The sequence below is a fragment of the Haliotis asinina genome, chromosome 7, assembly GCF_037392515.1.
Source record: "Haliotis asinina isolate JCU_RB_2024 chromosome 7, JCU_Hal_asi_v2, whole genome shotgun sequence".
Taxonomy (NCBI): domain Eukaryota; kingdom Metazoa; phylum Mollusca; class Gastropoda; order Lepetellida; family Haliotidae; genus Haliotis; species Haliotis asinina.
This window is the reverse complement of record NC_090286.1, coordinates 11,805,525-11,916,847: the sequence shown is the minus strand read 5'-3', so window position 1 is coordinate 11,916,847 and position 111,323 is coordinate 11,805,525. Positions and strand designations below refer to the sequence as shown.

General features: G+C 41.2%; 8 protein-coding genes across 8 annotated transcripts in view; 3 read left to right on the top strand and 5 right to left on the bottom strand.

The window, feature by feature from the left end:
- Positions 1–9,900: 9,900 nt before the first annotated feature.
- On the top strand, positions 9,901–14,847 carry LOC137291320 (vesicular inhibitory amino acid transporter-like). The gene is made up of 2 exons (XM_067822625.1): positions 9,901–10,260; positions 12,010–14,847. Exons 1-2 carry the CDS (start codon positions 9,904–9,906, stop codon positions 13,210–13,212), a joined length of 1,560 nt encoding a protein of 519 aa, XP_067678726.1. The 5' UTR covers positions 9,901–9,903; the 3' UTR covers positions 13,213–14,847.
- A 3,799-nt stretch (positions 14,848–18,646) lies between these two features.
- On the bottom strand, positions 18,647–31,766 carry LOC137290431 (eukaryotic translation initiation factor 3 subunit E-like). Its single transcript, XM_067821359.1, has 13 exons — positions 31,641–31,766; positions 30,093–30,210; positions 29,110–29,227; positions 28,671–28,713; positions 27,563–27,667; positions 26,788–26,913; positions 25,967–26,091; positions 23,485–23,605; positions 22,352–22,453; positions 21,617–21,726; positions 20,495–20,597; positions 19,516–19,647; positions 18,647–18,772 (listed from the first exon to the last, which is right to left on the bottom strand). Exons 1-13 carry the CDS (start codon positions 31,728–31,730, stop codon positions 18,749–18,751), a joined length of 1,317 nt encoding a protein of 438 aa, XP_067677460.1. The 5' UTR covers positions 31,731–31,766; the 3' UTR covers positions 18,647–18,748.
- Positions 31,767–32,310: 544 nt separating this feature from the next.
- LOC137291206 (E3 ubiquitin-protein ligase rnf146-like) lies at positions 32,311–40,412 on the top strand. The gene is made up of 2 exons (XM_067822494.1): positions 32,311–32,545; positions 34,352–40,412. Exons 1-2 carry the CDS (start codon positions 32,446–32,448, stop codon positions 35,371–35,373), a joined length of 1,122 nt encoding a protein of 373 aa, XP_067678595.1. The 5' UTR covers positions 32,311–32,445; the 3' UTR covers positions 35,374–40,412.
- Positions 40,413–41,659: 1,247 nt separating this feature from the next.
- LOC137290764 (1-acyl-sn-glycerol-3-phosphate acyltransferase epsilon-like) lies at positions 41,660–50,930 on the bottom strand. Its single transcript, XM_067821880.1, has 8 exons — positions 50,632–50,930; positions 49,121–49,199; positions 48,630–48,745; positions 47,729–47,818; positions 46,935–47,025; positions 46,297–46,461; positions 45,385–45,508; positions 41,660–44,997 (listed from the first exon to the last, which is right to left on the bottom strand). The coding sequence occupies exons 1-8, from the start codon at positions 50,848–50,850 to the stop codon at positions 44,766–44,768; spliced, it is 1,116 nt and encodes a 371-aa protein (XP_067677981.1). The 5' UTR covers positions 50,851–50,930; the 3' UTR covers positions 41,660–44,765.
- A 39-nt stretch (positions 50,931–50,969) lies between these two features.
- LOC137291574 (uncharacterized) lies at positions 50,970–61,207 on the top strand. The gene is made up of 9 exons (XM_067822953.1): positions 50,970–51,198; positions 53,914–54,001; positions 55,156–55,238; positions 55,834–56,032; positions 57,006–57,598; positions 58,411–58,498; positions 59,065–59,226; positions 59,791–59,918; positions 60,608–61,207. The coding sequence occupies exons 1-9, from the start codon at positions 51,097–51,099 to the stop codon at positions 60,983–60,985; spliced, it is 1,821 nt and encodes a 606-aa protein (XP_067679054.1). The 5' UTR covers positions 50,970–51,096; the 3' UTR covers positions 60,986–61,207.
- Positions 61,208–62,484: 1,277 nt separating this feature from the next.
- Positions 62,485–76,157, bottom strand: LOC137290696 (uncharacterized). Its single transcript, XM_067821777.1, has 10 exons — positions 75,437–76,157; positions 71,289–71,400; positions 70,423–70,584; positions 69,816–69,992; positions 69,591–69,664; positions 68,930–69,127; positions 67,023–67,116; positions 65,956–66,089; positions 65,214–65,357; positions 62,485–64,561 (listed from the first exon to the last, which is right to left on the bottom strand). Exons 1-10 carry the CDS (start codon positions 75,860–75,862, stop codon positions 64,439–64,441), a joined length of 1,644 nt encoding a protein of 547 aa, XP_067677878.1. The 5' UTR covers positions 75,863–76,157; the 3' UTR covers positions 62,485–64,438.
- Positions 76,158–81,345: 5,188 nt separating this feature from the next.
- LOC137291882 (ras-related protein Rab-10-like) lies at positions 81,346–92,536 on the bottom strand. The gene is made up of 6 exons (XM_067823430.1): positions 92,158–92,536; positions 88,864–88,924; positions 86,935–87,073; positions 86,447–86,536; positions 85,936–86,037; positions 81,346–84,352 (listed from the first exon to the last, which is right to left on the bottom strand). The coding sequence occupies exons 1-6, from the start codon at positions 92,282–92,284 to the stop codon at positions 84,278–84,280; spliced, it is 594 nt and encodes a 197-aa protein (XP_067679531.1). The 5' UTR covers positions 92,285–92,536; the 3' UTR covers positions 81,346–84,277.
- Positions 92,537–97,935: 5,399 nt separating this feature from the next.
- Positions 97,936–111,323, bottom strand: part of LOC137291881 (serine/threonine-protein kinase dyf-5-like) — a 21,485-nt gene continuing 8,097 nt past the window's right edge. The window contains exons 7-14 of the mRNA XM_067823429.1: positions 111,088–111,323; positions 110,343–110,543; positions 103,764–103,957; positions 103,282–103,406; positions 102,251–102,316; positions 101,891–101,977; positions 100,792–100,915; positions 97,936–99,923 (exon numbers count right to left, since the gene is read on the bottom strand). The exon at positions 111,088–111,323 is cut by the window's right edge and continues 104 nt beyond it. Of these exons, the coding sequence (XP_067679530.1) occupies positions 99,908–99,923; positions 100,792–100,915; positions 101,891–101,977; positions 102,251–102,316; positions 103,282–103,406; positions 103,764–103,957; positions 110,343–110,543; positions 111,088–111,323 (1,049 nt within the window). The 3' untranslated portion in view covers positions 97,936–99,907. The remainder of the gene's footprint in view (positions 99,924–100,791; positions 100,916–101,890; positions 101,978–102,250; positions 102,317–103,281; positions 103,407–103,763; positions 103,958–110,342; positions 110,544–111,087) is intronic.

The window sequence follows — 111,323 nt, the reverse complement described above, 5'->3', positions numbered from 1 at the left end:
ATAGCCTCTCAGACACACCTACACAATAGTTTCTCTTACACCTACACAATAGCTTCTCATAGACCTACACAATAGCTTCTCACATGTGCCTACGCAATAGAATCTCACACACATACACAATAGCTTCTGACACACACCTACACAGTAGCTTCTCACAAGCACCTACACAATACCTGCTCACACACACCTACACAATAATTTATGGCACGCACCTACACAATAGTTTCTCACAAGCACCTACACAATACCTGTTCTCACATGCCTACACAATACCCTCTCCCGCACACCTATAAAGTAGCTTTTCACACACCTGCACAATAGCCTCTCGCAAGCACCTACACAATAGCTTCTCACACACCTAAACAATAGCTTTTGCCACGTCAAGACTTATTTATTCTAATTTTTCATTTATAAGGTGTTAGTCACACCATTTTATCACGTAAGTGCTTCTCATAGTAATGTATCACATATCAGGTGTTATTCACTCTGTTTATAAAATCAAGTGTCTCTCATTCTATTCATTTACATAATCCTTCTGATATTACACTCCATAAATGACACATATCAGCTACACAAGAGCTTCTCACACACACCTACACAATAGCCTCCCATACACACCTACGTAATAACTTCTCACAGACCTACCTACACAGTAGCTTGTTACAAGCACCTACACAATAGCCTCTCACAAGCACCTCCACAATAGCTTGTCACACAACCTGCACAATGGTTTCTCACAAACTCTCTCACACACAGAGAGAGAGACTCACACACACACTCCTATACAACAGCTTCTGACACACGACACGATTTCACACCCATCAGTTACAAATGCAGCTTCTCACAAAAAATGAGCCACATATCAGCTACACAACAGCCTCTCACACAAAATAAAACAAGCATCAGATACACAATAGCTTCTCACACAAAATGAGACAAGCTTTAGATACGCAATTACTTTTTAACTAATTCCTTTCTGTGCAGCAATAGCCGGCAGTTTGTGTTATTGGCATATATTATTGAATAGTCACTAACACAGCTTGTGACATTAGCATTTATATTTCTATTCCTGTATATATTAACATTATGTGTTTGCTCTGAGTAACATCAGAGATACTGTAAATCTTCGGATGTGAATTCTGGAGGAAATAAAGAAATTCATTCATTCATTCATTTATCAGCTACACAATAGCTTCTCACACAACATTAAGCAGGCATCAGCAACACAATAGCTTCTCAAACAAAATATTACTCATATCAGCCACACAATAATTTCTTACACAAAATAAAACTCATATCAGCTACATAATAGCCCCTTACACAATATGAACGAATCATATCAGCTACACAATAGCTTCTCATACATCAGCTACACAATAGCTTCTCATACATCAGCTACACAATAGCTTCTCATACATCAGCTACACAATAGCTTCTCATATATCAGCTACACAATAGCTTCTCATACATCAGCTACACAATAGCTTCTCATACATCAGCTACACAATAGCTTCTCATACATCAGCTATATAGTATACAACTTCTCATACATCAGCTATATAGTATACAGCTTCTCATACATCAGCTATATAGTATACAGCTTCTCATACATCAGCTATACAATCGCTTCTCACACATCAGCTACACAATAGCTTCTCATACATCAGCTATACAATAGCTTCTCATACATCAGCTATATAGTATACAGCTTCTCATACATCAGCTATACAATAGCTTCTCATACATCAGCTATACAATCGCTTCTCATACATCAGCTATATAGTATACAGCTTATACATCAGCTATACAATAGCTTCTCATACATCAGCTACATGTATATAGTATACAGCTTCTCATACATCAGCTATACAATAGCTTCTCATACATCAGCTATATAGTATACAGCTTCTCATACACCAGCTACACAACAGCTTCTCATACATCAGGTATACAATAGCTTTTCATACATCAGCTATACAGTAGCTTCTCATACATCAGCTATACAATAGCTTCTCATACATCAGGTATACAATAGCTTCTCATACATCAGCTGTACACTAGTTTCTCAAACATTAGCTATACAATAGCCATTCACACCGTCCAATTCGCACGCATCAACCACAAAACAGCTTCTCACATAAAACTACACACCTTAATTGAACACATTAAAGGGTGCACAAATTGCGACATATAGCTATAAATCCTCGTTGAACATAAAGCCACTGCACTTCATACCTTAATGCATACACGGAACCAGATTGTGCACTAACTCCGCCTCCATAAAGATCAGCCTTAATAAGCTTCCGCCACATACTCACACTGTTTCCAGCTGAGCTGTAGAACAAATATTGATCAGTTGTAATCGTCTCAGGTATTCCACAGGAACCAGAAGGAACCTCCGTCTAAGTGTGTAGAGGTATTGGGCACCTGATGTGAACACAGTAGGCGGTGCCAATCTACACCGTTATAGAGGGGGTCTACAGATACTGTGTATATTTCTCTGTGACACGGTGTCCAGGTCAAGCAGACACATGCATACGTTACCACGCACGCACACACACGCCTTCATGTAACTCGGTACGTTTAATAATCCCGGATGTGACGTTAATCTCCATTAAACCTTCCCTCTTGTTAGAGACTGCATTTACGATCTCGAATATTTTGCACAAAATAAATTAAAGGGTATCAGATAATACTGGTCAAACAGAATTCCCACGTTATATTCGATATAAGTAACACTGGAGGTACTTGGGGCCCACAACATTCACGCGGTTTAATCATTCGACTTAACATCTACCGCTCCTTTACAGAGGTAATGTTGTCTCTATGAATTATTATTGGTTGTGGTGGTGAGCGGTCTTGGGCATAGTGCATATGTTGCAGTTCAGTAACTTTGGTCCATGACAGTAGTTATATGTCTGACCGTGTTTGGCAGTTTCACTCCTGCTTCGGTCCTGTCCCAAAGATGGGACAAAAATGCCTTTTTTCCCCCAGCAGTAAATGAGTACCCGGTGGGATAAAATGATCACATGTATGTTCTTGTTCTAACGGCTCACAGGCAGGATGGGTGTGCTGGGATAAACAGGGTCTAGTCTGCGCAATATTTGTCCTTTAAAGCAATCGAGCAAGTTTCAGATGGATAATTAGCACCTCTACAAACGTATCACAATATTATTCTCCACATCTGGTAGTATCGATAAAAGGGGGATGCTTATTTTTGTGACAGACTCACATCAACGCTATCCGATTTGAAAATGTATTATATCTTTTTCAAAATCGTAAGGTGTACCCGCAAATAACTGTCAGAGATATCGATCAATCAGTATCTAGAAATACTGGGGGAGAGCAATGATGAATCAGGCAAGACGAACAGTGTTGGCGTCTTTGACCTAGACTTTCGAAGCTCTCTTAGCGCTAAGATAGTCGTATTTGCCATGCTTTGACATTCACGTATGATTATCTTAGCTAGGTCCTGAAAGACGAAAGGCGCAAGGAACAACAAGTATGTCACCTGTGAAGATTCGAATAGAACTAGTCTTAAGCGATTCATGCTTGTAAGAGACGACTACCGGGATCGGGTGGTCAGGCTCGTTGACTTGGACACATGTCATCGTATCCCAGTTGTGTAGATCGATGCTCATGCTGTTGATCACTGGCTTGTCCGGCCAAAACTCGATTATTTACAGACCAACGCCATATAGCTAGAATAGTACTGAGTGCGGCGTAGAGCTAAACTCACTCAATCACACCTGAAAGTGAGCAGTAATGTAGGTGAACACGTGCATTGGAATCCTAAAAGGCAAACGGTCGACCACCAGGTCTTGCACATAGAACAAAAAGGGTGTCACGCATGAAGATCTGGTTTAGATCTTGTTTTCAACAACCTATGTTTGTAAGAGGTGAATAAAGGGACCGGGTTGTCGACCTGTTGACACTTAACACAGATTCCCATTTACGTCGATCGATGCTCATGCTGTTTATCAGTGGATTTTCTGGCCCACACTTGGTTATTTACAGCCACTAAATAGCTGGGATATTGCAGAATGCGGTGTTATACAACATAAAGTGCCATTATGTAATGCCCACCATTGGCGTCTATTAGCAATATGATGATTTTATAGTAAGTCATCATATTATTATACAGATCTGATAGTATCAATAAAAGAGGGGCTGCTTATTTTTGTGGGTGAGTGAGTGAGTGAGTTTAGTTTTACGCCACACTCAGTAATATCCCAGCTGTATGGCGGGGGTCTGTAAAGAGTAAAGAGTCTGGACCAGACAATCCAGTGATCAACAACATGAGCATCGATCTGCGCAATTGGGAACCGATGACACGGGTCAACCAAGTCAGTGAGCCTGACCACCCGATCCCGTTAGTCGCCTCTTACGAATATTTTTGTGAGACACTGACATCAAAGCTTTCGGATTTAACAATGTATTATGTCTATTTCAAAACCGTAAGGAGCAACAGGAAACGACTGTGTTTGAGAGATATCGATCAGTCACTATATAGTTGGAATATTGCAGATGTTAAACAACAAAGAGTGGCATTATGTAAAGCTCACCCTTGGCGCCTGTTGACAATATGATGATTTGACAGTAAGGTGCCATACAACGCAGTTCTGTCGAACATAAAGCGAGTATGGTTTTACGTCGTGTTTCGTATTAATCCAGCAATACTACGAAGGGGCACACCAGAATGGGCTTCACAGGTTGTACCCATGTTGGTCATCGAACCCGGGTCTTTAGCTTGACGGGCGAATGCGTCTAGCAATGAAGTGAGCTTTATGTAGACGATTTCTAATCGTTGAGCCCGTAACTCGCTCTACAGCAACCTGGTGTGTAGTAATTTCATGCACCGTTTGAACTCGACTTCGCAGAGACGGTGTCTGATCGAACCTGTGATCTTGACCTGGGACGCCTAAACGGGGTCGACCGTCAATATTTTCAAGTTAGTTGGTACCCCTTTCAATGTCTGCAAATCATAGACTGCGAAATATTGATGCTCCTTCATCCCTGACTGCAGAGGTCACGCGCTAGTTCACACACAAAGTCCAGTCCAAACAACTGTTCAGTTGCGACAAGCCACTGGAACTTAAATTAATGTACAGTCGAATAAAACCTGTCTATGTTAGGCGACCATGTTACAATGTATGCTCAACAACCACGTTACAGTTCATGATCGACGACCACGTTACAGTGTATGAGCGACGACCACGTTACAGTGTATGATCGGCGACCACGTTACAGTGTATGCTCGACGATCACGTTACAGTGTATGCTCGGCGACCACGTTACAGTGTATGCTCGGCGACCACGTTACAGTGTATGCTCGGCGACCACGTTACAGTGTATGCTCGGCGATCAAGAGTTACAGTGTATGCTCGGCGACCACGTTACAGTGTATGCTCGGCGATCAAGAGTTACAGTGTATGCTCGGCGATCAAGAGTTACAGTGTATGCTCGGCGACCACGTTACAGTGTATGCACGGCGATCAAGAGTTACCACACCAGACCAGGACCGCTACATCCAGGTTGGTCAGAAACATGGAAACAGGGAAGGTATCCCTGTTTTGTGAAGAATCGACTTCGAATCGATCGAACGTTTTGCCCCTAAATACATTCAACAAGTCGACAGATTTGGAAGGGGAAGTGCCATGGTGTGGGGTGAGATGTCGGGGGGACTTACTGTCGGGGGGACTTTAACAGCAAATCCGCCCAGGAACGAAGTCCTTGTACATCACATGCTTCCGAATATGGACCGGCAGAGCGAGTTGTGCTAGCCGCCATGCTAATTCTAACGTCAGCGTCTTGCCATAGCCTTCTCGATCACCAGATTTAAACCCGATAAAACATCCATGGGATGAACTAGACCGCCGTATACGTCAACGTCAAAACACGCCTCGATCAGACATCCATAACTAACAATCTCACTGCAGGAAGAGTGGTGAAGAATTCTGCAAGAGCGACTTCGTCTACAATAATTGCTGCCAATGGCAATACGTACTGCCTTTGATGCCATCTTGGTTGTGAATAGACATCTTTTCCTACCATTGAAATTACATGAAATGATTGCTCTTAAACAAACGTTATAAATTCTTTTAAATGACTTATGCTTTTCTTATTTTTCTTTGGTGCCATGACGGTAAACGTTTTGTCTTCAAAGACCCAACAATCTTGCCCACCTTTCAGGTAAACGAACTGCAGGTATACGACTCCAACAGCGAAACATTACCATACTACAGTAACCATTTATGAGTCATATTGGTCTTTCCGCCAGAGGACAAGTCTGGGACATCATCAGGATAAGGGCATGCCACTGGCCAAACGCTACGTTAGCCGGATAGGGCTTGGCGATGCCAAAGAAGTGGTCAAGACCTCTCTAGAACTATGGAAGATTGATTCGGACCACGCCACTCTGTATTAACAGATGTTTGTCCAATGCTGGTGGCAAGACCTGTTATTGATCACGTCATATCATACGTTCATTCTTTCCTTGCATGGACATGTGGTCTTTCTTGGTTTCCTTTCTTGTCTGTACCTACATCATACACAGCTAATGTCATGGTACACCCACGATTATATTTTTCCTATGTATTTCTGTATCAATGAATAGTTTCAATACCCTTTTTTGAGAGGATTACAAAATGTGTCACAGGCTCTGTTGGTTAAGGGTTTGAATCTTCAGGAACCTATGCTTGTCGTAAGAGGGGATTAACGGGACCGGGTGATCGGGTTCGCTGACTTGGTTGACAGATGTCCTCATACCCCATTTACGTAGTTCGATGCTCATACAACATGCTGATCACTTGATTGTCTGGCTCCGCCGTCATATAGCTGGAATATTGTTAAGTGCGACGTACGACTCACTCATCGTTGGTTAGACATTGAAAACACGGGCGGTTTGGTAGATAGTGTTTAAAGCGTCCGCTCGTCTCTTTCTGGCGTCTTCTGCTGTGATATTGCTTTGATATAGTTAAAGGGCCATAAAACCGTAAACCACAAAAACAAACTTGCTAAGGAACATACAGTAAAAAGCACAATTTCTTTCTTATTCCTTCATGTTTAAACTTATCTATATATTTTTGTAGCTTGGTGGAACAGTCTGGTTAATACTGTTTAAAATGTTATCTGCGTGCCAAGGGTGCAATGATATTCGAGCCCCTTTCATTAATCAACTGCAACCTATTTTCGAAAGGCGAATTTGTAACATGGGGAAATGATCCTTCATTTCCATTCTTGGACTACAATTGAATGATTTTACAGTCTGTGCTTGTTACGTAGTCTAATAGTTGGCACTGTGTAAGTTAATGAAACATACAAGACTGGTTTTTAGACCGACTTGAACCAATCTACTGACGAATGTTGTTATGCATAATAACATGCAGATTACACCATCATGAACTCAGTCATTTCATTATACCGCTCACATCGTACTTATGAAGCAAGTACGTCGTAAATGCTGCCTTGTCAGTCAGCCTGACAGACTCCTGGCCGGACGCCCGTGATCTCTCAACAAATATTCAGCTTGAGTAGTCAGTTGGCATCATGATGTATGGCGTTCTCGAGGCGTGTGATCATATGTCAGGGCCGGATACCAGTCTGACGTGATAGCAGTGGCTACGTCCTTGCAGTCATCTGCAAATAAACAGACAATACGTCAAATACTTACACGCATTAAACAGACAAAGTTGTTTCATTTTCTCAAATCCATGTCCATTTCAAATATACGGGTGACAGTTAATTCCAGTCATTTCCAGTCGTGGACTTGAATGAACTGAATGAATTCAATGAAACATTTTACAGTGTTTGCGTGCTACGTAGCTGAATGTTTGCAATATGCACGTTAAATAAACGTACAACAAGGTTGGTTTTCCGACTGACTTGAATCAATCTTGCGTTTTATTGACCCAGTTCCCCTTGAACCCGTGTGCTATCTATACCATCTTATTTAATCAACAACTGATTACTCACTGCCACCATTTCACGCTTGGCGATGATTACATAGGTCAGCTACCAGGATTTCAAACACAGAGGTCAAGGCTGGAGGACCGGAAGTGGGTCTAGGCTAACTGCCCCCTCCCCCCCCTCTCATGTTATCTTGGAGAAAGTTAATCTTGGAGACTGCTGTTCAGTAATGTTGGAGAAAGTTAATCTTGGAGAAGGATGTTCAGTAACGTGGCCTGTGCTAGATGAGCTGAAATCATTAATTGCTGTGAAAACTTTCACTTAATCTGGAGTCACATCTTGAAACCCCCAGGATATCATAGAAAACAACATTCTGATGACCTTAATGACCAATATACACCTAATGCAGATCAGTTAATCCCACAATCTCTGATTATGCTGGTATATAAGCACTGAGGAAAAGATGTCCTCCAGCCAGTAATCGACTACTTCGAAGATACATACATTGGCCGTCCCCATCGAGGAGGTAGACGCCCCCCTCGCTACAAAACAGACCTTTGGAATGTTCACAACAGTATTGAGTCAGACATACCAAGGACAAACAATGTTGTTGAAGGCTTTCATCGACACCTGCAGTCCAGCATACTGGCTAGCCATCCCAACATCTGGACATTTGTTTGCAAAAAGAACAGGTACTGAATGAAGTACAGATGACCCAGATGGTGACTGGGCAGGAACCGTGTTTTGTGTGTTTTGTTATGATGGGTGGGGGCAGTTGTCCGGGGGGCTATTAAACCGGGTGGCAGCTGTCCGGGGGGCACAATGGATGGGGGGGCAGATAGCCAGGGGGCAGTTGTCGGGGGGCAGTTGTCCGGGAGGCAGTTAGCCTGATACCCCGGAAGTCTCTGAAGCTACACCGGAAGTTTCTCACGTGTGCTCAACTTTAATACAATATAAAAGTTGGTGACTGCGCTGTTGATATAAACGCCTTCAAAGTAGAGTTATATATATGGTGTGATGGTGGCTCTTGGACGTGTTTCTACAAACGTGTACAACATGACGACATGGAGATATATACATCGTTGGGTATACGAGTGTGTAACATCAATATATCTAGCTCATTCTATATGTTCTCAACAAAAGTACCTTGACCTCCAAGCGCGAAATGCTTGTTTGTTTGTATTTTATCCTGTTGCTCAGAATGTTACTGTTTCTTGAGTTTGCTATCATCTATGTCCAGTAGCAGTTTCATTTATTCATAAGGAGTACGGGAGGCCCAGTCTAAGGTTATGCAGAGTTGTATCTCTTGTGCCCGCCACGATCTTAAGACCTTGGGTTCGAATCCCATTTCGACCCGATCATGTTTCCAGGTTTCTCAGTTCCATGCCCATAGATTTCACCAAATGGCAAGGGATGTGTCATATTCTTCCCACAGTGGTTACTTGTCACATCTTCCTAAACCTCTGTTCTAATACGACCCTTTCATGGTGCGAGTGTTCAAGACTCGTGATTGGAGGCAATCAGATTTAGTAGTGCAATCAGCGACCTTGTTTCAAAAGTGATCGTTCGAAAGATCTCGGTAATTTCCGGATGCATCGTGAAAACTAGAATCTCTTCCCGAGCGCTATACTAAAATGTTTCTTCTAGACAGAACTCAGTCATGTCATTTTTGTTTCTCCACATTGCTTGCATTTGTCAAGTTGAGTCTAAGTCAATGTAACACGTGTTCTGATTGGACAGAAGAAAAGGGAGATAAACCTACTGCCATTTTTTTATGAGAACAGCGAAATATGGCCGTATTAGAACAGAGGTTCTTAGGAAGATAATATGACAAGTAACCTCTGTGGAAAGAGAATAGGAATGTGTGTCACAGTAGGGTTTCCTCCAACATCAGACCGTCACATTCATTTAACTCGAATAATGTTACATGCGACATCACCCATTTCAGCAGATAGATGTTTAAAATATATGGTTTGTTTCTTGCAGCAGTACAGCATGAAGTTGGTGTCGTTGAACACGTTGACGGGTGCGGAGAGGGGTGGTGGAAGCATGGAGTCCGGGGGGTGGCGGAACCGGACGCTTGGCCTCGTGCAGTCTGCTCGTTCCCTTCTTCCACGACGTACGCGGACGACCGAGGAGACTGTGAACTTCGCCAAGTGTTCCGAGGCTGAGCGAGAGATGTCGGTGCTGGAAAACGGGACCGGGCACAACCTGGCGTCCCTGGGGAGGGGGTACAGCGGGGATGGGGGAGAGGACGACATGGCGCAGACGGATGAAGTGGAGATGTCCTCCCACCCCCGCAACAAGATCTCAGAGTGGCAGGCGGGCTGGAACGTCACCAATGCCATTCAGGTGAGTCCAGTGCGACATGTTCAATGTCATTGACAGCATCTGCATCACCACCAGCATCAATACTACCTACCTTAGAATGCCGACGCTCAATTATAAAGAACGATAAAACGATAACAAAGCAGTTGTTTGATTTTCACAACCGCTAGCCCATTGTAGAATGTTTTACCGCAATATTCCAATTAAATCTCATAAATTCACGTATTTTGATTTTCTGCACACAATTCTTAATGTTAAGGGATGTTTTCGTCCAGCTCAAACATGAAATTCAGATAAAGATGAGGGAATACACTCTGTTTTGAAAATGCTTTGACCTCTTCAGATTAGAGATACTCGCAGATACTTTAGAAATATAAGGCACCTTGACGTTCGTGTAATGACCAGAATAATTTTCTTCAAAATGTGAAACATCTTTGAACTAATGATATAACACAACATTCTTTCCCCTTCCTAAATTTTAAAAGAAAATCACAAGAAACAGGTAAACGTTTAACTGGCTTTAAATTTCTGTGGAAGACTACAATCTTACTTCTTACCTCACTTGTGTATACAGCTGGCACTGATGCCTGTTACTGCCAATCTGCCACTTCTCATATCATACCCCATTCATGTTGACGCGCGCCACAATCATTTCATTCTTCTCTGCATATGATATTACCCTAGGCCTCCTCAGCGTACCGTCGTTCCCACCGACAGTGTAATGCATGTGGCCCTTAATGTTTCGGCTCCTTGTCAGTTCCCGCTGATCTCATCAATCTAGTGAAATGAAATGTGTCATTGTATAGGAATGGTACCATCGACCTGTTTTCGGTTACCTTTCTTAAAACCCGATATATTCGAGTCGGATGGAGAGACTTGTCATGCTAGCAGTTTCATAAAATCGGAAATTATTTGCAATTCAAGAAAACAAGAAATCTGCAATTCGTACGAACCAATGCGGTCAATATGACGACGTAGAAAAAGATATTAAAGCTGTCAAGTGAGTGAGGCTAGTTGGACACCCTTTTTTCAGCAATATAACATAATACGCTTTGCATAGTGCACAAATGTGTCGAATCAAACTCGGGCATTCGGCGCAACGAAAAATCGCTCAAACCGTCATGCTCCCCTGTCTTTTCGGAGTAATTCAGTGCTTTCGTGAAACAGTGATACGCTTGTCATTGGAATCTTTACATTCTACAACAGTCCTGAATTAATACGCTTGGCATCCAGATACACTGAATCATATATACTCTGAACTCTTGAAGACCCGGGTAGGCATTGAATTTCTGCAGCAACGCAAGAGGTGACTAACAAGACTGGGTGGTTGGGTAAAGCATGTCATCGTGCCCCAAATAGAATTCTCTCACTGTGTCGTGGTATAGACTTGATCATTGACAGACTGAAGGAATGTTGCTCGAGGCTTTAAAAAATGTAAACGTATTTTCTATAATTGTTACCCGTGAATCTCCGGGTCCGAATATTGGCCTTCAGTAACCCATACTTGTCATAAGAGACGACTAATAGGACTTGGCTGAAGAATGTCATCGGTTCCCAGACCAATGCCCATACTATTAATCACTGGTCCAGACTAGATTATTTACAGAACGCCGCCATAGAGCGGCTGAGTACGGCGTGAAACTAGACTCACTCACTTCTGTAAATGTGTCCCAAAGCTGTTAAATTGTAGTAGCAAAGTATCACACTCCTTCCTAGTGAAGTACCCTGGTCGAAGTGTCTGTATACTGAATATAACTGGTTTTGCTGTTACAGGGAATGTTCATCGTGAGTTTCCCCTACGCCGTGCTGCAGGGTGGATATTGGGCTCTGGTTGCCATGGTTGTCATAGCATACATTTGCTGCCACACAGGAAAGATCCTCGTCAACTGCTTGTACGAAGACGACGAACAGGGTCGACGTGTGCGGGTACGACACAGTTACGTGGACATCGCCAAGCACGTGTGGGGTGCCCGGTATGGCGCCCGCCTGGTCAACTGCGCCCAAATCATTGAGCTGTTGATGACTTGTATCCTGTACGTCCTGCTGTGTGGAGATCTGATTGTCGGAAGTTTCCCGGACAGTCCACTGGACCTCAGCTCGTGGATCATGGTGAGCACGGTGCCGCTACTCGCGTGTGCATTTCTCCAGAGTCTCCGTAGGGTGTCATGGCTTAGCTTCTGGTGTTCCGTGGCTCATATGCTCATCAACGCCATGATTTTGCTGTACTGTTTGACCAGGGTCCGCGAGTGGCGTTGGAGCGACGTCCAGGTTAGGATCGATATCTGGACATTCCCCATTTCTCTTGGCGTTGTTGTCTTTAGTTACACCTCTCAAATATTCCTCCCGACGCTTGAAGGCAACCTGACGGACAGATCCAAGTTCAGCTGCATGATGCACTGGACTCACGTCGCAGCGGCCATCTTTAAAGTAGTATTTTCCTACGTCGGATTTTTGACGTGGGGATTTGCTACTAAGGAGGTTATCACCAACAACTTGCCCACGCAGTCCTTCAAGATCGTGGTCAATCTCATCCTCGTAGCGAAGGCGATGTTGTCGTATCCACTGCCATACTTTGCAGCCGTGGATCTTATCCAGACGTCCATGTTCCAAGGCAAGGCGACCACGCCCTTCTCACCGTGCATCGATGACAACTTTCAGCTGAAGGTGTGGGCCCTGGGTCTTAGACTTGGACTGGTCCTGGTAACAACAGTGCTTGCCATCTTCATCCCACATTTCGCCCTACTGATGGGCCTCATCGGAAGCTTCACTGGAACCATGCTGTCCTTCGTGTGGCCCTGCTACTTTCATCTGAAAATAAAATGGACGACTTTGTCGCGGGTTGATCGCGCAATGGATGTGACTATTATTATACTAGGTGTGCTTTGTGGAACTGTTGGCATGTACTACTCTGCGCATGCTCTGACACGCGCATTTCAAGGACTTCCTCCAGATCCATTCGGAAAGAAACATCTTTAACGCTAAAATAGGTAGCATGATATAGACGTGATTCTCAGTGGATCTACTTTCAACCGAATCTGTTCTGAGATGGGAACCAAGGTTTTGCCCCTCGTGTAGTCACGAAGTGGACAGATAGACGTAATCGTGCAAAGAAAGGCTTCTAATGAGACTGCTCCCACCTTTTCGTTTGTTAGTATGGAAAACCTAGTGCTGTGAAAATTCTGTGGATGCAGACCCGGAGTTAGCTGCCCCTGTCAGTAGTGTTTAATGAAATTGACATCCGCAAGAAGGCGACACTGACTGGCCTTGTCACGTTTACTGGCACCATACTTTCACATTATCTCACTTGCTGATGAACTGCATGGGCTGATGCGTTTTATCGCAGTTTATTACCCTCGTGGGGTCATTACACTGACGGCCGTGTTTTGTGATTATTCATTGGAGTGGATTAGTACAGTTGTTCCATCAGATCGGGCCCTATGGGACAGAAGCACCTTTGATATAGCCAATATAGACAACCCCTGCACCTCATGCAATGGGACAACTCACACCCGCATTAATCCCTACTTCACTCCGTTGTGAACGTCTCACCCCCTGTCCTCCCATGCCTTGTCCAGCCCACTGTCCTGAACAACATCTCTCACCTGAACACTATCCTCAACAGAATCTCTCTCTCTCCGCTGACTATTTAGAACACTATATCTCACTTTACCACTATCGTGAACATCTCCTATCCTCCCACTATCCTGAACCTCTCTCTCTCTCTTTCTCTCTCTCTCTCTTTCTCTCTCTCTCTGTCTCTCTCTCTCTCTCTCTCTTTTCGGCCACTGTCCTAAACAACATATATCTCTCTACACCCACTATCCTGAACATCTCTCTCCACTCACTATCCTGAACAAAATCTCTCACTGCCCACCATCCTGAACATCTCTCACTCCGCCCAATATCCCGAATAGCATCTCTCTCTCTCTACACACTGTCCTGAGCAACAACTCTCACTGTGCCCACTATCCTGAACAACATCTCTCACTCCGCCCACTATCTTGAACAACATCTCTCACCCCGCCCACTATCCTGAACAACATCTCTCACTCCACCCACTATCCTGAACAACATCTCTCACTCCACCCACTATCCTGAACAACATCTCTCACTCTGCCCACTATCCTGAACAATATCTCTCTCCGCCCACTATTTTGAACAACATCTCCCACTCTGTCCACTATCCTTAACAACATATCTCATCCGCCAGCCATATCGAACATCTTTCACCCTGCCCAAACCTTAAATCTTCCACCCATCCACTACCCAAACACTGTCTTACCCGACCCATTACCCTGAGCAACCTTCGTCACCTCACTATCCTAAACCCCATATCACACCTTGACGATTTCTTTAATCCCACACTATTCTCCACCCACCATTCTGAACTCACGCCAGCCCGTCCACTATCCTCATCCCAGTCTCTCCACCCACCACCCTAAAACTCGCCTTCGCCCGACTACTCCCCTGCTCTCTGCATAAATAATAGCACCAATCACCCCTTTCCGTGTCCTATGCCGCGCCCTGTGCCCCGCCCTGGCCTTCTTCCTCGGCTCACGGAGTTAAACATTTTGCACATACCCTATGTTTAGCAATAAACTGTCACGTGAATTACATCTTGTTAATCATTTCACCCCATCCGACAGCAGGGCTGTGGGAGAAGTCTGTAGGGTCAGCATACTGTTAATTTAATCAGTGGGATGTACTGACAATATTAACACTAAACAAGCAGTGCGTAGGGTTTACTGGCAATGTAAACACTGCATCCAATCTACTGACAATATAGAGATTGGCTAATCACTTAGTAAAATTTACCAAGAACCTAAACACCGAATAAAACTTGCTTACAATGTACCTTCAATATAGACACTCGACACAAAGTGCTGCAAATATATGCATGGACTCATAGCTGGTCACAATGCACTGACCGGTCATAATTTATGGTTTGAGGAGAGTGGGGTTCACTCGCACACGATCCAGCCATAAATTATGAACGGTCCCAAAACATTTAATAAGCATTGCACACAATGCACTGGCAAAATAATATTCAATAACCCTTGTACACAAAGCACTGACAATATGCACATCGACTAACCACTACACGCAATGCACTGTCAACATAAACATTGACTAACCACTGCACACAATGCACTGAGAAAGTAAAAATTGACTAACCACTGCACTGATAATAGAGACATTGACTAACCGCTGCACACGATGCACTGATAATAGAGACATTGACTAACCGCTGCACACGATGCACTGATAATAGAGACATTGCCTAACCACTGAACACGATGCACTGATAATAGAGACGTTGACTAACCACTGCACACAAGGCATTTGAGAATCTAAACATTTACTAACCACTACACACAAAGCATTGACAATGTAAACATTTAATAATCACAGCACACGATGCACTGGCAATATAACCATTTAATATCTATTGGACACAATGCACTGACAATATAAACACCTGCATTGGATAAGCAATGAAAACAATTTGCTGGCAAAACTCGTTGCAAAAGCATTGCATACACTGTAGTGGCACTGAAGACTAAACAGGACACGGTCAATCATAACGTTGCAGCACAGACACTATTTAGACACTACTCGCCATGTTCTGGCAATTTAAACACAAAACATCATACATAAGGGACTGAGGTCACAGTACGCCAGACAAAGGTCACAGTACGGCAGACAGATCACAATACGCCAGACAGAATACAATACGCCAGACAGGTAACAGTACAGCAGACAGATCACAATAGCCAGACAGAGGTCGAACAGCTCGCCATCCGACAGTGACGCGCAAGCACGATACACTAAAAACGGATCACAATGTCCAAAGTCAAAATATGGCTTCAGTCACACTGCCATGAAGTCAAGGCGCAAAACGACCACCGAACCAACTCAGAATTCGGTAGAGATTGAGAGATCACCATACGCTATACAGTGGTCGTAATACGGTGGGAGCCACGTTGCTATGCAGTAAGGACAATACGGCATTGGATTTTTTAATTTAAAAGGTAAAGTGGCAAGTCCCACTATGGTAGAGAGAGGTCGCCAAAGAGTGGAGGGGGTGGTCGCTATCGAAAGGGTGAGTGATTGAGTTTGGTTTTACGCCGCTGTTAGCAATATTCCAGCCACATCACCGCTGGGGATGCCAGAAATGGGCTTCACTCATTGTACCCATGTGGGAAATCGAATCCGGGTTTTCAGCGTAACGAGCGAACTCTTTAACCACTAGACTACCCTATCGCCGCTTATCGAAAACGATAAGTATTTTAGTGTAGAGATAGGCATACGGTGGAAGCACAGGTAAAAATGCGGGGAAATCCCCCGATAAAAAAACCAGGTACTTTAATTAAGAACTCTGCGGTAATGGAATGACAAACGGAAAAGTACGACTTGTCGTTGCGGTAATGGAGCCTAAGCTCTCTGAAGCACTGGCAGGTCACAATACCTCGCGAAGAGGGTCACCAAAAGCGTACGGTTATGGACAGGTAGAATTTCTACAAGAGACAGCTTACAATGTGGTGTTAATAAAGACCGAGGTGAGGAAACTCAGAGGTTATCTCTCCTGTAATGGAGATCTAAGCTATCTGCAGTATCGACAGGTGTCAACGAGCCGAGTCTCCCTGTCACTTCACATCGACCACTCATTGCCTCTAATTGATTTCAGCGCTCGCAGCCTCCGGAGTTCGATAATTCTCTTTCTGCTTTGACTGTGGTGATTTAAACTCTACTGAACACTCGGACCCAAACCTATTACCGCCTCAGCTGAATTGATATCACCTTCTAGTTAACGCTCGTTACAAGAGCCGGGCCGTTTTCTTGGGCTGATTGCATCGGAAAAAGTGCAGATCAAGAGCACCTGGCTCGCGAGTTATTATTACATGTGGCCCCAGACAGATGGATATCAACTTTACACCATTACAAAGTGAGTTATGATATGTGGTAGAGAGTTATTAAATGTTCCTGAGACAAGCTTTCAATATGTGCCCAAGACAGACGGTGTTCATATGTGCCCGATACGGAGGGTGTAAAATAAATCCCCTAAGCATCAGGTTCCCGTGCCAACAATGTGTGAGTGAGATTCCAGCAGCCTTCCAGATATATGACGGTGGTCTGTAAATAATCGAGTCTGGACCAGACAACCCAGTAGTCAACTGCATGATCATCGATCTAAACCATTGGGCTATGATGATATGTGTCAACCAATCAGCAAGTCAGACCACCCGATCCCGTTAGTCGGCTTTTACAAGCATGGGTTACAGAAGATCAATTCCATCCCGGATACGACCACATTAGTAGCCGATGTAGCCACCCCTCACACGTTAATGTCCCGTCTCCTCCTGGGATCAGTGAAGATCTGGGTTAGAAATGATCTTCAGTAACCTGTGCTTGTCGTAAGAGGGAACCAAAGGGATCGAGTTGTCAGACTCGCTGTATTGGTTGAAACATGCCATCGTACTGGATTGTCACTAGATCACTGGATTATCTTGTCCAGACTTAACTATCTGATATTGCTGGGTGAAGTGTGCACCACGCCAGACATTTCTGTCTGTGCCTGTCTGATCGGACGACGTGCCCTCAGACTCAAACTGGCTGTCTTCTGCTGTCTCCTTCTGATGGAACTACTGAAGATTCCTTACCTCCGCTGCCGAAGCAGTTCTTCGGTATTAGTCATTGGATTAATCTTGATCTTAAGGAAAATAATCTTAGTACTGCCATCTTTTAACACAAATAGTAACAAATACTGTACTTATGAAATACATATCCTAACGTGCATGGCAAGTTCGTAGTACTGACGTGCTTTTGAGCTATTGTTTGAATAATGTTCGTTGCCAGTAGATAGGCATCATGACAGGCTATAATCACCTGCTTCAAACAAAATGTCAACATTTGTCCTTGGAGCAGGTGTAATCAGGTGTATAAATGTAATGACATCTTTGTGTGGCTGTGTTTACCTGAAAACAACATAAACACCTCTGCATGTGTAGCTTTAGAGTAGGCAAACAATAGGTAAATAGTTTGAACTTGAGTTCTTGGCTAGATGATGCATCAGTTCAGCTGTGGATGTCTCATAAGAACACGGCAAGCACTGATAATACCTTGTATCAAAGATGCTTAGGTCGTATTTAATGAAGCATACAACTTTATGGATGTAAACCTTCCTGTTGATAGCATAGAGAGAAGTTTCGGTGTAAATTCTTACATAATTATCAAGCTTCCGCCCACCCCAGTTTGATAATGGTGTACAAATCTGCATCTAAAAATTGCTCCATACATTAATATAACTCATCCACAAAGTTGCATGCTATTTCGCTATTTCATGTAATCACCTACCTCCAACCAATTGTTTGTTCTGCCAACTAAATGAAGCACAAACAACACCAAAATGTTTTTGATCTGACATACAGTTTATTTTCTGTTTGTTTTGTTTATTGTCTCCTATTATTTTGTACAAATGAAATCTGTTGTGTTGAGTCTGTCTCTCCATTGTCTACTCCTGCACTCCCCATTGATTCTGAAATGGTGAAGACACAAGTTTACACAAATGCACTTAGACTTATGATATCACTGAATACATGTTGTTGTGATTTCAATATCAAAATCATGTCAGTTGTACCAAAAACACTTGACTACCTCATAAACCCAAAGGGCAGTGGGGTTGCGGAGTGCTTTAAGTGTTCACTTGTCAAGTTAAAGACCCAGGTTTGATTCTCCTAATGGGTACAATGTGTGAAGAACATTTCTGGTGTCCCCTGCTGTAAAACTGCTGAAATGTTGCCAAAAGCTAAACTCACTCACTCACTCTCACTCTTTAACCCAAGTCACACTACTGAGTTTGATGGATAAAACGACAAAATCCTCTTCACTGTGAGTCCTCACTATTAGGGCTATTTCTTGCTCCTACTTAACCCAACAATCCAATGACACAGATTACATTTACACAGATACCCAATGCTCATGATTTTGACCACTGGATTGTCTGGTCGAGACTCGATTATTTACAGACCTAGGCCATATAGCTTTGAAACTGTTGAATGTGGGGTCATAGATACAAATTTCATTTAAACACTGGTCAAAGTTTCTTTTCAGGGTTGCTCGGCAACCATGTAGGAATTAGATCACACAAGTTTATGCCACACCATTGTCCAGGAGTGTTAAACCTTGTAATGGTCAGGTGACAAACATAACTCTATATCTATATATCTATACCTATATCCATAGAACTCTCCTCGATGTTCATAAGTGATCTCTACTCACCTCCTGTTTGTGTAAGCCGAGCTTCTTTTCCATGTTGATAGCCAGCATCTGAGATCGGAAAGACAGGTTCTTCGTCTTCTCAATCACCTGCTGGTAGGGAGACACAGCCTGTGTTCCCATCACCACATGACTCTGAAACAAACAGTGAAGATCCTGGTTAGAATTGATTTTTCAGCAGCCCATGCTTTTTGAAAAGCCTCTAATGGGATCAGATGGCCAGGCTTGCTGACATGGTTGACACAGATCATTGCACCCATTTGCGTAGATCAATGTTGATGCTATTGATCACTTGATTGTCTGGTCCAGACTCAGTTCCTTACAGAATGCTGCCACATGGCTGAGTGGTGCATAAAACTAAACTCATTGACACTCAATAAGCACTGTAACTTGTCAGCAATTTAGTCAAAAGATGCCGATTTTGACTGGATTAAACCATTATGATGATGTCAGTTAACCGAGTTCAAAACCTGCTGCCATTTTTAACATGCATTGTGACATAAAACTGACGCAACCATAAGTCATCAAGTAAAATTATAAAGAATCCATACATCAACTACTAAATTGTCGGTGAAATCACTCAATCATATCAAAATCAATCATCAACTTGACAATCAATCAAAGATTGGTTCATGAGAAAAATAAGAAAATAGGATAAGGCAAAATTAGAGGATTCTTCCCTGTATCTTTCAAGGATATTACAAAAAGTAAAATACAGTACTACAGCTATATAATTGTTTTAATACTCTGCAGTGAAGCCACATCAACAAAGAAACATTGCACACCATGCTAATCCCACCTTTATTGCCCTATTAGGACAAATTAACATACAAAATTGGAAAATAATCCATTAAAGCTTTCTGTATTGATTCTTGTATGGCTGATTAGCACTGATGTAATACCCTACCCAAGGGAAGGAATAACACAGGTTTCCTAGCTTAGTGTGTCTCAAGTGACAAGCTTCTGCTCATTAATATCTTACCAATTTTGAGTCAATCTTGGCATCTAGTCGTGCATTTCGGATCAGATTGACAATCCATCGCTCAGCTTCTTCGGGGGACATGTTCAGCTTTTCTGCCAGCATGCTAAAACACAACACAACGAATTACACCCTCCAGTTTGTTGGCAACAGATATACTAGCATTTCCTATTCTCGCAGTACTTATTATTGGTTGGAAAATAATACAAACAGTTCTTATCACATGAATGCTTGTTGCTTTTAAATGACTTGTCAAACATCTGCATCTATCAACTGCTTTATTCATCAGGTGTATTACCACTCTTGAGCTCAGTGAAAAACAAGGTCGTCTGCCACTGACTTAATGACTAAATGAGGCATCTCCCATTCTTGCGGTATAATGAGGAAGTAACGTTTTGAAGTGTAAGGAAGAGGAATCCTGTCAGAAAGGGCTGGAAATTGTCCAAGCTTTTATAAATTCCCCAATATTCATTTCATTGCAAAATTCTTATCATTTGCAGACTTGGGCCACTCCCTATTTACTGGGTCAGTGATGTAAACAACCAGTAAGTATCGTGCATCAGCAAGCTTGGCAGAAAAGGTGTTTAGCACGAGAATAGGAGATTGACCTGAAGGTACTCATTGATCTTAAGGACATACATCAAAGCTCTATACAAGAACAAAATATCATTTCTTAAAACTTGTATATCATTTGATAACCTCCCAGAGTATACAATTAACTTTTCCACAGCTACATACAAAACTTTCTCAGAGCATTAAGATGCAACCCCCTATTCAATCCTCCCACTGAACTCTTCAGCCACTAACAGCCTCAATTGTAAAATTTCATCCACTAAGATACAACCTCCCAGTGAACACTTAAGACACTAAGATACCTTTCTGTGAGTGTGAACCCTTATACAGCCATATTTAACCTTGCTGTGAACACTTAAATCAATAAGATATCTCTCCGTGAACACCTAAATCAGACTTAAACCCAACACTGATCATATCACCCATGAAGATCCCTCTGAACTTCCCTACCACTGAGAGACCCCAGACCTGTCACTCCTTCACCTCATATTAATCCACCCTCTTAGAGTACTTCAACCATGCAGGACATGCGACACACTGATGACAACTCACTCTATGCTGATACACTGATGGATGCGGCAGAAGGTCTCGAAGATCAGCAACCGGGCGTTCTCGATGAAGTCCTCCAGACAGGCAGTCAGGAAGAAGTCATTTACAAGCACCTGCAGCGAGGGAGATAACTCTTACTGTCTTCGCATGACATGCTTACACACTATGACCATATACAGCACCCACTGTTCATTCATTTGATATTTTATGCAACATTCCACATACTTGATGTGGCCTGTAAATACTGAAGCCCTGAACCAACAAACTAGTGATAGATATTTTCAGCAACTGTCCATGCCATTGTGGGCACAAAGCCACCAAATGAGTCAAGTCAAATAAACTGGACAACCATGGTGCAGTTCTACAAAGCACCATTAGGGACCATTCATAAATAATGGCTAGAGGGGAAGGGGGGCACATTTTTTACATAAACTGGGTGAGGAAGGTCCATTCACAGTGTTCATGCTTCTCCCTCAAAATCATCATCACTCTCCTGGCATCAATTATGAACAGTCCCTTAGCAATCAGACTCTCAATTAATCTGTAAAAAGTAATGGGAAATAACACTGTACCACAGCACCAAGGTACGCTGAGTGGCCTCTTACGACCCATATTAGTTGCCAAGGACCAAGTGTATCAGGAATCTCACCATAAATGATTTTTAAGGACAGTCACACTTTTCTGACTTTCAAACATTACAGCTGGAAGATAGCCAGACTACTGAACAAGCTCCCTTACCGTCTCACATTCTCTTAGTTTCTGCTGAGCTCCATCAAAGTCAAAATTGACATACAAACATTCCACAAACTCTGTGATCGGATCTCGGTATGTGTAGCTCTCCTGAAAAAAACATGACACAGTGTTAAAAACAACACATACATATACAGGTATTGTATAGAGTCCATACCACACAGTAACGAACGTATGACAGTCGATGCACTATGATCTATTTGTAAAAAGTTTTCCCAGTTCCATAAAGGTGTTCCTTTAAAGGTGACAAGAGATAAATAAATTGTCAAGTGTCATAAGCTATACCATGAGTCTTTCACAAACTGTACATGCTGCAAAATACATGCGGATATTACAACAGCGTGCACAGCTAGTCCAATGTACAAATGGTGCCAATCCTTAAAATTAAAGATGACACATAAACCCCATAAATACATAGGGACAGGTTAAATATTTGACTAGAACAGCCTTGACACCAAACTTAGTAGTTCTGTGACACGGTTAGGGAGTGAGTGAGTTTGGTTTTACACTGCATTTAACAATATTCCAGCAATATCTCAAAGGGTACACCAGAAATGGGCTTCACACATTGTACCCATGTGAGGTATCGAACCTGGGTCTTCAGTGTGATGAACCAACCACTAGGAAACCCCACTGCCACTGGTGTGTGAGTAGTAAGATATTTTGATTTCACACTATGGTGTCCTATTCAGAGTGAGTGAGTGAGTCTAGTTTTCTGAAGCACTCAGCAATATTCCAGCTATATGGTGGCGGTCTGGAAATAATCGAGTCTGGACCAGACAATTCAGTGACCAACAACATGAGCATCGATGTGCATAATTGGGAACCGATGACATGTGTCAACCAAGTCAGCGGTCCTGACCACCCTATCCCATTAGTCGCCTCTTACGACAAGCATATTTGCCTTTCATGGCAAGCATGGGTTGCTGAAGGCCTATTCTACCCAGTGACCTTCACGGGTCTGTCCTATTCAGAAGGACAACTACAAACGAGATTCAGTTTCTTCAATTTGAATGAGTCCATTTAAAAAGTGCATCATCAAAATGCAAGAAACACAGAAAAACAAGAAACACAGTTATGTAAATTCACAATCAGTGACAGAACCATAGCTTTGACCTCACCTGCTGAATGACCTTGACCAGGTCTTTGAGCACTTGTCTCCGCCGGCCCTTGTTGGTGATGACGGCCGTGGTGAGATAGCGCAGTATGTGGGGGCACATTGTCTGCATGGCATTCAGATACCTGTATACAAACAAGAGTTTCACCATTGAAAGTTTGCACATATCAGGACATACGCAAGGTGTTTCCTTAGTGACAGTTTGCAAATGTGGCAGTTTGTAGATATCTGTACATACTCAAGTGTCAGGTGCATGCATTCAGAAGTGACAGTCATTTGGGCCTCCTCTTACAGACATCTCACCTAAACACAGTAGCAATATCCCCAAATAATCGAGTCTCGACCAGACAAGCCAGTGGTCAAAATCATGAGCATTGGGTATCTGTGTAAATGTGATCTGTGTCATTGGTTTGTTGGGTTAAGTAGGAGCAAGAAATAGCCCTAATAGTGAGGACTCACAGTGAAGAGGATTTTGTCATTTTATCCATCAAAAATATCCCCAAAACCATGATACCATGATAACTCTGACTTTCCCTCTTATTTACCAAACTCATCCCAAACTCCGATCCTCCCCCAACCCTTGATCACCCCAATCCTCTGTGACCTCCACACTTCATCCCCTGCTGCTCTTCCCCCACCCTTTGATCACCGCTAATCTTCCGTGATTCCAACACTTCATCCCAACCTAATCCTCCCCTACCCCTTGATCACCCCCCTGTCCTCTGTGACCCCCACACTTCCTCTCGTGCTACTCATCTTCCAACCCTTGATCATCCCCCAGTCCTCTGTGACCCCCACACTTCCTCTCATGCTACTCATTTTCCAACCCTTGATCAACCCCCAGTCCTCTGTGACCCCCACACTTCCTCTCGTGCTACTCATCTTCCAAGCCTTGATCACCCCCCAGTCCTCTGTGACCCCCACACTTCCTCTCGTGCTACTCCTTATCCAACCCTTGATCACCCCGCTGTCCTCTGTGATCCCCACACTTCCTCTCGTGCTACTCATCTTCCAACCCTTGATCAACCCCCAGTCCTATGTGACCCCCACACTTCCTCTCGTGCTACTCCTTCTCCAACCCTGATCAACCCCTAGTCCTGTGTGACCCCCACACTTCCTCTCGTGCTACTCCTTATCCAACCCTTGATCACCCCGCTGTCCTCTGTGACCCTCACACTTCCTCTCGTGCTACTCATCTTCCAACCCTTGATCAACCGCCAGTCCTCTGTGACCCCCACACTTCCTCTCATGCTACTCATTTTCCAGCCCTTGATCAACCCCTAGTCCTCTGTGACCCCCACACTTCCTCTCGTGCTACTCATCTTCCAGCCCTTGATCACCCCTTAGTCCCCTGTGACCCCCACACTTTCTCTTGTGCTACTCATCTTCCAGCCATTGATCACCCCTTAGTCCTCTGTGACTCCCACACTTCCTCTCGTGCTACTCATCTTCCAGACATTGATCATCCCCCAGTCCTCTGTGACCCCCACACTTCCTCTCATGCTACTCATTTTCCAGCCCTTGATCAACCCCTAGTCCTCTGTGACCCCCACACTTCCTCTCGTGCTACTCATCTTCCAGCCCTTGATCACCCCTTAGTCCCCTGTGACCCCCACACTTCCTCTCGTGCTACTCATCTTCCAGACATTGATCACCCCTTAGTCCTCTGTGACCCTCACACTTCCTCTCGTGCTACTCATCTTCCAGCCATTGATCACCCCCTAGTCCTCTGTGACCCCCACACTTCCTCTTGTGCTACTCATCTTCCAGACATTGATCACCCCCCAGTCCTCTGTGACCCCCACACTTCCTCTCGTGCTACTCATCTTCCAGCCCTTGATCACCCCTTAGTCCTCTGTGACCCCCACACTTCCTCTTGTGCTACTCATCTTCCAGCCATTGATCACCCCCCTGTCCTCTGTGACTCCCACACTTCCTCTTGTGCTACTCATCTTCCAGCCCTTGATCAACCTCCAGTCCTCTGTGACCCCCACACTTCCTCTTGTGCTACTCATCTTCCAGTCATTGATCAACCCCCTAGTCCTCTGTGACCCCCACACTTCCTCTCATGCTACTCATCTTCCAGCCATTGATCACCCCCTAGTCCTCTGTGACCCCCACACTTCGTCTTGTGCTACTCATCTTCCAGACATTGATCACCCCCCAGTCCTCTGTGACCCCTACACTTCCTCTCATGCTACTATTTATCAAACCCTTGATCACCCCCCTTTCCTCTCTGACCCCCACACTTCCTCTCGTGCTACTCATCTTCCAGCCATTGATCACCCCCCAGTCCTCGGTGACCCCCCACTTCCTCTGCTACTCCTTATCCAACCCTTGATCACCCCCCAAATCTTTCATGACCCCTGACTTACTTTCCTGCTCCTCCTCCCCTACCCCTTGATCACTCCCAATCCCCCCTGACCCCCCTGCTCTTCTTCCCCCAATCTTTGATCACCCCAATCCTACATGATCCCTATACTTACAGAGGTTGGTACAGGAACATGTCTATGATGAGATCCCGGCCCTTCTGGTGGTTGAAGAAGACGAACAGGCTCCAGTGTAGCAGCCAGGTCCTCTGCTGGAGAGACTGCAGTGCCGATGCGAACGTCTAAACAACACAAAACAGCAAACACGTACAATTTCCTTGCTTTTAACACTCACACACTTTGTTCGGTTCATGTGTGACAAAAGTAAGCTTGAAAGAGGTTGAGAGAAAGCCCAAAGTGATCAAGTCTTACTTTGATAACACTGGCACAGGTGGAGTAGCTAGCCACTTAAAAATGCAACAGATGTAAACCAGAGTCGTGTTCAGACCCGCAAGCACTTGATCCAGAATGCCAAGGAAGAGTGCCTGTGAGCACCCGCAAACCCTCCACACAGCTGCTTCGCCAAGCGAACCAAGATAGTGACCATACATAATGTCATTCAAAAAGCAAAAACAAATAAGAAAAGCAAGTCTTATGGATGTCAACTGCTTTATTGTGAATAACACGACGTATTGCAGCGTATGCTTACTCCTTCATCACGTGCTATAATGTAATTCATCACCCATCGCCCCTTTCGTGGTCCTGAACATGCCTCAGGATCCAATCCCACCATTATTCTGACATGCCCAAGGGACACAACCCAAGGGACACAACCCATGGGACACATCCAGGACCCCTATTTACTTTGTTACTTATGTGTTAATGTTTAATTAATTTCATTCAGGAGATTTTTAGAACAATCAAAACATATCATTCTATCATACACTAACAATGTCTAAATGTTCATGTCTCCAAGTCCGATTCCGCCAACTACTCACGTTCGAGTCGATGACATCCTTGAGTCTCTGCAGGTCCTCCAGGGCAACATCCCAGTTCTGCATCAAGATCTCCGATGCCAGCTTTCCCCACAGAGCATTCACAAAGTTCCGGTCACCTGGGGGTAGCTGAAAACAGAACATCATAATAAACATCAATATCATTTCGACCCGTGAAGGTCCAGGGTAGAATAAGCCTTCAGCAACCCATACTTGCCATGAAAGGTTACTATGCTTGTCGTAAGAGGCAACTAACGGGATCGGGTGGTCAGGCTCCCTGACTTGGTTGACACGTGTCATCGGTTCCCAAGTGCGTAGATCAATGCTTATGCTGTTGATCACTGGATTGTCTGGTCCAGATGCCATTATTTACAGACCGCCACCATATAGCTGGAATATTGCTGAGTGACTCCCTTTCCCAGACAAAATGTCACATGCTTTTGTGAATAAAATACCTAGTCTGCTTGGACAATGAAGGTTAAAGTGATGAGAGCTAGGCTCAGGTCACATGGGACGATGTTGACAGAAAAAGGGAGGCTACTCATACGTGAGTGATGTTACGACCACTTCTGGGAACTAGAAATTCAAGTTTCCACTCAACCATCGAGGGAGAAGGGAGATAAGAAAAAGCATCACTCGGATAAGGAAAAAGGAAATGAATCCCAACATCACTGGATGTACGACCATGTAAGGTGCAAGACCAAGAAAGGGGACACTGATGGGTGTGTGGGACTGTTGAGGGAGTGTAAGAGTCTTGTAATGGTTGTTCCAGACTTACCAGAACTCGGACAAAGTACAGGTACTCTGCAGCACCGGAGTAGTTGCCGCACTCATACTGGAACTTGGCGTAGTTGTAGAGTGTATCCACCATATCCTGACGGAACTGAAACAAACAGAACGCTGATGTAAGAGGAGGGAGACAGACTGATCAACAATATGTGCATATTAATGTCAGAACAACAATAATAATATGTGTATTTACTGATAATGCACTAAATTCCATACAAAAGTGCATGCTCAAAGCACTACACAAAAAAGGAGCCTGGAGTGCTTCAAGACATAAAGCATTTGTACATAAATGGTTGAAAACTTTTGAGGATATTTTTGTTGATCACTGTAGTTTTTTCTGAAGAGGAGTATTTTTAAGGCACATTTAAAGGAATCAAGGGATGCTGTTAGTCTGAGTCAATTGTGTTGGAGCTTCATAACTAAAAGACAAGAAACCAAAGGCCTTTCTTAAAGGCAACATGAATAAACGCCATAAATTTTGTATGTGCAGAGTGTGAAGTTGATGGCATAACTTCTGTGAACATTGTACTGATGGGTTTCTGATCGCGTAACTTGGTAGAATAGCTTTTGTGATGGTATCAAGGGAATGGCATATTGAAGTGAAATGATAAAGGCCTTCAATTTCATATTGATCACAGTGTGGACAAATACATAGTTTATGAGGTATATTTGATGTCCAGCCTCTGTCAATCTGTAGATTTGCATGTCCACTCTTGCAAAAGCAAACTGGCATACAAACGTTTGTAGTGACAAGTCTAATAGGTATTTATCAGCATCAAGATGTGTTTTGTACGTTGAGTATGTATCATATCTTGAACTGCTGGCTAAAATGTCATGCCTTTATATCTTTTAAACACTGTTTAAAGTCCTGAACAAATATTCTGTACAACCAAATTCTTGAGAACAGACAAGCCCAAGCATATCCCATTCCAACATGTTGTAGTAGATTCTAACATCAGAACACCATGTATGTCGACCAGTATTGTCCAAATTTTACATCTCATATACCTTGTGTGGTAGTCGATGAGACAGGAAATGAAGCAACACCTGTAATAGCTATGGGTTGGAATTAGATCAATTTTCTCTCTTCTACTCACCCCATGTTCCTTGTGTAAAAAGTCAAACAGCTGACGCCCATCTCTGCAACAAGTAAAACAAAGGTATCAGTAAATACATTTCTTTTCATGCTGGAGTCAGAATACTGTCAAACTGGAATTGTTTAGTGAGCAGGAAAGCTCTGACAGAAGTCACAGAAATCTGGCAAAACTATCAAGAGACAGGTAAGGCAAATTGACAGCCCTCACAAAAACTTCATAGCACAATCTTTCCAGATTTGCAGTAATCACCAAGGACCAGACATACAAATGACTAAAGCCTCAAGGCTACGATGTAACACCAAGTCCCAAGCCTGACAACGCAACTTCTGCCATCAGCTCTTAGAGCAAGCCTGAAATGATGGGTTCTACACTGAGTCCACAGCCTCGATCAGTACACTTGAAGACAGTGTTTCCCGTTTGACTGACACAACTGACTTACCGTGAGCTCTGGATCTGCCGCGTGACCTCAGTGTCCTCAAAGATCTTGGTAATGACCTCTGTTGCTGCCTGCAGTTTCTTGAGGCGATGCACGACCTCCATACGTTTGTCCTTCAGTGCTATAAAAAAAACACATAAATTCTTTCATTTCTTTCATTCTTTCATTTCTTTCATTCTTTCATTTCTTTCAATTATGAAAATATACACTAGACAGGGATTTACCCAAATCTGTTAGCACATTCTTTGCAAAAGAGGTTCATGCCATATTGATGAAAGCAGTGGGCAAACCCAAATCACTCACACAATAACTTTGGATAAACAGTCAAGATTTATTTAATATTAAATTACATGAAAGAATTAGATGGACTTATGGGCAGTGTCTGTTCTAGAACTGAAAATCTAGGGGGCTCTGTTCCCACATCACAAGAAAAGAAGAGGGTCTTTGGAAAGAGTAGGGAGAAATATGTATGTAAAATAATGTACCTGCTACCTCATGTGAATTAGTGAGCGAGTTTGGTAAAAATTGCTGTGCAACAGTTGACGTTATGCTGTTTTTATGAGGGGCGATTTGATAATTATCAGCGCGAATTACACTTCCTAGCATTGACACTGTATGGGTCCTCCATTCGACATGATTTAATGACAGCATATGCAGCAAAAGAGCAACAAAGCAAAGACATGATGGATACAAAGAAACTAAATCACCATATTAAAATTTCAACTTTAAACATGTTAAATGCAACCACATTCGAACACACACAAGAGGCTATATTTCCAATCCTTGTAACACATCATGTTCCCAGTTAATGATACATGTTTCCAGTGATTCACCACATATTCCCAGTCACTGACAGATATCACATTTCCACTTATATTCAATAATCCAGATTATTTTCACACATCATATTCCAAGTGAGTGTCACACATTTTCCCTGACCTATTTCCATCCCCTTTTAAAAAGAGTAGACATGGTAATCAACTCACTGTCAGGAACGTTCTGATCCGGGTAGAGGTTTTTGTGGACATCCATGGCGAAGTCCACCATGTTGGTGTTGCTGAGCAGGTCAAGCTTGCCTCGAGCCATTTCCTTCTCATCATACAGCTACAACAAAAGGTCAAGGTAACAATGTTTTCATTCCTTTTGCCACAGTATCAGTTTATTTAGTTTCAGTATTTACCTGTACATGTTTGTATAATACAAACATTGTGCCTTATATTTTGTAATTCAGAGATTTGACTCTGAATCATTCCCCATTTATTAGGAATTAACCAGCTGAGGGAAGACTAGGTGGAGGTCAGGAACATTTGACAACCTAGCAAGTGTCGGGAAGTCACAGAATGTAATAAGGTATTGTGATGTATTTGTGGAGTGTTAAGTCCTGAAGTCTAAAGTTAGGCTGTGATACTGTAAACAGCCAAATTTTCGCGACTGTTTAATTTTCGCGAACTTCGCGTCAGACTTCATGACGCGAGAATAAAAAAAATGCTATGATATAGATATATCATACACTCTACTCAGGTAAGTCAACAACACAAAAACAATACAGGTGTCATTGCTCAATCACATGTCACCGCTGGGCTAATGTGGATTAATACGGCTCAATGACATTCTATTTTCATTGCTATAGCACCTAATTAAAAAGGATTAATTCTGAAATCAATTACATTTATTTGTTGTTAGATCACTTTGCAAATCTGTTTATTTTATAACAGCTCAAAGGTCACACACCTGCGTGTCGTGTAAAAACATTCAGAGACACCCCTGTAACAAGATCACCTCACGAAAATATGAAGGCGCGAATAGGTTTAGTGACCATCACTCGCGAAAATTTAAAGGCGCGGAAATATGACAGTTTACAGTATCCTATTTTCAGTCTATATGTATGCATATTTCGCAATCAGTACAATCTCTAAATTAGGATACTGTCTCTGATTATGTAGGGTACTCACTCAGTTCTAGATAGATTGATATACATAAGAAAAACATGTATGTTTTTGTACTACCATGATTACTATATCAATACTAATAAAGGCAATATACTTTACAGAAGACAACTTCAAACTAGATTACGAGGCAATGTATCAATATAAATTCTTTTCTATTTCTAATCAGATTCTAAAATGCCAATGAAACAGATTCCATGCATACTGCCAGTAATGCTGGTGTAGACCTTCTTTAAGCTAAATATTGTTTTTATGAGTCAACAAGGGCACTCCATATGATGCATAATATGCTTTACATAGTCACAGTCACATATCTGGGAATGGCACTACGTTGCATAATAATGATAATATCTCTAAGTGGTGAATCTGAAACACCCACTGACAGAGTCTTTACATACAACTTAACCTCTGAACTCAGTAAGAGGTACAGCCATTACATGATCAGATACATATGTTAATATAAGTCGTTGGTTCCATCATTCATCTTTTACACAGCTGTTGGTTTCACAGAAATAGAGATGAACCTGTATACAAGAATGTCTAACATAATGACAAAAAAGGCATATGTAATAAAATTGAATCTACTACCTCTTTTACGGATAAAAATTCGAGAAGTGGAAAGACCAGATGCCGGTCCAAATATTGGCCCATACGCGTGGTTAAGTCAAACTCGGCCATGTTTGTTGAAAAGGAAGTGGTTGGGTCGATGTGAATTTAGAACTGAAGTCGGAAAATGGAATACTGGTGAAACAGATACTAAATCAAATGTCAATCTAATATCATCTATATATGAATCGAATGCCTATAAGTAAACATTAAAACATGCTGCAAATCAATTTATATGAAATTACTCGTTCACATATGTCCACAAAACAGTTTATTTCGTAAGCTTGAGTCCCGTAGCCTATTCCTGACCGGGCCTCTGCCTAACCATGCCTTTGGCGGCAGTTTATTTCAAGGTCTTCAATTGGCTTCTAGCGGCCGCGCATTTAACTTGCGCAAACAGGTTTTTAAAGAGTATCGAACGCCATTACATATCTGCCCAAGTATTTGAATTCACTACATCACATACCGAGCTACATATATCTCCCAGACCTACTTTTACTTTTCAAACACTAACATTTGCAAAATAGTTTCGATGATCAAACTGGTAAATGTAATAGCCTAAACTATGTTTTTCTCCATTATACTGGCGTTTGCGTTTCCAAACAAACAACCAGTCAGGGATAAGCTGACCCTGAAAACTCCGAACATAGTTAGAACTGTGTGAGGAGTTCTGTCGCCTGGACAAGCGATGTGAGATGTCATTCCTGAAAATATAGTTGTAAATATACTGCTAGAAGGACTAGTTTGGAGGGGGATTAAAACGAAAATCCTATTTTATAACAGTAAAATGTCAACAGAAAGCAACGGTGACAGGGCAACAGACATCCACGTCTCTTTGAAACCTGCTAAGGAAGAAGAAAAGAGCCGAGGACAAGAAGATGACGCAGGTTTGATCCACAAGTATCGGGGCCCAAGTATCCTCGTATCTCAGTGCTCCCGACTTTTAGTCATTTGTTATTTTGTTTTAATGAGTGTTGGCGTGTTAACGCGGTGTCATACTTTTTAACTATGATTCAGAAGTGTGCTATCAGTTTTGTCAGTCGATATGCTTTTGTTTATATATATATAGAAAAGGAGATTAGATATACGGAACAACAGGATACATCAAATTTAGACAAGGATATAAACGTGTGTATGAATAGAAAATAGTACAACCATACTTGTCCATCTCACTTTGTCAGATGCTAAAAATTGTAAGGGAGTAATGCACTTTAACGGGCATGCTTTCTTGATTAATTAGCACACCGTAAACATCAGATAGGGTACCAGACCGTAACCTGAATTCCTAACCCTAAATACTAGTATCCTTTAGAGTGCCTGATTCTAACCCCAGATGCTAACCCTAAGATTCGTAAAGGGTGTCTAAACCAAACCTCAAACCCTAACCTTAAGGATCGCAAAAGGGTGAATAACCGTTAGGGCTGGGTATTGCAGAGAATATTCACATTGCAATATATTGCGATTCGAAAGCTTATCTTGGAAGAATAATTTTTTCACAAAGAAAAACTACTTATAATCAAGTTAAAAACACAACAAAATCACTATGCTTGATTCAGCTTTAAAAGACTTTTAATCATGTCAAAATGAAGGAAACAAGGAAAAGAACAGATGAACATCAACACTTTGGTTACTAGTACAGTAGAACACGGATATAACGAACTCCAAGGGACCAAGGGATTTAGTTCGCTATATCCGTTGTTCGTTATTCACGTTTGACCGCCATATTGGCTTATAGAGATGAAGAGACACGTATATACATGGGCTACATATTTTTATTCTTGTACATTGACATTAAAATTCTGATTTCATTGTCCATTGTTCATCTGTGTATCAGTCAAGCTTTTAAACACAATGTGTTTCTTTTGTTAATTAATTAATGACTATCAAACAATGTTGATTCACCGCCAACGAGGTTAAACAATGTTGACTCACCGCCCACAAGGTTGATGTATACCGCTTAGTCGCTGAGTTGACACTGAGCTGACACTGAGTGAGTTTGCTACTCACATCGTTAATTGGGCTTGGGGTCAGGAAATCAGTTCGCTATAACCGTTAATTCGCTACTCACGAGTTCGTTATTCACGTATAATTTTAATGATATTATAAAGGGACCATTGACGGGACTTTCATATTTGTTCGCTATATCCATGTTCGCTATATCCATGTTCTACTGTATCTCCACTCAAAAAGAAGCCCTGGGATTTTAGACAGCAACTTGACTTGGTCTGTACATATCAGAGATCTGAGGATGCTTTCCATTATTTCTTCACATGTCCTAAATATAACAGTATACAATATAAATCATATTTCTGAACACTGAAGTGATAAACAGCTGAAACAGCAGCTGCTAAATTCTCCTTTGTTAAAGAAAATCACCACAGTATTCCGTGAATCTAAACCCATGAAGGACCGGATTAGAGTTGACCTTCTTAACCCATGTTTCTCGTAAGAGGGGACTAACATGATTGGATGGTCAGACTCACTGACTTTTATAATGTTATTGCATCCTAACAGTCTGGATCAATGATCATGGTGTTCATCAGTGGATTGTCTAGTCCAGATTTGATTATATACAGACCTCAGCCATATAGGTGGAATGTTAGTGAGAGCGATGTTAAACAACAAATCCACCACACCTGTGAATCCAAGTTAAGATTTGGGTTTTTGTTTAAGGTTGTTGTTTTTTATTTCAGAAAATGTTGATGACCCTGATTGCCCGGTGTGTCTGCAGACCTGTATCCACCCAGTCCAGCTGCCATGTTCCCACATTTTCTGTTTCCTGTGTGTCAAGGGTGTTGCCAGCCGCAGTAAACGATGTGCTCTGTGTCGCCAAGACATCCCATCTGACTTTTTCTGTCGCCCCAACCTGGTGAGAAAAGGCGACCTGCAGCAAACTAAAGTGTTTGATGACGAATACCAGTGGTTCTATGAAGGTCAGAATGGATGGTGGCAGTATGATGATCGCACAAGCTGTGACATGGAGAGCCATTACAAGAAGGGCGTGAAGACATTTGAACTGCTGATTGCAGGCTATGTATATGTTATTGACTTGGACAAGATGATACAGTGCCAGAGAAATGATCGAACAAAGAAGCGACGTGTCAAGAGAGATAAAGTCAACCTGCCTGGAAAGAAGGGTGTGGCAGGGCTCAAGTTCGGCACCAATGGTAGCTCTGCTGGTGGGGGGCAGGAGTGTGATTCCGATCGCCCAGGTGCCGATGGTGACGAGACAACAACACCGACTACTCATCAGATAATGGTCCCCATTCCCATTCATCCAATGGACCGCACTGTTGGGTATACCAACTCTCTGTCTCCACCCACCCCCTACAACACACCCCAGACTCCTCAAACTCCTGCTGAAAGTCCTCCCACTACATCTGTCCCTTCAGAACAAGATCTCACTATGCAACTGGAGCGTCTGAGGCTGGGAGATCCCAGCATTCTTTCAACAAGTCCACAGGACTGGCCTCCAGGTGCAAGACCATCCGATGTCACCCTCGGAGCAGGACTGGGAGGGGCTGATGGGTCAGAGGTGTTTACACGCGTGCGACCCAGGGGACTGAGTGAGACATGCACAGAACGGGAGGCTGATGCAGCGGAGGATGTGAGAGCTGGTCTGCAGGAGACTGAGACTGAGATTTACAACCAGATGCAGGATGATATGGATCAGACTGAAGCACCAGCAGAGCAACTCCGTAAACATGACGTGTGACAGGATAAGTGATCCTTGTTTAACGTGTCAAACATGTTGCAACGAATATTTCATGAACATAATGTACAACATGTTGAAATTCAGCTTACTGACCATAATGAGTGATGAATGCCCTGTAATCATTAGTGACACGGAATAATGGATGCTGCGCTGTGAAGATCTGATCATCGCGACATAATTACTCCATTATGTCCTTGCAAGAGATAGGGGACACGAGGCGATGAATGCTTCATTAATATTGTGGCATATTAATACTACTTGATGAAGACAAATGTTATTGATTGATTTAAGGAATATATGCGATATTTGGATTGATATGTTGAAGCTGATTCCATGTTTACATTATCAAATAATTATGAATATCAGAATGTTGTTGATGGGTTGATTGTCATTACAGACACTGCACTTTGACTTGCTTGTTTGAAGACTGAACATCATTCTTATATTGAAAGGAGTGTCATGATACATATGTACTTAGTTATGAATACTTATCGCTCTACTTTTGTCACAATATGAATATACTGCAGTAACAAATCGGGCTAATTTTTACGTGAAATTCAACATGTCCTCAGGTTTCTTCCAGCTTGTTTGTGTTAACTCTTAATTTCGTTAGTGCAAGCTCATTCTAATAGTTACGAACAGTATTAATCAGTCAAATTGGCTTTGCTTTTTATGGTAAATGATGAGGTAATGCTTGCCAATTTCATTGTTAGTCGAGGTTAAAAATCTGTAAGTATTACTTTTGGATACAGAACTAAAATATGAATTGAGTACACTTAGGTAGATGTATTGAGCAATACTCATCAGATGTATGTGTAACAGAATATGTAGATACATCAGTTGGTAATGGCTGCTCTAATATGTTTCTTTACACGTACGTAAATGTGCAATGTCGGGTTTGATTCAGCAGTTATGTCAAGTGAATCTTGTCAGCTCATCAATGTGAATGTGTTGTGTGAAGAAAGCTTTTTTCCAGATGTCAGCTGTCATTTTCTCAGCGTTTTTTTCTTTTCAGAATGCACATGCCTTGTGAGGATGATTTTATTGTTGAAATTTCTTTGACAACTTTCCATTTAATCAGGCATGAACGATTATCAGAATATAACTGCAATTATGCAACTCTTAGTACAAATGCTGGATGTATTTGTAACTTGTCTTTGTTTTGTTTGCTATGTCATTAGTACAAAAAGGTTTTGGGTATGTGATTGAATGAAGTGTTAAGTCAGGGTCAAATCATTTCCTTTGCTTCTTGTACCAAACAACAGGTTTTAATGCTATATATTTGAGACTGAGACAATTGTGATATGCCCAAATGAAGAGCTTTTTTGTCATAAATGATTGTCCCAGATTACAATCTGTCCAAATGAAGAGTTTTTTGTTTTAAACAATTGTCCCAGAGTAACATGTGCCCAAGTGAGGGGCCTGTTTTCACCATTTTCCTATTGCAATGTGTGCCCAACTAAAAAGGTGCCTAAATGAAGGATGCAATGGAATATGTGCCAGTCTATAGGCATGTTGCACCATGTGCCCAACTAGAGGCCTTTTGCAACGTGTCCCCTACTGAGGAGACCTGTGCACCATGTTCCCAACTGAAGATACACATGTAACATCTGACCATTATCAGGACTTGTGTGACATGCCTATGTGAAGGGCTTAATGCTGTGTATCCTCCCAACAGATGGGTGTCATGTTACTGAAGGTCTGTGTTATTGCTTCATGTACCAAACAGCAGGACTGAATACTACATGACACGACAACAGGGCTTAATGCTTCATGTATACAACACTAGTGATGTTCTGATGATCGAAAATAATAAAAAAACAATTGAAAGAAGGCTTAAAAAATAATTACCTATTGTGAAAAACATATTTTAGATTCAGAATTTTGTATGTATTTCGATTACAGTTGATAATCGTTCACCACAAGCCCTCTGATAATTAATGGTGGATTTGGTTTCTGACTCCCAACACTAGCCAACATCCTAGATTAATGTTACATGTACTCAACAGCAGGGCAGAGTGCTTGATAAACCCAATGGTAGGCTGAATGATACTTGTACCCAACTGAGGGTACACCAGCCACAAACAAGCTTGATGCTTTGTAAGACATTTGTCGGTAAAAACAATGATGATCAATAGGTGTTTAGATGTGGCCAAGTAAACTAGATTTCCGTGTAAACTGTTGTGAAAAAAGTAGTGTTCATTTTGTTTACATGTTATGGAAAATATATATGTGTTGTTATGCTGTTTGAAATCTTTCAAGCCATATGTTTTCTTTTGTAGCTTGTCAGCCAAGACATGCACTATTTTCCTCTTTCTGTTATCTGCAGTTTTTCAAATAACCCGTCACAAAGACATGATTTAAGATTATTGTCTACTTAAAATTTAGGTAAGTGATCATGTGATCATGCCTATAAATGGTTGTGACGTGGGTATCGAATAAGGATCTTGTCATATATTGATCATTTTGGAGCCAGCTATTTATTCTACAGGTCGGTGACTTCAAGTGAAAACTGATGTGAGCCAGCTTTTGATTTATGTAAAAGTTTGATGTAAAAGACAACACATTCCCCATTCTTACATAGATGAGAGGCATATGGGGTTCAGTGTTTAAAGCACAGTAAGAGCTTTATGTCCCTTAGCTGTATCAGGATCCGCTGAGTATAGGTTAACATTCCTAATCTGTTCCTCAGTCAGTAAATAGTTGCCTAAGTGATTAGCAGTGTAAAGTTCATGCCGCACATTTTGGATGGAATATACAATCTCATTAAAATCAGATGTTTTTCATTCGCTGACACAGTATACCTCTGTGTGGATGAGTATTGTTTTAGGCTGCTTTTAGCAATTTTCCAGCAATATCCAGGAAGGGGACATCAGAAAAGGGCTTCACACATTGTACCCATAAGAAGATTTGAACCTGACAAGCAAATGCTTTAACCATAAAGCTACCATACTGCCCCTTCAGTGTAGAGACCTGAGGCCATCTTCATCATGTCTGTGTACTCTCTAACCAGCCAGTCAACACCAAGGCGTCAAAACTGTTGATATAAAAACATCAAACCTATATATTGTGTTTATTTTTATAGCTTGAATTTGAAGTTAATTGCTGGGAATGTAGAGTATGTTTAAGGCTGCACGATAATGTTTGTCATTTCTACAGCAAATACCCTCATAAGGGGTATCATCAAAGTAAAAGATCTGATTTCACTGAGACTTTTGGGATGACTGACTGGCAACCAGCTACTCATGTACTTCTGTCTGCTTCTTTAAATGAATTTATCAGATTTGTGGAGAAAGGGACTGATGTTTACAAACTGTAACTGTTCTCTGACTAGCCAGGATGATTCGTGCACACAGGTATTGATGATCTGTGAAGAGTAAGTGGATGATTTTGTTCACATGCTCTGGTTCACTGCAGACCATCCTTTGAAGGCAGAGCAACAGTCTGTGATGGATCCACTTTCAGTAACATATATCCTGAACACTACCCGAGAAATATGTCATGATACTTTTCTTCCCATTCAGCTAATAGAATTACTGGCGGCACAAATAGATATTATAATCATTCTTCCAATACTTGAATGTGGTATTGTTTTTAAATCCATATATTTTGTGTAGGAATCTGCAGAACAATACCGTGTAACCAGGAATAATTCCAATTTCAACAGGGTTCTTGTTTTGTATGGTCAGGGTATGTAACTGACATATCTAGAAACATTATCAAGGTAAGTCCTGCATTTATATGTTCCTGGTATGCCTAAGGGAAACAACTCTGCACAGGGAATTGCAGTGCATCAGCTTTTGTCCCCGATGGTCTGACCTTGGGTTAAGCTATACTGTGAATGGAATTTATCAGAAGCAGCCATGTCTAAAGGATCATTTCTTTTTGTGACGTGTGTCTCATCTTGTATTTTGTTATGCCACGTGTAATGTGAGCAGCTAGTTGTATATTGTGACAAGACTGGTGTAATATAATCTTATCTATTTATTCTATTACGTTATGAATGTATGTGTGCATGCATGAAGCAATATGGTTGAAGGTATCCATATTTCCAATTCAGCTTTCTTCACCTGAACCCACTTTCACAAAATAGCTACTTCTGCACAGTCATTGTTAGTCTGTGTTAAGGTATAGGTTTTATGTTGGGGACTGTTCATTGTTTGTAGATAGGGGGGTGATTCTGGTTTTCTTGGAGAAGCATGTACAATGTAAATGACAACCCCCCATCCCTCCAAATTTGTGTACAAAGTAAGTGATCACCTCAGTTCATGTGTACAAACTTCATTACACCAACCCAACCCAACCTCCAACCTGCCCAAAATAAATGATGAACAGTCCCTTAGTTTTAGTGTGAAGATTGTTTTGTGTAGCTGGGCCAGGCAGAATCTGTTTTGTAGATTTCAGTGTTTAACTACACCATCTGGAGATGCCCGATTGAGTTTGTTATATCAGTGTGGATCAGTCAGTGTCAGGATATATATATATATCACTGAGCATGGTACATGGAAAGAGATAACTGACCTTGTGTATCACAAGACAAAGATACATAACTTCATATGCACTGGGGCATAAGGTACACTTCACAAAGATGTCAACTCGAAATGTGTGAACCATTAGAAATCCAGGGTCCAAGGGGCTCTAGCCGAATATTAAAAAAACCCAACTTTTTTCAGTACTTTTGACCATATTTTGGAAGATATGAGGTGAAAGCATGATGTGAAAGCATGTTTATGGTAAAAAGAAAAAAGAACTTTAGTATACTGGCCGTGAGAATGCAATTTTCATTTAGAGAACGTGGAACTCCCTGCAAAAACATGACAGGTTTGATTTAATGTGGTTACTATTCTGATATCATCTTTGTGATCATGAGCATGGGCTACATACTGCAGGACCCTTGCTGATCATGGCTACCCAAGGACCTGTTGAGATTTACTCCCTCACAACTGCTGTCTAAAACATGTCTTGTCACTTTGTTGTTGAGTGTCTGTCAATGGTTTGTGCTGTCATCTGCTTCCAGAAATAAATTCTGTCCATTTGAACTGTTTATTCATTATTTTCAGATTAAAAGCTCGGAAAAATGTTCGGAAATCAGAAAATATTCAAGAACATTCTTGCTGTTTTGTACGTGGCAGTGGTCTGTAAATACATGTTAATCAATGGATTGTTGGGTCGCAACTCGATTACATCATGAGAATTGATCTATGTAAATGTGATTTGAAAGAAGAATATCAAGGAATGGGATAACAGATGAAAGAGTGATCTCACAATTCAACAATGATGCTGGAGGTCTTTTCAGAATCAGTTCTGCTGTACTGATGTGTACAGTTATTGTCAGCTTCTTGTGGGGGAGTGAGGATGTTTTTAATACGTCCTTAGCAATATTGCAGCAATATCGTGGCGGGGAACACTAGAAATGGGCTCCATGCATCATATCAATGTGGTGAAGCGAACCCGGGTCTTCGGCCTGACAAGGAAACACTTTATCCGCTGTCCCACTTCCTGTGGGAGGAAATACTGAAGTGATGTTAGTCTCAAACAACAGACACTCTGTGAAATCCACAGACCAGCATCATAAGACAGACCCCGGAAGATCAGGGTTAGATATAATCTTCAGTAACTCATGCTTGTAGAAGGTGACTAATGGGATCGGGTGGTCAGGCTTGCTGACACTTGTTTCACATCCCAGTTGCATAGATTGATGCTCGTGACAGCAGACATATAAGTGGAATATTGCAGAGTATGGCTTAAAACTAAACTCACTAATCTGGACAAATATGTCACAAGGAACATAGTACGTATAGTTTAACACCGTTTTGGGCAATATTCCAACTGAATGGCGTCGAGACAGTGCAGTGATAACAGCATGACCATCAATCTGCACAAATGGAAACCGATGATATGTGTCAACCAAGTATGCGAGGTTGACCACTTGATCCCGTTAGCTGCCTCTTAGGACGTATAAGTAGCCTTTAATGGCAAGCATGGGTTAGTGAAGACCTTTTCGACCCCGAATCTTCACGCGTACACAAGGAACATAACGCTTCAAAGTATAGATCACAAGATGATCACAGAAAGTGTTATCCTGTTACTTCCCCTGAATAGCTTTTCAGTCAGAACTATTGTCTTGCAAAACATTGTGTAACTTGAGCATTGATACAAAATCTATTAATTTGACAAATCTGAAAAGTGTGACACTCCAACACTGCATGAAACATTACTCACTCAGTTCATTGTTATTAATTATATGTGTTGACAAGTTATTTTCAAGCATGACAGGTCACTAGCATCAATGTTCATATGTTTATTTTGTTCACTATCTTAAACCAACAATGCTACATTCACACAATCTTGATTACACAAAGGGTTTTGATTACAATCTTGGCACAATACAACAACATATCACTAATGATATTGGCTAAAATCTGTAAAAGCACTGTAACATGATAAAGAAAACTGCACCATCTTCACGAATGTGTCAGGATCCAAAAAAGGAGGGCAGCCAATTCTACAATGATAACAAACACATTTGATTCACAGCTAAGGCCAGCCCAATTTATATCTTCTTTTACTGTTCCATTGGTTGTAATTTTTCGTGAATAAGAAAATAAAAATTAATAAAGTTTCCCCACTCAAAAAATAAAATCCTCATGTTGAGATACATTGAGTTAGACTTTGACTATGAAGGCAGTTTGTTGGACACTAAAACATAAGTATCCGTTCTGAGGGACTTAAAGCTGAATTATCTAACAATATTTGGTTAGAAATCAGTGATTCGAGCACCTCAGCAATTGTGAACTAAAAAAACGTCATTGAAAAAATCAAGCAGGTTTATGCTTTAACTGGTGATTTTTTTTCTCTCTCCTGCCTTTAGGTTTTCTGATGACTAACATCCGAGAAAGAAGAAACAAAACTGATCTGGCCTAAGGGAAGAATTTCTGGAAATCTTGAATAATCTGGAAGATGCAATATTTTAATACCAGATAGATATCTACACTCAGGGCTTAATTTCTGGAAATATGTTGCACCATGAGGTTTGGTAGTGATGATTTAGAACAGTTTAAGATGGACCATTGCAAGTCCTAAATGCTCCAGTCAAGTCCTGATGCTAGAGGCTGTTATGTTTCTGGCTGACTTGATATTATAAAGGCAGCTCCCCTCTACCCTGAATAATGTCACATCTCAGCTTGCCTGTGTAACACTGGCGAGATCTCCAGCCTGAAGAATGTAACATCTCTTTTTACCTGCATAACACAGGGTACTATGGAGAGTTTCATCTCAGACTGCCTGTGTTTTGCAATAGGGTAGATCTCTACCCTGGAGGGTCCCATCTCAGGGTACAGAGTAGAGATCTATACCCTGAAGACTGAACAAGCACAAGACTCTAAATAATGTCATTTTACACAAATAGAATGTAACACTGATTAGATGAGGAAGCACATTTGCTTGATGCTGTAGGTAACACAGTATGGCACATCTGAGCCAAGTGCACATTATGCAATATACATGACAAAGGTGTGGCACATCTGACTGATATTATGAGCTTGCACATTTGATTCATGCACTATAAGTTGGATATGGGTGTGCTTAGAAACACAACACATCACTCACACAAACAGATATAACAGCAATAACAATCGACAAAGTCCAGTGAAAGGCAACATTTGATTTAACGTGACTAAATATTACTGTCATGATAAAGCTGATATTGTTACCACGGTAACATTGCAGCAAGACTTGTCTTTGATTATTGTCCTGGATTATTGTCCTGCACCCTCAACAAACAATTACATGCAATGAACAAAACAAATACAAATTGGTAAAAAACATGCAATACATTCTCACATTCTTCTACACAAAATTATGACTGAGCAATTCATCACTATAAAACAATAACATTTTGTTCATGCGGCAACGAGTAACCAGTGGGCCACATCTCCATTACAGACTCCAGTTCTTCAACAATCCTAACAATGGCACAAAAAGCAGTGACTGATAAGGCAGCAATCCTAGTTTTAACGAAAAACATATTCCTGATATAAATCCACTCTTCAATCCTAGTTTTAACAAGGGCTATCTTTGGATCCCTGTCCACTCAATCCTTATTTTAACACCAGCCATATTCAGATACCTCTCCACTCATCAATCCTAATTTTAACTTAGACCATGTTCCACACGAGTCCTACTTTTATCATCAACCATGTCATGACATCATTCTCCAAAACAACACTGTTCATATAACTTCAACAGCAACCATGTTCAAAAACACAGCTCATTAATCTTAACTGGATCATCAACCAATTTCCATATTAGTCTGAAATCTTCACTTTGACATCAAGTATCTTCCTACTGTAGGTCAGCTCACTGAACACATGCAACTTACAGAATGAATAGACACCGATGTTTGGAACTTGAACAACACACATTCCAGACACAGATTATTGTCTCACCTACTTCAGGCACATATTGTGTACTCACATATTACAAATGCATTATGCATGTGATACACTCCACACATTGTCAAGAATCAACATGTCAACAGACAATCCAGATACACTATGTCAGGGGACAATTTTGTCATGTGATTTGTCTTCCCATTCCTGACATTGATCAACATTCAGACACACAACGTCAAGAGACAATCCATGCACACAATCTGTCAACAAAAGAATCCAGGGTATCCAGACTGTATCCACTATCAACCCAGACAAACATTATGTATGAACAAGCACTACTGACACACAATGTGACTAGACATGATCCAGACACACAATATACCTATAGGCACTACAGACATACAATGTGTCAACAAACAATCCAGACACAATGTGCCAACATACAATCCAGGGCCCCGTTTCACAAAACTCTCATAAACCTAAGATCTTGTAACTTTTCTCGTAGCATTTGCACCTCCTATGTTACAGTATACCAGATACAAATGCTACGAAAAAAGTTACAATATCTTAGGCTTACTAGAGTTTTGTGAAATGGGCCCCATGCAAATAATCCAAACATACAATCCTGCAGAAAATGAGTCAACACACAAGACACAGTCTCACACATTACTGCTTGTAGTCACAGTCCCACAGTAAGCTGACCCAAAAACAATCCCTTCACACTCAATAATGCCTGGTTATCACACACAGGAGCCTGTGTATCATCACACAGAAACTGGTTCTCAGATCACAGATGAGCTGGCCTTGGTGCGAGACCCTAGGACCCCAGTCAACATTAGTTCATTGTCTTGCTCTCATCAACTGAGTCAGTGTCAACACGACAAAGTGACAAATTTTGGCAAGGAAAAGAAGACTGAGAAGCACTGCAAATACTCTGGCAGAGTCATGATATTATGTCGGACATCTAGCGCAGATACACATCCCTAAGTGATCTCCTCATTAAGAGCGCACTGCCATCCACAGACAGCCAGCTGCTGTGGAGCCAAGGGCCACCTTCCAGTACAGGGCTCGGCCCTCTGACGTAGCCAGCACCGCGGTGAAGAGTCCGCCCCAGAAAATGAAGGCAGGTGCTGTAGAGGCGAGAGGAAGACTTGACACAACTCGCTTGCCTGGGAAACACTGGCGAGGCTCACTGCAACTGTTGTTGGCGGAATAGAAGTGGGACAGAAGTCTGTAACAGAATGGATATAACATGTGTTAGACAATTATCAAGGTAAATCAAAATGATTGCATTGTTGTTCACCAGGTACATAGGGAACTGAATGTCACTTCATAATTATCTTTTCAAAAGGGTATCATCTTGACCGAAGATATTTTCATTAAGTATTGCTACATCACATCAAACACCCAATGACTACCTCTAACCAACCACCTATCACATCTTGCTAACCACTGTTTACTTATAACCAATCATTATGTCTACAAAACACACATGAACCACCTCTAACCAAACAAGATCAACTCCAATCCTCCACCCACAACCGCGAACCAACCATCACCTCTTCCTTCCTATGCATCCATTATCTTCAATCATCTACCACTACCCTGATCTACTCACTTTTCTTTTTCCTGGAAGCGTTGCTGCACCCACTGCGAGAGCTTTTCCTCCTGGTCCGGGACTTCAGACAAGGGTATACGTGATATATGTAGGTGAAGCTGTTTGCTGCTGCCCTGCAGGAACTCTGTCAAACACCATCATCATCATCTCACACAGAACACAGAAATTTCAATACAATGCATTCGTACAAATATTATATGGTGTAGTCACTAGCTTAGACAAAGGAATGAAATATTGCCATGTTCCAGCCACAGGAAATGCTGCCAGTACAAGTAAGGCTGAACACTTGACACAGTTCAAGTGGTAAAGTTTCTCACTAGACATTGTGGTTAAACAGTAAGATGAGCAAGTGTGGTTTTACACAGTTTTCAGTGATGTTCGAGCAACATCACAGCAGGGGGCCACCAGAAACGGGCTTCACACATTGTATTTGAACCCACACAAAGAATCAATCCAAGCTTTCTGGGTGCCTTGAGTGAACATTTTAGCCACTATTTCACTCTACCATCCCCACAGTAAGGTACTGACATGTAATGTTCTCTAACCAATATAAGTCAGTAAAGTCCCTTGCTTGGACACAAACCACAATTATTCTGATGCTACGTTAGACACCCTGTCCATATGATCAGACAGGTAAACTCTTTCAACAAGCCAACAAACTAAGGACTGTACTTTTGGGATGGCTCCACACCATGGTACATGTGCAACAAATATCACATTGAGCGTAGCCAGTGTCACAAGGCGGTGATACAATGGCTATGTTTTTAGTTGTACAAACCTTAAGACAGTCAGTTTACTTTATATAGGCAAGTCATCAGTACATGCTGACCTAATACAGGGAGTAACTGGCAATAACAGAAAAGTAACACCACTAAGCCCTGTGTGTGGTGAAACCAATCCTGTAAAACATACCTGGCATCCCTGGAGAAGACAGTCTCTCCCCATTCTCCTTGGCTACTGTGTTGCCATAGGCAATGGTAATATCATACACAGCATCCAGACAGGTCCTCATCTGCAGCAGTCCAACTTGCAGGGCTCGGTAGCGAGGGGTGAGGACGTGGTGGAGGACAGGATAACCTGCAGAAACAAAACAAGTCAGTTTTGTTACATGTGTCTTACTCTTGGTTCATTACATTGAACAGTTCAGTGAAGGATAAGTGAGTTTAGTTTTATCCCACACTGAGCAATACTCCAGCTTTCTGGCGGGAGTCCGTAAATAATCGCGCCTGGACCAGACAGTCCATTGACCAACAGATCCTGTTGTTAACAACAAGAGGCATGGTCGCCATTTGTGGCAAGTATAGGTTGCTGAAAACCTATTCTACCCCTAATCTCAGTTCAGTGTAGAAAAAATTAATGCTGTACCATACTTTTTAGGAAATGCAAAATTATTAGAAAGCACCAGTTTACCCCTAGACTGATCTGTAAAACAGTTTGAACAACAGAATTCAACAGTTTCGAACTTGTACAAATATATCACAATCATATCCTGAGCTGAGTGTAAAGAAAACAGAAGTTTAAGCTCACAGACAGAACTCAAAGCATCCTACCCTGCGCCTTGGCAAAGTCCTGACTCTTCTTGATCACATCCGGCAGTTCGGGGTTGAAGCGAGTGCCTTCAGGAAACACCACAAACCATGTCTGCAAAATGCAGCCGGCTGTCAACAAAGCTGTCATTCCTTGAACAGCACACACCAAAACAACTACCATGACAGTGTGTATGAACACAGAAGTAAGCATAGCTGAAGACAACCTCCATTAATGTGTTAACGAAATACTAGTGCAAAAATACACATAAACTTGTAAACATATGGAACAGTTTGTCCCATCATTGTGGAGAATCTGAAACACTGTTGACATACAGTGAGTGAGTGAGTGAGTGAGTTTAGTTTTACACTGCCCTCAGCAATATTCCAGCCATATGGTGGCGGTCTGTAAATAATCAAGTCTGGACCAGACAATCGAGTGACCAACAACAGAGCATCAATCTGCGCAATTGGGAAGCGATGACATGTGTCAACCAACTCAGAGAGCCTGACCACCCGATCCCATTAGTCACCTCTTACAACAAGCAGAGCCAACTTTAATGGCAAGCATGGGTTGCTGAAGGCCTATTCTACCCCTGGACCTTCACGGGTTGTTTACATACAGAAATCAACCTAAAATCAATACGACTTTCAACAAGTCTAAGCAAGGCATTGAGCTACATGTATCCATTCTCTTTGAAGGTTCATGTCAAGACATAAATAGTAACAATACAATCACAATTGCAGTAAGTCTTGATGATTACACTGATGATGCAGTGTGCCAATCATGCATACCCTGATTACACTACAGAACTTACAGGGGTCTTGTCTCTCTGAAGTCTCTCCAGCTGCCGACTGGCTCGATCTTTATCAAATTTTCCACTTCTCTTGACATACAAACAGTCATGCTGGAAAATCACATCAGAATCTATATCATCAATATGGGAAAGTCATTGCACATCATGCTGAGTATGACATACAGAACGACAATACTTAACAAGATGCCATATGGTTCCTGAAGCTATCTATATGTTCACAGAAACGCTAATACAAGCCTTTGTTATATGAGTGAGTTGGTGTTCAAAAACACTTTCACTGATTATCATAGCAGACACAGACATAACATCAAGACTGGAGGATCCTGACTCAATATGAAAACTAAAGTACTTTAGGAAATAGGCAAAAAAATGTTTTTTCACATTTATAACCACAATTTATGTAGTGGATGAGTGAAAGGGTGAAATATCTGTTAAACTATGTTTGACCTAACTACATTTCCAGTGGTAGGGAGATAGGAAACATGAAAAATGGACTTTACTGATGAGAGTTTAGCGCAGAAATGAACTTTTTCCCAGTCCAAAGCAACCTATTTTGAACAGACCATGGTCTTTATGCAAATTAGTGAGCGACTATTTAGTATTACAATGGGCACTTTATGAATGTCCATTTTAAAGTAGACTTGGCTCCATTATAAACAATAGCTGGCATAAAAAACAATAACTTTCCTGCTGAAACTATTAAGGATGTAGCTACCACAGAGTCTCACTATAAAAAGAAACAGGAAGTAGGGGTCGTCTCAAAAGCAAAACCAGGATGGGTTTAGATTTACTTACATTATCATATGCAGCATTCCTAGTGTTCAACTATGGTTTGAGATTTGATCGATGTGTTATGAGAAAGGGAAAGTTCAAAGACATGAATGAACTCATCAGTACCGACCTGTGCTAGATAGAATCCATATAAGGGAAAGAACCTGAGACCATCTTTCAGGACATAGCGGAGAGTTCCCAGCATTCCCTGTCTGATAGCCAGCATGTCACACACAACCCAGTCCACTGTGTGTAAAGAGCACATTATGTTGGTCGGCACACTAAACATATTACAGAAATCACTGCTGGACAAACTTCCAATGATACCTGTGAACAATCTTTCCAGTCACTAACCTAATGCTGATAACTCGACTTCCCATTCCCAATCACTTCCTATTCCACTTCCCAATCACTCCTGTCCAAATTTTCCAATTACTCCATGATTCCACACTCTACCATTTCTCCTTTTCCACTTCCCAATCATTCCTTTTCACATCTGCAAATAACTCCACTTCACACCTGCTAATCATTCCTGTTCACACTTGCCAAGCAATTATGAGATCAGATGAAATACAAAATAAAACTCTTAGGTCAGTACAGTTCTAGATGGCCTTGACCTACCTGTACACTGGTGGTTGGACATGTACAGAACATTCTCCTGCTTGGATGTCAGGACTTCAGTGTCCCCATACAGGTAAATCTGGAACAAAGGAATAACAGAAATCTTGGGTGCTCTTTACATTTACCAACTTGACATGAATAAGTTATACCATTAGTGAGCCTATAAATACTGGACAGACTGATATTGACTAGCACAGATATGAGTGAAATATAATTCTTGACTGCTTTTAGCAATAGTCCCACATTATTATCATGAAAGACCACCTGAAATGGATTTCACATATTGTGCCCCTGTGGGCAGCTGTAAATGAAGCAGAAAATAGGTACAAAATACCTCAACAAAAACAGTTAACAACTGTCATGATGAGAAACCACAAAAAGTCTGTTGCTTTTATTACGGTTTACTTCTCAATATTCCAAAGAATGTCATGGTCATGTTCAGGCAGGTATTTGCCATGACCTGCTGATCATTCTGAGGACAGGATGTTCAGGCCACTGTAGAAAGCCTGAATATGGCAGGGATTGGCATTAACCTGTTCGTTTAAGACTAGTTAATACCTAGAGGAATTACACATTACTGTTGTTTTTAAATCAGCATAATTTTCCTGAACCACAACAATGGCAGGTTATCCAAATAGGATGAATATTGGAATTGAAACAAATGTCTTTTCCTGACATCACCTCATAAAAGATTTAACAGGGGCATACTCACTGGAATTATGGGGATTCTCTGTGGGGACAGAGGCATACTGTCAGGGTGGGAGCATATACCATGGTGGTTAGAGCATACTGTAGTGATAGGGCATTCTTTGTGGTGGTACCACTCCTTAGGGGTATATTCACAGACATCAATTTTCATGCAAGTCAAATTTATCACTACTGGCAAACAAGGATAAGTTGAGCACCGACCTGACAATTCAGGCCCCAGACTGTCCACTATCAAGTGTAGTGCAATGGGAGGAGCATGTGGTCTGTCTCAGCAAACTTCTACATGCAGAATCAATTTCATAGTCAGGCACAGCATGTGCACTAGCCTTTATCAGCGCTCTACCTTTCACAAACCAAGTGGATTTGCTCACTGCTGTACACAGCCTATTTCTTAGAAACGCGTTCTCGGTATTACTCCAACTTAGCTTTGTTTGCCAGCAGTGCCCACAACCTTGTGACCGGTTCCACGTGCACAAAGCAACACATTATTCGCGACATGATTATCAGGAGTCAGTGTTAAGTGCCTGTGTTAACATGACTAAGTTCATTATGGAAGTGATGTTGGCGATAAGAAGACTTAACCCCACAATTTGAACACAGACTTGAGAAAATCGTAAAAGAGCTAGCTAAACACTGTCCTTTACAGAATCGGGACTGCCTTCTAATGTCACTGCATATTCTGAGTAGGGATTACGCAATTTAGCCTTGTGCCATCATGGACAATGCGTATGTTATGAATTTTGTATGTTGAGCTTAAAGAACAAAAAAAACTTTAGTTAAAAATCAAACCGCATGCGCCTTACCTCTACTCCTGTGTAGTTCTCGAAAAAAAATAGTACAAGTCGTTGGTAGGCCGAATATAAAAGGTCGTCCCCGCGTCGGTAGTAACGCCTCGGTAGAATTGCGGTTGCCATTCGCACTGCCATCCATACGGTGATGTAGGCTGGGGCGGACCCCAACATAACTGCAGTCGGGACCACCCATCTCAGTGACTGCAGATACACTAACAAGGACAACAACATCGTCGACCTGTCAAAATGTGCTCTGCAACCATGTGAGAAAAACGGAAGTGTGAGATACCTGCGATACGCATGCGTGTCTTGTGGCTGGTTTCGCCTTTGACCTCTGTGTGACGTCACAGATGTAAACTTACACACGTGCAGAGGCAATGATTGACCGGACAGGTCGCAGTCAAGTGGAATATGATGACTTGATGAGAAGTTCACACTTCCACATGTCAACATTTAGTCCGGTGTAGATTTTACAAGATGAAGGGAAAAGACGACAAAGATAAGCAGTCATCTTCTACAGGGAAAGATGCTGTTGATGCCACATCTATTCTAAAGAAGTTAACTCCCAAACTCAAAAAGGTACTTTTAGTGTGTTAAGACCAAGCTAAAAAAGTCTGTGCCTGAAAAAAAAACGAACAAAAAAGCATAATCCATATACCACAGCCAGATGAAAGCATGTTTGTTCATGTGTAACAATGTAGATGCAACATACGGGATATATAAGTACAACTTATGTCAATCCGTTGTTCTAAATCATAAATTAAAATAGTCTTTTTTGGTAGTATGATTCGTTCAAACACCAGTGACTAGCCATTGATATGGATATACCTACGATTTATTTCTTAATTTACCGTTCAATTAAACTCATTCTGTTTGGGGTCAAATATTTCATTTTCCAATTTATAACAAATTCAGTGGTCATGAAAGCTAAGTATTTATACATGTCTCTAATAATTTCAGAGCGGTATTTATTCATATATCATCTACACTATTTAGACGAATGAAATTCACACTAAGAACCTGATCATGCTTTAATGTAATGATCCATTTGTAGTTTCATTTTTCTAAGCATCAGGAATAATGCTTACCTTAGACCTTTCATTTTATATCTGTTCAAACAACTTATGTTACAATTGTTTAGTCTTTGCACAATCTCTTTATATTCAGTTTTGACAGCAGTGTGTTGGAATTTATTTTTGACCATTTTGTCTCTTTTAGGTACCAAAGAAGAAAATCACATGAGAGACACATGTAGTAACACACATTTTTATTTGCTGAATTGTGTTATAAAAACCTTCCAATGGAATCTAAAGTATCAAAAGGAGCAAAAAGATTTTTTGCTACTTTGTTATTGTCCAAAAAGGTGGGAAAAGATAAAATACAAGAGTGATGTGTTGGAATTTAAGGTATGCTTACAGTTTTGTTGTGCACATTTTAGTTGTTCAATCTGTTGGGAATTTTAAACTCTACATATCCACTTTTATCACATTTTATGTATATTTTTACATCTTCTCGGAAACATTTTGTGTTTTCAGTTTTCAGCATTCTGTGAATAAGACCCACCACAGATGTTTTAAGAATTCTCTTTCGCTGCTTCATGTACAATGAAAGCCATTTCTATCATAAACTGTGAAATTTCTTAAGATGTGAGTCGAGAAAGGTTTGATGTTGGATACAAAGACTAATTTGGTTTTGTAAAGGGCCTTCACAAATACCCCAACACCAATTTCTAAAAATTATAACATCCTCAGCTTTTGTTTAAAACAGAATATGCCCATGAGTATTCCATGATTTCTTAAACAGTTGAAGTTGAGGTTCAACTGTAATACCCCCAAAGCAATTTTTAAACTGACATGCTCATGCTTGAAGTTAATGTGTTTTTATCGTCTGTCCATGATCATTATGTTTCAGGAGGATAACTCAGAAACCGTTCAATATTTTTAGACCAAACTTGATAGATGTAGTAGTCTCAGCCTATGGTTGTGCCTTTTGCTATTTATTGATTTTTGGCATTTATATTTTTTTTGTTTTTCCATGGAACATTTTGGTGTTAGTCTTATGGTGGGATGGGCCGTTTCCGGAGTAGAACTCAAAAACCGTTGAAATATTTTTCTGCAAAATTTGGTAGATATATCAATCAAAACCTAAAGTGGTGCCTTTTGCTATATACAGGTTTTAGTGATTTATTTTTTTCTCGGTTTCCATGGAAACATTTCGGACATAGTCTGAAAAGTGAGAGGTGTGTTTCGTTTCCAGAGCAGAACTCAAAAACCGTTCAATATTTTTCTGCAAAACTTGGTAGATATATCATTCAGAACCTAAAGTGGTGCCTTTTGCTATGTACAGGCCTTTGTGATTTATTATTTTCTCGGTTTCCATGCAAACGTTTCGGACATAGTCTCAAAATGGTGGGATGGGCTTCGTTTCCAGAGAAGAACTCAAAAAACGTTCAATATTTTTCTGCAAAACTGGGTAGATATATCAATCAGAACCTAAAGTGGTGCCTTTTGCTATGTGCAGGCTTTTGTGATTTATTATTTTCTCGGTTTCCATGGAAACGTTTCAGACATAGTCTCAAAATGGTGGGATGGGCTTCGTTTCTGGAGCAGAACTCAAAAACCGTTCAATATTTTTCTGCAAAACTGGGTAGATATATCAGTCAGAAGCTGAAGTGGTGCCTTTTGCTATGTACAGGTTCTGATGATGTATTATTTTCTCTGTTCCATGAACACGTTGCTGACTTCGTTTCCGGAGCACAACTCGAAAACCATTTCATATCTTTCAAAAGATCTTGGCAGATATATGAGACAAATCTTCTGATGACTCTTGTTACATCAGATGCTGTTCATTTTCAGATGAAAATTACAATCTGAGCAGTCTTGAACATATTCCAATTCAGTATATGAAAATTTTTGATCGCTTGTATCTAAATGTGTTTCCATGGAAGTGCTCATGGAAGAAATATCTATAGAAAACCTATCTATTTTTACATGAATATTCAGTTCAGGGCCCACTTGCACAAAGCGATCTTAGTGCTACAGTTATTGTAACTCCCATTCAGCATAGGCTTAAGATAGCCTTAACGCTAAGATTGCTTTGTGCAAGTAGGCCCAGGATTGTATGTGTAATTAAAGAGCTACTTGAGGAAATGAAAAATTGTTTTCCAACTGTGAGACCACAAAATGTGTATTTTCAGCCTTGATGACCAAAAGGCAATAATAAATATAATTTACCAACAATTCTGAATATAATTACTCATGGTGTTTTTCCTAACAATTGATGTTGATATTTCAGTCCATGCATGACCTGAACGTTGAAGACAAAGCTGGTATTTCTCAGGGGAATTCCAGACAGGTGTCCACCTCAAGCCTTGAGAAGACAGGTGAGAGCAGGGATACACGTCTGCTCACTCAGGTTGTTGTCAGGGATAATGATGTCATGGAGGATGGTTGCAAGGGAGCTGGTTGTCAGGGAGGGTGATTGTCAAGGAAAAGGTGGTTGTCAGGAAGGGTGGTTGTACAGAAGAAAGGGGGGGGGTTATGGAGTGTGGTTGTCAGGGAGAAGGTTGTTGTCAGGGAGGCTGGTTGTCCAGAAGAAGGGCATTCTTATGGTTATGGAGAGTGGTTGTCAAGGAGAAGGTGGTTGTCATGGAGGACGGTTGTCAGGGAAAAGGTGGTTGTCATGGAGGGTGGTTGTACAGAAGAAAGAGGTTGTTATGGAGGGTGGTTGTCAGGGAGACTGGTTGTCCGGAAGAAGTGAGTTCTTATGGAGAGTGGTTGATAGGTTGATAGGGAGGTTGTCAGGGAGAAGGTGCTTGTTAGGAAGAAAGTGCTTGTCATGGGGGTAGGTGGTTGCCAGGGAGAAAAAGGTTGTCATGGAAGGATGGTCAGGGCGAAAGTGGTTGTCATGGAAGATGATTGCCAGGGAGAAGGTGGTTACGGAGGGTGGTTGTCACCGAGAAGGTGGTTGCCAGGGAGAAAGTGGTCGTCATGGATGGTGGTTGTCAGGGAGGATGGTTTTCAGGGACAAGATGTTGTCATAGAGGATGGTTGTCAGGGAGAATGTGATTGTTAGGGAGAAAGTGGCTGTCATGGAGGGTGGTTGTCAGGGAGAGCGTTGTCATGGAGGGTGGGTGCCAGGGACAAGGTGGTTGTCATGGAGAGAAGATGAATAGCTAGAGGTAGATTCTTGTCAGGGTGGTGGTGGTTGTCTTTGAGATGCAAGAGGTGGGATGGGTGCTAGCAAGATGGTGTAAGGGAATGGAAGAAATGTCTGTCAGGTGGTTGTAAGTGAAGGGGTTGTTGTCAGAGAGGAAGTAGTTTTCAAGATGGAGAGATAGGGAAGGGTTTAAGAAGATGGTTTTCAACAAGAAGAGAGTTGCCATATGGAAAGGTGGATTGGTCTCATGGATAAAAGGGAGATGCTGCAAATGGTTATGAGATAACAGTCACAATCATGGACTCTCATCTTTAACTATTGGTGATGTTGCTAAAATGAAATATTGTTTCTCTCCAAAAGCTGCTTTTCAAATTTCAGCCAGTCGAAAGTCAGTTGGTGATGAGCAAAGACCAGACTGGTACGAGGAGCTCAGTGATGACCATGTCAGTGCCTTCAAGGAGGTGAGTTGTCTCCCATGTCAGTACCTTCATGGAGGTGACTTGTCTCCCTGAGTACCCTTTCAGGTTCAAGCCGCGCAAACCTAATCATTGTGCATGCACTATAGGCACAGTGCAGCTGTTGAAACTACTTTTTCCCTCAGCCCTGGAGGAAAATTAGTGAACCATTTGAGCTCTAATTTCTCAGGCTTTTTTTATCACATTATTTTCAGCTTTATAAGTAGAGTTTGCCTTATTGATAATTTGTTATTGTATGTCCATACCAAATGCAATGAGAATCTGCAAAGTTGTATTTTGCGTTGCATGTGACCTTTAATTTTTTTTTTTTTTTTTTGGTAAACATTAGCTCATCATGCCAAAGACTCAGCCTCATTTCCCCCCCCACCTCCCATGGGAACAATGTGTGAAGGCACTTTCTGATCTTACCTGCCATGTTATAGCTGGAATGTTGTCAAAAAGTGGCATAAAAACATGCTCACTCACCTACTCACTCACACTCAAAATGTTGACTTTTTTGTACATAAAAATAATTGAATCATTTCCCACTGATGTCTGAAATACCCAGCAATATGTTCACATCTTCTGTTGTGTGACCCAGGTATTTGATATGCTGGATTCGAGCCACACAGGGACGTTGAATGCTGACAGTCTGTACAAAGGCTTGAGACGTGTGGACAGTGAGATCACAAGAGATGAGGTGGAGGATGTGCTGCGCAACCTCGACAAGGATGGCAATGGAGAAATTGATTTTGAGGAATTCCTTTTTCACATCAGTCACCAAGGTGACCAAGAAACTGGTGAGTTACCATGGTGATGGGGACATGGCAAGTTGTTGCAGTAATGATGGATCATGAATAGGATGTGGTCAGTTATCCTAGTTATATGGCAGCAGGACGAGGGAAGTAGTTGTCCTAGTTACATTGTCACTTGGCCATGGAGATTGTGAGTTGTCATGGAAACAGGGCAACAGGACAAGGGAAATAGCTGTCCTAATTACATTGTTATTTGACTATGGAGATTATGAGTTGTCATGGGAACGGGACAATAGGATACAGTAAATGATCAGTTGTCCTAGTTACAGTGTTTCTTGACCATGGAGATTGTGAGTCGTCATGGAAACAGGGAAACAGAACAAGGGAAATAGTCAGTTGTCCTAGTTACAGTGTTACTAGGCCATGGAGATTGTAGGTTGTGATGGAAACAGGGGAACAGAATGCGGGAAATAGTTGTCCTAGATGCAGGATTTCTTCAGCATGCAGATTGTGAGTTGTAACGGAAACAGGGGAACAGGACAAGGGACATAGTTGTCCCTGTAACAGAGTTATGGGACCATGGATGAATCAGCTGTTTCAGTTACTGGGGAGCAATGCCAGAGAAACATTCAGCTGTCAGAAAAACAGGAAAACTGGACAAGGTCATGAATTTTCATAATGCAAAATCAAGTTGTCATAGGACAGGGCATCCTTGTCATGCACATTGTAGACAAATATTTAGGGCAAAGGTCAGCTGTCACTGTATTAAGAGACAAATGTTTAATACATTCTTTATATACCATGCAAAAGAGTAGGGGATATCGGATTTACAAGATTGATGAAATCCAAATGATGAAGCCAAGAAGGAAACAGATGATGAAGAGAAATTGAGGGAAAATGTGACAATTTATTCTATTCCTTTGGAAATGTTTCATCTGTATGGATGTGTATTACTTTTTCTCATATGCATTGTCATTGATGAAAGGCACGCTCGCATGTATGTGGATATTGTCTACAGATGGTGAGGAGGGTACTGGACGTCGGAAAGCTCTCACCAGGCGCCAGCGGCTGTTCTACACTGCTATCACAGAATTTCACCTAAAGCGCACCTTGGAGACCATCCAGAAGGCCCATCTGGCTCGGGTCAACCAGCCCCATGTGTTGAGTCACTACACAGCAGGTGCACGACTTATTGGGCTAACTGACCGCCAACTGGCCAATGAGATGAAGAGGATGCAGAAGAGCATGAAGAAACAGCAGGGCTCTCCGTATGCTCAGCCACTACAACTGGTGGTCAAGGAGGGAGGGAAGAGGGTGGTCAGGAGGGCTATCAGACCAAGGAGGAAGCCTGGGCCCCCTGCAGCAACAGCTACAACCGCACCAGCAACTAGCAGTGACCCAGGACCAGTCACCACCCAGATCAGTCTTATGAAGCAAATGGCAACGAAGCCCACGATCTGCATACCCAGCGCTGGGCCACTGTCTGCTCATGACACCCATGATGCAAGGGGCAGTATGACCTCAGATCAAAAGAATGTTGGATGGTCAGGACTACGCACCAAATTTCAGGACCCTCCTCAGCCTAATGTCACCTTCGATAATGACCTGAGGGTAGGCTACATTAACATCTCCACAGCATGTCACCATGTTATGACTTCCTTGTACACAACCATCCTTCTTGTTATCTAGGGTACTGTAGCTCACCCTTTCATCTTTTGTTACTTGAAAGAACAAATCAGCATTCATCTGTTCAACAAAATGGCAATGGCAAATTGCAACAGGTTTTACAGGGGGTATTAATTATTAAAATGGACTCAATCCGATCGTGCGTTTGTCCGTCCATCTGTCTGTGCGTGCGTTGTGCACATTTGTCTTTTCCAGATCAGATCTTTAAAACCGTTCACTATTTCTTCACCAAACATGACACATAGATAGATCTGGTGGTGTACTGGTGCCTTTTGGTAGTTCTTGAATTCAGAATTACATGTTTTTGGTGTTTTCATGGCAACAAGTTTGACTTTGTCTCAAATTGGTGGTAGTGGTCTTTTCTAGAGCAGAACCTTTAAACTGTTCACCAAATTTCATACATATGCATATCTAGTGGTGAACTAGAATTTAAGACATTTATGTAGCAGAATTTAAACAAACATCATCAGAAGATGACATATCCCCCTAGTCCCCACATATTTGAAAGAACAAATCATCTGACAGTTACTTGAAGTCCAGCTTGATGTTCTTTTCAGACTTTTCATGTATTTTATATCACTATTGCCTCTTTCCTATCCAGCTGCCTGTATAAGTATATAAGTGGATCTTGTATGAATAGTAACAATGATAACAAGTATTATATATTCCCTGCATTATCTTGTTTGTTATACTGACATATCCTTGAAGGATGTCGATGTGATGTATTTATTCCACAGGAATCTTTTCGAATGCTCTCAGAGAGAGGAAGCATCATGGCCAAGTTGCCAGACATTAGCAAGATACTGGCAATGAGAGACAAAATTGGTAAGAGTTGTGGATGGGGAGAAGAGGTGACTCAGCGTAGGCATGTATGGTGGATGGTTGTGATTGGTTTTCATTTCATTTAAGGAATTGACATCGGGTGGATGTACCATCAAAATTACTGACGGCCTGTTCTACCTCAAACCTTCATGGTACATAATGTGGATGATCCTGGATCTGCATACAACTGCCCCCAGTTTTCTTGTTTGGAATAATGAAAGGACCCATGAAGGTCTTGGGTAGAATAGGCCTTCAGCAACCCATGCTTTGCTGCAAAAGGTGACTATGCTTGTCGTAAGAGGGGACTAATGGGATCGGGTGGTCAGGCTTGCTGACTTGGTTGACACATAATTGGTTCCCAGTTGTGCAGATTGATGCTCATGCTGTTGATCACTGGATTGTCTGGTCCAAACTTGATTATTTACAGACCGCCTCCATATAGCTGGAATATTGTTGAATGTGGCATAAAACTAAACTCCTTCACTCCTATAATGAAAGAACATTAATGTGTAGAATGTTCCAGCCACAACATGTTAATAACCTCAAGTGAGTATTTTTATTGTGTTTAGTTAAGGACATGGCGGACAAGAAGGAAGCAGAGCCCCAGGCAGCAGATGACCCAACTCCATCACCCCCAATACGTCCCACCAGGCCGGCTACAGCAAAACCGACATCCCCTGCCGCCCAGGCTGAACCGCCAGCAGAGAAGTCAAAGAAACCAAAGCGCAAAGGTGAAGAGAAACAGAGGGCTTTGTACCTACAATATTCAGGGATTATTTACAATGTTTCAAGCGTGCACAAAGTTTTTTAAGCTCCAGTGCCCTGTAATTTGTTTTCTCAATTACAGACATATGGCAGAAGGAAATGTTACCTGATGTTACCCTAAAACACATTCTCTTACAACTAAGGTTCATTAAAGGGGTGGATTGTTGTCATAATATGTAACAGAATGGACCATTATAGAGTGGGATTTCAGAAATTGTGTGTTGTAAATAATGAAGTGAAAACAGCATACCAGTTTACACAAAATTTTGCCAAAATTAATATGCATAATGAATATTGAATGAAAATGTTATAATATTTATCAAATAGATTGCAAGTGCAAGTCAAATTCCAGATATGTACAATCTGTATTATTGCCATCAGGACAGTTCTGTGAGGAGTATGTCAATCACACTGCCAATGATGTGTGATTGTGCTGGAATGAATTAAGTGTACAAGAGCCATTGATTACCTTCAGTTTAACCAAATCCATAGTATCAGTAGTATTTCAAGGGATGGTTGTCTGTGTACAGGTCGGGTGGTGTCAAAAGGATGGACAATATTCCGGGTAGATAGGGACAAGGTGCCCCTCCCTGCTCTGAAGATTAAGTATAAGCATCACAAGCCTACCATAGAGGACCTCCCCAACATCAGAGAAAAGGTGAGAATCTGAGGTTGTGATATCTTAGAGGACTTCCGCAATGTCAGAGAAAAGGTGAGAATCTGAGGTTGTGATATCTTAGAGGACTTGCCCAACATCAGAGAAAAGGTGAGAATCTGAGGTTGTGATATCTTAGAGGACTTGCCCAACATCAGAGAAAAGGTGAGAATCTGAGGTTGTGATATCTTAGAGGACTTGCCCAACATCAGAGAAAAGGTGAGAATCTGAGGTTGTGATATCTTAGAGGACCTCCCCAACATCAGAGAAAAGGTGAGAATCTGAGGTTGTGATATCTTAGAGGACTTCCCCAATGTCAGAGAAAAGGTGAGAATCTGAGGTTGTGATATCTTAGAGGACTTCCCCAATGTCAGAGAAAAGGTGAGAATTTGACGTTGTGATATCATTGAGGACTTGCCCAATATCAGTTAAAAGGTGATGAATTTAGGTTGTGATATCATAGAGGACTTGCCCAATATCAAAGCAAAGCTGAGACATTGAGGGCTATGTTGTCAGTTTGCAGTGGTTGACACTGCACTTTGTTCTGCAGCATATTTCACCACGTCCTATGGTCACACTGCAGGTTTTGTGATGCTGCATGTGTTGGTGTTTCCATGCTGCAGATGTTGTTGCAGTGTTTGGTGTTCCAGGTGTTATGTTGCACATGTCATGATGCTGGTGTCATTTTGCAGGTTTCAAAGGCAATTGATGACTACTACGAGAGTCTACGGCAAGCCCATGTCCAGAAGGGGTTGGACCACTGGGACAGAATCTATTCTCACCGTATCCGCTCACACAAACTGATGGAGAACTTCCGGGAAGTGTATCGAGCTTATTCCCCACACAAGCAAGAGGAAGCCTTTGTCGTATGTCCCTGGGTTATGGGACCATTCCGACACATTCCATCACCCAAAAATGGCCCTCGTTCTCCTTCGGCCACCTTTCACAGGCAACAGATTGGGGGACGGAAAAGTCCTGACCATGCTGCATACAGCAGCCGGTTATCTGGACGCAACTCTCAGGAGGGCCGAACATCAAGGGGAGAGAACAGGCCTGTCAGTGCATTCTGACCATTGGGACTTTTCACCACACTATATGCTGATTGCTTTAATCATGTGCTTCACTTAACTGTATTTTTTTATGTAAATATATTAGTTTGATTAAGGGTTATTAGAACATAAATCATACATATATTGAACATATTCTTGTTAATATTTTTGTGGAAAGAACCTATGGGACGATTATTTAGCCATTTTGTTAAAATTTAAACCTTATTAAAATCTCTCTGGTTGTATTTATAGTTTTTTACACTGATGCACACATACATGTAGAAGGTCCACTGGCTTATTGGTCAGTACAAAGTAGTTTTAGTTTACACATAGTGGATGCCTTTTAATATTTCAGCCTTTCAACAGAGAACAGAGAAAAACAAGATAAAATCATTTAGTGGGAAAAAACCCAAATATATCGAGTAATAATAATATAATAGGTGAGGTCAAATGAACTGTCAAGATTTTTGTCCTATGAATGTTGTCAATGTACTCATTTAACAATGACAACATTCTGAACATTAATTGGTGCATTAACATTAATTATAGAGCCATTTACTGTTAACTGGATAAATGATGCTGGACCTCCAAGTCTGGTGCAGTGATGATTTAGCATAATGTGACTGTCCCAGGCTAATTCATTCCTTTCATTGTATGTCACTCTAGGCATTTATCTAGTTTGCTAATCAGAAGACTGGCCTAATGCAAGCTTTTAAGTGTTCTCCTCATATTGTTTTGCATAGCTATACATACATGAGGAAAAGAAATACTGCTACACTTGTGACGTTTATCCCTCATGTTGCCATTGTGACATGTGGACAACTTCGAATACAAGAACTACTGCATGGCATCTTTAAACACTTTGCGTAATAACCATAGTAACCAAAGGCTCTAATCATCTATATACATGGGAAAAATTTACACAACACTCAGATTTTAACTTATCGCCATTTTCATAGCCAAAATATTTGCATTATTTATTTATTTGTTTTTGTGATTATTCTAACTCTTCGAGTGCACCATACATTGATTTTGAAAATGCACATGCTGCGGTAAAAGGCAAGCATCACATGCAATATGTGCACCTATCATTAAGCAAGTATAAAGTTTAAGTAAACTGTTCTTACAGGATCATAAACTTGGAAAATCATTTGATTTCATTGTTGAGCAATTCTGGGGCCACCCAAACTAATAAGTGCTCAAAAACAGCAAGTTGAGGACCTCTTAAAGAGTGAGTCAGTTATAAGTCAGTTTTGACTTTCGCCACTGTTAGCAATATTCCCAAAACATCACAAGGAGGGCCACCAGAAATGGTCTTCAAACATTCTTCCCATGTGGGGAACTGGGCATGATAAGCGAATGCTGTAACCACTAGACTACCCCACCACCCACTGCTGCAAGAGAGGCCGTTTGTCATACAACTGGTGCATATTTCAGCAGTGTAATGACATTAAGAACCAAGAGCATTCAGGTCGACCCCGTGTGACAACTGCAGGGAGGATACAGATCATGAAACTTGCTAAGAGAGAATAATATTTTATTGCTCTAACAGTATAAATTAATATTCCTACAAAAAATAATAACAAAAATGTACACAAGAATAAGAAATTTGCAAAACATGATCTTGCTATGAGAAATTTACCATCACACCAAAAACGCATGCATGACCCTTAATATTAACATTATTAACTTCATGAGAAGTAACAAGAGTAGAGAGTTGATAGGAGTAGGATGTCAACAAGTATGATATTGTAGTCACTGCACATCTGTACTGTAGGGTTCTAATGTTCAGGAGCAAACCAGTCTTAAGTCAATAAAAATCACAAAGCCATGAATCACACACTATCACTTCTCAAAGACAGGGCATTTTACATCAAATCAAAAGTGACTTAATTCTCATTTATGAAAAAATTCCTATCATGCAAACACAAGTGAAAATGCAGCATTCTTTTTACCACTAAGATGCACACTGAAATAACGTGTGCATTGCATCAAACAAATTATTACAACCACGTACCAAAATACACACAGATTAGAATCTATATAAAAGAATAGCGGAGATGATTCATCTAATTTTGTGTGTACAGATCAGTGATGTACGAGTCAAGTCGAGGTTCTCAAAGCATCCTTGATGTAAAAATCTGTTTTAAAGGTTTCCTACATGATAAAATATATTCACACAATTTAATTTTTATGTGAAACTGTTGACAGATCTTTTGTGATTGATACATCTCAATAGCTAGGTGTGAACTTGGTAGTTTAAACCTGGACTGTTTTTTTCTATATATATATATATATCTGTAATACAGAACACAGCAGATTTCGCAGATTGGACATTCCAGTGAACAAAATATTACTACCTTCTACTACACAAATTCATACAGCTTAATATCTATACAAAGAATGGCTGTGATGGATACATCTAGTTTTGTGCGTACAGACCAGTGATATACCGAGTGGAACACCATGCATGTATCCGCATAGGATATAAATATCATTTACAACATTCTGAGTATTCATGTCATTCTGATAATACAGTTTCTGTGACATTCCGATATAGTTGCAACGTTGTCTGATATACTGTTAAAAGGACATTTCATAATACAGTTTCGAAGAATTCTGTTATACATGACAAAACAATAAAAAACAATAACATTATATGCACAATATGCTCTTCAGTTTAATATCAGAATTAGCTGCCATTAATGGTATGCTGTTATGTTTTCCTATACCAAACACGGAACACAACATATTGTGCCAAGGTAGCAATCTTAACATGGATTTCTGGCAAGGTAATGGCAAATCTGATTATTGATCAGGATATTCGGACATCATTTATCAGTTTATAAAAAGACACTTAGAGAAATCATTTATCAAACATAAAGATTTTAAGCATTGGAGTTTGCAAGTTTTATGTAGCTTGTAAAATATGGTGACAATACATCAAAAACATATCTTCGTAACATGTAACAGGTCACGGTATGACATATATCATAACACAACTTCATAATTGTCACAGATGATGGTATGACATATCATAACACATTTGTAACAGATGACATGACATATATCATAACACATGACTTTGTAACATGCATCAGCTGATAGTATGACACAGTTTTGCAGCAGGTAATAAACCATGGTATGACATATCTGTTAAGACATGTTTTGAACCTGTAACAGATAATGGTATGACAATAGTCAAAACACATAATTTTCTAACACATAATAGATGATAGCATGATATCCATAGAAACACATCATTTAAGAACATATAACATCCCATGGAACTATATATATCATAACACATCAATTATTAAATGACAATGGTATAACATGTATTATGTACGATAAATTACATTTTGTGGAGAATTCAGACACAGTCCATCCTTGTCAGGTAAAGAACACGGGTATTTGAGCAGCAGATGTGAGCAGATGCACTTTATCTATTACAACCATCAATAATTTTCAAGTTTACGAGTTGACCGACCAGTCGTAATGCAAGTATGAGACCTTGAACTTCTTCGCTGCTAGGACCTCCTTCAGCTGGTCCTTCTTCTCACCTGCCCCCATGTTCTTGTAGACCCACTGTGCCACCTGCAACATGACCAAACTGCATGACACCATGACCACAAAGCATGATATGACTACATAAAATGACACTGTGGCCACATGCATGACCACATGGCATGACACCATAACAACACTGCATGACATGATGACAGCACTGTTACATCATGACAACACTGCATGAGGTCATGACAACACTGCATGACTATACGACCTCACAGTTTGGCAACATATGCACTCCTTGACCTCCAACAGGACAACACGACATTACAATGTCACAGCACTAAATGACAACACCATTCAACAACTTGACAATGCTTCTGCAAACATACCCTGTGTTCAAAATAACACATCACAACCATCAAACTGAATACCACATTGCACAACTGCCTCTGTTAATCATAGTGGTCACCCATGAAGAATTGATCTTCGATGTAAGAGACAACTTACAGGAACAGCCAGTCAGACTTGCTGACTTGGTTTGACACATGGCATCGTATTCCATAGAATGATGCTAATGTCAGATTATCTGGTCCTGACTCGAGTGTTTACCGATTCCTGCAATATAGCTGGAATGTTGCTAAACTCACTATCATTATGGTGTTAACTTAATATTAAAGTCACAATTTAATAAAAAGTTAGAAGAATGGTATAACTGCTACAAAATCAGGCGACCCACCTCCTCACTGTTTTGTCCAAAGTCCACCCCGTACCATTTGAATATCTGTGACAGATACAGTGTCTTCTTGGCCACATCCACCTGGCAGCCATCAGGACCATCTAGGAACGCCTCAGCAGCTGTCTGTAGCTGTTCTATCACACCCTAGGGAGACATGATCAACATGTGAGTGGTACATCATCTACCTTTAATGTTTCTCATTGTAGAAACTGTTGTATACATATATGGCAGTCACTGCTACTGGCTGTCGATGATTGAACTCCTTGCTGACAATCATGTCCATTTTTATGATTAGCATAGCAGGATTCTTGAAGATTCAGGATGAGACAGTTCCTAGAGTGCAGAGTGGAAATGACTTCAAAACACACTCACATGACTCATGTGTCACATTACATTGCTGTAGTACCTGTCTTGACCGGAAAATCCACTACATTTTGAATGTGTGCGTGTGCATGTGTGAGAGAGAGAGAGAGAGAGGAAGGACAAAGACAGAATGAGTGAGTGAGACTGCAAACTGCACACGTTGAGAATCAAATGCAGGCCTTCGGCATAATGAGCTTACACTTTAACCACTAGGCTACCCTAATGCCCTTCATGTCATATGACCTATCTCTGGAGTGACCTATGTGTGTGATCTATATGTGACATGTATCAAGACCATACTCTGATGTGTGTGACCTCCTCTTCTCTGTGTATATCACATGACCTGCCTATGGTGTGTGTCATGTAGCCTACAACCTACCTCTGGTGTGTAGGTCTTGATTGGTGGGCAGCTCTTAGCACCACACACAAGCCCAAAGTGGATGAGTGGTTCAGCTGTCTCTAGCGCGACCTTGAGTCGAGGATCAGTCTTGGAGAATGGCCTGGTGATCATGCCTGTGAAAATGGATACATCAGCAGTTGGTTATAAAAACACAATGCATTTCTGAAAGCAGCCAAATGTTACAAATGTCATTTATAGGATTAATCTTTCTAAGAACACAAAAAGGATATATGGAGAATAGTACACAAGGTCTCAATACATACAAACTATACAAAATGATTGTTCTTGCTATGCTATCTCACCTCACTTTTGCTAAGTCAGATACCATAGGAAGGTCACGAGTTTCGTATAATTCACAGCAAATAGACCGAGTGTATTTTATTGATTACCCATGTCTTACATACATTAAATTGACAAAATAACTTATTTTTGTTATTTTCATTGTTTCCAACCAAAACCAGTTCAATAGAGATGTTGCGGAAGAATTTTGCACTGTAGTACACTTTTTGAATAATGTCACACTGCAATGATGTCACTATGCCGTTCTTGTCTGACCCTTGATAACTGACGTCACAATGCATGTCAGTCGTCATCACCTCAGACAGCCTCCTACAGGGTAGTACTCATTAGCACCCTGTTTCTAGGTTTGAGGTTGTTTCACTTGGCTACCATCACTGGTGGAAACATTGACGCAGCAACACACCAAAGTTCCTAATGTTTACATTCCCACAATGAATACACGAATTTGTTATGAATGGAAAAGCAGACCTAACTCAGACGTCATCAGATAGCCAATCAAATCGTTATAATCTCAGGTCAAGCAATTATGACAGGTCAACGAGATGTGACAATCGTGTGACTAATGCGAGATTTGTATGCAACTACCCCATAAACTGACCATGTGGGTAATAAGTTGACCGTTTCATTGAGAGCAGAATCAGTGAAGAGGAAGAAACTTCAGCACTATTTTTTCGGAATTGAAAATTGGAATCCTAAATAAATCCTCCCCTCACTGGTTAAAGTCAATGATGACAACATGTACTCACCAACACCCTTCCTGTTTCCTCTCAGAACTCCGTTCTCTATGTCCTGGAGTGAGTATGGATAGCCCCCAATCATGTACTTCACTGTGTTGAAGAACTGAAAGCACAACCCCAGTCATGTACTTCAAAATGTTGAAGAACTGAAACAACCCTCCTCGTAATGCACTTTGCTGTCTTGAAGAACTGAAACAACCATCCTCGTAATGTACTTTACTGTGTTGAATTGAAACAACCCTCCTAGTAATGTACTTTACTGTGTTGAAGAAATGAAACAACACTCCTAGTAATGTAGTTTACCGTGTTGAAGAACTGTAAAAACAATCCCAATTATGTACTTCACAGTGTTGAACAGCTGAACAACACACCTAGCAATGTACTTTGCTGTGTTGAAGATCTGAATTGTTCACCCTAGAAGAACTTCCCATCAATGAAGGAATAAATGACATAATAATTTCTGGCTTCTTGTCTGGTTTCTTGTTTACGGAACCCTTCAACTATGTTTGTGATCTACTCAGCTATTACTGGTAAATATTAGCGAAAAGGGAGTTCCCAATAAGGGAAGTTTCCACATAAGGGAGTTCCTCATAGGAAGATTTACAGTCAAATAGATGTCCACAGAAACATGTGCTTGTGATAAGAGGGGACATAACCCATGAATTACACAGAAATGCAGAATTGTGCATCCTCAGTACATAAATGAATAAAATGGGCACACTAAAAATATATTGCGTCCACAAGACCATACCCAAATATTCTCTGTATAAAATTCTTGACAAGAACTATAGTTCATGTTTTTAAAGAAAGTATACAGACAGTTGACACGCTGAAGCCTAAAACAACACAGAGACACACACAAACTGAAGTTTCTATCTAACAATATAACTTGTTCATTGGTCACGATGGGAAGAGGTGTTGTTATCTTATCTCACATGTAAATGTCATTTTCTGATTGGCTGAGCGCTCTTCTATTATTTTCAATGTACCCCACTGCCAATGGTAATTCATTTGGTACTTTGTTGTGGTACTTCTTTATCTCAAATGACATTGATTCACACATGATGCACGGAAATTACCGATGTTTTGCAAATGCCAATCGAAGAAAAGGAGATAACTCTAAATTTGTTTCTTGTGTTGTCTGCAAAATCTAGTGATGGCTACAAAAAGATTTTCCTCACATTCCAATAAGTGCATTTTGACAAAACGTTCAAATGTGATCCCTGTGAATATTAAGATGGGGAATGACACTGTGGCAACTTTACTGACACTACACCTGCAGAAAAAACAACAAGATGCACGATTAGAATCCTTTGATTCACGCAGGTTGGCTGAAGTGTATGATCTGATACCCATGCTTCAAACAGTTCAAACTTAACACTGAAGTGTTCGTTAAGATTCATATGTTGTCACGGGTCCCTCGTGGCGAATGGGTACATCAGCCTATGCCCCCTCGTGACCAGTCTACAACTTATAATGTACCCTTGAAGTTTGTTTATGTTTTCTGAGCCCAAATGTATTTTGAATAAAGTATGTTAAGTTTGAATTGTTTGAGGCAAGGTTACAAAACTTTTTCGTAGCCATTGCTAGATACTGTGCTACAGACAAGAAAAACAGCTTTAGAGTTATCTCCCTTCCACTGATTTGTATTTGCAAAATAATGGTAATTTAAATACATTATACATGATTCAATGTTATTCGAGAGAAAGAATTACTACCAAGAAGTTCCAAATGGGTTCAGTATTTCCAGCAGGGTACATAAAAATGTTACTCGCTTGTAAACAGGGAACACTGAAAATAACATAAGAGCTCTTTTCACCAATCAGAAAACGACATTTTTGTGTGAGGTAAGATAAATTTGATTGTATGCATTTGTTCAAGCACAATTACTTGAGACCTCAACATGTACACCATACCTTATAGCGTTGCCACAGGTTGGTGGCAGGACCCCTCACAATGTTGGCATGGATCACAAGGGCATTGTACACGTTGATGAAGAAGGCAAGTTTCTCCTCACGAGTTGCATCAACAATCTGGACCCGAAGAAGTTCCTTAGTGAGCTTTGTGTAGCGCTCAAACTCACTGCTACCTCCAATCCCAGCGTAATTCACTTTCTGTAAATTGTTCACACAAAACACAAGGCATTTCAAAATGTGTCATTAAAGGTACATTCAGTGTCTACACAATGTACAGCCAGGCAATAAAATTGATTGAGTGGCATGCAGTCCTGACATGATTCATTTAAACTAAGAAACAAAATGATAAACAACTTTTTAGATTTTCCATTTCAGTATGCATGCAAGTTGACACCTGTGACCCATTCCACATAGTTACTAGGACGGCTGTTAGTCTTTGTTAAATTATGGTAGTTGTAATCATCTTAGTGCTGTGATCGCTTTGTGGAAAGGGGCCTTGGACCATACTGGTTATCAACATTGTTGATTTTCACTGATACTCATGCTGTCAGTCACTGGTTCAGACTTGTCATAGGATACCATAACATAGCAGCATGACGCAAGCCATAGTATAATAAAAAAAAAACTCATTCACTCATGCAGAGAAGTATTTGTGACATACCCGACCATCCTTGGACAGGAATGCATTGTATAGTTTCAGAATAAGTTTCCTCAGTTCACCTCCAAGGTCACTGGCTGGGGGATAAAACAAAGCAAGTTAGTTGACCGAGGTCAGATTGTTCACTTGCTTTAATGTGTGTTGAACAGAATTCTCAATGTACTATTATCAGACTGAACACGACACAGTCAGATGAAACCACTGAACTGTTTCCTGTTATTCACTTACCTTGCCGTGGTTCACACTCTGACATCTGTCCGATATCGTTTAGGGCGACAGAGTCATCATCATCAAGCAGACGATAGTACACCTTGTCGTCCCGGAATGGCTCCTGGCCAGACTTGACCTGGTGGCTGAAGTGTTTGGTCACCAGCTGCTGGCCCATCTCCACAGCACGCTCCCGCTCTGCATCATCATCATCATCATCATCATCATCATCATCATCATCATCATCATCACAGGTCTGGTTGGTTTTTTTTCAGAGTTTGCCAAAACATAATCCTTCTATGACAGGAATTTAATTGTCATCATGTACTGGGATGATATATACTGTTATATTACAAAGGGTTAGTCAGGTGTTAAGGGTTGTTTGAAGGATTTGACAAAAAAGTCAGTGAGCCAGACCACCTGATCCCGTTATTCGCCTCTCATGGGCTACTGAAGATCAAATCTAGCCCGCATCTTCACAAGTTGCCTGTAAGAAAACTGTTAAAAAATAGCGTGAAGATGCTCAAAAACCATACAGTTCTATTCATATTTCTGTGATGAAGTGATGTTCTGAGCAAGTTAGTGCTATAGTAATCAATGCCATAACATCAACTGAGCATGCTCTTACCCAAACCCTTAGTCTTGACAACCCAGTCCACGAACTCTTTCCCCATGAAGGACTTCTTGTGGACGGTGAGGCCTTGACGGTGGTCGGCAATCAGACCACTCTGTCTCAGCTCCTGCACAAGTCTCGCGTACTCATCTGGCTCACATGTAAAGTCACCAGCATCTGAAGAGAATTACATAGATCAGCACGCGAAATAATGAAACAGCACCAGCATTCATGCTTACATATTCCTGACTAACTTCAAGCTGATCTAACACTTCTGGTAAACTTCTTGAAACACTGACACTTCTGCCTAACTTTTGTGGCACATACACTTGTGACTACCTCATGCAGCAGATGTGACTACCTCATGCAGCAGCACTTACACTTCTGACTACCTCAATGCAGCACTTACACTTCTAAATACCTCAATGCATACACTTCTGACTACCTCAATGCAGCACTGACACTCCTGACTAACTCAATGCAGCACTTACACTTCCGGCTACCTCAATGCAGCACTTACACTTCTGACTACCTCAATGCAGCAGTTACACTTCTGACTACCTCAATGCATACACTTCTGACTACCTCGATGCAGCACTCACACTTCTGACTACCTCAATGCAGCACTGACACTTCTGACTACCTCAATGCAGCACTCACACTTCTGACTACCTCAATGCAGCAGACTTCATGCAGCAAAACTTACACCTTTGGCTACCTCAGTGCAGGACTTACAGGTACACTTTTGGCTAAGCTCTACTCTGAACGCTTTCATGCATCATCTACATCCCTGATGACCAACATGAAGTACCAACAGTTCCAGCAAACTACAAGCTGCACTAACCAAAATAACACACAACAAAACACACTATTAAACGAACCTGCTTCCTCCACTGCAGTGCTTGGGTCCGGGAGTTGAGGGGCATCTTTAGGTGGCTCATTGTTTTTAACTTCTTCAATCAGCTCATTAAGACGTGTCTTGTCTTCAGCTATCTGAAACATTACTTCATATTTTACAATCAAGTTTCTTTAACTAGAAGAAGTATATCTTTCCCAAGCTCTTGCTCATGGGATCATCCTATTTTACTGGTAATACTAAGAACACACAACCTCAAGTTAACACAAACTTTTCTACTTACTTCTTTTTCTGCTGCCTGTGTCATAAATATTGATTACTCAGCCTGTAAAATGTTACTGGTAAGTGCACAAGATCTTGAAGCAGCCAAAGTGATTATGTCAAGCCATAGAAAGTACACGTTTACAGGATTTGTGGCATAGTATTGCATGGATATGTTTGAATGTGCTCAAAAATATACTTTGTGTGGGTTAGTCAAACATAAATTTGAACTTTCTGAACACATGAAGATTAGGTTGCATTACATTAAAATCAGTTTCACTTCCTCATATTTTACATATCTCTATAGGACCCACACAGGATTTCTTTCCTACTAAATCTAGTTATTTGCATATCTCACTGATATAAAATAGGGCTCGATTTATTTCTATATTACTTGCACCAGTGCAACCAAATATTACAAAGTGCAACCTATTTATAAATCTAACTTGTGCAAGGTGCAAGTAAATTTGTATAGAAATGAATTAGCAGTAAATCTAATATTAAGAGCATAAATAAATGTCAGCCCATTTTTCATTTAAACTTTCTTAGCTAAAACATTGCTATTCCTAGACACGTGTCAGCTAAGACAGCTCTTGTAAATAGGGATCAGCTCTGTCTGTGTTGCTATAGTTTTAAGTTTTCCTACATCATGGAAATAGAGAATTTCACCCAAGTGTCTACTGATATCAAATATATCAACATAAGTTGATAAAGTAACAAATATCCGAGGCTTGTCCAAGATAGTTTTACCTATATTAACGAGTGTTGACATAATTAATATCAGTAGACACGGGGGTGAGATTCTAGTTATCATCCAAAATCATTCTTCATTAGTTTTCAGTGAAAAATGTACATCTCTGAACACAGTAATACCAATATATTTGCAGGGCAATGATGTCACAGCATTGTGACGTCATCACTTTCATGACGTCACAGCATTGCCAGGGCCTTGTCTAAAATCTACTGTCAATACATCTCCTAAGAAATATCATCTGACCTCACACAGTGGTATCTCCTGTGGAACACAGTTTGGGATGATAAATGTACTTATGTGCGCCAAACCCTCTGATGTTTTAACACACTACACCACTGCAACTGCTATTTGGCTGGTGCAGCAAGGTCTTTATCTTAGCTTGCACATGGTGCAAGCAACTTAACACCTCTTCAAACAAGCCCTGCATAATGAGCTGTCAACTTGCTGAATACGAACAAATGGTCTTCAATACATGCACTAACAGGCTTGTTATTTATCAACAATGTGTCTTGTGAAAGATATTGATTATCACACCCAGCTGCATCCAATAATCAAGTCTATATATTATTTAGACACAAATTCATGTACAGTGAAATCACATTATCATGAACTACTTTCCATTGATTTACTGCAGAGACCATCCGTTATATAGTCTTGTTTTCAACATCAGACAGTGTTACACTAGCAGGTGATTAATGACATCATGGTGTAGTATCAACTTTCAGCTTTTTACAGAAGATCAATAATCAATAATCATTATTAATGTAATCTGTATGATTCAAAGGATGTCCGGTTGACAAAGCTTCAACTTTAAATTACATGGCTAGTTGTGTCCAAATTTGATGTGTTGAGCTTGTTGTTTTATCTGTTCATATTTCCAGTCAGTTCACCTTTTTTGTTTCTTCAGCCTCTATACAACACTTTCTCATCATATTTGTTTACACATTTCCACATAGAAGTAAAACAATTTTGAATTTATCTCCAAAAACTTAATGTGGTAGAGTTCTGTATATAGTGATCATATTTTATCAGTTAGCTGTTTTACTTAATAATATCATCTATATAATTCAGAAAAACAGCACCTTTTTGTTTTCCTTTCAGATGTATAGATCAATCACCTTCACTGATTTATATATAATCAAAATCTCCCATTTCAGGCTGCATAAGATATTTAAGCAGTAGTAAGTAAAGTAATATCAAAGCTCTTTTCTTAAGTGACTTTCATTGGCAAGTCCACTTCAGTATGTGACTTAATGATTGGCTAGCTTTGAATTTAGTGTCCTATTTTTAACGCCTTTTTGTTCACATCTGCATTTTTCTCTGCCACACAACAATGTGCTCTTGGACACATACAACATCAGAACCTGAAGGGGTTAGTAGTTACTATTATTATGTTCTTTTTATGCCATTCTCATGTATTTATCACTTCGTGCAAAGATATATCAGATTAATGTTACATTTAAACATGTCACAGATACTTTGTGTGTATGTGTGTCTTGAGTGTGTATGTACAAGAAATTCCACACTTCATTGTATGTGTGGTTTTGTTGATCTAAAGGTACTAACCAGGGCCTAGATTTTTTAAGCTCTCTTAGTGCTAAGACAGTTTTAAGTGAAATACATTAACTAATGACTATTGTAGCGCTAAGAGGCCCTGTATTGTTTATCACTGAATGGATAATAGTTTAGATTTAATTTTTAGATGTGTACATAAACTAGTACCTGTATGTTTACTATCATGAACAGGTAGATGTGGCATTATCACATTGTCAGCTGTGTGGGCCACAACACACCTGTGGGAGTCATAGTGTACATACATTGTTCTGATTAATTGAACATAACATCATGCAATATTGCAATAAGTCAGTTTACATTACTATCCATGTAAAGAGTTCTGCCTTTATCCCCCTTGTTTCACATAGTAAATTTTGCAGGGGAGTCCTTCCCTGGTGTAATATTCCAACACTGAAATACATTCATTGATTGCTTTTTATACCTGTTCTAGTTTATTGAATGTATATTTCGGGTGAGGTATGCATGTCCGTTTGTAATTTTGATTTTTGAATGGGTGGGTGGTGGGGGGTTGTATGGGCAGAACTCTTACCAATATCTGTATCACATATGATTATGTGATTGGCTGCTCTGATATATCAAATTATGAGATGGGAAACTACATTGTTATTATCTATTTAATGTTACAGGGTGTCTGTTTGTCACTCACTAGTTCATATCAGAAGAAATAAACTGACCTCACACCCTAACCTGTGCATCTTGATTGCTTCACAACTACACATTAATGGCTAATACATTTGCACAAAAATTAGAGGCATGGTTATGTGTGAATCATCATAGATGTCTTGGTCATCCACCTGCTGGTGTTTCCTGTCTGTGTGCTACACTGGACCTGTTCTGAGGTAGTCAGTGTGTTCATTCACAATTACCAGGAAATTTAGGTCCCATTTTAACAAGACTCTGTTTTACCCGATTTGTTTCTGCACAAGACAGAAATAAGCAGGGAGGTAGTAGATTCCCCTGCATAGCTCCTAGTTCAACATCAATAAATTAGGCACAATCCGAATACTTAGGAGCATATGTCTTGCTATAACTCCTATTTAACTACCAAACACTTCCCATGACAATTAACCTCCCATGGACTCCCATCCACCCGACCACACCAACAAAACACAATAACAACAATAGTGCTCTGCCAACACACACCACACCAATGACTTAGCACAACCTGCATACATACTCTGGAAAGACATTAATCCATCAGAGACTCAACACTGAAACCATCCAACCATATCCCACGCATGGATATTCAGTGTCCAGTTCTGGACTGCTGCCAATACAGTGTCTAGGACTCCTGCCTAATGAGTCTAAGACTGCTGCTGCCTTTACCATACCTAGGTTAAACCCTAAAACCACAGTAATAACAGACTGCTTAGCTGTACCTTCACCCTACCATATCTTTACACCCCAGACACACATTACTGAATATCAGAGTCCCTCTCTTAGTAATACAGCACCTCCTTGAAACATACACCTCATAAACAGGATAATTACTTCTCTTACTCTAACTCACATCTCACAACAGCCTACCACGTATATTAGCTACCCCTCGACCAACCTCACCCTACTGACAGTCACGCCCTCACCAGTTTTTGTAGGTCGTCGTTCCCTCCGACGTGAACTGCATTGAAGAATATCTGCGGCACCGTCTTCTTCCCCGTACGTGACTGCAGCTCCTGACGACACTGTGGGAACTTATCCAGACCGACATCGGAGTATGGTAACCTGAGTTCCTGCAGACTGTTCTTAGCTCTCATGCAGTGAGGGCATCCGAGGATGGAGTACACGATAACACGTCCTTTCAACTCCATTGCAGGTAAGTGTTTGAATGCGGATGTAAAACTCTGCGCAGACGACACGCGCGACAGAGCCCGTATTGACTGCCTCGCTAAGTAAAACTGCCGATTCACGATTGGAAATACGAATTGCCATGTCATTGTTGATGCGAGCTGTAACCATCGCAACAACAGTAAGATACATTTACATATAAATGCATGCAATGCCGGACACATGCAAGGTTACTGTTCTCACGAACCAAGGGGCATAATCCAAATGACAAGTGAGGTATCCACCTTCGTATCTGGAACCAGTACGGCTGAGTATGTCAAATGCAGGTTACAGGTCGTTGACCACTCACTCACCTCACTGATCGCAATAATTCAGTCTCGTCAACAAAATTTAGCAGAATGTTTGGCGTGAATTCAGTGAGATTGAAAGGCAATCCTTCAACAAGTAAAGTAGGGTTTACGTAAGAGGTTACATGAGACCTGGAGACAACTGTCCCACTTAGATAACAGCTTAATACGGCAGCAAAAGGCACACACTTATTCAGACCAATTAACTTGGTTGGTCAAAATATCAAAATATGTTTTTGACCCTTAATATATATCATATATGTTATTTGATTCAGCTTGACGGTTCAGTTGGAAAAGCTAAATTCTGGAACTAGCATTGGACCGTCCATAATTTATGACGGCATGTGAGTGTGTGTGTGTGTGCGTGTGCGTGTGCGTGTGCGTGTGCGTGTGCGTGTGCGTGCGTGCGTGTTCGGGGGTGGGGTGGGGGGTGTTGGTCACCTATCCATCAGTTAAGGGCAGCCCCTAATTTACCATGTCATAGCCTACTGTTGAAGTAGTACTTGCACTATTTTTAGATTTTAAGCTGTCCGTCAACTGTTATTAATATCTTCGAACGACATTTATACGTTTATTGCATCATTTTATGACATGAAGCATGCATATCTCTTAAACATGTTGTTTACAAATGCGTTCGTTTCATGTGTGGTGCAGACAGTGGACACTGAAGGTCACGAGGTTAGATAAACGTGGCAAGAAAAGAAAACATATATCATCTTTTCTTGTATTGTTATCACGATCTTATGTGTAAAGATACATATTGTATTCAATCATTAAATACATATAACAAACTTTTGTCATGTGTGCAATAACGCAACGAAATTAAATACGTCATATCCTCCGGTTTGTGACGTCACGATTTACAACGTAGAAACAGACGTTTCACCACACCTTAATAGAAAAATGGTTACAGATTTACCTTTGTGTGGCCCCCAAATAGGTGATATTCAGGTTATATCACGGCATGATTTATTTACTAGCACTGTGAGCTGCGTCACACGTGTAAATGTCAGTTTACAGATAACCGTTTCTAAGATGAGCCTAGTTGTTCCGATGACGTCATGTGAGCAATCTATGACGTCATAACCAATGGAGGATTTCATATCAACAGCACACTGACATAAATAGAGGATACTAAACGACCTTCCGTGTAATACCATTTTTATTAAACGAGTTAATGATTTGGTATCAAACGAGCTTTCGCTCGTTTGATACTAATTCTTTAACGAGTTTAATGAAAACGGTGTCTCATGGAAGCGAGTTTAGTATTCTGTTTGTTACTCGCCAACATAAACTGACAGAAACTGCGGCGAAATTGCCTACATTGTGACGACTCACAGCGAGTCAACCAAGGTCTAGTAAAATTGCGACAGCGACATTAACATGGTGACGTCACAACTTTGAACCATTTGACGTCATACGTCAAGCGGTATTACACTAGTGTATTATTGCCAAAAACATATAACACTGCAGTATCTTCAACCGGCGAGTAATAAAATGGCCACATTTGACCATTCTGCATTAACAACCGCTAAAATGTATACTAGTATACATGTAAAAATATATATACAAATATGGTCATATTTGTCCATACTTTATTCATGATATGTGTATCTGTGAAAGACTGAAATATTTCAGTGTGGGTTGAGTAATATTTTCACAGAAATTCGATGTGTTAGCTGCAGTGAGATATCACTTTGCCAGAACTATTTCGTGGGTCGGCAAAGTATGTTATTTCACAACACAATAATTGGAAATGCAAACAATGTTTTACAGAATGCATTTGGTCAGCAAGCCTGGCTATCGGATGACAAGCATCAAGCGAAGAAAACTTTCACCGATCTGCTGTTCGCGGAGTCATTCATGCACTGCACCTTCACTTGAATCAAGTGTGACTCGGTATTTTTATTATATTTTCGAATATCGAAATATATCTTACCTGTGCGCCTGATCACAGGTAGGTAAACAGTCTCTAGATTACAGTAGGTTATGAGAGCTAAATGGGTGGACACTCCCACGTAAATATCCCTATACTAACCACGACAGACTATCAGTCTGACGTCACCACTGAAACCCGCATTGAGGTTACCGTAGCTTGAGTATTGCTTCGAGCTAATGGCGTATCGAATATATATTTTTGAGATCGCATTCCTCCGTTTGACGTCATTGATCATGTGCCACGTTCTAATCACAAAAGATAGAAAACTGAATCATATTTAACACAAAACGACTTCCATCTGATAACAATGAGATTTAGAGATTTTATGTGGAACACTCATTAGAAATCATCTACGTAATACAGACGTCATGTAGGTGAAATGATTACAACCTGTTTCGTCCAATTTTTAGGCCCTGACTGTACCTCTATAGTCTAACCACGCATGCGTGATTTCTCCATGGGTCAGTGAGAGACGTGGAGTCACTGACCCTTAAAATCTGTCTGGGAGAGACCCTTGGAGATCTTGGGTGGGGTCTCAAAATGTTTGCTAATGAGATTAGATTATTATCAATTAAAAGGTTTAGCACCTTTCACATCTGTCAGGAACGTAGGTGTTCAAATGGACAGGGGAATGTCTAACAAGACTCAAGCCATAAAGACTGCCAGAACTGCTAACTTCAAGCTTTGTATCATCGGAAAAATCAGATGATACCTGGATGTGGATACCACAAAGCTCTGGTGCATTCATATGTCACTCCCCACTTCTTGAATCCCGGTATGCTTCATATATGTGTGTGTGGTGATGAGTTGCAGATGTTTGTGCAACTAGCTATCTAAAACATAAGAAAAACACATGATAAAATATATTTCCATATATGTGTGAATGTTACATAAGACGTTAGAAAGAACAGTAATATAAAATAAAAAAATACTATGAAGCATAACTGTGTTGTCTTTGTCTTTGTTATTTTGTAGCAAAACCCCTGTTAAGTTTGAAATGGACTGGTCCACGTACCCCATTCGTCTACCGAGCATAAGTCGCTCAAAGCTGATTATGCCTGTGTCGTCTAATGGCTTCTGTTTGCATGTTTTTAATAATTAGACGAAACAGGTTGAACCAAGCAAGTTATCCGCTGTCGTGGCACTGTTGGACGAGGAAGAAGAAAGGGAGGAAGAACTGACTTATGTAATCTCTGTGCAGTACAACAGTGATGTTTCAGAGAGGGGATGTGGTCATCCACTCAATGAACGCAGACACAAGGGTGGGGCGGGGTTCTTATTATCGTCTGAGAAATGAACTGGAACTCATTCCTGAGAAATAATTTCCTCCGGGACATTTTCACATCATGAAACTGAAGACATGAGTAAACGAGAATATAACAGGATGAGGACAGCAGGGGTTTTTCAGCCATGTTTATGAGATGTTCAACATCTAATGTTGTCCGGCGTGATTTCTTCAAACCCATGATATCTAATAACACTATGAACCATATAAACCAGAGCCCAAAAGAAACGCCACCAACAAAACAAAAGCAAATTATGGTAATGTTTTATTTTAAAAAGCAGCCACCTAGCAACAGTATTTAGTGGAGTACAAGAAAAACAACGGTGCAGCTCGTGATCTGGCACATGAATGACATTGAGGTGCATTATCCAGTAGTCCATCGACTGGGAAGTTTTACGACTTCCTGGGCAGCACATGTTGTCCAATACTAAGTGTGGTCAACCCTAGCAATGATGCAGGCCTGAACCCCGCGTCGAACTGAGTGGGTGAGTCTTGTGACGTCTTGATTAAGGATCCGGCACCATTCCTCTTACAGGGCAGCTGCCAAAGACTTCCTCGTCAATGGCTGATTTGGGCGTGTCCGAATGCGAAGTCCCATTTGATCCCAAATGAGCAACTGGAGACAGATCTTGAAGAGCTGGTACCTACTTTCGTCACTAAAAGTCACTCTTTGTCATTTTCGCTGCTGTCAGTGTGGCACAGTCCTGGGCCCCGTTTCACAAAACTCTCGTAAGGCTAAGGTCTCGTAACTTTTCTCGTAGCCTTTGCACCTCCTATGTTACAGTATGCCAGGTACAGATGCTACGAGAAAAGTTACGAGACCTTAGCCTTACGAGAGCTTTGTGAAATGAGGCCCTGGTCCATCTCAATCTGGCACGTCGGAGTTGGCAAGTCAACGCCATGCCCTTGAAAGGTCGATAGTCGATAGGGTACGGAGACAGTAATGGCGGAGTCGCCTGGCCACAGTCTGCTGACTTCATGTCCAAGGCTGTTGACGCTTGGTGACGTCACGGGTCCTCAGGTTAAACACCCGTGCATACCGGTCTCTTCGTTGACTAGTGACCAGTCTTCCACTATTTAGCCTGTCCGTACTACTGCCAATCTGCCGTAGATGTGTGTAGTCTGGCGATAGTGGAGCCACATGTTCTTGTACTGCACCCATCTGTAACATATCGATGCCCCCTTCCTCCTTTCGGCTGTTAAACGAGGAATATTCCTGGTTGCCAATCGATTAATATGATATAAGTGAATAAACCTGGTCAGCTTTTATTCCTTAATTTGACCGTATAAGTGTGTGCACAATTTCCATTTCACGCGCGTAAACTCGTCTTTTTTTAAAACAAAATACAAGTGCAAGTGTTCACTTGGAAAGACTGGTTTTGTTCCATAGATGTTTTCAGCTATTTCCAGACTGACAATTATTTTGACAATTTAAAATCATATATAATTTGGTGGCGCTTCATCTCGACTCTCGTTTATTTATGCAGTATATGTATCAAGTGAAGTGCGTTTACATCAATGGAACATTGAACGCTAGAATAGAGAAAGATGCAGCCACGAGGTGGAGAACCACTCTTGAACATGAGTTATCATATTACACCATCAAAGGAATGCCTATGCGTTTTCCAATTTTCATCGCATCGCAACGCTTTCACAATTCGGACGTAATGTTAATGACATGATAACATAACTGAATGCGTTGTTTGGACGCAGCGCATGGCGCAACACAGGAAAAGTCGGATGTACCGTGAAGCCCATCTTATCTGTGTAAAACAGCGATATGCTTCTAATCGATGCGTCTTTATGCGATATGTAAGGATGTAGGGTGTCATGTCTTCTTCTACTGTCGTCTTTTCCATTTTTACACATGCTATTTGTATCAACGGGGCAGCTTAGGCCTTATACAATCAACCATAAAATATGTTGTTTTAAACAGTCTGTCTCATGCATGTCTTCTTCGGCTTTACTGAAAATGTTTCAACCTCAAGTTTATCGACCACTTTGACAGACCATCAAGCTTGTGCTACGGACAAACCAAGGCTAATAAGTGGGTCACTTCTGAAGTTCAATTCCAGAATCTGCAAATAATCCCCATGAAGTAATGTTTCAATTCGGTAACGAATCAAGAACAAAATATTCTGTGAAATGCGTTTATTCTGGAAGAGGCATGTGGCGGCCATAGTACTGCCACCAAGTATCACGTTGCCGGTATACAGGGGCAGACAACCTCACATAACACAGTTTGTTCCTATACACGTCCTAACAGCTCTTCAATCAAAAAATATTATGGTCATTTATTTTCTTTACAAATAAAAGTGCAATATATTGATTAAGTGTGGTTTTCTGTGAAGTATCCTGTCAGAATGTCCGCCTATAGAAGAAACATATCTGAGAAAGAGAGCAAGTGAGACAAAACCCATCAGTGCAATGTGTATTTATGCCAGGATTCCATATTGAAAATAAATAATAAGTCCTATCTTACCATAAGACATACCATTAAAAAACAACATGCCAGTCCTCTACATCATGCTGTACTATTGTATACCTTTCCAGTAAGTATGTAATAACAGTACATGCTCCTCATTCATGGTACACATCAACCTCTACATGTTGTAACTCGCATTGTACACCCCCAATGTTAAACATCACAAGATTTGTAACCTTGGCCTGCTCAAGAATGGTTGGGATAGGCTAAGACGTGCTTGTTAATATTTTCTTCAATTTTACAGGAACAATCAGTCATCTTGTTTTATCATTAAACATATACTGTTGCTGACATACTGCTGCAGCTGTCTTTAGGGATGTAACCAATCGTCCATTCTTCCCTGCTGTCTGCACCTCAAAGAAAATCATCATAGAGATAAAACAGATCACTCTTATGCAAATACTATGGTCACTTTATGTGATATTACCCCCAAAGGGAAAAAACAGACACATGATACACCAGCAGCCTAAAGCCATCGCCTGTCACAATGTCCAACTTTTTCTAAATTGGATTCAAGTCTCAAGTAAGGCTCACTGATGATTGAAAACCCTCTGAAATAAGTACCACGAATTTTCAATCAAAATATCGTGTTTAGTCACCATACAAACCAGACCAAATCATTGCATGTCAAATTCTTAGTCCCTTTCTTAAGAGGCGAAAAAATACTGAAGCCAGGACTAAGTTGCTTATGATTTATATATAATCTTACTTCTGAAATTCCAGTCTTTGTCCTTGGAATATCCTCTTTTACAAAGAAAGAGAATAAATCCAACAACCTTTTTTCCTGCATGAACTGGAAGACACAGCCACAACCAAAGTCATGATCAATCTTTGATTATCTCCCTTTAACTCATAAGTCATGTATACGACACAGTACTTTTCTTCCAGTACCAATAAAATACCTACACATGCTTAAACAGACACTCCATGGAAAGGTAATCCTTCATGTCCCTACCAATGTCAGATCCATAACTTAACACTGTCACAATCATCAAGCTATAGGTTCATTACCCTCCCGAGACATCGTGACTAGCATGTTTTTGTAACCGCAGTGTCATCAGGATGTGGCCAGTCCTTGGACATCTGCAGCAAATCCATAAAACAGCCACCAACCCTGTGACTGTTTTAATCAATGTCTAACATTGCTATCAAGAGCCCACCTATTAAATATCCTTTGACACATCCCGTGCAGTAAGAACAAATGTTCTACTTGAACTACTCAGCCAGTATTAATATCTGATGTAACTTCTTGAGACACTTTGTCATGGTTTGGCTTCTGATGCACTTTTGAAAGTATAATTCCATTAAAGACAAACTGTGGATATTACTTTACAATGGATGTGACAAGTACTAACAAAGTATTACTCAGAGGTGGCCTGTCACATCAAGCATGGCAACCTGACGGTCATATCCAACTCATGTGGCAGTCGATATCGGACTTCTCATTTAATATTACCATGCTATATCACAAACACTGCAAATATGACCACAGTGAATTCAAAATTGAGTCACCCAGCAAAGGTCCTAACATTGTAAAGAGACTTGACCAACTGAAATAAAGAATCATAAGATTATTAAGTGGCTTGAACTGGTCAGCCTAATGTTTCCCTGCTGACTTTCACATTCAGCATTTGTAACAAGTGTCAGCCTGCATATGAAACAGACAGCACATTGTGCAGCATCCCCTCTCTTTCAGTGAAGTGTCAGGGAGAAAACAGACACCCTTCAGAAAATCTCACTAAAGTTGAGTCATTCCAAACTGCACTATACCATAGTTACTTACTTAAGCTTTACATGTCGGACTTAAAACTACAACAGGTTACCACGGTTACAACTGGCCAGAACCATACAACACTCATCCTTCAAGCACACTGCAGGCAGACAGACAGACAGGCAGATAGGCAGGCGTGATATGGGAGAGAGCAGTCACTACTGATAATACAAGATACATGAGCTTCGAACTAAAAGCAGGATCATTTGGAGAAGTTGACTGAACACATGAGCTTCTTCCAAAGAGATGACCTTGAGTGGCCCTGGCATTCACATCTCAGGGGTCACCATATATACATTAAAATGTCAACCATCTAGTTGCTTGGCAACACTAATGAGCAGAAGCCACCAGGAGGACAGCTGCGTATGTATGTACAGCCAGTTCATGAGCCAGATACATGGCCTGACTGAAGCACAGGGTTGTCTGGGTTACATTAAATCCAATGCCAACTTCCCCTCCTCTTCCTCCTCCAGTTGAGGCAGAGTCTGGCAGATCAGTTGTCCTAGCTTCACTCCGACCTAAGCAGTCACAGTAATATGTACACATTACACAAGCAGGTTGGCCAACTGGCTCTCCACACAACATGGCATCACCAACACCTCACAGCCATGTCCTGCACAGATCCAAGGGAGGAGGAGCCAACCCAATCCACTATCAGTGAATGGCGCCCAGACACGATGGACATTCAGACAGGCAGGCAGGCAGACAGATAGACAGACGACAGATTGGTGATGTTGAGCTGCAGCAGGCTGTTGGTACCGGGCGCCACCACCACAAGTCACACACTGTTTGTGTTTAGATAAAAGTACCCCCTAACAGCATCGTTTACTGCCTGAGTCCATATGTTTAATATCAACACCTTTAGGCTCAGAGTCCCGTCCTGGCGTCTGAAATGACAACAGGAATCTCAGCAACAATTACATTTATAGGCATAATACTTCATCAGAACCAAATAGTTTAATCTTAAACTGCTTCAGTTATGCCCCCGTCAATTTGTATCAGACGGAAAATCTTGAATGAAGTATGTCTCCAGATGTTTACCACTTCAGTGCTCAAAAAAAATTACTAAGGCCTGTGCATGAAATAGTTTCCAGATTTTGCCAGAATGTCAGGATAGCTATCCCTGAATGTTGCTAGCCCACAAAATAATTCTCTTGCCTGAAATTTGAATGTAAACACAAGTTTTATCATTAAGCTGCTAATAAGATGAATACTTTTATCAGGTCACAATCTTGCATGATCTGAAAGTATGTTATTACAGAAAAGAGTTTATTTACAAAATGACTCCATGAAAATTCACTAGCTAGTCTGGCCAGACACTGTGTACTGGCCTGAATAGATTTTGACCAGGCTTGTTTCAGGTTGGAACATCGATACATGCTTTCTGACTAACCCAAGGGAGATAACACTGCACACGGACTATTACAGAATCGTTTTGATGATCCAGACAACAATGTCTCCAGTGTAATATGTGGATTAGTTAACTGCAAGCTAATGAAACATGGTTTGGCAGGCCTTTTCTATTTTGGAAGTAACATGTTTTCAGGTTAGTGTGTTGAAAAACTACAAAGCCCATTTCAAATAGATTTTCATGACTTCCTAGATATATTACACAGGCATGTAACAGAATTTTATGATTTTTTAAATATGAATAATTAATTACAGCATTTTAGTCTAATTATATACATTAAAAGGACTGGTACATTAGTTTTGTTCTTTTTAAAGTTCAATTCCATCTGATCAGTGGAGTAAGCAAAACACCGATTCACATTATTTAACAATTTAACTACTTATAGTCTTCAGATCCATAAAACAATTTCAATGTCTGACCTTTCAGACAGTTTACTTTTAGGCCGCCATAAGCAATATTCCAGCAATATCATGGCAGGGGACATCAGAAATGGGCTTCGCACATTGTGCTTAAATACAATAAGATGGTGGTTTAAGATGTTAGGCCTCCCCACCGTAAGATCCCCAAGGTTAAAATTAATCATCACATATGAAAAACACTGAATATTCAAAACTTTCTTTTGAGTGAAATATGTAAATGTTGCATCAACTATCACCTGAAAAACAGGGATTCTCGATGGAAAGTGTGAATACAAAGTTACATGCCTGTTTTTAGTGTCAGTATTTTTTGTTCAAGATACACTCAGCAATATTCTAGCTATCTCATTGTCATCAAACAATAAACAACGGTCCAAGACAATCCAGTGATTAATATTATGAGCATCAATCTAGGTTATTTGGATACACAGCCATCCATAAGATAAGCCTTAAGTCTTGCCACCTGATAGCCGCCTCTCACGACAAGCAGGAGATTCTGAAGAACAATTCTCAACACAGCTAAAATGGATTTTCAGACATATGACATATTGATCAGAGTAATCACAATTACTACTAACTGAACATTTATTCAGCTGATCTGTTTCAACACTTCAAAGATTACAATTAAAAAAACCTGTCTTACCTTGTTTAAAATTGCTTGTGCTAAATCCATGAAAGCTTTTTCAACATTAATATTAGCTTTAGCACTTGTCTCTAAGAATGGAATATTGTGTTCCCTGGCAATCTGGAAAAAACAACAACACCAGTTACCATGGCTACAGAAATGACAATGTTCAAAAGATGTGTGGTGTGTAATCATACATAACATCCCTCACAATCCCTCAGTCAACCTTTCACTACTAGCTCACAGATACATTCCCATCCATTGGCGCATACATTCAAAATAATCCCAACAAACATGTTCTGAGCTATAAAACATTCACTGTTATCCCGACAGACATGAACCAAGCAACAAAACACTAACAAGTACTTCATTCTCCCCATTAAACACCAGACCATATCAACCCAATAACTAAAAGTAACTTCACATGCTAAAAAGTCAAACATGATAAAAGGACTCCTGTCAAACGACAAGGCAAAACAAAGGTAAGAACGTGACTGGTTTTTAAACAAACAAGCCAAAGCCTACTGACCACATCACCACGATCCTTCGACACCTGACGTTTGTCCTCCATGTCACACTTGTTACCCAAGATCATCTTCTCCACGTCCTCATTTGCATGCTGCAACATCAACAAGGTGTGTCAGCAATAACATCATTGGGGTATGTCAGCAGAAGGATGTAAGTTGTAACAGTGTATGCTAGCAATACTATCATCAGGACATGTCAGCAATACGATCATCTGGGAATGTCAGAAATATGATCATTGCGATTTGTCAGGGGTTTGTCAGCAATATGATCATCTGGGTATGTCAATGATACTGTCCTCAGGGTATGTCAATGATACTGTCCTCAGGGTATGTCAATGATACTGTCCTCAGGGTATGTCAGCAATAAGATCATCAAGTATGCCATTGAATATTGGTTTATTCTAAATATACCATTTGCCTAAAATGACTTTTTACTCAATTGCAATATATCAATAAACAAACATCTAGTAGAAATGAAAACTAAGTCTACCTCATCAATGTTACGGAGCCACTTTGAAATATTTTCAAAGGTCTTTGCATTGGTGATGTCATACACCAGCATGATGCCCATGGCCCCACGGTAGTAGGAGGTGGTGATGGTGTGGAAGCGCTCCTGTCCGGCAGTGTCCCTGAAGCAGAACATTGTATCCCATAGTAACATCTAACTCAACTGCCACAGTTTTCAAAATAACCAGTGGTACTGATGTTCTTCATGATTTGAGTGAGTGAGTGAGTTGAGTTTTATGCTGCACTCCACAATATTCCAGCTATATGGAGGTGGTCTGTACATAATTGAGTCTGGACCAGACAATCCAGTGATCAACAACATGAGCATCAATCTGCGCAATTGGGAACCAATGACGTGTCAACCAAGTCAGTGAGAATGACCACCGGATCCCGTTAGTCACCTCTTATGACAAGCTTAGTCGCCTTTTATGGCAAGCATGGATTGCGGAAGGCCTACTCTACCTCAGGACCTTCACAGGACTTTTCAGGATTTGAACTTGACTGAACCCCGAAATCTTTGACATATTTCAGTGTTGTGACAAACATTCCTGGTATAATTGTTTGATCAACATTCTAAAGTTGGTGTATGTGGATAAATTCTTCTAGTTTATTGCATAGAAGCACTTCGCACTGTCAGCTTGAAAATAATGTAAGAATCTAGAACAAAACATCTGTCTATGCATTCTCTTCCCACAGAGGTTATTCCTGTCATAGCTTCCTATATACCCTATTTTCTAATACCGCCATATTTCCCAGTCATCGAGAAATCCCCTTGCGGCAAAAAATCGCAACAGGAATTATCTCCCTTGTTACTATCCAATCAGAACACGCTAAATAGACTTGGCTCCAATGTGGCAGCCCCCATGGAGTTGGTTCATCAACGTGCGAAGGAAAAATTTGGTATTTCATGTTTAGCTGAAAATCAGAAACTGGCAATAGTCAGAGCAGGGATCAACAGCCATGATGTGTTTCTAGGGACAAAAACTGGTAGTTGCAAGTTTTCCCGATGTATTCGGAAATTACCAAGATCTTGCAGATGATCACTCTTGAAACAACGTCGCTGATTGCACAACTAAATCTGAATACCTCCAATCTTGAGTCTTGAACATTCGCACCATGAAAGGCAAGTATTAGAACAGAGGTCACGTAGGAAGCTATCACAGGAGTAACCTCTGTGGGGAAGAGAATGCTCTTTATATGACAAACAAAGAATTGGTATCCAGAATGTTGCATGCTTTACCATCCCTGTATAATTTCAAGTGAAGACAGTTCAATGCCACTTTCAGCAATACTGAGACAATATCAGGGCAGAGAACCCCAAGAATTTTTAACCCTGTTTATAACTTGCACAGTTGAAGGATGTCTCAGTGAGTGAGTGAATGAATGAGTATGGTTTTACACCATATTCGCAATATACCAACAATATTACAAAAGGAGACAACAAATGGGCTTCACACATTGCACCATAAAGGGAATCAAACCTATTGTCAGTATGATGAGTAAGCACCTTAACCACTAGGCTACCCACTGCCTCTTAGAGGTCATGTGTCAGTCAGAAAGACTTCTAGAGTGAATGAGTTTAGTTTTATGCCCCTTTAAGCAATATTCCAGCTATACCGCGGCTGGGAACACCAGAAATGGGCAGCTGAGCTAAACAAACTGATGGTTGATACTTAAACAACAACCTGTTCAGACAGAGTGACATGTGTGCAACCATTTCTTACCACCTGATCCAAATGTTGTTTTCTCAGTCACCTCTGATGTGACATAAAACAAAACTGAGGTGCCGCACAAAACCAGGAACCCACTGGCTCACCCCTAAACAGCTGGTATGCAGCAACACTACTTTAAGCAGTTAAGCAATTAGTCAGCTAATTCTGACAAGCATCTAATCTAACCAGAGATTCCTTACCATATCTGAAGCTTTATCTTCTTCCCACCAAGTTCCACAGTTTTGATTTTGAAATCAATTCCTGGAAGAAAAATACCATCATATCAATAGACAAAGACATTTCAATACAATACTGCTACACTCAAATATCACCATATGTAGCTTAGTGAGAGATCTACAGCATTTCTATAAAGGATTTATCAAAATACAGCTTCCACAGCTGCTAGTAACAAGTAGAATATGTCAGGTAACTTCAATAATTTCCTTGTGTACAAATGTGCATAAACTAAACAGTAACCTTCAAGTTCAAGTGATACACCATACATCACTTCCGTTCAAATCAACAAATACTTGTTCCAAAAGGCCTTTGGCCATATTTGCATGTGAGTGAGTTGAGTCATTCAGTCATGAGCTGCACTCATTATTCCAGCTGTATGGTGGCGGTCTGTAAATAATCGAGTCTGGACCAGACAATCCAGTGATCAACAACATGAGCATCGATCTGAGCAATTGGGAACTGATGACATGTCAGCAAGCCTGACCAGCAATCCTGTTAATCACCTCTTAGGACAAGCATAGTCGCCGTTTATGGGAAGCATGGGTTGCTGAAGGCCTATTCTACCCCGGACCTTCATGGGTCAGTAAAGAAGTGTAGTATGCCACCAATTAAACAATAATCACCTGGCACTGTCATCATGCATTAATGAGAATTATCAGCATAATTTTTAAGGTCCAGAAGGCAAATATGATATCTAAGTTTGCCTTCTGGCTCTTTTTATTATTCAACTTTACTGGTATGAATCTGTGCAGGGACATACATCACAGGTTATACTTATAGCCAATTAGTCAACAGTTTATTTCTGCTGTGTGGTTTTGAACAATAACAACTGAAAAAAAAAATGGTTCAACTAGATTTTCATAAATGACAAACTTGTGGTTGTGTCATCTCATCTCTGCAAAGCCACTTAACTCCAAAACTTGGACTTTAACCCTGCACTGACTAAGCCCTTACACGACATGCTCAAATAAATACATTCAGCAGTCTCTCAGTGTCTGATTGGATTAACCAATATACTCCGGAAATAATCCCCTTACAATACATGTTTCACAAGCTTTTCATCAAGCTTCCAGCGTGATTATGGTGACTCATGTAGGTCTCCTTCAACAGCTCTAAACCTTAACTCGTAATTCTCTATCAATTACTTGATATCAAATTCCATGAATAGGAGCATAGAAGATAATGCAGTAGTTGACATCAAGAGCACCAATCTGGACAACTGACTGATGACAAGTGATGAACAAAGACAGAGTGTACCCTAACCAATTAATCCACTATTACGGTACAAAGTAGGATATTACTACGACGCAAAATGTAGTAGTGGACAGCAATGCTGTTAAATTTGATGTTCACAAGTTCAATTCATTATAAGCTATCACTACATTCAAACATTCACAATCACGTCCTTGTTAAGAGCTCTGCTTGTAAACCCCGCTTGAAATCTTAGGATTAGGGAAAGGTCCTGTGATCTGAATCACTTTAGAAATCTTTTTATTCCCCAAAGATTAAAATAAAAAATAAGCATCCCTTTCCATAAAGAATTTAAACTATTCTCACTATCATAGGCATTGAATGATGAAAAACATTTTAGGGTTACCAGCAGAAATCCTTCCATCTCTTTATGGTGCAAGTTTTTACTTGAATTTATCTAAGTCAGGCAAGACAATTTACCTTGTTATTGTTTCACTGAACAAAATGAACAATACATGTACTGTTGACTTGTTGTATTGGTGATCCAATATCTGTCTCAGTTAACCAAGATTTCTTACATGTATCATTTGAAGCAGAGTATCCGTTGCAAACCTAGTGTATCAAAAGCATAGCATGATTGTGCACCTTGGACTCGTAAATAACAAAACATGTTCTTTTTGCTTACGTGTTATACATCATTGAAATGCCCTTACTTTAAACGAGTTTAATAATCAAGCGAACATTGATTCAGCAACACTGTACCAACTCGCAATAAGACAAGATACTGCTCCATTATTTTTTAACATAATGAAACAAAATGTATCTTAATTGATTAGCTATTCACATGTTTCCTACTTGTTTACAGCACCGATCATGTTTCTCCGAAACGTGGTCCACAGGATGCACGGTAGTGTATATTTGCGCTTTCCCAAGAACTATTAAGACCAGTTATCGCCATTTCAGAATTGTTCATGTGACATAAATTTGGTAATAAAGCTACTGTGTTTCAAACCTTAAGATACTGAAGAAATTTCATTATTTGAATTTGTTTACAAAAAAGAAATTTAACAGAACAAACTCACTATCATTGTGGGAGATGTCGCTGTGCAGTTGAACTTATCAAAGTTGACTTTTTGAGCAGTTGTTTGCAATTTTGGTGATGTTTGTTTTCTCAGGGAACAAAAATGAAAAAGGTAAAATCTGACATGTCACCTCATAGTTACATTTTGTCAGTATGGTAACTGTTGTGTGCATGAAACGGTGAATGAAATTTAGGTCAATTCAAAGATTAGTGATTAAGTGTTCGCACCATGGGTATGTTTAAAATCTGCACTTCTTAAGAGACTGAGCTGTAATGTCATTGGTTAACAACACTGCCAGTATGATTTTCATTTAATTTTCAATTTCATGTCAACACACTAATGATCATGTAACATCCCCGACATGTTCGGGTCTAGTCTTTCGAGGGGATTTGTATTAGTAACACCTGCAATGTAAAATACTTAGTGATTTTATTTCTCGTTGCCTATTGTGCTGTGTCAATGTTTGAACAATTATACTACGGAAGTACAAGTCATGTTCTTCGAGCAAACGCTACAGTCAGGTGTTGGTAATAGAGAGTAATTGACTAAAATATTGCACTTATGCTGTACTTTGAATACTTACTTACTTAATAATGACTGAGTCTTTGTTTGTAGTCACAAAATCACTGTATTTAATACACCCCTGCTAATTTCAAGCTAACATATACTCAAACAAAATTACTTGAGGTAAGTGATTCCTATCAGCCAAAATGACGGTAGTCCCAGACGGAGAGCTATGTGATAATCATTCACGAAGTTGATTACCATTAAATATGTATTAACTATATTACATGTCGAAAATAAAGTCACAAACTCAACACCTGAAATAATGACAAGTTAGACTTGAGAAAATGTCACTTTGTGGTGACAGTTTGTATACTCAATGGAGATGCTTTTTTATGGCTATCATCACTTCCTGGAGCGAGATCACGAGATCGAGAAAACAATGTTTACAAGCGGTTATTATTCTTAGTTAGTACTTACCTATGGTGGATATAAATGTCGTGTTGAAAGCATCATCTGAAAATCTAAAAAGCAAACACGTCTTTCCAACTCCAGAGTCACCGATCAAGAGCAATTTGAATAAAAGGTCGTATGTCTTTTTCGCCATTTTCTACCTAGCATTCAAAATGGCGACTACAACCTTATCACATTAAATAAATGTTCTTAGTTTGAAACAGTGTCGACTATTGAGTACTTATAACAGTATCTGGTTTCTTTGTTGAGATGGCAACAAACTCCGATAAGTTGGTTTCGCAAAGGAGTTTTATTGTTGCTCTTGCCGATTCATTTCCATCCACAGCGGCACTTTGCGATATTTCCTTACGTCATTTCCTAATCCGGGTACTCACATGATTAATGCAAAGGGAGGTAACTCTCACCACACCCTGTGGAGAATGGTTCCTCCAACGTGGAGCACTGATTGTATGTCACTATACTAAATATAGGCTTCACCGCTTATACATTGGAATGCAGAAGGTGGTAAACAACGATAAGTGACAGGTCATGATACACCGATGTTCGAAAATAAAAGTAAGAACCCAAACATTTATCACACGTCGCATCAAAACTCGGGGGCACATTTGGTGATCTACTAGATAAATTTGACGCGAGTAACACTACACTACATATCGCGAAAATGTTGGACCTGTGCCTAAGGAAATTTAGTAAACATAACGCAAAATGTATGTCATGGATAGTTTGTGACACATATGTATATCCACAGTGTTATATGGCTTAAGACACACACCACATACCAGACTCACAGATATCTTGTGTAATTGGTACACACCTATTTCCTTGTTTACATACTATCTATAACATTATGCAGGATATGCAACAGTTATCAGGTACTGTCATATGTTACGTAGCCAACGCTAATAATATACCCCCTGTGACTAAATATGTGATCATAACTTACGATAAACACTGAATAGACCTACGTAAAATCATTTTTATAATGCACCACCTGAATAACATGCAAAGATAGTTTTTCAGGCAGCTACTAATTATATGTTGGGCGTGCGAGGTCAAATTCCGTATATGCGCTTGATGTATATTTGGATGCAGTCCAAATTTACTTTTCATGGCGACAAACCCACGCGCACATTATATATATATACTGAAGGCAAGAAGCGGCCTGACCCGAATTGTTGAAAATTTATGTATATTTCACCATTAATTTAATGGTATTATTATTTTGAAAGGTTTGATTATAGGTAGGTTTTTTTTTCGGTTTCGCTGACATACAGCAAACTCTCGTTAATCCGAACGACCCTGTGAATTCTAGGTATCTGGTTTAAAGAGGTTTCTCAACGGCAAGATATGTATGTACGAGTGAAGCCGTAGAAAACGCTTCGTATTTCTAGCTTCAACTAATCAGTGTCCCCTTACTGGAATTCAATCCGAGTTATTGCTGATAATAATCAAACCGATTTGTTTCTATGTTGTCATGACTCATGTTCACACGGACGGAAACAGATTCAGAAACGAAGACAGAAACCTTTTTACCTCAATAATGAAGTGACAAAATGTCATTGCCGTATCGATTGTATTTCTGTCGCTTTTTCAGCCGAGTGTCTGCAGGCTGATTATGCAAGAGCGTAGGAAAACGCCACGGGTCACGTAAGGGCATGAAAGGCAGGGTAGACTAATGGTTAAAGACTCGGGTTCGATTCCCCGCATAGGTACAATGTGTGAAGCCCATTAAGCAGATTTTTGGTGTCGTCGCAAAACCGTTTTTACTCATACCAGAGGCGCATGGGCAACATAGATCACACAGTCACGTGAGTGAGGGAATGAGTGTGGTTTTACGCAGTTGTTAAAACCAAGGGACACTTGAAATGGGCATCACACATTTCACCACGGTGGGAATTGAACCCGAAATGAACCCTTTAGTGGACGAGTTTAGTTTTATTCTGCTTTTAGCAATATCAGAACACCACACATGGGATTCACACATCGTACCCACGTGGGTACTCGAAACACGGTCTTCAGAGCCAATCAATAAACGTATTGGGATTAGGCTATATGGCGGCGGTCTGTAAATAATCGTGTGTGGACCTGACGATCTAATGATCAACGTCATGAGCATCGATCTGTGCATTTAGGATACGATGACCTGTCAGCTGAGTCAGCCAGTCTCACCACCCGATTCCTTTAGTTGCCCCTTACAGTATACAGTGTGATACACATTCCGCTCTACGTCATGATTCATACGGGACCTACTTTTGGTGGCACGTTTAGAAGTTGATGAATCAGATATGGACAAACTTTATGGATGAACAACTTTATTCAGGTGACGCGACGTTTCGACACAGAATTTTGCATCGTTGCCAAGCAAGTATGAAACAAACAGGAGAGAGAGAGAGAGAGAGAGAGAGAGAGAGAGAGGATGTGATGACAAGAGATTACATGTAGAAGCCAGTGACAATAGATTAACAGATTACATACAGAAGTCGGTAGGATGTACAAAGCTGGCGAGATGGGATGGATATGTTTATACAAGCTATACAAGCACTCACGGCTGGTTGATGAGTTTATTGTATACTGAGTGGATGAAATAACCTTAATCTCTGCTAATCCGGGATCGGTGTCGTATGATGTGAATGGTTTCTGTTAATTTTCGTTTGGTGAAGTCAGGTTGGTTGGCAAGTTATTTGTTGCCGGTAGGTTCATAGGAATAAATGATGGGTTCCTGTGAACTGTTGGCTCAAAATTCATTCTAGACAGCTGTGATAAATAGCTACATACATTTCAAAACAGCAGCACGCGGACGTGGAAGTTAGGAAAAGACGTGGATGTTAGGAAAATACATGATGGCATCTTCGTGGTACGCATGACGCACGGACACCAATAACCGCACTGCAAGGTGGATCTCGTTGTGCAGCACGTGGGGCACTCTGTTATTCATGTTATCAGTATGAAGTAGTGGATACCGCCAGATATATATTGATAACAACCCTCTTGCCACTCGTCCATGGATGACGATGATTCATGGATGATTACAGAAGACGTTATCGTTCTCGCGCCGCCATCGCCTATTCGCAGAACAAACACTGTGACCAGCAAGGAGCCCCTATAATCATATGAAAAACATGGAACTTACGTGGGACTATCTTATGAACGCCATGGGAGATCTATGGGACTGTCTTATGAACACCATGGTACATCTTTGGGGCTATCTTATGAACCCCATGGGATATCTTTGGAACTATCTTATGAACATCATGGGACATCCTTGGGATTATCTCATGAACATCATGGGACATCTTTTGGACTATCTTAGGAACACCATGGGACATCCTTGGGAGTATCTCATGAACATCATGGGACATCTTTTGGACTATCTTAGGAACACCATGGGACATCCTTGGGATTATTTCATGAACATCATGGGACATCTTTTGGACTATCTTAGGAACACCATGGGGCATCCTTGGGATTACCTCATGAACATCATGGGACATCTTTTGGACTATCTTAGGAACACCATGGGGCATCCTTGGGATTACCTCATGAACATCATGGGACATCTTTTGGACTATCTTAGGAACACCATGGGATATCTTTGGGACTATCTTATGAACACGTGATATCTTTGGGACTATCTCATGAACGTCATGGACATCGCTGGGACTATCGTATGGATCCCATGGGACATCTCTGGGACTATCTTATGAACACCATATATCTTTGAGACTATCTTATGAACATCATGGGCCATCCTTGGCACTATCTTATGACAAACGTAGGACCTCTTTGGCACTCTCCTATGAACACCATGGGGTATCTTTAAAACAATCTTAAGAACACCATGGAACATCTTTGGGACTATCTTATGAACACCATAGGACCTCGTCAGGACTATCTTATGAACACCATGAGGGCATCATTGTGACTATCGTATAAACACAATGGCACATCATTGGGACTATCTTCTGAACATTATGGGTTATCGTTGGTACTATCTTATGAACACCATGGGACATCTTTGGGACTATCTTATAAACACAATGGAATAGCTTTGGGACTATTTTATGAACACCATAGCACATCGTTGAGACTATCTCATGAAAACCATGGGACATCCTTGGGACTGTCTCATGAACATCATTTGGGCTAAAACCCCATGGAGCATCTTTAAGACTATCTTCTGAAAATAGAGACATCGTTGGGATTATCTCATGAACACAATGGCACATCTTTGTGACAATCTTATGAACACCATGTGGCATAGCTGAGGCCATCTCATGAACTACCATGGGACATCGTTGGGACTATCCTATGAACACTATGGTGTATCTTTGGGACTATCTGATGAATCCCATGGGATATCTTTATGATCTTATGAATCCCTTGGGACATCTTCGGGACTATGTTATGAACACCAACTGGCATCGTTGAGGCCATCTAATGAACTCCATGGGACATTGTTGGGACTATCCTATGAACACCATGGAATATCTTTGAAACTATCTTATGAACCTCATGGACATCTTTGTGACTATCTGATGAACTTCATGGGACCTCTTTGGGACTATATTATGAGCACCATGAGATATTTTTGGAACTATCTTATGAATCCCATGGAACATATTTGGGCTCATGAAGATCCAGGGTAGAGTAGGCCTTCGGCAACCCATGCTTGCGGCAAAAGGACTATGCTTGTTGTAAGAGACAATTGTCAGGCTCACTGACTTGGTAGACGCATGTCAACGATTTCCAAGTGGACATCTTTGGGCTATCTTATAAACCCATGAGACATCTTTGGGACTATATTATTATCTATGGGTGTGGAAATATAGGGTTATTATTTTTCATATGATGCCCTTGGGCAAAATATCAGTGTGTCATGGTGACATGAACAATGCTATGATGTCACATTTCTTTCGTGGCATTGCTTCTACATATGGTGACAACAGGTAGCCAGCCTGTTTGAAAGTAGATTTGGGTTGATTTTCCTCAATTTGATGACTTCAGTACTGAACAGAATATTATATTCATGCTCATATCAGACTAAGTTCACAACACTTGTGCCTAAATAATGGTATATCCTTCACTGCAGCTTAGAAAATACCAACATTTAGGCACTTGTGTCATTAACATAGTGACATGGGCACTAGTATAGTATCCTCTATTTAGAACCCCATAGGACATCTTTGAAATTATCTTGGACACAAAGTTTGACATGTTTCTTCTGTCCAAAGTCTACAGGAACTGAATCAGGCATTCCATGAAGAATGAAAGAGGACCCTGATGCTGAGACCTTGCACCTTCAATTGCCAATATGTGGAGGAGGCTGGACCTGTCAGATCATGAAATGTTACTAGTTGCATTATTTCTAAAATATAGAGCAGGGTTTCATATTGAACACACAGTTTACATTTCTTGATTGCATAAATCTGAACTAATGATTCCTGAGGTATTATTGCTTTCTTATATATAGATTTGTACAGAACTGAGGATTTGTGCAGAGTCTGGAGGGTGCACCTCTCAGTTAAATGATAAATAATAAAGTAAAATTCTTTATGCATAACAACTTCTTAATTATTATATAAAGGGATGGCATGAATATTCTTATACCGTTGTCAAGCAAGACTTCATTATTGTTCAAAAACTACCAAAATGCCATTCACCTAGATATATTCTGTGAAGTCGAGTTGTATTCATGATATCTTGTGTCAATGAACCCACATTAGGAGTTACGTATGCACAAAACAAAAAATCCACAACCACCTGAACAAAATGACAACACCAAGGTAGTATTGGCGACATGTTTATTATTGTGTGCATGTGGAAGTGTGGATGAATCAGTAACAGCCATACTGTCAGAACAAGTTACTTCAATGTCTAAACACCTGAGTAACATGTAGAAGACCGTAGGGCAGCCCCTGTGACATCACACATAGACATATATATAATATATAGAACATGATTATTCAGAAGACAGCACTGTAACAACTGGCCGCAGATACAGACAGAATTGTGATGCGGCAAAAGGCATATTTACATTCATTCACTGAAACAACTGTGAGCCTTACTCTCTTCGGTGGATGTAAAGAGGTTGTTGCACTGAGGCATAATACAATGAAACACCAGCTACTCAGTAGCCTCTGTTACAATAAACATCAGCTACTCTATAGCCAGTGTTACAATGAAACAACTGTTACTTAATAACCTCTGTTACAATAAACCATCAGCCAATTCATAGCTTCTGTTACAAGAAAACATCTGCTACTCAACAGCCTCAGTTACATTAAAACATCGATTATTCAATAGTCTCTGTTACAAGGAAACATCAGCTACTCAACAGCCTCTGTTACAATGCAACACCAATTACTTAATAGCCTCTGTTACAGTTATACATCAGCTGATCCACAGACTCTGATACAATGAAATATCAGCTACTCAACAGCCCGTTATATTGAAGAACAGAACGTGTCTCAGTTCTGTTCCTCAAGCAAACTTTGAGCTAAGATAATCCTAACTCCTTTACTTTAACACAGCGTCACAACGGCCTTGAGGCTAAGATTGCTTTCTGGAATGGTGCCCCTCCTTCATCAATCAGCTCCTCACATCTCACAGGTAAATGTACCAACTTCTGAATCAGACACTCCCCATCCTTCTTCAACAGTGATCACCATAAACACTGTACACTCCCCACAGCACACATGGGGTTAATACAGGTTATGTACAGTTAAAATGGTTATCTAATAAATACAACCCATATAGTTTGTTATTTATTGATCAAATAAAGCAATATCAGAATTAACTGATTATAAGATCTTATCTAGTAAACACATAAAAAAATATAATGTTTTAAACACTTTAGCTATGTATTTGATGATTGCTGAATTTCTATGTTAAACAAATTTTTAGAATATCTAAAGCTGGGTGTTGAGACTAGCACATGTCGTGAGACTTGTCAGGTTTTCTTTAGATACTTTCCACAACCAGCTATTCACGGTTGGATACATCATGTTGGCATAATGCAAGAAAGGGAGGATTAATCAGAAAATGAGATTACATAAGGAAAATCACAAACACGTACACTATGAAAATACACATGATTTTGATCACTACATATCACAGTGATGTTTTAATGATTACAATGACAGTGAAACAGAGGTGGCCTTCAGGACCTGAGAAAAGACCACAGACATATGGGAGACAACTCTTCTATCTTTGGCTGACAACTAATTTGTAAATGTGGAAGAAAAAGGTTTGTTGGAAATGTCACCTTTAACATTTACCTGCAGTAATACATAAAAAGAGAATATTGTGCAGTTTCTTTGATTTACCATTAACCTAAGTATATATACTTCTCTAAGTCTTGAACACATTTGAAATTCGCCATCAGATAAATGAGTGCAGTAATAAACAATATATAGACTAAAATGGTGATTCACTTACACTATGACTGCTCTAAACATCAAGTCCTTAATGCTGTCCCATCTCTAATGACTGAGTGATCAAGGCGGTTACGTTTAATGATACAAAACATGCCTCACCATACCAAAAGTATGCCCCTGAGACGGCAAATACACAACAGTGAATACACCAGAGCAAGGATGACATCACACTGATGACTGTCCCATCATCCAAGTTGTCCATGACATGGCTTAGAAAGTCCACAAGTCACAAAGAGAAAATTTATCACAGTCACAATGAAAACATCTCCATCAAATCTCTGACAACAGATGTGAGATTATCTCCCCTTGAAAACATGACTTCAGGATTTCAGGTATCTGCAAAAAGACAAAGTGTTTCAAATTAGTGAGCAATGTGAACCAGCACATCTGGTTTCTCTATCTCAGAAGGAATATATTCACGAAGCTATATGAGGGCCACTGTATATGCATGCAAGGGAGTTAGCTGCTCAGGGAATATTCATATTTCGTGAGTGTTTCCTGTTGCTGTGATAAATAGTTTCACATAAACGTTGTAAGCTGCATAGCGATAAGAAAACCTTGGCCATCTGATTGGCTCAAGGCTCATCTTTCATGTCAAGTAGTCAAACTCTGCTCAGGGCCAGTTTGACACAATGTTCTGTCTGTCAGATTCTGCTGTAGTGAAGAATTGTTTTTTTAAGTAAAGACATCTGTTGCCTAAACCTGATCCACTAGCCAGACCAATTCCTATTGAATAATATTTAGTTAATATTGATTGCATGCCTTTCTTACAGAACATCAAACTGCAATAGCCTAAGGAAACAGAGACTGTAAAAAAAGAGTCCTCCAGTTTGTAAACCATTTGTCTCACTCATCTATCTATATTTTTATTTAAAAAATGATTTCATATAATCAGGCTGAATTGACACATATGCATAATTTTACATAAATACTCATTCTTAACAAAAATGACGACAAAAGAAATCTTGATGTAAAGGTGTGATGAAATGAAACAAATTAAATTCTCCATATCTGGAAATACATCCTAATCAATATGAACAAAGCAAGAGCCGACATGAAACACAAGAAAGTGCACAGGACATCAACCTGATCAGAATTACCAGCAACCAATTCACTGGTGTTCAAACTTAGTTAAGCAGAGAATATTATAACCTTGTGGTTGAATGCTTGTTAATACAAGAAAAGCAGCATGATTGTGACATACTTAGCAGCCCAGTCTGTGCGTCCAGGCATGGGTCCAGCCAGGGGTTGCCGCATGTTGGACCCTGGGTTGTTACTGATGGGGGTGGGCTGGGCTCTCTTCCAGCTAACGTTGCCGCCTGCATAGCCTGTGTAGACAACACAATAACATATAGACCAACACCCACACACTGCACACTTGAGAAGCCAACCCTGATGCAAACAGGAATATCTGGGACAAATTGGGGCTTAAAATAGTGCTGCCTCTTTCTTTCCCAACACTGCCAGATAGGAAGACAAAGTTAGGGTTTTGACAATTCTGCCTTTGAGAAAATGGTATAAGTTGACAAAGCAATTTTGTACCATTTAGAACTACACCTTCAACTTTTGAATGTATGAAACTATTTATTGCCATGTTCTTTCTCCCAGCTGGAGTGAGTGAGTGAGTTTGGTTTTTACGCCGCTTTTAGCAATATTCCAGCGACATCACATCGGGGGACACCAGAAAATGGGCCTCACACATTGTACCCATGTGGGGAAATCGAACCCGGGTCTTCGGCGTGACAAGTGAACGCTTTAACCAATAGGCTACCCCACCGCCCTTCTCCCAGCTGGAGGTTACAAGTGGGCTTTCTTAATCTGAACAACACTGGGTGCAGCAAAAGACAGAAGCCAAACCTTGGACATATACCGGTACCCCATTTCAAAGCATACTGCATTTAATTATTTAGCTAATACTGCACTTTAGTGGCAGCAAAAATTGACATGAACCCAGGTTTCTACAGAACAGCAACTAATAGTTTAAAAATCTCAAATATATATGTGTCGTTTTTAAATTACCCAATTTCAAGGACAAAAAAAACAACAAATGCTACAACATCAAAGACTTGTGAAAATCAGTGATGATGTTTAGAATGAAATTACAAAGGCATTTTACTTTGGCATGCTGGCTGAACTTAAGAGCCAAAATCAAAGAATGGTTGGCATCTCTGTACAGTCCCAAAAAGAGAGCCAGTCAACAATACAGAAAGCATGCATGTGCTACAACAATTATTAATCTTGCCCTGTCTGAGTAAGTAATAAGTTTCAGAAATGCAAATTGAAGACATGAAGAGAAGACTCACTAGGTTTATTGGACAGACCAAATGATGGCATGTAGCCGCCTCCTGAATCCTTGCTTGCTGGTGTGTTAAAGTTTCTCAATCCGCTGTCTGGAATGTCACCATCAACACCCTCGATTACATAACATGATATATTTTGTGATCACATTTTCTAAACAAACTAGAAGTTAAGACTCATTACAAAGTCATTTTGAAGATGAAGGTATAAATTATTAGTTTTTTAAAGCGCAAATTCTTAAGAAAACACGAGGCAATAACATCATACTTGTGGTGTCTGCAGTCAACTGGGAAGACGACTGAGAATGTGAGATTACATCTGCTGTAGAACATTCCCTGTTGGAGTCTAATCATCAATGAACTCACCTACATTGGGCCGAGTGATTGCTCCCAGAGGATTTCGCTTCATGCCACTGTTGAGGGGATTTAAACCTGGAACACAACTTCATCAGTACATGCTCTGACAGAGACATGCTATTACCTGTGTATGTTGGATATGTTATCACCTGTTGAAGATAATCTATCAGGTAAGTGATACATGTTATTGGTCTGTAAATCAGAGACACGTTATCAGTTTGTGGTCATAGACACATTATTAGTCTGTGGTCAGAGACATGTCAGTTCCAGACAATCTGAGCAATATCTTATCATATGTATGGGACATTATATTATGTGTCATATTGTGTTGAGACCAGCATTAGACATATGCTATGAGCTAAAGTTTTGCTGACGTTGTTATTGAATACTGTACGTGAAAGAGGTATTGAACTGTTTCTGTGAGAAGTGAGTGAGTGAGTTTAGTTTTATGCTGCAATCAGCAATATTTCAGCTATATGGCAGAGATCTGTAAATAATCGAGTCTGGACCAAACAATCCAGTGATCAACAACATCGATGATATGTGTCAACCAAGTCAGCGAGTCTGACCACCCCATCCCATTAGTCGCCTCTTACAACAAGCACAGTCGCCTGTGAGAAGTGCTACTGTATCAGGATATTGTGTTTATAGTATTAGGAATAAAGTTTTAGATGTATCACTTCAAGTTGCTTGTTTTGCATTAGTTGTCACTTAATTGTATGTGCTGGAATTAATTATCAAAGTAGTTGGTCCCTTTAAGGTGGACAGGTTATTTCATTCAACAATCCTACTTTTAACACAATAGCCATCACCTTCTTATTTGACATGTCATTACATAACTACAGCTATCCACAACAGCATCTGCACACTTTTTCTGCACCCACAAGGTGCACTGACTGATCAGATTCATCGATTGATTCCACTGAATACCTGTCACCTCCCAAACAGACCTGCAGCTTGTCATTTTAATGGACTCACCCCTGCAACACTATTATACAACTTTTACCTGTGACATTAATGTGATTAGGATTGATACCCACCAGGATGATAGCGAGAAGAGTTTAAGTAGTGCTGTTTGGCAGACCGTGCGGACGACCTTCCAGAGTTCATGCGTCTACCTGCAGTTGGAACTGCTGGTTTGCTGGGAGACTTGCTCAAAATAGAACTGAAAAAAAAGAAGAAAACGATGAAATATTGCACTGATTTGGAGCTAAGTCCTACTGAAAACACTGACACGGTATTCCGGTTCAACACATTTGTCACAAAATACCTCCTGAATTTGTTGAAGTGTACCTTTTTAACAAATGGTGAGTGAGGTAAGTTTGATGCTACACTCAGCAATATTCAAGCAAGTGTACGAGTCTGGACCAGACAATCCAGTGATCAACGGAATGAGCATGGATACAATGACATGTCAACCTAGTCAGCAAGCCTGACCATCTGATAAAAAGCTACATCAAGCCAGCTTGAACACACCACAGAATGTGTATCGAACATGTGTGACTACTAAAGGTATGCTCACTTAAGGAAATCATCTTCAAACTCATCCATGGCCTTCTCAGGCTCCTTGTACTTTGGTTTGACTGCTGCAATTGGTTTCTTGCTTGGCAGTGAAAAGTCAAGGTCATCCCAGTCATCCCACTTCTCGGAGATGTTAGTTGTGCCCCAACGTTTCCGCTCGGGTTGTTTTCGGGGGACTGTCACAGCAATGGGACCCTAAATACAAACATATGAATATCATAGTGATTCTTAATGAAGAAAATAATAACATATATACATTGCAGTTTTATTAAAATCTAAATATTTTAGATATTTAAATACTTACCTTACCATAGGTCTTATGCATATTACCTCAAGCTTCGCTAGAAGAGATCAGACAGTCGTTGATTCGCCATTCCCTAGATGGCTACCTCATGTAATCTACGAATGTAGTCACGGAAGTGACGTGATCTCCCCACTCGCGCAAGCGCGAACAATCCAAAATTCACTTTTACTGGCAACAGGAAGGTCCGAAGAGTCCAGAGTGGGGAGGAGCATCCAGCGTTGGGAGGGAGTCACCGCCCTATGGTAAGGTAAGTATTTAAATATCTAAAATATTTAGATTTTAATAAATTTTTAACTTACCTTACCATAGGTCTTATGCATATGGCTTCGACAGATGGATGGTGGTGTGGACTCCGGAGGACCATCCCTCAGCAACCAGTGCACATGCATTAGGAGAACCTGGGAGACCAATGCCAACAGTCACAGGACAAACCTGGAAGCAGGACAAAGAGTAACCCAAGGGAACTCCAAAGAAAAACCGACGCACCCTGAGGGTGAGGTTAATCTTAAGACCAACGGTAAGTAACAGTGTTGCTGGGCAACCACCAACGGACTGAAAGACTGTAGTCCCTCCATGTCCTCAACTGCCAAGTCCCTCAGGTAGTGGGAAGCGAAGGCAGTAGACGACGACTTCCAAACGCAGCCTTCCATAGTTTGTGGCACTGTGCAATTTCTATGGAGGGCCATGGTAGATGCCAACGCTCTGATCTCGTGTGGGTTGTCCGCCACCGGATGAGGTAGACGCTTGGCATCAAAAGCCGCCAGGATCGTAGATCGAAGCCATAAGGCGACTGTGTTCCTGTTCACCTCCCCTTGCAGGTAGTCGAAAGCGGGATGAACAGTCTTTTAGGGGAACGTCTCTTAGAAGCCAACTTCCGGATGTAACATCTGAGGGCTCTAACGAGACACAGCAGCTCCCCCTCCATGTCCTCAACTGCCAAGTCCCTCAGGTAGTGGGAAGCGAAGGCAGTAGACGACGACTTCCAAAAGCAGCCTTCCATAGTTTGTGGCACTGTGCAATTTCTATGGAGGGCCATGGTAGACGCCAACGCTCTGATCTCGTGTGGGTTGTTCGCCACTGGATGAGGTAGACGCTTGGCATCAAAAGCCGCCAGAATCGTAGATCGAAGCCATAAGGTGACTGTGTTCCTGTTCACCTCCCCTTTGCAGGTAGTCGAAAGCAGGATGAACAGTCTTTTAGGGGAACGTCTCTTAGAAGCCAACTTCCGGATGTAACATCTGAGGGCTCTAACGAGACACAGCAGCTCCTCCTCCAAGTCATGTTGTCCCAAGACTGCAGATGACAGAGGAATGGAGAACAGCCTGTCTGGCTGTCCAGGGAGCTGATTCTTGGCCACAAAATCTCACAGGAGACCCAAGTGGGCTGGTCCATGCCTCGACTGATCCAAGCGAACCTGCGTGACGTCCAGGGCATGAATTTCACTAGCTCTATCTGCGGTAGCTAACGCTAGAATGAAGACCGTCCCAAATACACGAAGGAGGCTTCCTCTAAAGGCTTATACGGAGGTCCTCTAAGATGTTGTAGGACGATGTTGAGGTCCCAAACTGGAGGACGAAGCTTAACTTTCCGGTCCTCCAATTTGCAGGCCTTGAGTAGCGCAATAGGATCTGGTACCTTGGAAATCTGTTTATCTGCTTTAATCGAATAGAGTTCAAAGCCGACAGATAAGTCCCCAAGGTACTGCCTCTAAGATGCTTGCAGTTATGCAGGAACAGGAGGAAGTTCGCTAAATACTGTGGAGAAGCTGTCATAGGGTCTTGTGATCTTTGAGAGCAAAAACTCTCAAATGAGCGCCACTTGTCGTCATATAAGGACCTAGTGGACATTCGATGCGTACAAGCTAGGACGCTTGCCGCGCACGAGGAGTAGCCCTTAACTCTTATTGCCTTCTGCAGATGACCCAACTGTGAAGATGAAATCTCAGTGGGTCCGGATGCAGCTGCCGACTGTGCGGATGTCGAAGCAGACGTAACTAATCTGGGAGCTGGTATGACTCTCCGCTGGCGAGATGACGCAGGTCGAGGAACCATGGCCTGGCTGGCCACCAAGGTGCGACCAAAAGCAGTCGCAGGATCGTGTCGATCGCCCACACCTGCAGGTCCATAAAGTGACTGAGTGGAAACGCTGTGCTCCAGGGTGATTAATTTCGCCACTTGAGATGAGTACCCCTTGGCCCTCAAGACTATCACAGATGGTCCAGGCGCAAAGATGAAACCGTGACGGATCCCGGTGCAGTGTCCAATTGTGAGGATGGTACAACAATTGGTCCCACTCTGGAAGCCGATTATTTGAAACGTCTCTCGACACAACATATTCTCTGTTGGAGATAGACGTAGGGGGCGAGATAAGGCGTCTGCCATGAAGATGCAGGCTCCTGGTATGTGAGATACTTTTATTTGGAGGATCAGACTCGACCACGTCGAAGGGTAGAAACGACAAGTGTAGTAGAGGTCGAGGCCTCCTTGACCCTTGTTACCTAGAGGGCTACTATTGAGTTGACCGTATGGATCATCAGTAGCTTGTCTCTCGGTGCTGTCAACCAATAATAGACATGCATCACCGCTTTTATCTTCAACTGGGTGATGTGAAGAGATAGAGCTCCACTCCCCCAGAATCCTGCTGCAACCTCCTTGACTAGATAGGCACTCAATCCTGGTAGAGACGTGTCAACCTAAAGATGGTTGTTGAATGACGGCTCTAATATGCAAGTTCCAAACATTGACCAGCGAGTCTACCACTGGTGGGGAGTCAAGACGTCCAATGTCGTAAACCTGTCTTGAAATCATGATCAAGAAAACGCTGTCATAGACGTAATAGTAGACGTCTACGTCTGATCATATCCTAAGGTGACGTGAGCAAATCGAGTAGACATTATCACTGACATAGTGATAACGGACAGAGTACAGCTTGCTTTTAACATCGCCTTGAACTTCGACCCCCGAACCTGAGACGGCGATGTGATGAATCAAATCCCGCGGAGTTAGTTGAAGCTGACTTAACAGCCTGATAATGAAGTACAACTCTCTCAAGATAAGCTTGTATGCCATAAAAATGCGTCATTCTTCGACTTCAGAACAACCACGCTGTACATTATGAATGTGTTGACATTTCAAGAAGTCTACTTATAACTGGCCGTCTGTCCGATCAGAAACTGCCATACATCGCTGCACGCCTCCTGATAAGCAGCGTTGAGACTACTGTTAGAGGATTTCTATGCCGACTAGAGAAATCCAATGCCGCTGTAGACGGCTAGTCTAGAGTGTAAACGACATCCTTCCATTGTAAAATGACTGTAAGTCACTGCAGACAACTTTCTTACACTAGAATCATAACAACACATTCTGCGCAGGGCGTTGTCCCTCGATGACCAATCAAATTGTAGATGTAACGACCCTGGGATCCTTTGCAGGGCGTTGTCTCTCGGGCACCAATCAAAATGTAGACGTGACATCACCGGTGTAGCAGGTAACTGATCATCATGAAATCTTGTAAACGGTGATACCCTGCTAGCCTATAGGCTTGACCGTAACCATGCTGTTTGCGAGCACGTGTCCAAATGAGTAAAGCGCGCGAAAACCCTTCCGCCGCTTGAAACTGACGTAGACAAATTGTTTTTCAGATAGATGTGTTGGAATTTTCCCCGAAGATAAATGCCGTCCTCTCTTGTAATAAGAGGTGTAGTTAGGCGTGTCACTTTGTTGTTGCTCGAAAAATCTTCGTGACGAAATGAGTAAAGCACTTGAAAGAAAACTTTCTCCGCTTGAAGTATATGTAGACAAATTGTAACGTAAGGATCTACGGGGATGCGACCAGTCCCTCCCACCTACCGGCGTAGGAATATCTGGTACGGTGATCGATCCTCGAGGCGTTGTCTTCAGACAAGTCCATCGCCGCCGCCGAGGTAGCTGACGCCAGCGCAGACAACGGCTTAAGCATCCGCTTGAGTTCAGTCTCAATGGCACCTGCTTAGAATCCTGCACTCTATGAGAGAGCCGCGAGGAGCCCAATAACCGCTACAGAGATACAACCAAGACAGCCACGCTGCCCGCGAAAACCAGGCTGTCTATCTTGTAATCTGACTTCCTCGACTTACACGCTTAGAAATTCGGATTAGTTGACAATTTCGCATAGACCGCATGTAATACAACCATGGCGTCCGCCACCATAGGATGAGGCGGGATGAGTAGTTCCGGTGATAAATGAATTGCTGCAGGGTTGCTGGAATCAGCCGAAGGCGAAGGGCAGTCCGGTAACCTGTCAGCAATCCACTCGAAGACGACTGATAAGGGTAGTCAAGTGCCATCACCATCTCCGTCGCCTCCTACTTCCTCGTCGAAGTCCGGGCAAAAACCTCCCAGGACATGGAATTCGAATCACGCCGCATGAGCAGTAGATTCCTTGGACGGGATCCAAGGTGGTTCCGGTGACCGCAAACGCCGAGTTCTAGAGGAACGTCGAGGTGATATGGACTGGGAGAGCAAGTAACATCTTCACCTGGTAGTAAAGCGAGAGTCCACATTCAAAGTGCGTCGCGGGGACCGAGAACTCCGACAAAGACTACTGTGGAGGGTACAGGATCACCGACTCCCAGGGAACCTGGAGCGCCATCTGCGCCGAGAGCTCTCTGCCTCCAAGCGCCGAGCGCGCGCTTCATCCAACTGTCGTTGCAAAACCTCTTCCCTGGACAACGTATGCAACACCCTGGGTATACGGTAAGACGCAGGTGCTGGCGCTGGCACACGGTCCGGCGTCGGCGCTGGTGTCGGGACAGGCGCTGACGTAGACATAGACGCTGGCGTAGGCATAGGTACTGGCGCAGGCCACAGGCGCTGGCGTAAGCGCCGGCGTAGGCTTAGGCGCTGGCGCAGACATAGGTGCTGGCGTAAGCACAGGCGCTGGTGTCGGCATAGGCGCTGGTGTCGGCATAGGCGCTGGTGTCGAGACAGACGCTGGCATCGCAGCAGCACCGGGCGTGAGGAGGGAGCGCAGGAACCTCTGGACCTCCGGATGAGACACGCCTCCGGACGAAAACAGATCCACGATGGAATCCGAGCGAGGTGGTTCCGGGGACAAACGTACAGGCGTCATGGACGAACGCCCCATCCCAGGCGTCGGCACAGGCGCTGAAGGCGGTTGTAAGTCAGGGTCGTCCGGCAGAGATCCCAACGACGACGCTGGAGACGGGAAACCTTCTCTTCCGCTGTGATAAATGCTTCCTCTTAGCCGCAAAAGAAGCCTTGAAACCAGCAACCAACAACGCCTCGCAGCACTGGCAGCGTCCGTCAAAAGAGCAGGCCAGAGACGCACAATCCGGGCACCAAGGGTGGGGAAATTCGCCGATTCCTGCCCCTAGCAGACGGTGCTAAACTGGCGAGACATACACAGTTAAGTGCAACATACAAAACAAAACAATGCGTTGAAACCAACGCTAGGCGGTAGAAAAAACACCCCTATACCAGAAATGCAGCACCAACGCACCCCCACTATAAAGTAGGCACGCCCGTAAGCTCGTGACAGCGAAGGGCAAACAACCAAAAGGGTTGCCTGCGTACATCGCAACGTGGCACGAAAAAACATATAAATGCAGTGAAACCTGGCAAAAATACTAATCGACATGGAAAACCACATGGAGGGAGAAAACCAGCAAGATATAATACCCCCACGGACGCCATGCCGCACTCACACACGACGCGGGCGAACCCACCCCGAAGTGAGAGAAAAAACAACACGAGGTAGCAAAGTAAGTGCAGTTAAAAGATAACTTACCTTAACACGCACACCTAAGGGATACAAACCATACCTACCCGTGAGGAAACAACTTTATTGAACCACAAAGTAGGTAAACTAAGCGAACCAAAAACGTCCGAACAGACGAACGCTAGAAGTAAAAGTGAATTTTGGATTGTTCGCGCTTGCGCGAGTGGGGAGATCACGTCACTTCCGTGACTACATTCGTAGATTACATGAGGTAGCCATCTAGGGAATGGCGAATCAACGACTGTCTGATCTCTTCTAGCGAAGCTTGAGGTAATATGCATAAGACCTATGGTAAGGTAAGTTAAAAATTTGTTATTATTGTGTTTCTTCAGTTCAAAAGGCTTTTGGGAAGAGAGCTGATAACAACTGAAACTTACAGCCTTACACCACACTTACCAATATTCCGTCAGCTAGACAACAGAAACGAGATTTACATATTGTATTCAGTTGAGGATTGAACCCAGGTTGATCGGATTAACGATACCCCCTGCCACTTACAGGTGAGGGGTTGATTGGCTTGTCCTTGTAGTTGGAGGGGCCTCCCAAGCTGTCTATAGATGCTTTGCGAGTTTGTGCAGGTTGTACTGCATGTGCTGCCTGCGTTGTATGGCTGTTGTGGTTGGATGCTACCTGTGGCCTGCTTGATGCCATGGACACACCCAGTGTTTGATCCACTTGAAAGTAGGCATGTCGCAAACACTGCAAGCATGTTACAGCAAAAACTTAAATATATTGTTAACATTATAATTTAGGTTGGGAACTTTGGCAAAGTTTTTTTTTAAGAAACTTCTGTTGCAAATAATATATTCTGTTGCAAGTTTAATATATTGAACAGGGTCCCGATCCACAAAACTTTTGCAGCACTTCAACATTCACAAGCCAATGTTTAACAACAGAGTAATGGCAGGTTGCAATGTTATGATTGCTTTGTGGATCATGACTCAGACTATTATGACCATCGTATTGTTGTGTCTCACTCACACAGAGTACATTGAGTCTACTGCTAATTATTCAACTCTGAGTCAGACAACATTTGAAGGTATAACATTCGGCTCCTCATAGTCCTCACATCAACACATAACAACAACTGAAAAAATAATGCTGAGTGAGTGAGTGAGTTTAGTTCTACCCCGCACTCAGTAATATTGCAGCTATATGGTGGCGGTCTGTAAATAACTGAATACAGTTTCTGTGTCAAGTCAGATCAGGCTGTGTAGAACAATCGAGAACAAACATATCCAACCTGACTTGATCCGGGTCGATGTGATGGGTTCCACTTCAACATGCGTGCCATAAGGTCAAGGCCATCCTTATCAGCGCTCGGGACGAGTGATTTAAGGCTGACTGGTACAGTCTGTGGAAATCTATAATTCATGCTACTGGCCAGCTGGTAGCCCTCTGGCCACTCCTCTTTGGATGGGGTCCCGAGACATGTGCATGTCTTGAATATCTGGTCAATCTCAGAGCTGCCAGGGAATA

What these genes read in the sequence shown, in the direction of transcription:
- LOC137291882 (XM_067823430.1), bottom strand. Translation starts at nt 92,284, where the DNA reads ATGGCGAAAAAGACATACGACCTTTTATTCAAATTGCTCTTGATCGGT. An exon ending in GGCTCCGTAACATTGATGAG is followed by an intron (nt 86,537 to 86,934) that starts GTAGACTTAGTT and finishes TTGATGTTGCAG; the next exon opens with CATGCAAATGAGGACGTGGA. An exon ending in CACAAGCAATTTTAAACAAG is followed by an intron (nt 84,353 to 85,935) that starts GTAAGACAGGTT and finishes TTGTCATTTCAG; the next exon opens with ACGCCAGGACGGGACTCTGA.
- LOC137291574 (XM_067822953.1), top strand. Translation starts at nt 51,097, where the DNA reads ATGAAGGGAAAAGACGACAAAGATAAGCAGTCATCTTCTACAGGGAAA. An exon ending in ATGTCAGTGCCTTCAAGGAG is followed by an intron (nt 55,239 to 55,833) that starts GTGAGTTGTCTC and finishes TGTGTGACCCAG; the next exon opens with GTATTTGATATGCTGGATTC. An exon ending in CCAAGGTGACCAAGAAACTG is followed by an intron (nt 56,033 to 57,005) that starts GTGAGTTACCAT and finishes TATTGTCTACAG; the next exon opens with ATGGTGAGGAGGGTACTGGA.
- LOC137290696 (XM_067821777.1), bottom strand. Translation starts at nt 75,862, where the DNA reads ATGTGTCCGGCATTGCATGCATTTATATGTAAATGTATCTTACTGTTG. An exon ending in TCCTGTCCAAGGATGGTCGG is followed by an intron (nt 69,128 to 69,590) that starts GTATGTCACAAA and finishes AACAATTTACAG; the next exon opens with AAAGTGAATTACGCTGGGAT. An exon ending in TTGGACAAAACAGTGAGGAG is followed by an intron (nt 64,562 to 65,213) that starts GTGGGTCGCCTG and finishes GTCATGTTGCAG; the next exon opens with GTGGCACAGTGGGTCTACAA.
- LOC137291206 (XM_067822494.1), top strand. Translation starts at nt 32,446, where the DNA reads ATGTCAACAGAAAGCAACGGTGACAGGGCAACAGACATCCACGTCTCT. An exon ending in AGGACAAGAAGATGACGCAG is followed by an intron (nt 32,546 to 34,351) that starts GTTTGATCCACA and finishes TTTTTATTTCAG; the next exon opens with AAAATGTTGATGACCCTGAT.
- LOC137291320 (XM_067822625.1), top strand. Translation starts at nt 9,904, where the DNA reads ATGAAGTTGGTGTCGTTGAACACGTTGACGGGTGCGGAGAGGGGTGGT. An exon ending in ACGTCACCAATGCCATTCAG is followed by an intron (nt 10,261 to 12,009) that starts GTGAGTCCAGTG and finishes TTGCTGTTACAG; the next exon opens with GGAATGTTCATCGTGAGTTT.
- LOC137290764 (XM_067821880.1), bottom strand. Translation starts at nt 50,850, where the DNA reads ATGTTGTTGTCCTTGTTAGTGTATCTGCAGTCACTGAGATGGGTGGTC. An exon ending in GTCCAACCACCAGTGTACAG is followed by an intron (nt 48,746 to 49,120) that starts GTAGGTCAAGGC and finishes CTTTACACACAG; the next exon opens with TGGACTGGGTTGTGTGTGAC. An exon ending in CGCTTCCAGGAAAAAGAAAA is followed by an intron (nt 44,998 to 45,384) that starts GTGAGTAGATCA and finishes ATTCTGTTACAG; the next exon opens with ACTTCTGTCCCACTTCTATT.
- LOC137290431 (XM_067821359.1), bottom strand. Translation starts at nt 31,730, where the DNA reads ATGGCCGAGTTTGACTTAACCACGCGTATGGGCCAATATTTGGACCGG. An exon ending in AATTTTTATCCGTAAAAGAG is followed by an intron (nt 30,211 to 31,640) that starts GTAGTAGATTCA and finishes CTTTTGTTGTAG; the next exon opens with CTGTATGATGAGAAGGAAAT. An exon ending in CATCAGTGTATCAGCATAGA is followed by an intron (nt 20,598 to 21,616) that starts GTGAGTTGTCAT and finishes GTTGTGTTTTAG; the next exon opens with CATGCTGGCAGAAAAGCTGA.